The sequence below is a fragment of the Alligator mississippiensis genome, chromosome 1 (genome assembly GCF_030867095.1).
Source record: "Alligator mississippiensis isolate rAllMis1 chromosome 1, rAllMis1, whole genome shotgun sequence".
NCBI lineage: Eukaryota > Metazoa > Chordata > Crocodylia > Alligatoridae > Alligator > Alligator mississippiensis.
The window spans coordinates 384,686,397-384,830,575 of record NC_081824.1 but is presented as its reverse complement, the minus strand read 5'-3'; the positions used below and the strand labels follow the sequence as shown (position 1 = coordinate 384,830,575).

General features: G+C 43.2%; 1 protein-coding gene across 5 annotated transcripts; it reads left to right on the top strand.

Annotated features, from left to right (window-relative positions):
• Positions 1-26,530: 26,530 nt before the first annotated feature.
• Positions 26,531-100,247, top strand: NDFIP2 (Nedd4 family interacting protein 2). Of its 5 annotated transcripts, none has more exons than XR_002090640.2 (9): positions 26,531-26,637; positions 59,288-59,444; positions 60,581-60,711; positions 71,029-71,116; positions 71,252-71,285; positions 81,521-81,645; positions 90,872-90,938; positions 96,369-96,474; positions 98,468-100,247. XR_002090640.2 is itself a non-coding variant. In XM_059725489.1 (8 exons), the coding sequence occupies exons 1-7, from the start codon at positions 26,602-26,604 to the stop codon at positions 96,470-96,472; spliced, it is 705 nt and encodes a 234-aa protein (XP_059581472.1). In that variant the 5' UTR covers positions 26,531-26,601; the 3' UTR covers positions 96,473-96,474; positions 98,468-100,247. The 5 variants fall into 5 exon arrangements, 3 of the variants coding, with proteins under 3 accessions (XP_059581472.1, XP_019344156.1, XP_019344155.1); XR_002090639.2 differs by having other exon boundaries at positions 97,294-100,247; XM_059725489.1 differs by lacking the exon at positions 71,252-71,285 and having other exon boundaries at positions 60,584-60,711.
• The last annotated feature ends 43,932 nt before the right edge of the window (positions 100,248-144,179 follow it).

The window sequence follows — 144,179 nt, the reverse complement described above, 5'->3', positions numbered from 1 at the left end:
AACAAGCATTTGAATGCCGAGATCCTGGACAGCTTGCAGTGCTGATAGTGCACAGTCAGGGGATCCCAGTACACACATCTCAGAGGCTCCTTCAGTCAGCCTGGTAATAGATAACAGCAGTCCACTGGGCAGCCCTAATTGGTTGACCCAGACTGCTCAGAGTTAGCCTGTGTCTTCCTGCAGCACAATGTGGAATTACAAAGGGCATGTGCTCTGCCCCCTGCACAGCTGAAGTAGCAGAGTCCAGAAAGCAACATGCTGCCTCTAGGAGAGGGGGATGGCAGGAAGCAAAGCACCCTAGGATGCTGGAGCACTATGCTGTGGCTTGTCACAGAAAGGTAAGCTGTACAAACATTCTCTCTCCTGGGAGAGTTTCTCCTGGAAGTGGTTTAACTGCGAGTGTTCCCAGGTAATGTTTCTCTTGCAGTGGCCATTTTTGCTCTGAGATAAAAATCCTTAGCTTCTGTACACTCATGGGAAAGCACTGATACTCCCAGAAGAAAACGAATATCTGTACGTAGCTACTTTGTGTATGTGAGTGTGTGTTCATGCATGCACATGAACACGCACAGAAAGACGCACATAAATCCATCCATAAACAATAGAACTGCCCTATTATCTATACTGATGGTAAGTACTCTGAATTAAGTGGATATATTGGAACAATACATTGAATAATAATCTTGCATTATGAGCTCTCAAACTGAGGCTATGACTACATACCCTGTATTTATGGCTGTATAGTGTGCCTTGTATAGAGGAAAATGGGGTGATGTCAACAATTTTTTTTCTGTTATAACAGAGGATTACAGTATAAAAAGGTCACACACTACTGTTGCCCATCATGAGCCGTCCCATGAATCTCATCACCTTCAACTTCCAGTAAATTACAGGAAATGTTCTTCCTCTTGGTCATTATTAAATAATTGATGGTTTTAAAAAGGCGTACATAGGCGTAATTGAAAATAATTGTGATTAACACATATACAAAACATATTTGAGTTTGTCTGCTTTATAGTTGTGTCAGTCTCTCCATTGCAACACCATATTTTCAAACAGTTTAAATGTGAAACTTTATTTAAAGAACTATCACCTTTCAGACTACAATTGATTCACTTTGACAGGGTACTTGGAATGCCTGTCCCATTAAGAGAAGAGACTGCTGGGGCTGGAAGCTCCTAGCTCAGAAAAGCAGCAAGTGTTAGCAAAGCCAGGAAACCAGAGGTCAGAGCCCAAGAGGGCAGGTGTCATCAGGGCCAGGGAGCCTGGAAGTCTGTAGCTCAGGAGAGGCAGTTGTCAGCAGGGCCTGGGAGCCCAAGGGTGTCAACTGGCCTAGGCACAGGGCCAGGGTCTAAGAGGACCAAAGGTCAGGGACCACAGCTAGAGACTGAGAGGGCCAAGGGAGCCCATAGCCCAGGAGAGGTGAGGACTGGGGCTGGGATCCAATAGCCCAGGAAGGGCATGTGTTAGAAGATCTTTTGGGAGGCATGGGTGTGGGTACTGGGGAGGATGGAACCCATAAAATTATCCCTTAAGGCAATGATCATGGGTACTTGGGTCATAAGAATAAGACCAGGCTTGCAAAGTCCTGGGGAAGCCTTACTTTTTTTAGAAGTTAATAGCACTGGAGGCGTGGTGGATGAGTAAAGGGGAGAAGGCCCCAAAGAGAGCCAGGTTGACAAGGGCTTAGTAGCCACTAGGGGGCATAGTGACCATCCCTGGAACACCACCCAGCTACATGAACATGTAGATGTTTGAAATTGGTTAGCATTATGGACCAAATTTTGTCCCCTTATAGTTATACATAACATCCATTAACTTGAATAAGTATCACAGGCCAAATTTGGGCTTGTGCCAATGCTGAATTTTCATAAAACTCTAGATTCTTTTAATACAAAAAATGCCACTTGTTGCAGCAGTATTGTCTTTTGTTGCAATAAACCAGGAATGCTCAACTTAGGAGCTGGGGACTGCCACAGCCCCCCTCTCACCTCCCTGGCAACAAGCTCCTCCATCAACACATAGATGGGTTGTTCCTCCTCCCTTGCCCCCACTCCCCCACCGCACCTTGTAGGTGGGCAGGTGGTTCCCCCAACTCCTTGGCTGGCGTTTCCCTGCTGCACTGCTCTGGGTGTTCTCCAACACGGTGCTGAGCTGTGCTATTCTGCCATGCCTTGCCCCCTGGGGTGGGGCAAGAAGACAAAGCCAGAAAAGGGAAGGGGGGGGGTGGGGAAGAGCCCAGCTGCAGCAGTAGCCAGAGCAATGAGGGGAACTGTGGCCAGTGGGAGCCTGGGGGCTGCAGACTAATCTCTTGTGGGCCACCAGTTGGACAGCCCTGCACTAGACCATGTAAGCTTCTATTTAAGTAGATTGCTTAGGGTACTGTTCAGAGTTGGTAGTCTGTTACATAAAACAGCTGCTTCAGCAAGCTTGAGAGTTTTATCCTCCCTTAGAAATCCACAAGCCAAGTACTAAGATACAGATGGTATATATAGATTTACATGTAATGTATTTTTCTCTTAAAAAACAAAACAAAACAAAAACAAACAAACAACCAAACTCACCAACAGTAGTAGTGTTTGATCACTGCTTTAAAAAAAAACTCCCCACTTTTAAAAAGACTAAGCTGTATAGAGATCCTTGTCAGCTCTTATAATCTTGCTCCATCTCTTACTGCCCAGGCATATTTTTCTCACTGTTTGTAATTCACATTAATGGTTGCTAGATCTTGCTCAGTGATGCCAACCACTATAAGTATGAAAGACTTGTGAACATGCTTAATTTTATGTGCTATGAGTAGTCCTGCTGATGTCAATAGAGCTACACAGAGAGTGGGAAGTTAGGCAAATGAAATACAGCGATCTTCAAGTGTTGAGGATGGCTTTTTGAACAATTTTTTTTTTTTTTTTAAGATGGACTCTTCTTCCTTTTTCTTCACTTTCCAGATGGTTTTCTGAACAAATATTCTTTTCTGCTTAGTCTTTAAAGATTAAAAAAAAATAAAGAACAGAAAGTTAATTTTGTTTTTTAAGAGAGATCATGGAATTTTTTCTGTCATCTTAATAACATATCATTCTCACTGAAATCATTAGGATTCCAATGCATTTACTGTACTTCAGTTTGCATATGCATCTCCCTATTAGATCTCCTGCCTATAGTCTCATTTTGGTCCAAAAATTTGTCCAGTGGTTAATTTTAAGGTATTTAGTTGTCTCCTTTCCTTCATTCATATCCAGGCCTCACATCCCTATATAACAATAGCTTTTTAATTTGATCAGAAAAATCAGAGAAAAGTAGGGCTGGAAGGAACTTTCAGAGGTCATCTAGTCCAAGACGTGAAAGGCAGGATCATCCCTATCCAAACCATCCTATACAAATCCTTAACTTGCCACAAGTAAAACAGGGACACAACAGTGGCTAACATCTTGCTGCTGCAATGGTTGTTAAAATAGGCTTGAGAGATCCAAGGAAAAGGGCTGCAGTCCTCCACTATAGCAGAAGCAGAAACCCCCAGTCTGTACCAATCTGACCCTGGTGCAACGCCATGTGATAAAAAGGGATGGAAAGGGATCTTGAAGTCCTAGTGGACTTCAAAATGAACATGAGCCAGCAGTGTGATGAAGCCATCAAAAAAGCCAATGGCACTTTATCGTGCATCAGCAGATGCATGACAAATAGGTCCAAGGAGGTGATACTTCCCCTCTATCGGGCGCTGGTCAGACCGCAGTTGGAGTACTGCGTGCAATTCTGGGCGCCACACTTCAAGAAGGATGCGGATAACCTGGAGAGGGTCCAGAGAAGGGCAACTCGTATGGTCAAGGGCCTGCAGACCAAGCCCTACGAGGAGAGACTAGAGAAACTGGACCTTTTCAGCATCCGCAAGAGAAGGTTGAGAGGCAACCTTGTGGCTGCCTATAAGTTCATCACGGGGGCACAGAAGGGAATTGGTGAGGATTTATTCACCAAGGCGCCCCCGGGGGTTACAAGAAACAATGGCCACAAGCTAGCAGAGAGCAGATTTAGATTGGACATTAGGAAGAACTTCTTCACAGTTCGAGTGGCCAAGGTCTGGAATGGGCTCCCAAGGGAGGTGGTGCTCTCCCCTACCCTGGGGGTCTTCAAGAGGAGGTTAGATGAGTATCTAGCTGGGGTCATCTAGACCCAGCACTCTTTCCTGTTTATGCAGGGGGTTGGACTTGATGATCTATTGAGGTCCCTTCCGACCCTAACATCTATGAATCTATGAAAATCCTTTCCTGACCTCAAATATGGTGATCAGTCTGACCCCGTTTAGAGGGGTAAGACCCTCTAGCCAGAAACCTCCAACTTTAAGTTTCAGCAGGAGCTTTGGCACACTCCAGTCAAAATCCCCAGTGTTGGCTGCAGGCAGCACCCAGTACTTCTGAGTAAGACAACCCCCTCCTCCCTGCCCTGAATGTGTAGCTACAGTAGGGGGAAGATTCCCTCCTGGCTCCATGTGGCAACCAGCAAAGCCCAGAAGTATGGGAAATATCCATAGTATAGCACAGACACAGCTATTCCTTGTCCACTTCTTCTTGAAGACCTCCAATAATGGAGATGCTACAGCTTCCCTAGGCAGTCTATTACATCGCCTCATTGTTCTAACAGTGGAGTGTTTTCTGATAACCAATCTAAGAACTTTGCTACAACTTCAAGTCATTGGTCTTCATTTTGCTTTCTGCAGTGAGAGAAAAGGTGTTTTCCCCTCCTCGTTACAGCAGCTTGTGAAAGTATGTCTTCCAAGGGCCAACATGATGTCCCCTTGTAGCCAGTACTATCCTGTCTGGCCCCTACTCCAGTCTCCCTGGATCTCATCTGCTCATGTTCCTGCTATGCCTTGATGGTAAAGACAAGCAATGAGGGGAAGCTACCCCCTAGCCACTGGTGAGTTTATGGGGCCCTATAATTGCTCCCCTACTCCATCTGCCAGACTCTGGGCTATGGGAGGTGAGAACAGTCAGTTTCACTCATCTATCCCTGCACTGCCTCTATGCTCATGCCTGCCATGACTTGATGGTGAATAAGTATTCTTGTGTTTAGAAGCTTATGCAGGTACAGGGTTTCTTCTCCTTTAAAGCTTTGGTGTCCCAGCATTATGATTCTTAACCCTAACAAAGAAAACCACAAGAAATACAGGCAACTGCCTCTTATACTTGTCCTACTCATCCCCAGGGTTCAATGGCTTTTTAGGCAGGACTGTTGAAAAAAGGAGCATAACCCCTTTGATAGTTTCACCTGCTCTGTCTCTCAGTCTGTCCCTGTCAGCATCTCATTCCTTCTGCTCATAACTCTCTCACTGGCTAACAGCCCCTCCGGGTTTGCCTTTCCTGCTATGACCTTGTCCAGTCTTGCCACAGCTCTCTCTCCACAGGTGCTGAATTGTTGCCATTGGCCACCTCTCCATCTTCCACAGCGCCAGCTCCTTTGGAGCTCCTAAAACCTGGAACATGTGGAACATCCTTGTCCAGCACTAGTCCCTGGGGTTCTCTCTCTGAGCCTGTCAGCTCTCACTGTCCTTTCCCACCCCCCACCAACCTATTGGTGTTTTCAGTCCTTCCTTTCAAGGCCCATGGGCCATTTTCTATCTGCTAATCACCCACCAGGGGTGACTCATTTGTTAATTACCAACCATTCACTGAATCTGTCCTTGAACTCTGCTAAAGGAATGATGATCCTGCTTCCCTGGCAGGCATCTATTCCCTCTATCCTTGCTCCTCATCACTTCCCTTGGTCTGTTAACAGTTAGGGTTCTCTGTTACAGGCCTTGTTCCTCTCTCTCTTTTTGCTCTCAGTGCTTGTTTTCTTGGGCTCTGCCAGCCTTAAAGGCTAGAGTTGTGCCCTTTTTCCCCTATAGCCATGCTCATGCTTCATAGATGATATCAGTTAATCACTCCAATGGGACAGCTCCCCCTAACCCCAAATGTCAGGCCTCCAAGCCTTTGTTGGGGCCTCAGCCTTCCCAGCTTCCACTCCCTTTCTCTAGCTGGGTCCACAGCCCAAGGCCCGTTCTCATGAACCTCAGCTTCTGGGATCCAGCTCTGCTCTCATCCTTCCTGGGCTCTGGCTGGCCCTCTTAGCTTTTGGCTACTTCTCTTGTTCTTCCTGCTTCAGGCTGTGCCCCTCCTGGGTTCAGCCTGCCTCTGCTCACCATTAGAATCATAGAAAATTAGGGTTGGAAGGGACCTCTAGAGGTCATCTAGTCCAAGCCCCTGCTCAAAGCAGGACCATCCCCAGCTAGATCATCCCAGCCAAAGCTTTGTCTAGCTGGGTTTTGAAAACCTCCAAGGACTGAAATTCCACCACCTCTCTGGGTAACCTGTTCCAGTGTTTTACTACCCTCCTAGTGAGAAAGTTCTTCCTAATATCTAACCTAAACAGCCCTTGTTTCAACTTGAGACTGTTGCCCCTTGTTCTGTCATCTGCTACCACTGAGAACAGTCTAGCACTATCCTCTTTTGAACCACACTTCAGGTAGTTGAAGGCTGCTATTAAATCATTTGTGGACTCTGGGCCCCTGGCCCTAGTTTTGCCCTTCTCAGGCTGTGGCCTCTGACCCTCTCAGCCTTAGCTTACCTCTGTGGCACCTCTTGGGTTCAGGCCATTAACCCTCTCATCTTCAATTATTCACTTTTGATGCCCCAATCCCTGTTAGGGCTCCAAGCTTGGTATTCCCTTCAAGCATCCCACTGTGGCCTCTTCACCCCTTGTAGCCACTTCTAATCCACAGGTCTAAACTAGAACAAAAAGGGTAAGCATCTGCTTAAGCCATAAATAAATAAATAAATAAATCCTTCTCTTTCTTGGGCTAAAACAACACTTGGCCAGGTGCCTTACTACTAGACTCTCACCTTTCTGTCTCATAAGCATTCCATGCAGATCAGGGTCTCTCAGGTAGTTCCTCCCCTCCTGGGAGCTCTGGTTCCTTTGGAGCATGGTCCCAACACGTGCAGAGTTTTTAAGTGCCTTGGAGCACAGCCCCTTCTAATCCAGAGACTCATGTAGCTCCGGCACAGCTGTGCTCTTTAGTTCTCAATGGGCAGCTTGTTCTGCTCCCTGGCTGCAGCATGGGTCTGCTGGCTACAGCCCCATCTTACATCTGCCAGTATATCTGCCCTATTTTTCCCACCTATTCATGTGCACATCTCCTCTTTCCTGTGGCTTGCTCACCCCCACTGCCTGGTTAGCCTCTTGTCTTCCCTTATCCAGTAACAGGAGCCTTTGGCTTCCTGTTACACAGTCCTTCAGATATTTTATAGATTTTGAGAAAACACATGATAATATATCATGAGATACAACTGGGCTTCAGTGAAAATGTTGTATTTGAATCTTAGTATTTCTTAGTAGTAGTTTGGAACCAAATTTTTTTGGTCAAGAATAGTAATGGGTATTTCCCACTTTCTGCACAGACCTCAATTTCCTTCCTCATTAAGTTATTTGCAATTCTTGTTCCTAGATATTTAAACTGCCTAACTTGTGATATTCATGCCTAGATATGCTTGTTCAGATTCTTCTTATTAGCTAATATAATCACATTTGGTTTTATTTTTGCTGATCTTCAGCTTCTTTCTCTTGCCTCTATCTTCAAGTCTCCAGCCATTCTTTGTTCTGCATCTTCTGCTTCTCCTTTGACAAAAGATCCAAAAAGTCTGGATAAGCCATTTAAATCCACACTATCCTGAGAATTTCACAATTATTGTACCACTTATTCCATAGACACGTTAAAGAGTACTGGAGATCATGCATCTCTTTGCCTTAGTCTAATGTTTAATGGGGTAGAGATACCACTCCCTATATGTACTCTAATTTTTTAATGCAAAAACATGGCTGTATCAGCCTAATAATTTTATCAGAGTTTTCCAATGTTTTTATTGCAACTCAGAGGCCACCTTGTGCATATTAAATGTGTATTCTTAACAATCTATACAAATATATATATATATATATATATATAGATCATATTTGTTTCTCCTTGAGCAGATGACAAACTGAATGTTATTGACTAAGCATTTTAATAATGGCAGATCATTACAAGCAGGAACATTCATGTAACCATGCTGTAGCTTAGCAATACATTCGTTTAGTCATACAGTCGTATAGGTGTCATACTATTTATGTTCCATTTGCAACTCAGTGCCTTCTGGTACAGTTATAATCAACCATTTCAATTCTAATTTTCATGCTTATTTTTTTAAATTTTGCCTTTCCTAATCTGTGAACTGTTTATTTGTACACAAGTGTGCTACCAATAGGAACTCATCATTAGTATGCTCAGGAAATTGTCATATAGACTTGTTGAGTAATACAAGAGATAAATAAGCAAATAGGAAGAAAAGCTTTGAAAAATAGGAAGACAAATTCAGCTGTTAGTGTTTGCTTGGTTTAGACACAGATCCTAAGGTTTGTCTGACTTAGGTGCCATAAAACAGCTGGGCACCTTCTATCAGGGGTAGGGGTGGGAAGGAAAAAAGAAAGAATTACATCAAACTGACTCTTCTATGAGTTGCGGTTAAGTCTGGTGCCTAGCATATATTAGTGCAGGCTTATGAGTCATTTTTTCTGGATGCCCAAGAGTGGGTATTCTTGAAGACAGGGTACAGGAATATTCAGGATATGTCCACTTTATCTCGCAAGCACTATCTGTGCTGGGAAAATGTGTGATATAAGACTATTATGGCAGCTATTACTAAAATCCTCTGGCTGCTAGCACATCTCTTCTCTATACCACTGAGGAATTGCATAGTCCTCCAAATCTCTCATGGTGCATACCCAGAAGCTGATTCTATCTTGCTCTGCAGAGACACATAGCTCTCCCATTCTGGCAATAAGGTCTGCCTTATATGTTTCTGTCATGCTGGAACCCACTCACAGAGAAGACTGCCAGAACTCATACATCTAACTGACAGATAGCAGCATTGATTTATTGAAACACAGAGTGAGGAGGAGAAGGAGGAGGAGGAGGAGGAGGAATTGTGTTTCATACTGGAGTGTTTGCTAGGTTGTAGGCTCTACTCAGCCAGAAGGAGTTTAAACCTATACCATCTACTTCCTAGCACTATTCAAAATGGTAGGCAGGTCTGAGGGCCTTCTCCATCCCTTCTGCTAAAGTGGGGCCACTGAGCAGAAAAGGAATAAAGTGTCAGCATGCATGCATGCACCTGACTGTAGGCTAGTGAGAAGGGGACCCCCCCCCGCCACGGGAGTGCTACTTACATGTCTGACTGGAAAAGGACCAGGATGCAGATAAATTTAATATTGTATTTGCTCTTTGATTTCAGTACTGATGTACTTTGGCACAGAATTTTTAGTAATTATGTCTTCTTTTGGTAAAAGATGGCACAAGAACTTGTTTGGCTGAACTAGAGTTGCTAGGATGACTAGAAAGGGTTAATAGTAAAAACTCCCCCAGAACTGTGAAGATTGGAAATTACCTACAGGAACTGAGTGAACATAACAAAGGCCTTGTGCTCTGTACGGAACAAGATAGTATTGGAATGTGCTTATTATGAAATGAAGGCCTTGTGTTTAGGCAAAACAAGAGGGTATTGGGATGTGTTCAATTGAAATGAAGGTGCATATATAATCCATTTCTGACAACACATTTGTGGTTTTAATATGTTGCAAATGAGAAGGCGGCAAATTGTATAAACACCTAACTTGTGTAAAAAAAAAAAAAAGAGACTTTTAATTAATGTATCCCTGCATTTTCCTCATTGCCAACAGTCTGATCAGCTCTCTGATAGTGAATGAAGGCTATTCTGGAACAAACTTATGAATTGTGCTTTGTGTGTTCAAACTTACAGACAGGAGATTGTGCTGACTGCAACAGAGCTCTGGTATGCTCTCTGGGCAGACCAGGACATTGCTTCAGGAGAATGCCAGACAATAGGGTAGCTCAAATGCAGTGGTCAGGGAAAACAGGCTCTCTCTTACAATTGGCAGTTAGGTAACCTTGTATTTATCCCCTCTCCTCTATAATTAAAGACCTAGTACTATTCCCCTGGAAATAAAGGAGAATGTTCTAAGAAATTCACAGGAAGAAAGTAGAGATTCAGGAAAAGTGTATTCTCAGGTACTTATGAGCTCTCTATAAAGTTCACAGTAATGAGATTTCACTGCCTTTACCTATCAGTCAGGAATTACCTTCAACTCTCCCTTAAGCACTTTGAAAATCAGGCATTTGTTTGTGAGCCTTCATAGGGCTTCACAAGACTAACTATCCACATTTATGGGGAAAAACAATTTAGTTTTACTTATTGTTACAGAATACTAAGCTACTTAATACACTTTTTCAGAAAACATTGGTATTCAGTCAAGACATCTCTGGATTCATTCCATTTTGAAGTATAATAAATACATTTTGCAGTGATAAAATAAAATTTCAAATATATATAGACTTCCAATGACCAAATGATCATCATGCCAATACTGATTCTTTGCAAAAGAAAATAGTCAACCTCTAAGGCAGGAAGGTTGGAGGAAGTTGGGCATGGATAATTATACCTGTGCAGAACAGGAGACAGACATAGGTCAATGTTTCTGCTGCTGTGGGTGCCTAAATTTAGGAACTTACATCCTTATTTAGGCATCTAAAAGAAGGGTTATATTATATTTATGTTTTTAGTTCACCCATCACCATGGTTCCTGAGTGCTTGGCTGTTATGTGTGAAGTGATCTGGCATATGTTGTTTCTTCTTCATTTAAGAAGAAAGGCAACATGTAGAAAGACAATCTCTAACCTAGAAAGGCAATCACATGATTTTTGTAATTACTTGTGTGCTTAGTGGATGTTAAATCTCGCAGTGCACTTGGAGGAGAAAGTGGAGAGATCTAAGGTTTCTTAGATCTTGCAGCTGTAAGTGCTGGTATTTTGGAGGGTGTAGTGGGTTTGGGGATAACTAGCTCCTCAGTGTTCTTTTACACTCTCACAGCCTCTGTTTATTAACTGTACTCCCCCAGGGCAAGCTCGCTCCTGGCAGGAGTCAATCAACATAAGCCATGTACACAGTCTCTGATGCACTCATGGTCCCTCTATGCCCCGCAGTCATCTACACAACCACATGCCAACTCTTGGTATAACAGCACTCCAGGCATAGTACTGAGCTCCACCACGAACTGACCCTCTGGCTCTGGCTTGCTTGCTCGCTTGCTCTCGCTCTCTCTCTCAGGCTCTCAGCTCTCTGGCTTTCAAGCTCTCTGCTGCCTGCCTGCTTCTGTCTCCTTTCCCTGGGAGCCTATCTCTCTTCCTCTAGGTTCACTGTGGAAATCTCTCTCTCCACTTCTTTCCCCAAGAGCCTTCTTAACTTACTGAGGGACAGCTAATTATCTAGTCCAGCTGACTTAGTCCTCCTAGGCAGCCTGTAATCAGGTTTCACTGACTGCAGGTGGACTGTAGTCTTTACCAGGCTGCAGACTGCTCCCAGGCCCCTTGAACTGGCTGTCTGCTACAGAAGGGCTCAAAAAAACCGGCAAAGGATCTTTGCCCTTGCCAGCAACAGAAGAAAAGAAAGCAGTCACAGTCTCAGAACGTGGTATCATCTCAATTATGTTTGAACCAAATCATTATGAGTTTTGAAGTTCAGTGTGTCCAATTTTGAACTCTGGGCTCATTGTAGGCTAGTTTTAAGATGTGCCAAACACCTGCAGTTCAAGTGCTTAACTATAGGTGGTCCATTTCAGGTGCACAAATGTCTGGAACCCTAAAGGATGGAATATTTTGACTAGCAGTACCCGGGGAGTTGTGCATGTGCCCTGAAAGTCCACAAGCTCTTAAGTGAGGCCTATAAAGAGTTAAACAGGCCCAGCTGTCTTTCAGTTGGTCACCAGCCATTATAAAATGATGGAAGCCTTGGTAGGGTCTACATATGGGGAAACTTTCTCAAAAGAAATTATTGTAGGTATTTGAAAATATCTGGTATAGAATTTTATGGAGGCTTAGTCATTTGTACTCTGAGGGAAGATATTTTTCAGATTTTGACCTTATCTTAATATAATTCAGGTTTCCCAGATTTAAAAGCTATATCTTCTATGAGGTTGCTATGCAATCAATGACAGCCACAGAGATAGTGCCACACAGAGAAATCAATGACTAGTTCTTTTCAGCCTTCTAGATTGTCAGTAAAATTTTGGACAGGGTACAAAAGGTTCCTTAATAATGGGGAAGACATAGTTCCCCTTGCTGACCAGGGGAAAAAAAGGCTTGAAAAAGCTTGGAAACATGTAACCGCTCCTAAAGCGAGAGGATTTCATGGCCCAGATCAAGTACGTTTGCAGCCCTCAGGGAGCATAATTATCAGTCTCTGGGTGCATCTACATGTGCAGTTAATGCTACAAAGGCTTACTGTGCAGTAAATTATTATGTATTAAGCCTTTCCAGGGAGCATGTCTATCCGGGTGCTCCCAATGGGAGCAGCCTGATACAAGGATGCTCCAACCCTGCTCTAGCCCCATGCAACCGCCAGGGGGAGCTCCAAGAGATTACCTAACAACATTTTGCCCTTTCTTCTGTTTCTCCCACAATGCTTAGTTTTTAGTGGGGGAGCGGGGGGGCGGGGGTTCTTTTCTCTTTGCTTTTTAAGTGGAGATATTTCTCTTGCTGGGCAATTTGAGGAAATCTTTTCCATATTACCTGATGTTTTGGTGTGTTCCAGCTTTTGTGTGTACTTCACCATCAGCACTTTTATTGATTTATTGACAGTCTGCCTGACTTTGGGACATTCCATTGCAGAAAATAGTCTGATAAACTTTGCTGGGATCTGCAGTCATCTAGTTTCTTTTTAAATCTGCTGTTCTCTCAATGCAATATGATTGGTGGTGAGGGTGTTAGCCTTTTCTGTTCGATTTTGTGCACAATTTCTTGTTTTATCTAGAACAATACTACAAACATCCCATGTATATTTATTCAAATTTTAAAATTAATTTGTTTTTCCCCAGTGATTGTATAACTTCTGCGTTTACTTGCACAAATATTTGAGTTCTTATACTTTACTAGCATGAATACTGGCAGAAAATAGTTTGAACTCAGATTCTGGCATCTTGAAAATAGCACATGATCTTAGCCTATAAAAGGCCTTTTAAACTTGCTTATGCACAAGAATTTATACCTATGGTTCCCTTGTTTCAGTACTGATTTTTGCCCTATAGCATGTAATGTTTCCTGTACTGGTACAGCAAGATATAATATTCTATGTCAGCTCTTGCATTTCCTCCTCATAGCAAGATTTTAAATGTACCATTCTCAGAAGAATCCTCTTCTCAGAGAGAAGTATACTGATAACATCAGCCATTAGCCTCTGACTAGGCAGACTGGACCACATGGTGTCTGTCTCAAAGGCCTGGTCCTGAAATTGAGAAGATAGATTGTATTTCTCTCTTGTAGCTCCTGGTGCTTTGTTTCTTGCAAAAAGACCAAACTGTGGCAAAGAAGCTGTATTTGTGTTAATGGGAAGCTTGGCTGCTTGCATCCAGCCAGGAGTGGTGCTAGGGTGGGACTTGGGGAGGGGGGCTATAGCCACCCCAAAATTCACCTTAGCTGCACCCTCCCCCCCCCATAGCCACGCCTCTCAGTGCTGACAAGTCTCCTTCCTATGCTCCTATGGCTATTTAACAGTGGTTGATGGCCAGTTAAAGTACTTAGTATAATTTATATGGGATTCACTTTGACACAGAAGACAAGACTCAAAATAATGGAGATAAGGAATATGCTAACAGTACAGTCAAGGATATGACTGCTGCTCGCGTAGTCACTTTTGAGCTACTTTTACATAGTTCTGGTACTGATAACCGCATAGCTGAGGGAGCATGGAGCTCACTATACAGGTTGTAAATACACATGAGATCTTGGCTTAATACTTGGTTGATTAATCCATGTTGAGTTCTGTGTTACCACAGCTTCATTTCTAAAAGTAATTTAAAGCTAGATCAACTCTGACTGTAGAAGGTGCAGTTTCACCTTTGCAGTGTAGTCAGTGATACCCAGGAACCAGATTTGCAAATTAATAGCTAAGGCCATATGCAGGCACACACACACTGTGCGTGAATGTGGTGAAAATGAAATTGAAATTCTTCACCTAGCTAATCCATTTTACATTAACCCAGTTTTTCTAGGAAGGATGGCTCTGACCAAGCCCATGTGGCCTAGAGGAGAAAAACCTAAGATAGCTCTGTCTTCTTTGTTAATTCTTTCTGAGAAATTCAGGGCGTTGGTGGCTTTTTCAAGTCCAATTACTAATTACAGCAGTAATATTCATCCAGTGAGAGGACAGAAATATAATAGGATATACGTACCAAATAGTAAATTGTCAACAGAGTTTGAAAGTCATACTAAAAGTTTACAAGCATTGTTTTGCAGATAAGTGAACATGACAAGTATACTTAAAAAAAACATGACTTACACTTTGATTTTCTTCTGTCCTCCCCCACCCCTCTCACTGCAGTAGTGAAGGCAGTGATAGGGAGGCAAGCAACAGCACGGGAATCAAGTAGGGTGGCTATCGTAGAGGACATTCCAGTTTTCTGCTACTTGGTTCTCTGTCCTCTATCGATACGAAACCCAATGCCTTCATGTCCTCTAAAGGACATAAAGGCGTCAGGTTTCATATCAATAGAGGACAACTAGAATCAAGTGCCCTGACTCCCGCCCTTTGCACCTTGTGCCCTCTACCGCATACCTCCCTGTCACTTGCCACCCCTGACATCTGCTCTTCCTGCAGCACCTGCACCAGTCCACACCTTGCACTCCCCACCACTTGCCCATTTTCTATGCCTTGCACCCTCCCAGCACCTGCCCCGCTTCTCAATGCCTGTGCTCCCTGATGCCTGCCCCACTGCCACCTGGATCCCCAACTGGCACCTCCTGACTCTCCCACCCTGCTGTTGCTTATGCTCAGTTGTAGCTCTGACCCTGCTTCAGCCTGAGACATAGAGAACATGGTGGCTCCAGCCCCTGCCTGGCCAGGCAACACTGGTTATATCAGTGGCAGCCCTGGCTCCAGGACTGGGTCAGGGTCAGAGCCAAGACTCGAGCTGCTGGCACCACTGCTGCTGCTGCCTGGCCAGTCAGGGGCTGGAGCCACCATGTGCTCTGTGCCCACTCCAGAGCAGGACCAGAGCTGGAATCATGACTGAAGGTAAGCAGTGGCTGTTGGGGCAAGGTGGGTACAAGTAGTGGGGGACAGGTGCCAGGGAACAGGCAGGGGGACTGAGACTGAGGGGGCAGTGGAGGGGGCGGGGGGGGGGGGGGAGTAGCGGGGGAGCAGGGACTATTGCTCCAATCCCAACCCTGGCCTGGGACTGGAGCTTGAGCTGCCACCTGCCCTGCTGCCTTGTACTCAAATCCAAGACAAAGGCTTTTTTCCGCATGTTGAATGGGGAAGAAAACCTTGTCTTGCATTCAAGTAAATATGACATAAAGGAATAAGGTCACAAAGGACAGGAGAGAAGGGGAGGGTGGGAAAGGAAAGGCCACTGCTGAGAGAGGTGGAAGTGAGTTGAAGAGATGAAAGCAGTTAACTCATTAGGGACGTGCACTTACCTAGAGTGTGCATTTACCCTGACTCAATGTAAATGATGCTCATTAACTATAGGAACAGTCTCTTTCTTCTGGCCCACTTCTTTAAGATTGGTTACTTTGTTTTCTAAAGATCCTTATGCCTATACCAGCAGCCTTGAAATAGAGAGGCCTAATCAGTCTAGGGATGCTTTAGAACAGGGTTTGGCAATCTTTGAGCAAGTGTGGGCTGAATTAATGGAGCTCAGTCCAAGACAGGCCACTGCTGGCAACCCATCCAACTGCCAATGCATGCTGCCACCACTTTACCTTGCTACCAGGTGTCACTGAATCATCCTGCTACTGAATGCCACTGCCATCCTAGCCAGTAGGGTAACTGAGGGTGAGTGAGTGGGGCAGCAGTTACAGGGGTGCAGAGGCAGCCGTTACAGCAGCAGTAGTTGCAAAAAGACAAACATCTACTATAGTATATTTTAATTTTATTTAAAAAGGTATTTTTTCCTGATGTATGTGTGTTTGCACAGTATGTGTGTGTATATATATATATATATATATATATATATATATATATATACATATATATAGGTGATTGCATAATAGCTCAAAAATAAAGTCTTACTCTTGTATATTGTGTGTGGGGTATGTGGGGTGAAAGTGGGAGAGTGTGTAGGGTGTGGTTGAAGGGGTGGGTGTGTATGGTGGGATGTAGAGTGTGCGTGGAGGTGAGTGTGGGGTGTGTGTATGTGTGGAGGGGTGTGGGCAGGGTATGGACGTGGTTGTGGGTATGGGTATATGGGGTGTGAGGAAGGGTGGGGGGACTCCCCCACATTCCCCTGCTCATGGGTGCACAGCTCCTGCCTATGCAGGGGCCTAGTGTTTAGAGAGGACAGATGGAGGTTGCATATAGTGCTTAGATTCTCTTTAGGTACCCACACAGAGATAGTATCAGAGTACCCTTTATACACACACAGAGAGATATATATATATATATATATATATATATATATATATATATATATATATACACACTAGCCAATTGCCTGTCAAGAATTGAGTGGGGGAACGGGCGGGGATGGAGCCCTGTGGCCCCCACCTATGGCTGGGCCCACTTCCCTCCTTCCTGCTGCAATGGCAGGGGGATGGGAGGAGCAGGCTTGGGGCTGACTCGTGGGAGGAGTGGCCCCGGGCCCAAGGTGGGGAGGAGGCCTGCCCCTCCTCTCCCCCAGCTGCTGCTGTGTCGGACTGGGCCTGCTGCTCCCACTCCCACTGCCATGGTGGGCCAGCTTCTCCCCGCACTGCTCCTCCTCCCCACCCCACGTCAGACCCAGGCCCAGTCCTCCCCTCCCCTCCCCTCCCCCCCACCACAATGGCGTGCTCGCTCCTCCCACCACCCACATCAGGCCTCTTTTCCCCCTACTGCCACCATGTTGGCCCTACAGACAGTGACAATAGAAGGGGGGAGGGGCAGGCCGAGGCCTGTGCCTCATGTGGCGTCCCAACCCTGCTCCCCTCCATGCCACCGCTGTTATTACCTGCAAGGAGCTAGGGAGGGGAAGGGGGGAGGGAGGCAAGGCCAGCTCCGTTGGCCTTCCCCCTCCCCCTCCACTCTATCGCCACCTGCAGGGAGCGGGGGGGGCGCGAGGCCAATCTGTCAGCCAATCAGAGCATGATTAAAGCATTACGGACAGACAGACAGACAGAATAAGGCTTTTATAATATTATAATATTATAATAATTATTTACACACACATACACACACACACACTAGTGAACTGCCTGTCAAGAATGACTGGGGGGGAGTAGGGGGAGAAGCTTGCTAACCCTAACCTTCCCCCCTGTGCTGCCTCCTGGGTGGGGTGGAGTTTGCTCTGCTGTCCCCTCCATCTCCCTCTGCCAGGACCCCATGTCGCTGTTGCCTCCCCAGTCTGTCCCCTCCGTCTCCACTGCCATGGAGGTGCTCTGCCGCGTGCTGCCTCTTGTCCGTAAGGCTCTTGGAGAACTCTAGTTGCTTCAGTAACCAATCAGAGTGCTCCAAGAGCATTATGGACAGACAGACAGATGGACTAAGCCCTTTATTATATTAGAACGTATGTATGTATGTATGTATGTATATTTATTATGAGAGAATTACCTTATATTTGCTCCCCAGCCATTGCTGAAGAACTGTAATCTGAATAAACTCATATAGGCAAATAAATAGAAAGAGAAAGCTAAGACTTCCATATTTGCTTACTATTAATTTTGTGGTGGTGCCAAAGGTCAGGAGCACTGTGAAAAAAATAGAACAGGGTTTTGTAACCAGAGGCCTCATATTAATGCAGTTTTGCACGTGGACTGAATTTAGGTTGCATGGACAATCTTAATGTCAAAATTTCCTAAAGCTGAGTGGTTCTGTTTGTATTGCAATGTTCTATGAGAGCAGTAGTTTTTATTTTTGTTGTTTTTATGCAATAAATAGGAATAGAATAGAATAGAAAAGAAACAGAATAGAAATAGAAAAAAGACAATTATCAAGTTATTTCAATGCATTTCCTATATGTAAATAAGAGTTGTTTTTGAGAAAACTTCCTGTTGTACTGAAGTTATTCTGGAAAATCAGTGATCTCACTAGGACTTCCCACTGTTCAGCAAAAGGAAATGCACCAGACTGGAGGCTGTAACCCATAGGCTAAGTATAGACAGTCAAAATGCCTGAGGCAGAACTGATTCAGTCTTTTCAGGTTTCTCTAAGGTGCATAGACTGAACTGATAAAGAACTGAACTGACATCCAGTTTTCAGTTGGAAAAATAGGCGGATGCCTGCACTGACCCAGGTTAGAAGGCAGAGGGCTCTGGTGCACACCTCTGCAGTCTGCAGGCCATTACTGAGGCTAGCTCAGAGGGGCCATCCCCATTGGCTGTCCAGCACATGCCCCTAAGTTCCTGCTTTCCCCCCTGCAGGGAGGGAAAATAGCCCTGGTCTGGGGGCCAAGCCAGGGTCTGGCCCCCACCCCTGCTGGCCCCGATCAGTCCCACTGCTCCCCAGCCCCCGATTATTTTTGGCTGCCCTAGACTGTCTACTCAGCCAGGCTGACCAGACCCTGGCAGTTTAACTCTTCCATGCTTGCTCCCTGGGACAGACAGCATGGGCAGCCACAGGTAATCATGGGCGGGGAGGGATCGGGGGTGCTGGGGAGGGTGGGGTGCAAGCAGATTGATCTGGGCCAGTGGGAAAGGGGGGCAGACCCTGGATTGGTACTGGCATAGGGGCTTCTTCACCCTCCCCCTCCAGGTCAGAGAGTGGCAGGGGGCAGTGTTCAGCAGCCAGCCAGGTGCTCCCACAGCTGGCCAGACCTGTGAGCGGGGGGATAGGGGGAACACAGGCTGGGACAGGGTAACCCCCCCAGACATGGGGGTCTCCTCACATGAGCAGGCCCCAAACCAAAGTGCTGGCCCTGGGATGGCAGAGTGCTTCTCACCCCCTCCCCAGCACCTCAGTGACTCATGCTGGCCCAGCTGCTGGGGCAATAATGCTCGCAGACCATTGCAGAACCAGGGCTGGTGGGGAGGCTCTGTTTTCCCACCCGCACCAGGCTGGCAGCACAGGCAGAATGCAGGCAAGGAAGCAGAGGCTTTGCTGCCTCAGGTCTCTGAAAGCTTGGGGGGCAGGGCCAGCCCTGCTGCTGGAGCAGACAGTACCAGACAAGGCTAGCCCATCCACCCGAGGCTGGAGGGGAGGCAGAGATTTGCAGAGGAGGTGCAAAGCATCCTGGTATGCTGGGGGACTGAGTTGAGTCAGAAGGGATCTGAGACAGAAATGTGATTGATAGGCTGATTTAACTTAAATCAGTTAAGTCTGATACTACATTAATACAGGTTTATCTTAAATCGGTTCCACCCATTTTCAAAACGGTTTATGTGCACTGAACTTCTGTTCTGTTATGGGTTTAAACAGGTTTCCAATCTCTTATACTGGTTTATGTGTAATTTCTGTTCCTAGCCTTAAAGTCAATTGCATTTCACATGCATGCCTCTTTTAACAACTATGAATATCAAGAGAAGCCCTTGTTGATTCATTTCCCTATCAGAACAAAGTTAAAAAATTGCACAAGTTGTACTTTCCAGCATACGAAAATATAAACTTTTCTTAAACAGATCAACAGCATTTTTTTTCATTTTTGTACTTATGACATTATTTTCTTTTTGTTTTAAGCATTTTAGACACTAAGGTTCTGATATAGCAAACATTATTTACACAATTAAGAGTACAGTAGTAATTATTGTCCTTATTCTAGTCCCTGGATTCAGGAAGCTGCACAGAAAACTAAGGGTCAGTTCCTAAATGTCATATACACAGGGCGTAACTTCAGTTTTGGGCACTTACACATTTGTGATTCAGCTCTGCTTACACAAGTCTGTGCAACTCCATTGAGCATGCTTGGTAGGATTGCCCTTTGGCTAGGCAGCTATGTAGCAAAACAAGATTACCCAAGTACATGCATAAGGCCAGGTAGGTCCTGACACTTTAGTCACAGGGAAACTATAACTAGGAGGAAGAAGACGGTCCCATCTTTTAGCTTAGTAGGGCATTCACCCAGGGAGCAGAAGACCCAGATTCTAGGCCTCCATCATAGAGGATGCTAACCTTCATCTCCTACATGCCAGAAGAATGCTCTAACCACTAGCACATAGGATAACCATTAAACAGATACCTATCCGCCCCTTTTCTTGAAGCTTGCTTACTCAGTAGCCAAGAATGGGAGATATGCATGGTCAGAAGGAAGAGTACAACTAAAGGAAGACAGGCAAATGCTGCCCTTGAAGGGAATAAGCTCTAGCACTTGTAGCCCATGCCTATGCTTCTAATAGGTCAGAAACTTTCCCAGTGCTATTTATCCAATGATTATTCAAAACAAGGCACAGTAAATCAGTTTCAGGAGCGCAGCCTAGGTAATGCCTAGCCTGCTGGTTAGAGCATTCTGCTTTGAAGAAGGATCAAATACCTTGTAGATGATGGAAGCCTAGAACCTTGGTCTCCTGGTCCTATGGAATGTCCTACCTATTAAGGTAAAAAGTAGCTGGCTCTGTCTCACTTCATTTGGCTGTATATATGCATGGTAATTCTAATTATCCACTGGGCAAAATAGAATGCCAAACTCTGCATAAGTGCTAAGAACAGTAGTTGCACAGCTGTGTATGTGCCATTTAGGTACATAAAGTGAAACAGGATTCAGTCCTAATGGTGTTTTTTTAAACCAATACAGAAAATTATTAGTGCTTTGTTTTTTCTCCTAGTATAATTATTTCAATTTTCTAAAACCTGAAAGATCAGCCTTGTCTGTGCACTCCCTTATACTTTACAGAACATTATTGAGGGCAGTAACATACTCCTGGAAAGCAGTTAGCAGAATGGAACCCAATTTTTGGAGTTTCTAGATTAAGGTTGTATACATATATTCAAATAATCTAGGAGACTCCTTCCAGGTCTTTTCTCTTGAAGAAATTTACCAAAAGCCATGTGTGCAGATATTAAATGCCGAGGCTCTAAAGAGTGAAGGGCTTGCAGTGCTGACACTGTGCATTTGGGGGAGGAAGGGTATCGAGAGTGCTGGGGTGGGTGAGGAGGGCAGGGGGCTCAATCTGGGCCAGCAGGAGAGGGGGGCAGACCCTGGCTTGGCACTGGGATGGGGGTTTCTTCCTCTGCCCCTGCTGGTCAGACTGGTAAGGGGTGGTGTTCAGCAGCCAGTCAGGTGCTCCCACAGCTGGCCAGATGTGTGTGGGGAGTGAGCATGCTTTGCAGGCTTCCTTAGTTTGCCTGGCAACAGGTGGCACCAGTGCATAAGGTAGCTCTGATTGGTTGATCTAGACTCATGGTCACTTTGTGTTTCCTTGCAGTCCAATGTGGGGCTCTCTGCTGCAGCAGCAGAGTTCAGCAAAGGACACACTGTCTCCCTGGGAGTGAGGGGTGAATGCTGGAGGACTATGTAATCTTCTGAGACAAGTCATGGCATGTACAGACATTTGCTGTCCTGGAAGTGATTTAACCCTAGTTGTTCCCAGGTAATTTTTCTCCTGGAGATGCCATTTTTACTGTGGGAGAAAAAGCCTAAACATCTGTACACTTATGTTTTTTTTTTCCTGGGAGAGCAGTGAAAGTATGCCAATCTGCCATACCTTGATTTCTAACTAATAAATATGGGCGGCTGCCCTGGGACCAGAATAAGCTTTGAATGCTTTGCTTCACCTTGCTTATCTCTGGCCCTTGCTATATTTGGCCTGCAATTTCTGCCTGAGCAAGGCATTTCCACCTTTCTGCTCCAGGCCTACTAGCCCTGCCTCTCTCTTCTTTGTGGGCACCAGCTAGAACTAATCATGGCCCTATTGGTCTTAATCATGTCTTCCTAGCTCCAATTGCCTTAGGGACAATAACCATGGCCTCCAGTCACCCTCAGAGCCCCTGGCCCTGTCTTACTGTTACACTGGGTCCCTGGTCCTGTCTCAGCTTCAGCCCTTACAACCCACAAAGTCATAGACCCTTGCAAGCTTTGTTCTGGCCTCAGCCTTTTTATAGTATAGAATGCCTCCCAGGCGCAACCCCCACCCCCCATGCCAGGTCTTAAATATGAAATTATCATATTGGAAGCTCAAAATTATCATATGTTCTGAAAAACTATTGTACACTGAAAAAAGTATGCAAATACGTATGCAAATAAGTCTTCTTCTTCTGCACACCTCATCCCTTGCTTTTGTCCCTAAGCCTCCTTTGTTCCTGGGCTGTCTAATCCCATGGGTCTTCTGTCTGGCTGCCTGACCACTTCTGCCTGCTGCAGGGGCTGCCTCCATCGGTGGGTTTAGTGTGCAGAGAGTTGATTCAGGGCTGGACAGACAGATGCTGTGTAGGGAGCCGGGTCATGCAAACCCAGGCAGTTCTTGGGCTAAAAAGGACTGGGTGTTGCAAAGGCAAGGCCTGGAGAAGCTAGGCTGAGCTGGAAGGAGCCAATCTGGATTTGCCCCAGTTGCTGGGGAGGTGGTCATGGTGGCTGGAGGCAGAGGAAGAAGGGATTGGGTCTAGGTGCAATGGATCCCCAGTGGGTTTTTAAATGGGGGAAAGATCTAGCAGATCTCCGACAGGAAGCCTGACAAGGGCTAGACCTGCATGCTGGGCAAGTAGTGGGGAAACAACCCACCAGTAGGATGCTGCGTTCCTTGCCATTTTGTGGGAACACACACACACACACACACTCTCTCTCTCTCTCATAACAAGCCTGGCATCTCTGAGATGGGTTGAGATGCAAAGCTACCAAGGCTCGGTTGGAGGCTTAGCACAAGCCGCTTAGGTAAACAGATGAGATCAGAGGAGCCCGGCACGTTTCCCCCAAACTTAATTACACAAAAAAAATATTTTACATTTTGAACACTTTTAGTATTATCTATTGTACAAGGATTGAAATTATTGTACAAATACCTGGCAACACTGCCCTTGGCTCAGGCTTATATGACCCTTTATTCTCCTTCTTCTGATCGCCTGACCTAGCTCTTATGGTAACAGGGCCCAGGTGATGTGACTTATCTCCATCTTCTGTTTCACATGTCCTTGCCGGCAGACTGAGTCCTTTGGCCCCTGCCGTTCTTTGCAGCTAGGCTCCCTGCAAATTGCACTTGCTCTGCTGTTTCTGTCTGGCCCTGTGTGGGGTTGCTCATTTACCTAATTATGAGCAGCCTGTGCCTTGCAGTTTATTATTAAGCTGCACTCCCCTAGCCTGCCTCCTGCCACTGCTCTTACTTCCTTCCAGTAGCAGGGGGAGGGGTCCCCTGCCATGCTACAAACAATGCAGATGTGGTATGAATGAAGAATCCTAATAAAATACTGTAGTGGTATACAAGTATGCATAATCTAGAGACCCCATCCACAGGAGATCTAGAGAAATGCCTTCTATGTAAGATATAGTCAAATGAAACACTTTCCAGAGGAGGATGACTATCCCTTTCTCTGTTCTGCACTCCATGCAAAATACATTTTACACACCAGAGTAGTCCTGTCATTACAAGAGTTAGTCCTCTTAAAAATGGGATGTTGAGCATATGTGACTATACTGAAAAGGGGATAAAAATAGCTGAGCCATGGTATGAAGTCTCATCATCCTAGTCTCCTGGCATCAAGTGCAACACAAGTGCAGTTTTGCCAACTCCAGAGATTTTATCTTGACTCTAGCAGTAGCTGGTGTCTGTCTTAGAGCTGCATTCCTGGAGTTATGTGAATAAGTATGTCAGCCTTCAGGTTTTTTTTAAATAGCATATTTCTAGCCCTCATGATTGCAGCGAAAAACATGTGAAAATGACTCAAGCATAACTTAAAGTCTCAGCAACCAAATGGCAAACAGGCACATCTGTATATATGTATGTGTGAGAGCTAGGAATCTGGCTGTGAGAGGCACAGACAAGTTTCTGTTTCCATATGTGTAGGCATGTGCAGGGAACCTGGGTTTAGAGATGCACAAAGGTATTTGTGCTTGCACACATGCGGCTGGGTAGAGGTGCCAAGCTGAGAGTAGGCACAAATATGTAGGCGTGTGTGCGTTCAATATATGTGCATTAGTAGGAGCCTGAATTATGAGAGCCACAGACATTTGAGTGTGCATGTGTGTTTGTATGTAGGGAGTTAGGACTACAAGGTAGAGATATGCATGCATGTTTAGGGAGCTGAGCTGTGAGACAAAAGATGCCTCTGTGTCTTGTGGTGTAAGGCAGTGATGACTACATTTTTGGCAAGTGAACCACAAGTTAAGCTCAAAGGATGAGATAGTCCCACTCTAATAATCAGCCACTGCTGTTGCCCAGTGCCATTGAACCTCATTGCCACTGGGACGTGACAACACTAAATATAGCAGTACCTACCCCTGCATCTCCTGCAGGGCCAAACCCTTGTTCAGGCACCAACAGCTGAAGCTTCCTTAGCCTGACGAAGGGTTTTTGAACCCGAAAGCTTGCTTAATATCTATTCTCTAACCATTTGGGCTGGTCTAATAAAAGATATCAAATTCACTCAAGGAACCTTGTCTGCCTATGTCCTTAGACCAACACGGCTACAACCTAAACCCCGGCACCAGCCCTTGACACTAACCTTCTCCCTGACTACTACATCTGATCCATGCCTCCTTCCTGAATGCCACTATAACTCCCATTGCTGGCAGCCTAGGTGTCTGGGGCTTATGTAACAACCACTTGCTGCCAGTACCACTTGTAGCATGCTTCTTGAGGGGTAGCAGCCACTTGTGTAGAGGGGCTAAACCATGAGGGGCACAGCCCTGTGTGTATGTGGTTTAGGGTTCTCAACCTTTTTGGAATTGAGGCACCACTCACTAGATTAAAGAAACCCCTCCATAACATTTGTGGATTGAGTCTCACTCAATTTCAATAATGAATGATTGTATTGTATTGTACTGCATTGCATTGTATTGTATTCTATTATGCAGACGGGTCAGGCAGTGTGGGAGATACTTGCTTATCTCTCTTGAGACACACCTCATTAAACTTGAGACACTCCTCCATAACATTTGTGGATTGTCACCCAGTTTCAATAATGAATTATTATATTATATTATGCAGACGGTTGGCAGCTGAGGGATGGATTGAGTGGCACCTAATTTTTAAAAAAGTATGGTAGGGTATCCAGAGGAGTTGGGCAGGGGGGATGGGGAGTGGGCCAGGAAGGGACCAGCCTGAGCCTGTGCTTATCTCTGTGGTTCTCAACCTTTTAGGCCTCGAGGCATGGCTCACTGGCCTCAGGGTACCCCATCACAGAAACAACTGTGCAGAAACCCTTGTTTTCTTGCAGAGAGGTTGGGCAGTGGGGGGAGCAGATGAACCGTGTGGGGACAAGTTGAGGTGGTGGAATCTCCATCCTTGGAGATTGTTAAGACCTGGCTAGACAAGGCTTTGGCTGGGATGATCTAGTTGGGGATCATGGGTGACTGGTGCCCCTTGAGACACCAGTCAGTGATCGGCGGGGGGTATCCCCATGGCCGATCACACTAACTGGGGGGGGGAGGAGTTCCCCCCCCCCCCGGGTTCGATCTCACTCACCATAGAGTGGCCATGCCACTTCCGAAGCAGCACGGCTGCTTTTGCTGGCGGCCCTGCTCCCCAGTTACCGCTCACGGAGGGGGCACTGCTGCTCCTGCCTACCCTCCTGCCTGTCACCTAAACAGGGAGTGGGGCCTGATGGGGTGCACCAGCACTCTCAGGGTTACCCCTACACGTTGCCACTGTTGGGGATGGTCCTGATTTGAGCAGGGGGTTGGACTAAAATGACCTCCTGAGGTCCCTTCCAACCCTCATTTTCTAGGATTTTTTTCTATGACTCTCAGTGCCTTGGGTCTAGAGGCGTGGCTCCAGGCCAAAAATTTGAGAACTGCTGAAATAAGCAGGTATGTCCCCCACTGCCCAACCCCTCTGCATGATATGTCATATCATATCACCTATCATCTGACATCATATAGTAGGATATAATTTGTTATTGAAACTGGGTGCCACTCAACCCACCAAAGTTAAGAAGGGGCATCTCAAATCCAATGAAGCATGTCTTGAGGCCAAACCACTGGAGATCTACTGAGATAAGCAGGTTCTCCCTCGCTGCCAACCCCCTTAGCATGATCGATCATATCAGATCTTACTGAAAGTGGGTTCCACTCAACCCCCAAAGGTCAGGAAGGGGCGCCTCCCGTCCCATGAGGCATGTCTTGAGGCCCAAACCCTGGCGACCTGCCGGGCTGAGCAGGTGTCTCCCTCACGAAGCCTGCCCTTCTGTGCTCAACCGGGGCGCTGCCGCGGCGGGCTCCGCGCTGAAGGGCACCGGCGGCTGCTCGGAGCGTGTCGGGCACGGGCAGGGGCCTGGGGCCAGAGCCAGGCCTGCCAGGGCGGAGCGCGAGGCCTCCCGCAGGCGCGGGGGCGGCGCCGGGGTGACTCAAGCGGGCGCAGGCGGCGGGGCGGGGCCTACCGAGCCGAGCCGCTCGGGGCGGGGCGGGGCGGGCGGAGACGGGGGAGAGCGGCGGCGGCGTCGGCGTCGGAGTCGGAGCTGGAGCAGCTGGGTCGCCACGATGGACCATCACCAGCCAGCCAGCCGCTACCAAGTGGTGAGGGCCGGGGCCGGGGCCGGGGCCGCGGCCGCGGCCGCGGCCGCTCCCGCTCCCGCCTGCGCCCTGATCCCGGGGTGCTGCCCCACTGGGCCGGGGGAGGGGAAGGACAAGCCGGGTGTGGAGCGGGGTTTCCTGTGCTTCCTTCTCTCCCCGCGGCCGGGCTGGGCGAGGCTTTGTTTGCACCGTAACATATCCCCCCTCTCCCGGCAGTCCCGCACCCGTGGGGGCTTCTCCTGCTCGCGGAGCGCCTAGCCCGGCTCCTGGTGGTGGCAGGCGAGCGCTGCCTGCTCCTACGTCCCGGCCTTGGCACCTCTACAGGGACGTGGTGGGGGTGAAACGTGGAGTGGTGCCTGGGGGTGAGAAGCGAGGGTTTCTGTGGGGGGCAGCCTTGCCTGGCGCGGCTGGGCTGTGAGTGGTGCGGTTTCTGTGGGTGCTAGGGGTGGGGGGCACCCCTGCTTGGAGCGGCTGGGCCGTGAATGTTGTGGCTTCTCTGGGTGTCGGGTTGGGGGACGTCCCTGCCTGGCAGAGCTGGCCCACAAGTGTCTGTGGGCACCAGAGTTAGGAGGCAACCCCTGCCTGGCGAGGCTGGGTCACAAGTTGTGGTTTCTGTGGGCATCAGGGTTGCAGGGCACCCATGCCTGGTGGGGTTGGGCCACAAGTGTCCTGTGGGTGCCAGGGTTAGGAAGCACCCCTGTCTGGTGGGGGGGGGGCACAAGTGCTGTGGTTTCTGTGGGTGTCAGGGTTGAGGGGCACCCCTGCCTGGTCCGCCACAAGCATTGTGGTTTCATAGTATCATGGTGCTTAGGGTCGGAAGGGACCCAAACAGATCATCGGGTCCAACCCCCAGCCCTGCGGGGCAGGAATGAGTGCCAGGGTCCTAACACCCCAACGAGATATCTGTCCAGCCTCCTCTTGAAGACCCCCAAGGTAGAAGAGAGCACCACCTCCCTTGGGAGTCCATTCCAGAGCCTGCCAGCCCTAACCTTGAAGTAATGCCTCCTGATGTTTCTGTGGGTGCTAGGGTTGGTGGGCACCCCTGCCTGGCAGAGCTGTGTCAAGTGTCTGGGGGTGCCAGGGTTAGGAGGCACCCCTGCCTGGTGAGGTCAGGCCACAAGTGTTGTTGGAAGGCCCCGTGCCCTTTATGAGGCCCAAGGAGGAAGCGGGTGCAGCGAAGGTTGCAAGCAGTCTCTTTCCAGGTGTGGGGACATGGATTTGTCTGGAGGGAATGGCGACACAACGTGCCAGGCTGCGAGGGAGGGGCAGGATGCTTCTGTCTCTGATATTAAAATGCACCCAGCCAGTTTCCTCCTGTGTCTAATGCTTCCTGACTGTGCTTGGGTGGTGGCAGCCCGAGCGTACAGATTTGTTGAGACTTCTGTGAGGTTATTACTCATTGAGAGTCAGCCCTGAGGGCCATGTTGCATCCCCCTCTGGTGGTGGGCGTGTGCCTGCTGCATGTTGTGCAGTGCTGGAGCCTTGGTATTGTAGCTGTGCTTTATTGTCAGCTGCCTGTGACTGTTCCCTTTGGACCTTGCTACCAGGATTTGTACCTTTGTCACCTTGAGATTAGATTACTGAAGAATGTTCTATGCCTGTGCATTAAAGCTGTCCAAAACTTTACAGTGGCCTCAGGTGTGGCAGACTACTTGCTACAGGAGTGCTTCTTGGCGGCAGCACGTTACCAGTTTTCCACGGTGTTTTCTGTTTGTGTCTTGTTTTCGTGTGCAGTTCATGGTGTTTTTGCTGACATGACCTACCCTGCTTAGACCTGCTTGTACCACAAAACACCTCTCTTGCTCTTAGCACCCCATTTGGAATCAGCAGGATTTCTTGAAATTTATCTCGGTATTGTAAAGGGGAGAGGGGGAATCAGTGGCAGGACCTTTTCCATAAGGACCATTTCCTTGAATTACCCTCCCACCTCCCCTTCAGGGTCTGAAACAACCTTCTGTGCATGTCCAAGCAGAACCTGGGGAGGATGGGGGTAAATTTGAGGGTAACTACATGAGTTATACGGCAAAATCGCTTATGGTAGAAGGCAAGAAAGGACCACTGCTGCTTTGGTCAGGGGGTTGCTTTGTATTTCCTATAGGTTTTAAGTTTGTAAGTATGGTTATAGCATTCAGACGTTTGAATGGTTGTCCCTTTGGCATGGAGATATTATCAGAATGAAACTGAAATAATAAAGAAAGTTAATCCAGATAGTTCACTGTGTAAATAACCTAAAAAAGACCATAATCAAGTAACTATTTTGTGTGTGTATATTTTCACAGTTAGCTTCTGGATATTCTGCATTCAAATAGGCTGTAACAGTTTCCATGGAACTTGTCATCAGTTACAATGGCAGTATTATGTTTAATCTGCAGCGTACACCAAAAACAGCTTGTTGAGTAGAGCTATTGTAGTACGATAAAGAACAGTGATAATCATTTGTCATTTTTAATCAAGTTTATCAATCCTCACTTTGCTAATTGGATTCTCACACAGTTGGGTACGTTCTGTAATGGGTGGGAGGGATGAAAGAACCAAAAGCATCAGAGTCAGGTGCTAATAGGTCTATTTTTAAACTTGGTTTGAAGAGGATGTTCTTTACTCCTCATTCTTCTGTGCCTTAAACCTTTACTCCTAACATCCATCTGATCTTCTGCTTACTGCTACTGTTTGCAAGACATTAAGTTAAGAATATGAGTTTTCTGCAGCTACTTGTTAAGTTGAACAATAGTACATGAGCTGGGAGGAGTTAGCTCCACTACCTGGCTAAAAAATACATGTTAAATTGAATGAGATTTTAAGTTAAAGTGACAGCCATTATTTTTCTGAACCCGAGTTCTTGTATCAATGAACACTCATGATCTAATTTAACGAAGTCTGTTCTTAATAAAACTTTGACTCAATTGGTCTTTGAATGACAAAGGAAGGCATTCTTTTCCAAGATGCAGATACAAAATGAAACACTTCTTAGTCAAAAAGAATGCCACAGAAAAATACAAAGAGCAGCAGTGAAACAAACCTTTGTAAACTGAGAACCAGGTGTGGATCACAGAGTTACATAACTATATCCATCCCAAGGCATGCAAGACTTATTTTTTCCCTTCCCCCTTCCTTTTCAATCCTCCCTTCTTAGGGCAGGGGAACATGTAATTGCTGGGTAGGGTTTTTGTCATCCTTCCCTGCAGGGATGTGATGTCAGAAGTAAGTTAACCAATCACTGCTCTTTTCTTATTCTTCACTGTCGTCTTTTCTGTCATGTATATACCACATTCCTATTGGTTAACACGCCCACAGCGAGTTTCAGAATTTTAAGGCACAATCAGCAATGCTTGTTCCTGTTTTCCCCCCTCCTTTGTCTCCTTTTTCCTGCCATGTTCATGTGGGTAATGAAAGTGGAACATCAAGCCAAGTGGAATTGTAGCAGCAGACGTTAATTGTTCAGAGGCGATTTTCCCCCCCCCCCCACTTTCTTCTGTTTGCTTGCTGATTTACATCCTTGCTCTCTTATTTTAATCCATGTTTGCCTACAGAAAATGTGATTTGAAGGATGCTTTGTTCTTCCATGTTTTATCTACAGAAAATTATGACTTGGACGACATTTTATCTATTCTTACTAGAATAGAAAACGAAAGAGTTTCTTTTAATGTTGAATTGTTTGCCCATTTCTATATATTTGTAATGTTCAGAGTTGCTTTCATGATTGAGTCGTTTTCCCCGCCCCCTCCAAGAAATTTGTCTTTCCACATGAATGTTGAGTTATAGGATAACACTTTCAAAATCACCCAAGTGACCTAGGCATTTAAATGGTATTGAAAAGCAACAGAATTTAAGTGATAAGCTAGTTGGGGATTAAAAACGTTATGCATAGTACTTGAATAAGGCTCTCAATTTTCTTTGGATGAACTGTGTTGCTTTTCATTATGAACAGTTGTTATAAGAGCCAGAGCCAGGTTACTGTAAAGTAACATAAGCAACATTCAGTTTGCCTCATCTCAATTTGTGCACATTCACTCATGTTTATGTGCCCACATTTATGCCACCAGTCATCTCCTCACTGCTCAGGAATACCCTTCATCCAGTTGTGAGGCTTAAGGGTTCTTGGTCTTTTCCCACTTGCACCATGGATAATGGGAAACTAGGAGGTAGAGTGCAAGGCACAGCTGTTCAATGGATAAATCCCATTTAGGGGTACTCAGCTGGCAGTGCAGTTTGCCATCTCTGGCATCAGATAGGACTATGTGGGGAATTGGGATGATTTTTCAGTTGGTAGGTTGTGTGTGTCATGTGAGACGCATTGAAGTACAGGGTGCTTGACAGTTTGCAATATAGTCTTAAAGCTAGCAATGATTGCAGCATTTCTTCTTGGTAGTGTACACATATATTGCTGTGTGTAGGTTTGTGAGGCACTTTCATCTTTCTGGGGGAAATTTATTGCAGAGTAACAACCTTACTTTTATGTAAGGTGCATGTACTTTCACCTCTTTATCATTGTATAAGGATGGTGTTTAGTTTAAAAACAAAAACAAAAAACCCCAACTGGTTTTGATACTGTATTTGAAAATGAAATAAATGGAAGGGTTTTTGAATCTGAAAGCTTGCTTAATAACTATTCTCCAACTATTTGGGTTGGTCTAATAAAAGATATCAAATTCACCCAAGGAACCTTGTCTACCATAAACAAATGCATTTCTTATTCATTTAGCTACGTACTGTTATTCTGAGAAGTGATTATTTGAGATACCTGCACATTTAATATTCTGTCTCCTTTTCTACTCCATATAATTGCCCATCTTCCTATTAGCACAGCATATTATGTGGCTTTATTGTTTTGGGTTTATAAAGCATGCATCTCTTATGGCCGGGGTGCATTTTGAAACTCCTTAAATTTGTATATGAAGAAATATTAAAATTCACCAGTCAGTTCATTGGTACTGGTTCTCACCAAGTATACGATCAAGCACACATGAAAGTCAGCCTACACAGTAAAATTACTCAAAAGATAACCTAATGTCAAAGTCCGCCCCTCCTCCCTCCCTCCCTCCCTCCCTCCCTCCCTCCCACAGTACTGAGCCTAAAGGTGACCTGTAAAAAAAACCCAACCCCCCCCCCCCCAAAAAAAAAACCCAAACAAACCCCAAAACAAAAAGCTACTGGGTATGTAACTCAGCCTCACTTCCTATATCATGAAGCAATTTTTAAAAGATAAGTGGTTTTTTTGTTTGTTTTTTTTGGGGGTAGAGATTCAGATTCTGCTTGGCTTGAAGACCTCTCGTTAGCATTACTGAACAGGGCTCTGGGTGGCTGCAGCAGGAAGGGGCCTGGCAGTGGCGAGGGGCTGCTTTTACCCTGTGCTGAGCAACAGTTTCTGCCTGGATGTCACCACTGCTGAGTCTGGGTGGGCAAGTCTGGAGCAGGCATGGGGTCAGGGCTGTGTGGCACAGGTCCCCACTGGTACTGCAGGGTAGGGGCCAGCGGGAAGGAGCTGCTGCCTCCTGGGCTGTCTAAAGCGGCAGTCCAGCTGCAGAGCTGCCCCAGCTCCTCTGTGCGCCCAGGGGGCGGCAGGACGTGCCACGGGTGGGTGGTGTGGTGTAGGTGTGGGATGGGCTGGGGTGAAGCTGTGCACATGGGTTCCAGCTGATGTGTTCCCATGGGGGTGAGTCCAGAGCAGGCATGTGGCGGGATAGGGTTTGCACACTGGCAGTGGCAGGGAGGCTCCACAGGGTGCATGGGCTCTGGGCTTTTACGGGGTGGGGGCAGCTGCTGACTGGCTCGGGGGGCGGGGGGAAGGTGTGTGTGTGGGGGGCGTCCCATGCACACCCCGCCATACACACGAACCCTCCCCCGCACACAATCACATATTGCACCTACCCACACCCTCCCCCCCCACACATCTGTGCACCTCTGTGGGGGAGCCCCACACACTGCTACGCACACCCACACCTCCCCATGCACACCCCATATTCTCTTCCTCTGCACACCCCACAGCCCCCCACACATTCCCACAAACACCCCCCCTACAAAACCCCATACCCACCCACTCATGTCCATACGTATGCACACACACCCCACATAGACACACATGCACACATATGCCCCCAGCCCCTCACAAACCCCATACCCACACTCTCTACACACCCCACAATATACAAGAATAAGATTTCATTTTAAGCTATTATGCAATCACCTCAGTATATGCAATGCAATGCAAACACACACAAATAGGACAAAACATATATATTTTAAATAAAATTAAAATATATTATTGTCAAAGGTTTAATTTTTAGTATATAATTTGCTTTTTTCTGTTTCCAAGATAACAGATCCCTTTCTCAAAAGGAATATTTCCAGGGGCAAGGGGAGGGACTTCTGGCAGCAAAAGTCGGGGTTAGGGGGTGGGACTTCTGGCCCCAAGATGGCGTCCAGGTGGGGCATAACACCTGTCCAGGGGCAGGGCTACCCTTGTGGCCCTTGACAGCTCACCAAAACTTGTTAAGTGGCCATCCAGCTGAAATAATTGCCCATCCTTGTCTATGAGGAGCTTTTAGGGCTGAAATTTAGCTGGCTTGTTCTCAGCCCTGTTCCTGTCATTTGGGAGATTTTTATTTTTGTTTATTAAACTTGAGCAAAATTTAGTTCAGCTGTTTTGCATGCTGAGTTGTAGTGAATTATTTTTTTCCTGTTTACAACAAAGTTGTGGAGCTTTTTCTTTAATAATAGTTTTATTTTTATTTAGTAGTAAGTGGTAGAGACTAGGAACTTGATAAACAGGATGCTTCCAATCTTGCAGGTGTACCTAGGAGGCAGTTTTTAGAAGAGGTTTTTAAAAGTACTTTGTTCATATGTCTTGGATTTTTGTAACACAGTGTTTTAAGTCTTCTGGCAGTCTTTTTGCAGTTGCTAATGTAGAATCAATTTAGGGAAGTTCATGGGCTGAGCCATATGTTTCTGCTGGATGAGAAACATATATTGGCAATGGGGGATGATATGGTAGGGGACCTACAGATTGGTAGTCACCTGGGGGACGGTGATCACCAAATAATAGAATTCACCATAAGACGTCAAGTGGGTAAGGTAACTAGTAGGGTGAAAGTGCTAGACTTCAGGAAAGCTGATTTCAATGAACTCAGGCGATTAGTCAAGGACGCACTGCAGAGTAGGAGTTTTGAAGAGATGGGAGCCTAGGAAGGGTGGCTGTGCCTTAAGTAAATGATCCTTCAGGGACAGAGGGAGACGATCCCGATGAGAGGAAAAAGAGGGAAAGGGGCCAGGAGGCTTCCTTGGCTGACCAGAGAAATCCAGCCTGCGGACTAAAAGGGGAGCATATAAAAAGTGAAAACGGGGAGAGATTACCAAAAAGGAGTATACCTCCTCTGCTTGCACTTGTAGGGAGACAGTTAGATGGGCCAAAGCTACCATGGAGCTGAGGATGGCATCCCAAGTAAAGGATAACAAAAAATTGTTTTTTAGATATATAGGGAGCAAAAGGAAGGCCCAGGGTGGAATAGGACCCCTGCTAAATGGGCAGGAGCAATTGGTGACGGACAGTGGGGACAAGGCTGAACTCAATGAGTTCTTTGCCTCTGTGTTCCTAAGTGAGGGGCAGGACAAGGCTCTCACTGGGGTTGTAGAGAGGCAGCAGCAGGACGCCAGACAACCAAGCATAGACCCTGAGATGGTGCAAGGTCACTTGGAGGAACTGGATGCCTGTAAGTTGGCAGGCCCGGATGAGCTCCATCCGAGGGTACTGAAGGCACTGGCTGACGTCATTGCGCAACCACTGGTGGTAATATTTTGAGCAGTCGTGGCGCACGGGCCAGGTCCCGGAGGACTGGAAAAGGGCCAATGTGGTCCACATTTTCAAGAAGGGGAGGAAGGAGGACCCAGGCAACTATAGGCCAGTCAGTCTCACCTCCATCCTAGGCAAAGTCTTTGAAAAAATTATCAAGGCTCACATTTGCAAGAGCCCAGCAGAACAAATTATGCTGAGGGGAAACTAGCATGGGTTTGTAGCAGGTAGATCATGCCTGACTAATCTAGTCTCTTTTTATGACCAGGTTACAAAACGCCTGGACGCAGGAGTAGGGATTGATGTCGTATACTTAGACTTCAGGAAGGCCTTCGATACGGTATCCCACACCATACTGGTAAACAAGTTAAGAGGCTGTGACTTGGATGACTACACAGTCCGGTGGGTGGCGAATTGGCTAGAGGGTTGCACCCAGAGAGTCTTAGTGGATGGGTCGGTCTCCACCTGGAAGGGTGTGGGCAGTGGGGTCCCGCAGGGCTCGGTCCTTGGACCAATACTCTTCAATATGTTCATCAGCGACTTGGACGAGGGAGTGAAGTGTACTCTGTCCAAGTTTGCAGATGACACAAAACTGTGGGGAGAAGTGGACACGCCGGAGGGCAGGGAACAACTACAAGCAGACCTGGACAGGTTGGACATATGGGCAGAAAACAACAGAATGCAGTTCAACAAGGAGAAATGCAAAGTGCTGCACCTAGGGAGGAAAAATGTTCAGCGTACCTACTGCCTAGGAAATGACCTGCTTGGTGGAACAGAAGCGGAAAGGGATCTTGGAGTCCTAGTGGACTCCAAGATGAACGTGAGTCGGCAGTGTGACAAAGCCATTAAAGGCACTTTATCGTGCATCAGCAGATGCATGGCGAACAGATCCAAGGAGGTGATACTTCCCCTCTATCGGGTGCTGGTCAGACCGCAGTTGGAATACTGCGTGCAGTTTTGGGCGCCACACTTCAAGAGGGATGTGGATAACCTGGAGAGGGTCCAGAGAAGGGCAACTCATATGGTTAAGGGCTTGCAGGCCAAGCCCTATGAGGAGACACTGGGGCACCTGGACCTCTTCAGCCTCCGCAAGAGAAGGTTGAGAGGCAACCTTGTGGCTGCCTATAAGTTCATCACGGGGGCATAGAAGGGAATTGGTGAGGTTTTATTCACCAAGGCGCCCCCAGGGGTTAGAAGAAATAATGGCCACAAGCTAGCAGAGAGCAGATTTAGACTGGACATTAGGAAGAACTTCTTCACGGTTAGAGTGGCCAAGGTCTGGAATGGGCTCCCAAGGGAGGTGGTGCTCTCCCCTACCCTGGGGGTCTTCAAGAGGAGGTTAGATGAGCATCTAGCTGGGGTCATCTAGACCCAGCACTCTTTCCTGCCTGTGCAGGGGGTTGGACTGGATGATCTATTGAGGTCCCTTCTGACCCTAGCATCTATGAATCTATGAGAGGCCATACTGAAAATGAGACTTACATGCTTCCGTTATTTCCTTATTTCTTTGGAGTACGGAGATAAAGATGCTGGAGAAAAGGATTTTATTGCAACTACACTGTCCATTTAAAATGTCAAGGGAGAATAGCAGCAGCATAAAAGAACCAAGAGACTGATTTGAACTGTACATTTCACAGCTCCCACTTAATAGGTCTCATGCCTTTGAGAAAGGAACTCTTCAATTTTGCGGAGTCATAGGTAACTGAAGAGCAAAGATGGGGTCAAGGTTGCAAGGGAGCTTTTGGTAAAAACATAAGAATTTAGGTTTTTGGTGTGGGAGAGCTAAGCTCCTCCCACTAGATCATACTGGTGTCAAGAAAAAAACAGTTAATTGATATGCTTGGCTCTATTGTGTGAAATGTTTACTGTTGTAACGTGCTCAAATTTTCAGATTAAAGCACCATATTAATACAAAGTGTTGGTAACAGTCTTTCAGATGCAGAGATAATGTATAGGCCAAGAGTGTCTAAAATTAGGCTCTAAAAAGAGGATTTTGAAGTGCTTAAGGCTGTGTGTTGATCTGGACCTTGGGCATATTGACTGTGCTTTAATTTTACATGCTTGGTCTGGAGTTAAATTCACAGCTGCAAGTTAGGCACTTGAGATGCATCTAAACTACATGGGGAATGGGATTCATCATGGCCAGCATCTTGGGCGGGAGGCATGTTTAAGTTAGGTAATAATAGGAAACGCTTGAGAGAGGCCTGATATTTTGATTTTCTGTGTGATTGGCTGTAGCTCTGAGTTAGGCACCTACATGAGAGTAGGATGCAGAGCCTGCATTCCTTTTCTGTACTTGGGCATTAAAATGAACCACTTTGGAAACGAGTCACTGGCTCACTGATTTCTTATCAAGAATGGTTGGAGGAGGAGATAGTGATGGTAGTGTTCACCTGTCATATGTTTGTCTGTAGTATTTGGAACATTTCTTAGGCAAGTAAGAAACCTGGTTGAATTTCCTCCTCAACCAAAGAGGGAGGTTTTAAACCTATACTTTTCAGGACGTTGCCTGGACTGCTAGGATGGGGGTGAACATTCCCCACCCCTCTAGTTGAAGCTGGGTACTCTGCCCTGGGTTTTTAGCTATGGTAATGAGCAAATGAGTAATTTTGCAACCCTTTTGGTAAGGCTGATTATAATTATATACCACAGCTTTTGCTTCTGCGTCTGACAGAGTAGTCTGCTTCTGTGTTAGGCAATCACAGTTAATGGTTCTCATGCTTGCTTCCAGAAGTTGGTAGTACAGTATTTTACTTTCATGAAGGTACCAAGAAGCAATGTCTATCAGGAAAAGAGAAATATGTGGTACTGAGGAGAGCTTTCCAGTTAGTGTAAGTGTTTAGAACCTATTATCGTACTCTGGAATTCAGGGCAATGAAGTGTTAGTATGTTGATATCTTAAGGAATTTGTCAGAACAGTAGTTCTCTTCTAAAAGAATCCCAGACCTTGAGTCACAAAGTTGATGACTTTTTTTTCTGCCACCCTGTTACCATTGTTGAAATCTGCCTTTTTGATTCATTTCAAATTGCAGAACATTAGACTGTAAAAGAGGAAGACCTTTAAAGTTTCCTGTTTGCGTAGGAGTTGGAAAGCAGTCTGTCTACACTACCGAGTATTTATAAAGAAAGTGGTGTTTCTGTCATTGAAAAATGTCTACAAAGTAAGATCAAAGAAAAAGTCAGTGTGATCCAGTTGCAGTTAATGCAGAAGAGAGTACTTTTTAGTTTTCTGGAAAAGATCCAATGCAAAATCTTGTAGTTCCTGCAGATGTAGTTTCTCTGGTGCATTGTTCTCCACATATCTTGACATCTGCTCACCAGAAAACGAGTGTAGTTAATTTTATACTGAGAAATTGATAAATATTTTAAAGGTCTCTTATTGTCTTCTCTGTGTCTATTATTTTCTAAATGAAAATATAATTGAATGTTGAATGTTTTTTATCAATTTTTATTTGAACTGTTGAGAATATCTGACATAGTATAATTAGAACATATATATATATATTTTTTTTTAAATTCATGTACTACCATTGATTACATCATCGAGGGTGAAATTAATCAAATTTTAATTCCTGCAATTACTTTGTGTCACAGCCACTAGATCAGTGTTGCGACTCAAAAGTGGATTACAAGGATATTTCAAAGGGTTGTGAGCTGTGGCAGAGCAGGACAGAGGGGTGGTGGGAAGGTGCCTACCCCTTCCAGCAGGGAGAGAGGGTGGGAGAGATCTGTGTGGCCAGGTTGGTGGCACTGGGGCTGGTGCCCATGATTGCAGGGGCAGGGTGGCTGGGAGATGCTGCTCAGGGCTTGGGAAGGACCACGACCAACCTACCTGCCTCCTTTTCTCCACTTGCTCTGCTGCTGTCTGCATGAGCTGGAGCCTCTGCAGCCACTGTGCTCTGGCCCAAGTGGAATGGGGGCAGCTGGGGGCCCTCTCCGGCAGGGCTGGGGTTGGGGGCTGTGAGTCGGGAGTGAGGGACACCAGCATGGCCCAGCTGGGTAGGGTACTTGTGGGTCAGGCACCAGCAGGGCCAGGGGGGTGTGGGTCAGGATAGGCCATGGATCTTTGCAGTTGGGTCCCAGCAGGAAAAAGGTTGAGAACCACTGCACTAGGCTACTGCACTTCTGACCTTCTGGTCTCTTTAAGTACATTCCTTTGAAGTTTCAGGCCTCTATCCATTGTCTTTTTGAGATGGCAGATTCTCATGATTCCACTTTTAGACTGGTCCCTGTGTTTCAGTCCCTTTGATGTTAGTTGTGATTACCACAGCAAATCTCATGTACACCTGGAACATGGAAATCTTTTTGTGAGAAAAGGAATATAGTAAGTAGTGACTGAACAGTCTCCTTAAATCAAGCATTTTTTTTTCCCTTTGTCCATTAAAGGCATTCGGAAGAAAACAGACATTAAAACAATAAGCATTGTATATGCATTCACGCCTTTTCTCCATGCCTACCTTTTCCTGGAATTAGGGAAGTGTTCAAGCTCCCATAAACTTTCCTGTAGGACCTGTTTTACACAATTATGTATCAGTACTTATATAAGATTACCAAGCATTTCTGTGACTTCCAGAATCATTCTAGATTTGTTTTAAGGAAATGTATAATCATAATCGACTCACTTCTACATGCAGTTTTGTGGCCCTAGGAAATGTAGGTAGTACTTGCCTCAAGTCATACAAGCTAGCTAGAAGCTACAGCATATCACAAATAAATGCTGAGCCCAGGAGATACAAGTTAATCAAGAAGACAGAAAATTCAATGATGGAAATCAATTCAGTTTCTTTCTTGTCTCTGGAGCCAATAGCTTCATAAAATTAAGACAGCTTCGGGAATGCTCCTTCTCTTTAATGTTTCCTCTAGAACAGGGCTGTCCATCTGGTGGCTCGTGGGTTTCATTTGGCCCACGAGAGGCTAATATCTTGCCTGGAGATTAAATGAGGTTATTAACCAGAAGAGTTTAAAAGATACATCTGTAAATTATAAAACTGCTCTTGAATACTCCCTTTGCATTTCATATTAATTGGATAAACATTACTGGGATAGTATCTGCCAAATTGTGAGAAGGGGCTTGGGGCTAGAATAGAGGGCCCTAGGACCTCTTCCCTTCTAGGGTATCATCCATCTCACCAAGCAACCCTCCCTCTCACTTGTTCTGCCTCCTGACTTTATATATTTTCCCTTCTTGCTTGCCTAGTTGGTCAGCATCAGTGGGAAGGGGTCTCAGGTTCTCTGGACAGTACCTACTCTGTGGCCTGTTGGTTAGAGTGCTTTACTGGGAAGCAGGAGTCATGGATTCAGACCTCCTTAGGATCCTTGGAGGGGTTTCTGCTCCCTTGGCTAGTACCCTAATCATTAATTATTGGGGTAAAAGTGCAAGGGTTACCATCTTCCTCCTCTAGCATCTCACACCCACTAGTCATGTTCCTTTTGGGACTGAAGTTCAGGGGTTTATCTGGCATGCATGTGCCTAGTCGATTCTGTTAACCCTCTTTCTTCCCTGCACCCTGCTTGGCCTTGCTAGGGCAAAGTGCAGCCCTACTGAGCACGCTTAGTTGGGGAGTGTGCAAAAACATGGCTATGCAGAATACCAAACTTGGCATGAAGTACCAAAACCTATAGTTACACCACTAGATAAGTGCTAATTAAGCATGCATTGGTGAAATAGGATCTGGCCCTAAATATTTGTCTATTTCCTTTAGTCTAGGGATCTTATTTTCAGAGCAGCCAATTTTTAAAATCTTGCCATGCAACACAAATAGTTGTATAAAGGGTAAGTCAGCTGATCAAGTTTGCTATCAACATAAGGGAAGAAAGGAATACATATCAAAGCAAGCTATGGAGAAGGCATATGTATATGAAATTTGTTCTTACATCTTTGAGGGTTAATTTTTAAACTTTTGCTAAATAAGAGTAGCACAAATTTTGACTTTCCTTTTCTTACCACTTACAAAAATGAAAAAAGACAATGGAGTCTCCTTATTGGGTTTGTAGGAGTTTTGCTTTCCTTATCTATGCTCCCTATTTCGTAACATCCATTAACATTATCCAGAAAGTAAATATTTTGAAATGTTAATTTTAAAGAAAGTTGTTATTTTGGCAGCAACGACTTCTGTTGCAACATGTGTGCGTATTGTCTGTCTCTTCTTTTTCTTTTCTTTTACCAACCTCATTCAGTACAAATCTTTGGACTATACTGAGTTGAAATTTGCCTCTAGAGGTTTTGGGTTTCCATGGTACCTAATCCTTATTTAGGAGATACACTTGGTATTTCTACAGAGCCGTGGAATACAGGAACAGTCTTCTGGTCTGTTTTCCTGCTTGTGAAAATATTTGCTAGTCAAATACTTGCCTACTGCTGATAACCTTCAGCAGAACAGTATCCAAATAAAGAACTATCAGTGAAGAGGCACACAAGATCCGGATGTATACAAAGCGCACGCTTGTTGAATGATAGGGAGATAAATTGTATTTGCTACTTGCAGGCAGAAATTGTACTCCCAGAACCAAAGCTGAGTGTGTATCCTGTATTTTAGTATGCTTTTCATATTCTGTCGTATTAGGAGAAATGATTACATACATGTACACAAAGCAGTAAGAGATAGTAGGCTTTCTGTTAGCTGTCTTCTGTGCTGCCTGGTATTTTAGTAAGGAAATGAGTGCTGTGGAAAAATTTCAGATCAACATTTCTAGAAAACGAATTCTTTCTTTTAGTTACAGAACAAGTACAGGGATATAGGAATTGTTGTTGGGGGAACAGTGTTGGATATCCAAACTGGATGTGGGCACCTAAGTGTGATCCTGTTCCACTCTATTCCAGTTTCTTTAATGCAGTGGTGCTCAACCTTTTGGCCCTGCAGATCAGTTGAGTGACATGGGGCTGGTCCGCAGGCATGGGGGCCAGTGCTGCCCTCTCTCACCCTCTTTATGCAAGGGTTCCCTAGACTTCCCTTGCTGCAGCTTGAGACCCTTGCTCCTTGTTCTGCCACCATTGAGAACAGTCTAGCTCCATCCTCTTTGCAACCAGTCTTCAGGTAGTTGAAGGCTGCTATTAAATTCCCCACTCAGTCTTCTCTTCTCCAGACTAAATAAGTCCAGTTCCCTCAGCCTCTCCTCAGAAGTCATGTACCCTAGAGCCCTAACCATGTTTGCCCCCCCGCTGGATTTTTTCCCATTTGTCTATGTCCTTTATGAGGGAGGGAGAGGGTACAAAATTTGACACAGTACCTCATATGTGGCCTCATCAGTACCAAATAGCAGGGAATAATCACTTTCCTTGATCTGCTGGCAACACTCTTACTAATGCAGCCCAGTATGCTATTAGCCATCTTGGCAATCGGCACACACTGTTGGCTCATATTCAGCTTATTGTCCACTGTAATCCACAGATCCTTTTATGCAAAGCTGCTGCTTAGCCATTTGGTCACCAGCCTGTACTTGTGCATGGGATTATTCTGTCCCAAGTGCAGGACTTTGCATTTGTCCTTATTGAACCTCGTGAGATTTCCATTCTTCCAATCTTTCAATTTGTTGAGGTATCTCTGAATCCCATCCCTAGCCTCCAGCATATCGACTACTCTCTTCCCCGCCGCCGCCGCCAGCTTGGTGTCGTCTACAGACTTGCTGAGTGTTCACAGGGCCTGGGGCTCCTAAGAGGTGTGGATATTTGACAGAAGGAGACGGGTACCATTGCTTTCCTGTGGCCAAATGTCCAGACCTATAGAGAGCCCCATAGGCCAGGTAACACAGCACTATGGGCCAGATCTGACCTATGGGCTAGGAGTTGATCACTCCTACATTAATGCTTCTGCTGCTGTCCTCTTACTTTACCCTTAAGTTTTGAGTCACAAAGAAACTGGAAGATGGAGGAAGATCACTCATGTTTTTCATTTACAGTATTTATCCAAATCCAAGATGATTTTGAATTTAAGACTCTCCCCCCCGCCCCCCCAATAATTAGATTCAGTGTATGGAAAATGTATTCTATACCTGGAAAAAATGTATACAATTACTGGAAAGTCATCTAAAATGTGTTTCTCCCTACTGCTGTAACAGGGAAAGCAGCAGTGGTGGGGTGAGGGGTCAGATCTCTGCCTCTTGTCCCCTGTGCCTGCTCCCACCCTGCCACCTGCCTCTCTGTGCCCGGGCCGCCTCCTGCCTGTTCCCTGGCTGCCACCCACTGCACTCAGTCCTGTGCCAGCCCTCCCACTCCCTGCCTTCCCCACCCTCTGCTCTTCTGTGTCTGCACCCTTACTCTGTTCTCCCCTCACCCCCCTTAACTTTCTGCTTAAGCTCTGAAGCTCCAGGATAATCAGCAGTAGCATGGCCCCCACCCAGCCTGGCTCCTGCCACCCCCCACCCTCTGCTCCCCCCTGTAGCTCTTCTCTGGCTCCTGGGTAGTCAGCAGTAGCACAGCCCTGGCTTGGCCCTGCCCCAGCCATGCTTGGCCAGGGGGAAGTGGTGGTAGCTTCCAGCTTGGCCAAGTTGGGGGCTGGAGGGACCAGAGCCAAAGCAGAAGGTCAAGGGGGAGAGAGGGTAGGGGTCAGGTTGCAGGTTCCCAGCTTCCAGAGTCTCCCCTATATTCCCCCAACTACATGGTCCCTACTCTGCCAAACAAGCTCTTCCAGCCTGAGGCAGGTGGCAGCTTGGCTCTGGCTTCAGCTTGGGGCCCAGGGCTAAACCTGGGGGTTAGCCACTGTCTGCAACAGGCCGTACTTGAATCCAAAATGAGGCTCCCCTCTCCCCTGTTCTCCTGGGGTGGTGGGGAGGAAACCTTTCCTTGTATTTGGGTAAATACGATAAATGTTTTCTCAGTGTGGAATAAACTCATGCTAAGTCCACGTATGTGATAGAATAGAATCTAGTCTTTGGTCTCAGAAGGTGGCCAAATACTAGATGGAGGAAAGTGCATCAGGCAGTTAATAAAACTAAACTATAACTTTGTTATAACAGTCAGTTGAAACCATGAAAGCTAATAGTTTATTTGTGCTGGATTACCATAGCAAGAGAAATCAGAGTTTGAAAGGAGGGTTGAAATCTGAAACCTAGTTGAGATTTTCAGAATCCTTAGGAAAGAAAGCAGAACAAGTACATCTAGCTGTAAAGCTATTAGATGGTGGGATCTCCTGTGGAGAGAACACTGGTGATTAAAACAATATATTTTTTATTAATTTTTGGTTTGTAGAAGTGGGTGAAATATCTTGATGACTCCTAAAATAAGTAGGAAAGCTTATTATCTAAAAAGATTTATTTCTCATAAAATATTATATGTATGATTGTCTTCGGAGCAGACTCCGCCAAGACTTCGATGGTATCATTTCTAAAAGACATTTTATCCTACCCAGTGTAACTGGAGTGTTGATGCTCTTCAGTATTATTTGTTTTGGAGGCTTTTTAATGGAACATCTAAGAGACCCAAATTGGCAAGAGGCCTATTAGATCTTACTAAATAATTTTGAATAAAAGGATTTTTCTCATGATCATTCATTCCAGAGTCTCTCTAATAAAAAGAAAACAATTTAAAAATACACTATTAGAGTGTGTGTGTGTGTGTGTGTGTGTGTGCATGCACACACATGCTATTTAATGATAATTTTGAGGAAAATGGTGGTACTTTTGATTAGAGCACAGGATTTAGATTTGAGTGGTTCTGTTCTGGATCTGTCATAAACAGGGATCCTGGCTTTCTTTGATACAGTATATAAAATGCCCCAATATTTGGTTAAAAAAAATTAACCCCAAATCCACATTTTTCCATGATATATTGTGGATTTGGGCTTGGTTTTTTTTTTTTTTAACTAAAAATTGGGGAATTTTATATGTTGGAGAAAACCAGGATCCCTGGTCATAAAATACTGGTAAAACTTTGGGTAGGAGAACACTTGTTTTACCAGTTGTTAATTACAAGGTTTCTTTGTTTAGGTTTACTTCATTGATATTTAATTTCAACTTTTCATTTGGGATTTTGGAGAAAAATTAATCAAGATCAATACTTGGTACTTGGAAATAGATAAAGGTGGTTTTAGATTAGGTTAATTATTTTGTCAGGCAAATGTTGATCTGTAATTAATTTAATCACTATAAAAATGAAACACCCTCTGCCATACAAGTACCCCTGCTCTGTTTGTAACGTAATGGACAGAACTGACTGTTGCTTATATGAGACAAGGTGGGCTTTCTGTACTCTGGGTAGCTGCTTAAATCCTGTGCTTACATTCATATAGAATAATTCAGAGTGAGAAAATACACTTGCGAGATTGGAACCCAAGTGACAGGTTGGAGTCTAGCACTGTTAACTTCTGAAAGTCAGTTTATCACGGGAGATGCAGAAGAGGCAGCTGCAGAAGTACTTGCTGTGTTGAAATACAGACAGTTAATCTAAGGTTAAGTAGGCCAGGCTGCCAAGAAAACCAGATATTTTTAAATATATGGATCTGGCCTGTTCTTTCCATATTAATATACACCTGGTTTACCAGTAAATGCCAGCTAATAGCTTTTTGGAATATGATATAAGGAATGTATTAAAAATCTATCAAAGTGCTGAGTATTGTGGAATCTCCATTGGAAGTGTTCAAGAGGAGGTTGGACAGTCATTGGTCAGGGATACTATGCTTGTGTTTTAGTGTGGGTATTTCTTGTGCTTCCTGGCTCTGCTGGTTGCTACATTCATAGATTCATAGATGTTAGGGTCGGAAGGGACCTCAACAGATCATCGAGTCCGACCTCCTGCATAAGCAGGAAAGAGTGCTGGGTCTAGATGACCCTAGCTAGATACTCATCTAACCTCCTCTTGAAGACCCCCAGGGTAGGGGAGAGCACCACCTCCCTTGGGAGCCCATTCCAGACCTTGGCCACTCGAACTGTGAAGAAGTTCTTCCTAATGTCCAATCTAAATCTGCTCTCTGCTAGCTTGTGGCCATTGTTTCTTGTAACCCCCAGGGGCGCCTTGGTGAATAAATACTCACCAATTCCCTTCTGTGCCCCCGTGATGAACTTAAAGGCAGCCACAAGGTCGCCTCTCAACCTTCTCTTGCGGAGGCTGAAAAAGTCCAGTTTCTCTAGTCTCTCCTCGTAGGGCTTGGCCTGCAGGCCCTTGACCATACGAGTTGCCCTTCTCTGGACCCTCTCCAGGTTATCCGCATCCTTCTTGAAGTGTGGCGCCCAGAATTGCACGCAGTACTCCAACTGCGGTCTGACCAGCGCCCTATAGAGGGGAAGTATCACCTCCTTGGACCTATTCGTCATGCATCTGCTGATGCACGATAAAGTGCCATTGGCTTTTCTGATGGGTTCATCACAGTGCCGGCTCATGTTCATCTTGGAGTCCACTAGGACTCCAAGATCCCTTTCCACCTCTGTGCCACCCAGCAGGTCATTCCCTAGGCTGTAGGTGTGCTGGACATTTTTCCTCCCTAGGTGCAGCACTTTTCATTTCTCCTTGTTGAACTGCATCCTGTTGTTTTCTGCCCACTTGTCCAACCTATCCAGGTCTGCCTGCAGCTGTTCCCTGCCCTCCGGCGTGTCCACTTCTCCCCATAGCTTTGTGTCATCTGCAAACTTGGACAGAGCACATTTGACTCCCTCGTCCAAGTCACTGATGAAGACATTAAAGAGTATCGGTCCAAGGACCGAGCCCTGCAGGACCCCACTGCCCACACCCTTCCAGGTCGAGACCGACCCATCCACCACGACTCTTTGGGTGCGACCCTCTAGCCAATTCGCCACCCACCGGACTGTGTAGTCATCCACATCACAGCCTCTTAGCTGTTCACCAGTATGGGGTGGGATACCGTATCGAAGGCCTTCCTGAAGTCTAAGTATACGACATCCACCCCTCCTCCTGTGTCCAGGCGTTTCGTAACCTGGTCATAGAAAGAGACTAGATTGGTCAGGCACGATTTGCCCGCCACAAACCCGTGCTGGTTTCCCCTCAGCATAATTTGCCCTGCCGGGCTCTCACAAATCTGAGCCTTGATAATTTTTTCAAAGACTGCCAAGGATGGAGGTGAGACTGACCGGCCTATAGTTGCCCGGGTCCTCCTTCCTCCCCTTCTTGAAATTGGGGACCACGTTAGCCCTTTTCCAGTCCTCTGGGACTTGGCCCGTGCGCCACGAGCGTTTGAATATTCCTGCCAGTGGCTCTGCAATGATGTCGGCCAGTGCCTTCAGCACCCTTGGATGGAGCTCATCCGGGCCTGCCGACTTAAAGGCATCCACTTCTTCCAAGTGACACTGCACCACCTCAGGATCTACGTATGGAAGTCTGGCGCCTTGCTGCTACCTCTCTACAACCCCAGTGAGAGACTTGTCGTGCCCCTCGCTTAGGAACACAGAGGCAAAGAACTCGTTGAGGAGTTCAGCCTTGTCCCCCCTGTCTGTCACCAATTGTTTCTGCCCATTTAGAAGGGGTCCTATTCCTCCCTGGGCCTTCCTTTTACTCCCAATATATCTAAAAAAACAATTTCTTGTTGTCTTTTACTTGGGTTGCCATCCTCAGCTCCATGGTAGCTTTGGCCCGCCTAACTGCCTCCCTACAAGCATGAGCAGAGGAGGTATATTCATCTTTAGTGATCTCACCCTGTTTCCACTTTATATGTGCTCCCCTTTTGGCCCTTAGGCTGCCCTGGATTTCTCTGGTCAGCCATGGAAGCCTCCTGGCCCCTTTCCCTTTTTTGCCTCGCTCGGGGATCGTCTTGCTTTGTGCCCGAAGGATCTTTTCCTTAAGGCACAGCCACCCTTCTTGGGCTCCCATCCCTTCAAAACTCCTACTCTGCAGTGCTTCTTTGACTAATTGCCTGAGTGCATTGAGATCAGCTTTCCTAAAGTCTAGCACTTTCACCCTACTAGTTACCTTACCCACTCGACGTCTTATGTTGAACTCTATTATTAGGTGATCACTGTCTCCCAAATGGCTACCGATCTGGAGGTCCCCTATCATGTCATCCCCTGTTGCCAATACCAGATCCAGTATGGCATTCCCCCTAGTGGGACCATGCACCTCCTGTGTCAGGTGGAGGTCCTGTATACAGGTTAGAAACCTGTGTGAGTGATGGGACCTTGCTGTCTGCGTCTCCTAGCAGATGTCCGGGTAGTTTAGGTCCCCCATGACTACCGCCTCTTTAGCTTTTATGGTCTCCGAGAGTTGCCTCAGGAGCCCCGCATCTATTTCTTCCCCTTGGTGTGGGGGTCTGTAGCAGACCCCTACCACCAAATCCCTTTCTCCTTGCCCCCCATGTAGCCTAACCCACAATCCTTCTACTTCCTCAACCTTGGATTCTGTCTTGATGAGGGTTGATGTATATTGCTCACTGACATAAAGTGCAACCCCCCCCCCCCTGCTTTCTTCCCCGACCTGTCCTTTCTATACAATCTATAGCCCTCAATATGTACCGTCCAGTCATGGGATGAATCCCACCAGGTCTCTGTTAGCCCCACTAAGTCATAGGTGTTTAGTGCAAGCAGGAGCGCTAGTTCATCCTGCTTGTTCCCCATGCTCCTAGCATTAGTATATAGGCACTTGAGCCCTGCGACTGGTGCCTTTGCTGCCCCCCTGCTCTGAGTCCCAAGGGGCCCATTGTTTCTTACCTGTTCTGTAGTGCTGGTCTCCCCATGGCTTTCAGGTTTCCAATGTTCTCCTTCTTCAGGCTGGGCTGTCCTTGTGGGTGCCACATGGTTTGGTGGTCCACAGCTTCCCCTGCCCTTGTACTTCCCTCCCCCCGATGAGCCTAGTTTAAAGCCCGCCGGAGGAGATCCACCAACCTAGTAGAAAACATACGCTTACATGTAACTACTGTGCTAGACATACCTGCACTAGGTAAATTTGAACCTTTTGACTTGGTGTCAGTAGTGTAACAAAGAGGCAGGGGGCATGACTACTTCGGGTGTGGGACACAAAATAGCAGTTGCTGTGCTGCCGTAATTGCCAGCACTGCAGCCACTGATGCTGGCCTGCCTATGGTTGCTTACCAGGGCACTCAAGTGTCCAGTTACAACTGTGCCTATAGTGAAAAGGATTTAGGTCTCCTGCCTGTTTTCTGATGTACCCAGGCACTACTGAAAACTTATTAAATGAGGCATTTAAGTAGGCACTTATGCAAGCACAAGTATTTTAAATTAGAAGTACAATATTAATGTATGTTCTGGATATGACCCAGTTAAGAGTGGATTTAGGAAAAGAGTCTCTGTTCCAGCATTATTTAAGTTTGAGAACATCAGTGAAGAAAAGTGGAACAAAAAAGATGTAAGTGAATCCTTGGAGACTGATTTCAGAATATTTGATTTGGTGTGTTAGGCCCTTATGAGCTTGAAAACAAATTGATTTCATGTTCTGTGATTACCTTCCTCCTTTAGTAGCTGTGGGGAGTTGTGGAGGCGGAAGCAAATTTTCACACAGAATGCAATTTAAAAAGTAAAAAAAAAAGTCTGTTGATGAGCATTACCAGATTTGTAGGAAAGGATACAGTGTGGTTGTGGAAATCATTGTTAATATGGAAAGGTATAGAACTCCAGTGTAGCCAATTAAACTGTCCAGTGTAATTCCTAGAGAAGAAAAAAGTTCTTTAGGCAGGGGTGGCAGCCTCCTCCAACCCCAGAAGTCACTTGTTGGGTTGATCTGCAGACTGTGTTGGGATTGACTCCCCTAGGTCCAGCGTGTGTGCTGCCTGCAGCATATGCTAACCTCATTCTGGAACTTGTTGCATATAGTGTGTGGGCAGACTCAGCACTGCATGCAGCACAAGGGGTCTGGGATATGGATTGCCTGTGGTGCCCTGCTGGACTGGGCCTGCATGCTAGCTCTGAGACCAGTCTGCATTGGGCTCCAGGCTGCCTGTGCGTGAAGGACCCAGTGCAGGGGGCTGGTCTAGCACAGGGCCACATGCAAGCCATGCTCCAGATTCTTTGCGCTGCATGAAGTGCTCAGTCCAGCCTGCATGTTGCATGCAGAGTGAGACCTGGGGCTGGTGCACTCTACATAGCTCTGAAACTGGACTGGCCATACATGTTGTATGTGAAACAGTGGACTGGCACAGGACTTGCACTGCCCTGCCAGACTGGACATGCATGCTGCCACTGACTAGGCCAGACCTTGACCAACTTTGGAGCCTACATGTAGAACCAGTCTTGAGACAATCGCCTCATGCAGCATGTCCCCTGGACTGACCCCATGTGCTGCGTGTAGCACCTATGGGGCCAGGGCCAGTGCATGCCCTATGTAGTGTGTGGGGCCAGTCCAGAGACTCATGAACTGAATCATGTGACTCCATGGGCTGTATGTTTGACACCCCTGGTATTGGGGTTTAAGAAGTTCACAGATTTTCTAATACTATTGATCTCTGCTCCCTTGCCCTAGAGCAGCCCTTTTTCTTGTAGCAGGACTGTAGAGGGACCCAGCCAATTGGCTACACCAGGGTGGGGGGGCCTGCTTGCTGCACGATCAGCGGGTGTCTCGCTCCTGTTTTCATATATCGCCTGCCACAACTTGGTGTAATCAGAAAGGGTATCAGGAGGTGGTACCTGATTGGAGAGAGTTGGCTAAGATAGTTATGGGTCACTATGACTACAGGTCTGCTGTGGGGCTCCTCCTCCCCTTTACCCAGCCCCCTTCCACTCAGGTGTTCATGTTGGTGCTTGGTACAGATGCCTGGATGTATAGGGCATTTGGTCTTATTGTTCAGACGGAAGAGCCCGTGACAGAAGGAAACTACATTTCCTGGGGTCAGCACACCTCAGCTAAGCCCTCTGGTTTTTGCTGCAGTTCTCTGATGAGCAGTGTATGGACTGCATAAAGAAACAAATAAATTCATATAACTTGTGTCTGTGCCTGCTTCAGGCCTTTCCTAGGCCCAGCAGGTTACCTTGGCCACCTTCCCGCAGGCAGTTCAAGCTTTTCACGGCTTGTCCTTGATATGAACTGAGTCCAACTGGTCTGGTCCATCCTGGGCCGAGCCCTTTGGGTAATGTGGAGCCAGGGGTATTATGAAGCCCTTAGTAGCCCCTATAAGTGCTTGACCTCCTATGGTAAGGCAGCAGTCAAGATTCCATCCAGAGAGCTGGTCCTGGTCCTCAGTTCCTAGTCTTCAGTCTCCATGGAAGAATGCTGTGTGGTACAGTGCCTATGCTTTCCCCCTTTCCTGAGGTTGGTGCAGCCTTATGTAAGGGGTTCCAGGTTGGTCTGGGCCAACCTGGACCTCTGCTTTTTCCCCCCCCCCCTTTCCCATGTGCCCCACTGCCACCGACAAGAGCTGAGCGCCCCAGACATGCTTATCAGCCCTGACACTTGTCATTTCCAGGCTCTAGGCAACACTTCCAGTGCCAGCTGCCTGCCCTCTTCTCGGGCTGTGGCCTGTGCCCAAGCAGAGCTGGGGTTCTGACCCTCACTTCAGTTTGGGACCGGAGCCTGGGGAGCATCTGCTGTGTGCTGGCTGCCTATCTAGTAGCGAAGCAGAGCATGTCATTGACGCACGGGTTTGCTGCTTCTCCTCAAGGATCTGCCACCTGGGGGGATGTGTCAGCAACCATTGTTCCAGTGAGTATGGGGGCTTAGCCGGGCCCCTGCTACAAGGATACATTTATAAACTTTGATGGCCAGTCTCAACCCAGTGCCCCTCTCTCCCAACCTCCTGCCCTCCCTCCCCCAGCCCCCAGTTTCCCAGTGTGTGTGTGGGGGGGGGTGCGGCATGAAGTGCTGCAAGCAGCTCCAAGCAGCCTCTTGCAGGATGGAGCTCTGATAGCCTTCCAGGAAAAAACTACCTTTTCTCATGGTTTTTCTCCTTTTAAAGGAGAATCCATTTTTAAAGCTTGTTCATAACTCTTTCATATATTATTGCGACCCACTTTTGGGTAACAGTCCTTGGGTTGAGAAACACTGCCCTAGTGAATGTTTTACATAAGAATTATTGATAAATAAGAACTTTTATATATTACAATGGAAGACACCACAAATGCAATGGAAAGATTGGGGTGTTCTTTATGGATTGGAGTCGGGGTGTTAGTGAGGAGTACTTCATGGCCTTCCATGTAGCACTGCATAGCTAAATCATTGGCCTTTCATCTTGGGCATTTCCAGGCTCTCTGGAGAACCAAAAGCAGATCCCTTGCCAAAGGAACAAGGATTTTCTCATAAACTGTACTAAACAAAAAATATGGCCTACGTCGCCTAAAGCATTGCTCAGCAAGAGAAAAGAAAACATTCCAGCTGACTAGTTCAGCAAACAGTATAGTGTAGCAAAGGGGTAGACTTGTATTGCTTAGGTTTTTTCTGTCTCTGAATGTCTGTCCTTTGAGAAAATAATAGATCTAGGAATCCAGGAATATAAAATCGATACCAATCATTCAACTTAATAAAAGTGCGGTGTTTTCCTGAGTAATACTTTTTTATAGTCATAGACAGATTTCATCCAAATATCATCACTAGGGATCCTGGTTTTCTCTGATTTAAAACAAAACAAAAACACCCTTATCCCCTCCAAATTCTCTGATTTAAAAAGAAAAAAAAAAAATCCAAAACCTGCTTTTTTTTCTGTGACTAAAATGAAACGTCACTAATATATGTATATGTGTATCAGTTGGACATGAGGTTTTATTGATATATTTACATTTTAAAGCAATTTAGAAGCCTACCAGTGCCTCAATCATTATAATAAAATACATTCTAAATACTTATATATTTTGGTATATGACTTTGATTTTTATATAATGGAAAATCAGAGTTCCCCCTGTCCCATTCACTTACCTGGATGTGGGGTCCAGCTGTGGTTGCCCATCCCCCACCCCCTGTGCCTCTGGTGCTGATCAGCCCTGATACTCTGGTGCCCTGCTCCTGCCCAACTCCCTCATGCCAAACAGCCTATGCCCTTCTCGCAGCCCCTGCTGGTGCTGGTGCCCTTTACTCCTAACCTGATGCCCTCCACCCCCTCAGTGTTTGGGGCAGGGTGTGTGCATGTAGGGCAGGGAATGTGTGGGTATAAGTGATACCATAGGCAATGTGTCAAGTGGAACATGTGGGGGCATATGCCCCCTCCCAGATTTTTGTGCCCACATCAGTGCATGGGGCTGCAGCTTGGCTGGACTGGCACTAGGCGAGAGCCACCTTTACAGGTGAAAATCCACATTTTTCTGTGGGAAATGGAAAAGCGTGATGCCTGGTCATCATGTTATCATTTGAATAGTGTTCTGCATTTTCAGTTTTTACTGATATTTTGGGGGGGGCGTTATTTCCCCTTCCCACTGATAAATTCCCTGTTTTTTTTTCTTTGAAGTCATTCAGTTTTTACTGATTTACACGCATTTTTCAGTTCAAATCCCTTGTAACCAGCATGAGTGGGGAATGGCCCATTTCCCACTCGTGCTGGTAACAGGGATTTAACTGAAAAACGGGGGGGTGCTGGTAAGCTAAAAGTGGTCAGATATGGGGGGGGGTGGTGGTGGCCACATGGAGGCTGGGGGAGATTGGCTGGAGCCACTGCCTGGGGGCATGCGGCTCCCGGCTCTGACCCTGGGCGGGGTGGGAAGGGCCATGGGAATCGTTCCCAGGGCAGGTGGGTCCGAGCTGCACTCTGGCAGCTCTGGATTCAGCCCTGCCCCAGGCACTGGGAGTTGTGAGCCCCACCAGGGCAGGGGGCAAGCGGGAGAGTCTGGCCCCATTCCCTGCAGCGGGCGTTGCACCTAGCTGCTCTGCACGGCCACACAGGCTGTAGCTGCAGGGCTCCCAGCTCTGACTCAAGGTGGGGCAGGAGGTACTGGTGTCCGGGTGGGCTCCCCCTCTTCCCCCACATCTGGCCGCGCGCCACTCCCCACTCCTCCCAAATGCCAGGGCAGTCTGGCAGCAGGCTGCTGCAAGCAGGGGGGAGTGTCATGCATACAACCAGGGAAGAAAGGCAGAGTGTGGTACCATGTGCTTCCTGCCACTGATCCAGTGGCACATACCCCCCTGGGAAGAACCTGGCATAGGCCCCCCCAGCCCACAGCCCTCCCAGGGGGCGCATAGCAGCAAGAGCCGTGCCTCCATGCCCCGTACCCACTGACAGCTCCCCTGGTTTTGCTCCCTGCTGCAGTCCCAGGAGTGGTGGATGGGCTATGCCACGCTCCTCCCCCCTTCCCATCTCTAGTCCCAGCCTTACTCTCTTACTGCCAATTTTTCCCCCTGATTTTAAACTGATTTTTTTTTCTCCCTTTTTCTTCCCTTTATCCTGATTTCATCCCGGTTTTTATATTTTGAAGATCAACCCTGAAAAATTCCCCAATTTTTAAATAAAAACTGAGAATGCAGAACACTACATTTGAATTATATAAGTCCAGGAAAGGGGGATGCACCAGCACAGACCTGTTTTAAGACTAGCACAGAAGAATGTTGACAAATCTTAGTCTCCATTTTTTTACTAGGGCTACTTGTACTAAGTTTGTACAAACAATTAAAAACCAAATCTTGTCCTGGGGCCCTTATATTTATAGTATAAGGTAAAAAGCAATAGACAAGGTGAGCACAAGATGCAAATTCCTAACATAGCAATATCTTTTATATAGATATTGAATTGAATAACCCATGAAGTGAGAAGGTTTTAAAATTAATTTAAAGAAATAATCAACATAATGTGAGAATAATACTGCAGCGCTAACTTAGTGTATTTTGTAGAGTGTAGAAGTAAAATATTTATTTAATTGTACTCTTAATCTTAGAAAATGGGACTTTTGCCAATATTCAAAGCAGCCTTGTGTAGGCTTGAAGAGCTTGTGCTCTGGAACCGTCATGGATGTAAAAATTCAGAAGGGGTAGTAGGCCCTCTTCAGTCATCACTTTTTTTCATTCGACCCACTCCCTACCGAGGATCTCTGGTACAATAACAGATGGTTCCTCCTGTGTTCCATATTCCCCTATGTGAAGTCATCGATCATATGACATCACATCTAGTTGTTTGGGAATAACTGATGTCACAAATAGAAAATGAAGGTTACACCTAAGGAATAAACTCTAGAAGAAGATGTCGTACTCTTTTCAGGTATGGGTGTGATAATTGAAAATGAAGTGCTCAAATCAAAGAAAGTAATTGTGTCATGTTTTTTTTTCAATTGTGCATTTCATCCTAAAAGCTCTGAAAGTACTAAATGAATCACGAATTATGCCACTGATGCTCAGTCTTTTTTCGGTATGTAATGTGGGAGATAATTTTAACAACTTGTTTGAGGAATTCAGTCCCAATAGCTCAGCTTAGTTATGAAGAATAAAGGAACTTTTAAATTTGTGTATAGTAGAAATGAATGATTTGTACTACATTGTGCACTCCCTAGTGATCTCCGTATGGTTCTGAACTTTTGATTTTTAGGGAGAGACCCATTGCTATCTCCTTTTAAAAGTCCAAAGCATAAATTTAGCCTATGTAATGTGACCTTGATGATCCCTCTAACCTACAGTACATGACAGGGGGATGGGAAAGCAAGCGTGGGATAAACATGCAGGCAGTTCAGGAGGAATTCGAAACTGCTGACAAAGAAGCATGCCCTGCTCTAACTTGAAAGCTTTCAGGGTCAGCTGGATACCATGGTACACATGGACTGTGTGAGAGATTTACCACAGAATTTCTGAAAATAGCAGCCCAGAAAACTGTTTTGTGCTAGAGATGGCCAACTGAATTAAAGCTTATAAGAGAGGCATTCTGTAATCTGCTGCAGTTTAATTAAAAGAAAATTTTAGTTAAGAAATTGTAACATGGAAAGGGAAGGATATGCTACTCTGACCTGCTTTTCAAATGTGCTGGGGAAAAAGTTGATCACTTGGAGAGTTATTTTCAGTTGTTTAATTAGTATTATTTGATTCCTTGACACGGGCTAGGTACAGACATTCAAAAAGCCTGAGGTGGAATCGATCTAAGCTTATGTGGTGTTCTGGAAGTGATGTAGTTTAGGTTGGTAGCGAACAGAACACACATTTGCCCTTTGGTTGGGAGGGCAGACAAATCTTAGGCCGGTTTTGTTATTTTTAAACCAGTCTGTCTGTTCAACTTCTGTTCTGTTATGTGTATAGACTAGTTTCCAGTCATTTTATACCGGTAAAGCTATCTGTACCTGGCCAAAAGTGTTTTGTGCAGACAGCTCTGCTGTTCACAACTGCTTGGTAGTGATTTGTGATGGGGGTGGGGAAACCTGTTTTCTCTTAATAGAATAGGGGTAGGGAACAAATAGCTGTTTTAAAGCAGTATTTTTAGTATTAAATATTGCCTTATGAGAATTTAGTTGTTTAATGTAGGACTTACTATATACATCAGATCAGTAATCCATTTTTCCCCAACAGTAGTGGTATCAAGCGATTCAGACTTAGTTATGGGAAAAACTTTCAGTAGGGAAACTTCCTCTGTAATACTCAATTAGTAATTGATAATACAAATAGGATTGATTAAAAATGTCAAGGACTTGGGCTGCATTTTTGTTCTCAGTTTGTTACAGCTTTTAACCTGAGAGTCCCTGCCCCCAAGAACTTCCAGTCTTAAGTAATGCCTTGAACCATGGGTTATAACCCTTCTGTCTTTTTATATGTATTGCAGTTACAAATATCTGATTGTATTGTTTTGACTTTCGTGATATTTTGTAGCAGTGAGTTCTGCTGGGTAAATTTGCTTTGTTTATATTTTGAAGCATTTTGTTACCATATTTCAATGTCATTGGACCTCCTGCTCTTATAAATAGAAATATCTATTTTTAATTTCTGTGTTCTCTTTAGTATTTCATACAAGTCTGTTGTCCTCTTTGCTATGCTAAATAGCTTTGATCTTTTTAGTCTCTTTTTTTTATGTGGTTGTTTCCTCTCATCTTTGCCATGGTTTAGATCTCTTCCATTCCTGGTATATTTCTTTTGAGATCGGGTAAGCAGAACTTTTGACTGCTTCTGATCTTTGAAGAGTAGCTTTCTTTCAATTGCTTCCATAGGATGCTAAATTTTTCTTTGAGTGGTTATGGTTAATGTAGATCCCATAAATTTATATTATTAGTTTAGGCTGTTTCTTCTGTTCTCCGTTAGGCTTTCCCTTTATGTTGTGCTGCTTACAATCAAATCTTGTCTCCCAATTTGTTTCCCATAGGCCTAACTTTCTCAAGGCATTTTGAAGCTCTTTTCAGTATGTTCTGGTCTCTGCTAATGTAAATCATTTTTCACTATATGCATATTCTTGATTTTACTTTTTTACTCAAACTTTTCTGAATCTACAGCTAAGGGATTGTATATCTTAATAGGGGCAACCACCACTTAGTGCTTTTAATTGGTTCCTGAAAAATGGAGTGTTAAGCAGAATAGTGTCAACTGAAACTGAAAGCTTTTGACTAACTAAGATGGCAACCATGAGCATTATAATGAAACTAGCTGAGCACTAAGTGGAATAAGGTATCCATGTAAAACAAGTATTATAGCAAAATAGTGCTAAGCAAAACAGCGTTAAGCGGGGATTGCCTATATATATCCTTGCAGTACCCCCATGTTAACCTTTTTATCATAATGAAAACCAATAGTTTATTCCTGTTGGTTTTTTCTTGTTTAACCGCTTCCTAAACCCATGACAATACCTTACAGGTGATGAACACAGTTCCTTCAATATAATCTTATGAGAGACTTTTGATGACAGTGTTTCTGAAAGTATACAGTCTTTTATCTTCTTTTTTTCTCAGACTTGTAAAGAAATCTGTAATTCACCAGTCCTTGGGTGCAACAGCTGAATTACTTCATTTTCAAGTTGTTCTAAAACTCTGGAATATATACCATTCTTCTAGGTGTGTTACCACTTACCAAATTTCATATAGCATCTTTTCTTCTGAGAGTCCATTTGACAAGTGTATAGCTTCTATTGCCTAATGAGAGAGACTGAGATAGATGGCTTCCTAATGCCTTTTTTGGTGAATATTGATGTATAAAGTAGTGGTGCCCAACCTCCTGTGGAGCCGTGTCATCCCCTCAGGTTCAGACATTTGATGGTGGGGGCCAGTGCCACTACTCCCCTGCTGCCAAATTTTCAAGCCCTGTGGATCAGATGGCATAGTCCTGCATTTCAGACAGGGGCCATAGGCATGATCTGGTGTGGGGCCTGATGTGGTGCTTGGAGTTGGGCCTGGAGCAAGGGTCATCTCTATATGTTGGCTCGGGCTTATGGACCAGATCTGACCCCCACCACTTATTTGCCCATGGGGCTACAAAGTTGGGCACCACTTACGTAAATAAATATCTTTGTTCATTTTCTATTTCTGTCAGACCAGAGCAGCTACCAATTTTCAAAGGGTTTCTGCTTTTGAAATATCATTTTGTATTTCTTTCTATAACTTTAGCTCTCGGCTTTTCAAAATCCCTCTATGGTTCTATTTTGCAGTTTTGTTTTTTTTTTTTTTTTTTTTTTAACCTAATATAGATTGTGCCCGTGTATAAGGTTGAGTTTCTGTTTTCTGAAGGATATATCTATATAGGTCTATATCGACATCTATTATAGATATATAGATATGGCTTGAAAAATCTGAAGGACTTTTCCTACCTAAAAGTGTTTACCCCTTTATCATGGCTAAATCCCAGGTGTTTTTAATCAATACATTTGCCTATTAATAAATGTGTACAGGAGAAATTTCTCTATGTAATGTATGTATATATCTGTATAAAACACAAATTTAGAAAAGAAATCCCTGCAATAATTTTTTGATGTAAATCTTGGTCATAAGTATACAAATAAAATGGGATGTGTAACTACCTTGAATTGCTATAACAAAAGACAGTTGGGTAGCTATTTTGTTAAAAATGGATCAATTATGTTCATCTCCATATACCTACAATATTTTTTGTTTATGATTTGGGATCTTAAAGAGCTCTTAAGTACTTGGCATTTTAATATGCAATAAAAAACGGTTTTAATATTAAAAAAAATCCCTGTTGCATAGTCAAGGAGATCTTAAAACTACTGTTGTGTTGTACTGGATGCCTAATGGATTCTTCTAAAACAGTGGTGCTCATCTCAACCTTTGGGCCATAAGACCATTTCATGGGTCTCCCTATGGGTCCAAAAATTTGGTGGCAAGGGAGCAGTGAAAGTGTTAATTGTAGCTCCCCTTGTGCTAAATTTCTAGACTTTTGAGAAACTTCATGGGCCAGGTGATGCAACCCTGCATGCTAGATCATGTCAGCATATAGTGGGGTCAGCATCCAGGGTCACACTGTGGCCAGATTTAGTGCATAGGATCAGGCTGGTGCATAGGTCAGGCCATGTGGTCTCTGGCGAGCCCACTGGATTTTACCTACACACCAAATCCGTCCCATGGACTAACCCACAGGGTCAGAAGGTTGATCATTACGCTTCTAAAGTGATTGCTTAAAGGTTGCTGTTAAAGGCTGTACTTGGGGTTCCTTGTGTTTTTATTCAGTCTTATTTGTTAGGTTTATTAGTTTGGTGACTTATTTTTATTTAGCATATGCTATACATGAGACCTGTCTAAATGGTTAACTTACTGTCTTTAGGACTTGTTAGTGTGGCTTTAGAATGCCAGAATGAACTCTACCACTTCTCACCCCTTTGTCCTCTTGCCTACTGCCTAATTTGGGTTCTTCAGTTACTGTTGATGACTTATCGGAAAGAGGGGAAAAGAAGAGTTGATTAGCAGCAACACCCCCAAGTTCTGGAGCCTTGCTAGTGCAGCAGCTCTGGCATATGGTTAGAGGTGGGTCATCTGTCCCACAGGAGCAAATCAGTTGGATGCCCCTACTATACATTATTCCAATAAAATGAAAAAATAAGTGCCCAATTCATTGCTGATTTGTGGTAATTTCTGAAAGGTTTATGCAGGTATTTACTTTCTATTCATTCAGTTATCTGAAAACATATTGAAATTCATGGATGTATGTGTGTGTTTTATTTTAAGCTTCATAACGAAGATGATCCTTCGGAGTCCTCGACTGTTGAGCAACCATCTACTTCCACAGAGACTGCACAGACTTCTCAAACAGCAGCTTTGTCTGAAGCAGATACTTCTCCTCCACCTTATTCTAGTATAGCTGTAGAAGCAGCTGCAACCTCAGGTATTTTTTCTCTGCTATAAACAGCTTACATCATTTTTAGGTGCCTTTAGGGAAGTATATATATATATATGCTGTACAGGTACATGCCCCCTACAGAGAAACTTTTGAGAAGTTTCCCAGCACCACAATAGAATTATTGGCAAAAACCAGAGAAGAGGGAGAGTGAAACTTGCCCCAGCATAGGTCGGGATATTTGTCTGACTTGGGGGAGACTGAAGTTCAAGCTCCCACCTTTCCTGATTTAGATCAGGAACTTAAAAACTTGGGTGTTCCATTACCAGGGGGCTGTAGAGCCAGTCTCTCTCTGCTCTGGTTAGTATTTAATTATATATGAATGAAGACAGTCTCCCATTCAGGTCTGCTATGACCCTGATCCAAATAGAAGACTGTTACGCATTGATGTCTTCCTGTACAGAATATTTGTACAATAGGCTCTTTTACTGGGAACTTCTATCACCCCAGAACTCTGTTCCAGGCTAACTGAAGATGGAGAGGAAAGTCAAGTGCTGGACTACACAGACTAAAACTTACATGTTCTACCACATAAGTCTATTGGTTCTAAAAAGAAAATTGGCCATATTGAAAGAAATGGTGGAAGAATCTGTTTCGCATAGTTCAACTGAACCTTGTAACAGGATTCCACAGTTGATGAAACCTTATGATCTACATAGCCCTTTATTTAGTTGTTAATGTCCCGAACTTGAAACTTTTCTTTGGGTGCTTTTTTGTATTCCTGATCCTCTTTCAGCTCAAAATGTATATGCAAGTGGGACATTTTCTGTGATGTGTTGACTGAATGTAAATCTTTGTTCTAAAAGTCTTTACCATTTTTCAGTATCCAGGTCAAGCTGTACTGCCTTGAGCTGAAGCTGATAGTAACTTGAAATTGTGATTTGTTCTTGTTTGTAATAAAAAAGAGTAACACCTTAAACCTTTTCATGATGTCTGCAGACACCGGTAGTTCACGTTCTTATAGCACAAAGATTGAAATTAATGACTCCACAATTTAAATGTCACCAGACCTGTTTGTGAACGATCCTTTTAAGATTGCTGTAGTACTTGGTCCTTGTTGATATCTTTCCAGGATAACCAAACCATGACACTCATTGCTTCTACTTTTATTTCTTTCTCTTTAGCAGAAACACAAAATGAATTTTACCCTGTACCACCTCCATATAGTGTAGCTACCTCTCTTCCTACTTACGATGAAGCAGAGAAAGCTAAAGCTGCAGCAATGGCAGCTGCAGCAGCCGAAGCAGCCCAAAGAGTAAGTGAAATATTTGTTTAAATATCTTCTGGGGAATCTATAATTAAGGTTGATTTAATAGTGTACAGTACTTTAAGATGGTCTCAAATAATTTAGGTGCACATTTTAACTGTTTTTAATTATGTTTGTAATCTCAGTCTCCTAAGTATCTTTTAGAATGAATTAATTTCAATTAGATATGTGGAAAGTACAATAGAAAAGTAACATATTTTTAAGTAAAGCTCTGTTTTCTAAACAGCTTCAAATGCCACATTTTCTGCTTGGTTTGACAATATTTCCAGTCCTCTGCCTCTTTTTAGCTAGAGAATCATAAATTATCTATTCCACTTCCTACACTTAGGTTGATCTTTGAATGGTTACATCCTAAGCGCAGAAACTAAAATGCTGGGGGGGGGGGGGTTGTAGAAGGGAGAGGGAAAGGTGACAACAGAAATAGAGGTTGCAAAATGACAGGTTTTTTATTTTTAGAAGGTATAAAGGTTAATGTCTCAATTTTTTGTTCTGTTGAACTTCAACTAAGTTAGGCACTTCATCTATCTAAATTAGCGTTTAAACATCTTTCCCTTTGAGTGCGAGTCTAATTGTCCAGTGTTTTGTCTTATTTTTGACACAGTGAATAATATACTATTACATTCTGATATCGAGTGCTCAGAAACAGTGTCTCTTACTTGGCAATTGGAACCTGAAATGGCAATATCACTGATTTCTGCTTCAAGCACCAACAGTGTGATTTTGTTTTTTCTCCTAGGTCCTGGGAGGTAGGATTACTGCTGTTTTATATTGTGGGAGATATTAGTTGGCATGTAGTCTGTATAATAATAACTCAATTCTTTTGCTATGAATCACAGATGAGACCATGGTTGTATGCAGGTGCTTGTAAGGTACATTTAGAATCCTGACCATCTGATTGTACTCACTCATCATGCAAACTAGCTAGTTTTCAATGTGAGATTTATTGATTAATTTCTCCTGCACTCCTCTGCCCATTGTCAGTTATGGGAACAAAATTATACACAAGTGTTGAGGCCCTGACAGATTTTCTAGGGCTTGATGGTTTTACACTTATGAAGGTACATCTGAAGAATTGTTGTACAAATTCAGAATGTTTCAGATGTTACTAATAGACTCTAAGGGGTTTATTATTATTATAATGATTATATTATTGTTGGTGGAACTGGTAGCACTAAAAAACCTAGCTTGTACATGCTCAGTAGTGATTTCTTACTTTTTTTTAAGAGGCTAAAAATCTCTGAAAATTCCATTCCTGTTTAGTGAGCTTGAACTTCACAGCTCGTAAAGCTGATTAGACTGCATATGCACCATACACAATGAACAGGAGAGAGTATACTGTGTCCCATCTGAATTTTCCTTATGATGACTGCTGTCAGATGTTTTGGGTGGTAGTTGGGACTGAGCACTGGAATGGAAAACAAAAATCAGTTTCTTTTGTGCTCTTGGGATGGAAACAGGATGTCTGATGTCTCACGTGCCATCATAAACATTTTTATGGTGGCACAAATGCTGTGCAAATAGACATTGATACCCTTTGTTGCACCACATAAAAGGAAAATCAATGGTGCAACAAAAGGTGATGATAGACTCTGCCACTTTATTGCAGCAGACATCTATTACCTCTGTGGTGGAAGTATACAGGCACCCTGAGCTTGAGGTCAATCCCTGGAGCATCTGCCCACATATCCTACTTACAGAGAGGCACCCTGAAGAATCTTGGGGTATTTGTAGTTCAGTGGGGAAGTTTGGGTTCCCTGCTAAGCCAGATCTGGGGCATGGGTCTGACTAAGTAGAGAGAGCATGGCTTTCAGGGAGGAGGTCTGGCTGGGAAGGGAAAAGCAAGGCTTTTCATTTCTTAGTCAGACCCATCCCCCAATGATTACCAGGGACAGGTTTGGCTGAGCAGGGAAAGTGGAGAAACCACATCACCCCTTGTCTCGCATCATGAAGTGTGGGAGACGGGGCAGCTTACGTTTTGCCCAGTGAAGCGGATCATAGTGCTGCAATACCTCGTGGCATTGCTTGATCTGTTTCATTTAGTGGTATCTATTTCTAGCCTTGATGCTTTTCTTCCCACTTCTGGCATCTGATCAGCATGAAGGAGAAAGCTGTTTGATTTAAATGGAGATGGGGGAATCAGATCAGTGGGGAGAGGAAAAAGCAAATCGAGACAAGGAGTCTGAGAATGTATCTTGTGGGATTGTGGGGATGGAGGCAAATTAGAACAGTTTGGACAAAGAGTGCTAGCTCTCTGTCCCAGGCAATGAAGGTTAGGATTGAGAGGCTGAGATTTGGGGACAGGGGAGAAAAGGAGTGAGGGAGTGTTATTTGGGGATTTGGAAAAGAAGACTAATAGGCAAGGCTGGGTCTGGGATGAGAAGCCTGTGGAGCTGATGTTAGGAGCGAGGCAAAGAGAATGCAACCAGGGCAAGCAACTTAGGGGCAGTGAGAGAGAATTGGGACATGTTAACGCATGACGGGGCACAAAATAAGTTTGGAAGAAAATAATCAGAAGCTTGTACCTGCTTGAGGACAATCCCCTTCAGAGTCTTGAACAGTTAGAAGACTCTTGTCTCATCATTCCTCAGGTGTCAGCAAAGGATCTGAAATTCATTGGGACCATGCTACCCTTAAGTGCTTGTACATGTAGTAGATGACAGCCTACTACTACTATCATTTACTTCATCTCAGGTGTTTGCACAGTGTATCTAAATGTTCCAGTTCTTCTGATGATCCATGTGGGGGTCAAAAACAGATCATGTTCTAATTTTGTTTCAGTTTTCTTCCTTAAAAATGTACATTATTTTCAGACAGCAGTATCCAGATTGCATGGTCAAGCACTCAAAAGTTAGTAAGCTCCCAAAAATTTAGTTGGCAGTGCAATATTAATTCAACCCCCTTTATATTTTATTTGCACCATCACATAGCATATTTTCCATAGGACCCCTGCTTCATCCAGACCACAGGATGGATATGTTCTAGGAATGAGTTAGGGTTATGTAGTAAGAGATGTCTGTACACCCCTGCTCTTTTGCTTACTTGGAGGTCTGTAGCAGATAAGCCTGGGGATTGCATTGCACAAAGAAAAAGAAGGGTCTCATGCTTGAAATAGTTGTATTTTGCTGTGGAGAATGGAATCCTGCCTTTGCCTTTCCCAAAGACTTAGGATGTAAGGTTAAGCAAATTGATTAAACTAAACTTTTTCACAGATAGCTCTTAATTCCTCTCCACTTTCTGGATGCCCAGTATGAGACCCTGAGTGCTCCTAAAATCAGTCGGAGTTGTACTGAACATGGCATATAAAGTTTTCAGAGTATTTGGCATCTCAAATTGAAATTGAAAGGAAATTTATCTCCCTCAGTTTTACATCTGTAAAATCTGATGAAATAGGCTGTGTCCTGCAAAAGCTTGCCTCTGTGAACCAGTTAGTTTCTAAGGCACCACCCTACCTTGCCTTTCATCTGTAAAATGGGAATAATTTCACCCACTTCCTGCATAGAAGTGGTAAGAACAAAAATGCATTACTGTTTTTGAAATATTCATACTAAATTTATTTGTGGGCATTTTTATGGTGATCATAACAGTTGTCTTCACAGCAGTACTTGAATAACAGAATCAGAAAAATAGGATAGGAAGGGACCATAGGAGACCTACTCCAACCCCCTGCTCAAAGCAGGACCATCCCCAACTAGATCACCCTATCCAAAGCTTTGTCTCTCCTGGTCTTAAAAACCTCTAAGCATGGAGGTTCCACAACCTGTCTAGGTAACCTGCTCCAGTGCTTTACTACCCTCCTAGAAGGAGATTTTTTCCTAATAATTTGTGCCGTGAACAAGGGATAGAGCCATGCAATGAACAATGAGAAAGCAGTATATTGCTCCTTATGTAGTGAGCCTCACTCATCCAGCATACTGAATGACACAGAGGATTTATGCAAAATAAGTGGGCAATCAGCAATTCAAGATGGCATTATAATTCACATGTGCATAGTGGAGAATTAAGCTTGTGTGAGTAAACTGAATTCCTTTCCTAACTTCTGAGTGCTTGACTTATCAACAATAAAACAGTTCTTTTAGTACAGGCTTTGTATGTAATAGTATACTGAATAATTTATTTTCTTTTCATCCCTGTGCCCCCCAGCCCCTTCTCACCAGTGTCTCTGGCTGTATCAGTATACCTGAAAGATTTTCACTGCACTTAGTCTTTAGTAGAAGTATTATATATCCTATTTTTCAATATGCGTTTTCCATTTCAAATTCTTAATTAAGTGACTTTTTTAAAGCATTACGTGAAAACAATATTTAAGATCATTTAAATTACTTGTGTTTGTGTAATACAAGGCTTTTGCATAACAGTCGTCTTTAGTTCTTTGTCTTTATGTTTTTCTATTTTACATGCTTAGCACGGCCAATTTAGGGAGTCTAGGAGTCTGTTTGATGAAATATTCCTCAGTCCACCAGAGGTATGGTACAGTTCTATCTAGTTTTAGATCTTTTTTGTGAACTTTCCTGCTGCCAAGTAATCACTTAAGATGATTCCCAATGTCCTTTGTAGAATTATCTTTGCATCATTAAAATCTCAGAGTTGTTGTAAAAGGTATGCTATTTGATCATTTATTTGTAATGTTTGTATCTTTAATTCTTTTTTCAGGAAATTATAATTTCTGTCAAAAAATAATCCGCAAGCTACCTGAATTGCATAGATCCATAGTACATATTTATCAGTGACTGCTTTCCCAGGCTGAGTACTCGCATTCAAATAATCTGGGAGACTTCTCCCAGGTTTGTTCTCCTGGTAGAAAAACTTAGCCAGAGCTATAACTACAGGCATTCAAGTGCTGAAGGCCCTGAAAAGCAGAGACCTTGCAGTGCTGACACTGTGTACACATTGCAGCAATGCTCTGCAGGCACCCTTAGTCTGTCTAGTGACAGATGGCAGCAGTGTATAGGGCAGCCCTGATTGGCTGACCCAGACTGCGCATTATCGGCTTGTGTTTCCCTGCAGCACAATGTGAGGACTGTGAAGGGGGCCTGTTCTGCTTGCTGCTGGAGTAGCAGTGTCCAGTGAGTGACATACTGTCTCTGTGGTGGTAGAGGGTTGGGAGGGGGGGCATGAAAGATGCTGGAGGAATATTTTCTCTTCTGAGAGAAGCCATGCCATGTACAGACACTTGCTCTCCTAGGGTGATTTTAACCCTGGTTGTTCCCAGGTTATTTTTCTCCTGGAGTGGCCATTTGTACTCTGGGAGAAAAAGCCAGGAATCTGTACACTCATGGTTTCTCCTGTGAGACCACTGACTTTTCCAGGAGAAACTGAATGTTTGTACAATGCTTTAATAAAACACCTTGTTTTCCAGGTAGGTTCTTCATGTCTAGTTTTGGTTTGGAGAAACTTATAAACTCCTGAAATACGATGTTTGGAACAGAGCTAATGACACAACCTTAATTATAGCAGTAGTCACAGCTGCCATTGTAATTAAAGCTTTGTTTATAATTTGGTGCCTTGCTGTTTACAAAATAAACTGTTGTTTTTTGTGATATGTACCTAGGCTGTTAATGCATTTTGTTGTTAAATATTTTCTGAACATAGAACCAAAAGTAGTTTTATACTTAAAAATAGATTACAAGGTCTGCAGTGACTACAACCTATGCTGTAGGTGATTTTTTTTTTTCTTTCTTACAGCATTAGCCATAGTGTGAAGTATGCAGGAAAAGGGGCAAAGTGAGTTAGGTTTTTCATCTAGAGAGAGAACTTGTGAAGGAAAGACATGTCTTTATTTTTTTAATCTAATGTTAAGCAACGTTATAAACTGTAGCTATTTTCACTTACTTAAAAGAATCATCCCTAGAAAAAACAGTACTAAACTATCTATTTCTGTTAAAAAGTAGCTGTATTCAGTTCTGGACTTTGTTATTCCAGAGTTTTATGGAACTCCTAAGAAATCCAGAATGCCCTTTGCCTGTTCCTCCTTCCCTAGCAAAGCAAAACAAAACTCATTACTGTAAGGGGTGGAGGTATTTTATTTTGAGGAAGAGAAATTTTTAAAACAAAACCAAGATAGTGGTCTGTAACAATGATTTTGAACTGTAGTGAGGACGTGTTCGGTAGACTGATGGATCTCTACTATCTCTAAGTTTGTAATGATTATAAAACCAAATGCTACTAAGTATGTCTTGCAGTCTGATTCTGGAAAATTTAGGTTGCACATGATTAAAGGTTAGTTTTAAAGAGCTCCATTTAATTATTTTTAAGATTATCAGAATTCAGTATGCAAATATTGTAACACTAAGTATAAATTGGTTTGATACAGCACTTTTCCTTAAGAAGATATCCCAGAGTATTTTGCAAAATAATATATTATAATTAATGGAACAAAATAAAAATAATTGGAACAATGTCTGTCTGCACATATCTGCTTTATATTCATATTTTTGCCTTTCTAACAACTGTGGGAGTCACTCATGGAAAGATAGGAAACATATGTTGGACTGTTACTGAATCTCAGCAGAATTTTGGCCTTTTTAAAGTTTGCAAATTAAAAACATTAGCAAATACATTTTACAGTTCAAAAGTGTTTTAATGTGGGTTGCTTATGTGGTTCAGTTGTTACCTGATAACTAGATAATGAAAGAAGTATGTGGTTCTTATCACCTTTTAAAAAACAGCAAAGCAATATTAACCATCAATTAAAAACGAGAAAAATTTATAATACACTTCCTCAAAGTAAACTTTGGCATATTTTAATTTCTGAAATTTTATGTAATCTCTTTTCAAAAACACCATTAATTCGTTTTCAAACAACAACAGAAGTTGCACTAAACTTTCTTATTACGTAGGGGCGCTTATACATGTGCAGCAAGGCTGCTCTGACGCGCTGTCATAGCACACTTCTGTAATTGAGTCTGTTGCAGTGTGGTAATAACTGCGTTTCAGCCTACTCCAGCATCTCGTGTATTGTCGTCCTTGCATTGAAAAATGGTGTTGGGGGTGCTTTAACTAAAGCTTATTTGATGAGCTTTAATGGGACCTGCCATCATTTTTCAGCGTGGGGATGCTGACGCACAAGACCCTGCGGGCGGTTTAATTAACCCTCCCCCCTTCCACTTCCCCCAGAGAACACATTTAAATGTCCTAGGAGTCTAATGTTGCAGAACAACAGCTAAATTTTCCAATTAAGGTACATTTAACAATTGTAGGGTAGTTATGCCCTGCGCAAAGGTATCGGAGTTCTTTAAGTGCCTATTTTTTCCCAGACAAGGTTTTTTGGGTGAATCTGCTATCTTTTATTAGACCATCTTAAATAGTTACTTTGCAGTTGTCTCTGCCTAGCATCATTTTCAAAGCAGTCATTTCTCTGTGACCAGCGTTTCTTTTTCCCATGACTGAAAAATGGTAGAGAGAAACTTGGTGCCTGTGCTAATTCATTAGGCAAGTCTTTTTTATACATTTGGCTCAGGTTTTTTACCCTTTTGAAAATGTTTTAAGACCTTTCATAGTAGTACAGTTCACTCAGGAAAATAGAAAAGTATTGGATTCCTTTATGTTAACTTTACAATAGAAACAGTAAATGGCTCAGTTTCATATCAAGAATTATTTAATACACTTTTGAATATAGATCTTGTCTCTACTTCAAACTTACTTGCTGGGAATGGCACATTTAGATATATGCTGCTTAGTTTGTATGCTGCCTACTGAACCAGAAGCAGTGTAACTGTGTTAGGTGAGCATTACTGGGACTCACCATGTCAATTTCCTCATAAATGTAGCTTAACTAAAACTATTATGGCTAAATAGCAGACACTTTTGAAAAAAGGTGAGTGTTTATATATTCCAAATTTTGCAGTCATTTTTACCATCAGGAAGACTTGCGGTGTTTTTCTAGCCACCACATCATCCTGTTTGTTTGTTTGTTTGTACTCTTTTGATATTAATCTGACCAAATGTATACAGACTTTATCTTATTCTCTAAACAGCAATACACATTGTACTGGCAGAGAAAAGTATTAGCATGTGAGAGTTGTTTGTTTAGCAGTTGAGTCTGAGTCTGTAATAGGATCAAGTGACAGTGAAAAGGTCAGTATTTGGATCACCAAAGTAACATGAGGAATTCTAAAATATGTAGGCATATCTTGCATGTAAACACAGTGTGATATTTACTTATCTTTTGCTCGTTTACAGCCTTGCATTTTTGCCACTGTGACTTCATATATTTTTTCCCTAATTTTATCATGATGCATACAGTTCTTTATGCAAATGAGCTATTTGCCCTATGTTGAATGTATCCAGTCCTGTCAATATCTTTGATATTGACGAGGCATCAAAACATTAAAAATAGGATTTTTTTTTTTTAAAGTCCTACATCTAAGTATATCGGGGATTTTTTATAATTTTGTCATGACTGGGGAATTTTGGATTATTATTTTGAAGGTGTTTCATCATTAACATTGCTCAAGTTAAAGAAATTGGATGTCTGTCTGGAGAGCAAGATTATAGTTTAAATTATTTGCGCCCTCTGGTGACATTGTTAACAAAGCAATTATTTTGCTCCAATTCCATCTTTTCAGAAGCATGCTAGAGATTGTGAAAGTGCTAGCCAAAATCATTTTTGTTGTAGGGTCTTATTTTCTATCAAGTGCCAATTTTTCAAAATGTATAGAGCCAGGAAAGACTAAATGCAGAGTAATTTATTAAAGGATGTGTCTCATTTAAGAAATTTTGAATTCACAACTATGTAAACAAGCAACAGCCTACATTGGTGTGTACTGAAGCTCGTTCAATGTTTTATTTCAAGTTCTCAAGATATAGCATTTCAGCCTCCAAATCTTTTTTTTTTTTAAACTTGTAAACTTGCAGTGTTTTACTTTGTCAGCATACAGTGACCTAATATAAGTTGTGCCCCTTCCTCCAACCGCTGATGGCTATAATTAGGAAATTATTTTAAAAGGTTAATTAAAATGCAATATTAAATCTCAGTTGCATAAAATGTAAAATACATTGTCTCCTAAATTTGTGTTGATCCATATGCAACCTGTCCACATAAAGAATTACTATTTTTGCTTGAATCTAAACTTCCAATATATTCTAGATGTCATCTTCACCTGTATTTAACCATGTTTAAAATGTAAGTGCATTAAGATTATTTAAAAATAGGATTTCAACTGTCTTTTGTAGGTGGCTAAACTTTCCTTATATATTTCTTTCATTGCCATTGTATTCAAATGAGATTTAAACACTAAGTGTTGCTCGGAATAGGCAAACACTGAATTTACAACTGCTACAGAAATGCTCCAGCCCAGTGCTATTAACTAAAATGCTGCCCTTCCTTTTGGCCTTGGTCATGTACCTAACGTGTTTAAAAATAACAGCAATGACCATCAGTCTACATGCATTGGGTATCCCTATCTTGAAAACAAAGGTTGAGCTGAAATGATGCTAGCAACTAAGGACATTGCTTAGAAAAAGTTTCTGCTCTAGACATTCCTGTGTACTAATGTAAGTTGTGATTGTGATGGGCAGTTATAAAAAACAGAGTTTTATTTTAAAATTACTTCAAGGAGAAAGCTTACAAATGTCAATGAATTCTGTGATTTTTGAAAGGTTGATAATATTTTTAACTTGAATAAAAGTATAAGAGATTTTTTCTAATATAGTAAATATTTTAATAGTTTCTTCAATGTTTATTTCTTAGTAAGTTAATGATACTAAGTGGGTTAGACTAGATTATCTTTCCAGCCCTATTTCTTTATGATGTTCAGCTGAGAGCAGAGAATTATTTTGTAAGATGAGGTTGAACTGCACAGATAATGAAACAGTGGGTGTTGCATGTAAATGTTTATTTAATTGAACAAATACATTGTAAATACTTGTGCTGATCATGTGACTAGCCACATATATGGAACTAAACTTGTCCATTTTAACTCCATTGAAGATAAATTCATCCCTAGTTTAACTACTTTGTTCCCTTTGTTTTTTCTAACTGTAGTTCTTCATGCGTGAAATAATGATCTGTAGCACAATTCAGATTAAATACATCATTTTTAATGTATTTTACAGTTACAGTTGCATTTGCAGAAGTGTGAATTAAAAGTATTACTGGACTTTATTGTAGTAAGCAGCAAGAAACTTTAATAAGTGTCTAGGTTGTTTTTATCTCTTATACATCCATACCTTGTTTTCTATATAGACCTCTAAAAAATGTCTTTCTACCTTGATTCAAATACAGAATTAACCATTTTAAACTATAGGCTGTGCATTTATTCTAAGATAAACTCTTTTCACTAAAATTTCAACAACCTATACACCTAGGAAGAAGAGTATCCACCACGGGATGACTTCAGTGATGCAGAACAGCTTAGAGTGGGAAATGATGGCATCTTCATGTTGGCATTTTTCAGTAAGTTATTTTCACATTCCATACCTTTGAGGTGCTGAGGTAAATATAAAAGTTGAAGATGCAGAAGATAAAAGTATAAAGTAAATGGCATGGACATACAATAACTTTTTTTTTTTTTTTTTTACTTGTATACAGATGTAAAACAGTACCTATTGCTCACAAAAAGCAAGTATGTTGCTTTTTTCCCCCCTGTAGTCACATCAGAGAATGGTGTTAAAACTAACTTACACCTGTCACATGTAGCAGGACTGAACAAATCCTTAAGGAGTTAAGGCAAACTAGTACTATATTATGGACTATGTATCAAAGTTTTAGCAGAACTGTAAACACTTCAATTAATTAAAAAAGGCTAGATTGCAGAGAGTTGATAAATTAGGAGAAAAAATACATTGTGATACATACATTCTCTCCCAAACAGTGCTCTTGGCAGCCTATTGCACTAAATAGCTGTAGGTGGATTTGTTCAGACCTATTTTAATTTGTTCAGGTCAAACTAACCTTAGATATTTTAAGATAATCAACTCTTACAATTATATCACTTTTGTGGTAATATAAAACACTCTTTTTCCAGACAATTTTTGATTGCTACCACCACCACCTTTAGTATTTATTCACTTACCATATGTGTGTTGTGCACCTTTTATTTTCTAACATATATATTCTATTAAGTGAGTTTTATTGTTTTACTATAAATTCTTTCTTGAAAATTGCATCCATTTTCCAATGCTGTTTAAGTTCCTAGAAGTTGCCACCTCTTTCCAAGATAAATCTATATCACAGATGCTGTGTTGAAAACTTGTTGCTTGATGGAGGTGGTACTGAGATTTTTCTTGCAACAGGCTAAAAGGTGTCTAGTGCTGATGTCAGTCATCCTTGTATTCCTCAGTTTAGATAATGATTTTGACTCAGAATCCCAGTAAAAGCATATTTTTGTATATATCAGATTTGCCTGACAAACATGATATCCAGAAATGTTTTGTATCTTTTGCTTATTGTTTAAATGCTTTGCCCCAAACTATTAAATTGGGTAGAATAAAGGTTGTTTTGTGTGTAAATCATTTTGTAAATGCAGATATAGTCAATGCTTTACTCCATTTTGCTCTCTGGTCTCTTCTAGGCCAGGTACAGACATTACACTTCTAGCAGTATAAGTGATTGGAAACTGGTCTATACCCATAACAGAACAGAAGTTCAGCGCACAGACTGGTTTAAAAATGGTGGAACCCAGTCTACGATTTAACCCCCACAACACAGGGCAAATGCATGTTCTGTTTGCTACTGATGTGAACTATGCCACTTACAGAAAACTGCATAATTTGGTTCAATTCCTCCTCAGGCTTTTTGAATGTTTGTGCCTAGCCCTAGTGGCTTGACCCAAATAGGCTTTTAAGTTTGCTACAACATTTGAACTAAAAGATTTGGCTGCCTCAGCTCATTTAACACAAACTCATACTTTTTAAATGCCGGCGTTTATTCAACACCAATCTTCATATACATCATTACATACAATGCAGAACCTTTGGCTGGGTTATTGACTTTGGGGAACCTCTGTATGTAAAAAGCATGAGTGTCTGCTGTGTGAGTTGAAAGGTCTTGTTAGCGTAAAGTCTGCACCAGATATGTATATGTATATAAGTAGATAGTGACACTGGATTGGATTCAGAAAGCAAAAATGTCACCAAAAACCCCATGCTCAGAAACTTTGTACACAGCTGTGGGTACATAAAATTAAGCACTACTTTTTATATAAATTGGTTCTGTTTTTCTCTTCAACCAAATTAAGGCGTATCTTTTTAAGGAAGCCAATATTTCTCTCCTTTTTTTTTTAAAGCTTATATTTATGTCATAGGAGAAGATGCTTACCACTTGATTACTCTGCCAGTGTATTTCTGTTCAGTTTTATTAACTTGTTAAAACATGCAAATGCACAACAGGCTTGTTCTCAAAACAAGACAAGGACAAAGCTTTTAATGAAAATATGTGCCTATTGTGTATGTATGTGTTTGCAGCGACTTTGTACGTCAGTTAGATAATAGCATACATAGGTAGACATTTAAACATCTAACTGGGCATTTGTTTGCATGTAGTTCAAAACCACAGGTACAGCACTGAGAACTTGTTTGCTAGACAGTTGAAGTAATTTGTTAAAGAACTAAATTATTGTGGAGATGGAGATTAGGTTTTTTTTCTTCCAAAACAGACTAGACAAGTTTTAAATGTATAAATGAGGGTAAGGGGGTAAGTCTACAAAATCTTGGAAAGTGCCACCAGCAGTTCAGAGGAAGGAAATTTATTTAAGGCAAAGGTGTCAAACATCTGTCCTGCATAGCCATGTCATCTGGCCTGCAGCATTACTTGAGGGACCAGGAATTCAGGGGTGGGGCAAGCAGGGGGGTGAAGTTATCTGCTAAATTCTAGGGTTTGGAGCCTACTGGGGACACATTTTGGCAGTGGGACAAGCTCAGCTGTATTAACTTCTGTGGCTCCCTCATGCTGCTTGCCCTGCTGTTGGAGGTGGCTCTGTATCCAGCCTGTGTGAAGTCCCGTGGTCTGGATCTGGCCCAGGGAGTCAAATGAGCTTAACACTCTGGATTTTAGGCTCTCTGAGTAGCTATATTAAGAATAAAAGGTATTAAGTTAAATGCATACTTTCAAAAGAAGAGGAGGGGGATGGAACTTTATGAGATCCTGGAACAGGGTCCTGAGAATTGGGACAGTTTTGCTTAGGGCATTTAAAGGAGGTAGTACAAAACTTACAGAAAATTTACCCATGTGAAAAATTCTACCTTGGCAGGGACATGGACATAAAGAAATAAGGTTCTTTATTTCATTTTTTTTCTAACTCAGCTTCCAGCATTACATTATTCTAAAGAAACCCAAAGACCCTGAAATCAAGAACTCAGTGTTAAATAGTGAAGGAGGATCTGGTAATTATCTATCATGTTTTAGTCCAGCTGATCATATAATAAAACTATTGTTTTACTGTGAAGCTATTCTTCACAATTAATGATATGTAGCTACCATCTAGTGGTAAATATCTAAATTGCAATTTTAATTGATGTCTTTCAAGCCATCTAGTGGCCATCTCTGTTCTTTACCCCTTGTTTCCTCCTTATTCCTTTCCCTCCCCCCCCCCACCCCGTTCACCCCTCTCCCCCAATATTACGAGCACTAGCATATTACAGAGATTTGTCTTTGTCTCATAACAAATGAGACTTGGAAGTTAAGTTCACAACTTTACAATACAAATTTCTACCCCATGTTCCAGTATATAGAGTTATTTTAACAAATGGTTTGTTGGTTGGTGCCACAATTGCGTAGTTAAAGCTAGGTAGTAATTTCTGTAGCTTTTAATCCAAGTTGTAGAAATTTTAAAACAGTCATTTTGGACAGCTACTCTTCTTTTCCTGTGCTTGCTAGAGGCCAGATCTAAAAGCTCCTGACACACTTAAGTTTTTTGCTGAAATCAAGTTTTCTTTATCTATTCTTTTCCACAACTAACAGTGAACAAACCATGCCAGAATCCAGGAATGGTACATTTCAGGGCTGTATTTTCAAACCTGCATACATAATAAATTTATTGGGAAAGATTTATCACGTAGAGGTAGAGCTTGTCTGTTTATCTTAAGTATGACTTTTCAGTTATAATCTTGTGTTTAGAGTAGAAATTGTGTTGCTTTAGTGATAAGGTGTGGAGTAAAGGAAAACTCTCAGAACTGGAGCATGTCATAGATACCTTTTAGTGTTACCCCACCTGTAAATTGGCATGTGATTTACATTAAATTCTGATCTAAAACGTGGCAGCAGATGTTTTTTATTAAAGTTGTATGTTATTCTGGTCAGAAAGTACCAGTTATTTAAAAATGTTGCAGAAATCTGGGCCAAATTTTTTAGATCATAGTGGCTAAAATTAGGCACATTGATTTAGGTGGAATTTGAGTGCTCCTCAAATTCCTTCCATCTGAAAACTGTGCCACTTCTCTTTAGTTGACGAAATGTGAATCAGAATTCCAGGCTGTGGTCACCCTGGGTTCAAAACTTTGGTTGTTCTTGTTGAAAAACAGAATTGCTGATAATAAACAATCATTAATTTTACTTTACACGTTACTTGTTCTGATACGAAAAGTGAAATTAATAGAAAACATATTCATGTGTCAGTTCTGTGAGAATTTTTTCATGATGCTAGGCTTCTAGAAAGCAACAACGCACCTTGTTTCATGTAATTCTTCAAATCTTGCATTTTTATAGTGACAAAATGTGTATTTATGAGAAAAAAGTATGTTTCACTTCAAGATAACATTGCATTTCCCTCTTGATTATTGATTCATTTAATAACTCATGGCAGTTTGAATTTGCCAAATTTTCCAAAGATGTAATTGTTCACCTTTCAGGATGTACAGGTTGCCAATATCATTTCATAAAATATAGACAAGTTTTTTATGTCAGGTTTTGAGTTTCATCTGATTTGATCAGAAGCATTTTTTTTTTTTTTTTTTTAGCTCTAGTGGTAACTGATTGACATTCTTCAGAGGTTGAAATTAATATTCCTTGATCTTGCCTAACCAAAATTCTTCAGGCTTGTCTGGCTGAAAACTGCTTTTATGGCTTCTGAAACACTAAAAAAAAATTGAGATCCTTTTGGAGATGGGTGTATTTTGAGGCCGTCTTTCACCATTGACGGTAACAATATAATGCTTTTCGTTGATGTTGAAAACCACTGTCTCCAGGCAGAATCTGATTTGTCTTACCTGATGATACCCAGGTAGTGAACTGCCACCACTCCACAACTGCTTCCCAGCTGACAGTTAGTTTATGGACATCAGCTTTCCCCAGCCCCACACCCTACCCCTTAGGCAGACTACCCTTCTTGAAACTGGTACTTTTATTTCAGTAATTTTGGAAAAGAGGGGAGAAGAGGCAGCCTCCTACCACATCATACAGCCTTCCTCTGATGGTCTCAGCATTGACTGAGTTGACTGCTACCATACCTAACCAAAAGTAGGGAGGGGCTTCTTTACATTGTAAAGTAACTTGATTTGGTTTTCTTGGAAGGAGAACCTTTCTGACATTTTAAATAATCCCTCCTATTCTGGGAGGCACTGTTTTTTGAATACAGAGTAGTGCTGTATTTTCACATGCTTGTTTCTCCCTGAGCAACTCTGAGATTTTCTACAGCAAGGATATTGAGGTTGGATTACTGTTGCATTATGGTGGTAAAATGGGGGGAAAAAAAAAAGGAATCTAATAAAAAATCATTGTGTCCCTTTCTTCTACTTTTTCTTTTGATTTGATCCTATGCCATATTTAGCTTGGGCCTGGCAGTAGATTAATCAGTCATTTCTAATATAGATATCTGTTAGTATTGCATTTTGAAAAACAGATATAGAAATGGCAGTCCTAACATTACTCCTTATCTTTTTGAGAATTTTTTCTTGCTAGAGAGATTCATTACTGTTCCATGATTTATTGAATGTTGTCTAAGAAGTGAAAAAAGGTGTGTCTGCTGTTCAGCAGGGAGTAAGTAACAAAATATTGTTTTCATTTCTATTTCAAAGTCCAAAGATTCTGCTGGGTTTTAATTTTATTGAGTTATTTATTGATAGTCTTTTAAATGATAGATGAATATGTTTTTGTTAAATAGTTGTAGTAAAAAAAAAAAAAAAGAATTAAGATCAAAAGTTACGGTACACACCTGATTAATATCAGATCCTTAATACCAGAACAGTATAACAGTGTGACTGAACAGTGGTATGTGAATTTGCTAAAGGAAAATCTTAAATGTTAGATCTATAGAAAGGCATCTTTAGTTTCACTTCAGCTGGTAAGTGTTGAGTGAAGCAAAGGTACATTGTGATTTTTATATCCTCTCTGAACACTGCTTCTTTTGATGCTCTTGGTCGAAGGCTTGAGAGCAAATTAGATGCTAATGAAAAATATGCTACAAAAGTACACTGACTTACAAACATGTCTAATTTTGTGAGTATGATTTGAACTATTTTCAGCTAAAAATTGATCCACAAGACCAGAATTCTGTACTTAAGTGCAACTTACACCAGGGCATTGCAAGTCAGGGGTTCTCAAACTTTGTGATACTGCGACCTCTAGTGCTGGATGGCAGTGGTAGGGGACGGGGAGCTTACATGAGGCAGCCTCCGCTGCCATCCACCGCGCCGCATACCACTTCCCTGCGCTGCCGAGCGTACCGCCTGGGAAGTTTGTGTCCCCTTTTAAGTTGCTCGAGAACCCCTGTTATAAGTAATAGACTATGAAGCGAACTTTGGATTTCTTTTTCTAATAATTTGATATGGTTTTTCCTCTAAATGATGTGCTAATAGAAGTGAGAATACTCTTAATTTAAGACTAGTCCACCATATAGTATAAATAGCAAACATAAATCTTTAAGGTAATTAATTATATATCTTTAACTCCTTCTCTCTGATAGTCCAGTTTCCTCTGTAACTGATTTTTTTAGCCCTCAGATAGTGCTATGCAGTTGCCATGGTAGTGAAAGGGAATGATTTTCCCTAATAATATGCAGGAATGTATGCCTTTAAAAAACAAAACAAAACAAAAAACATACAAGCTTGCACATTATGCTGCAGAAATGTCACTTATTATATGCCGCTTCTTCTCTCTTCTTCTCTGGTTCCCCTAGTAGTTCTGCTACCAAAGGCCCCACTCTACTTCTGTTGGAGCATAGAACAAGGTTCAGCAACCTGTGATAAGTTCAATGGTGTTCTGTGGCAGGGGGCTCTCCCTTTGGACACTTGGGGCTTTAGTGGAGGGGGAGCTGTGCCTGCATTGTCCTGCAGTCAGGTGCCTGGGGCTTCAGCAGAGGGAGATCTCTGCCCATGCCACTCCACAGTTATTGTGGGCCTTCAGCCCGAGCAGGATCATTCTGGCCCCCTGCTGGAAAATGTTGACCCCTGGTCCAGAGGATGGACATCCGCAACTTCAGAGGGCATTAAGACATAGTTGCATCTTGAAATCAGCTAATGCTACTCTTTAGTATGTGTTTGGAAAATTTGGTGTATAACTCTAATGCTTTCTAATGGTTTTCTTCTTCTGAGTTATAGAAAGGTGTACACAGTTCTCCTTGACAGTGGTTAGAGTACAAGATCAGAAGCCAGCTACATCTTTAATATTTTACCCTTTTTTATTTTACATAGTTTTTGTTTGTAAATGGCAATTATTTTCCTAAATTGTTGCAAAGATATTGACTATGAAATATGAGACTAGAGTGATGTTTTTCACAACCTATGGAAACTGACATGCCTTTAATAACTCTGTAATTAACCAGTGTTTTTCATGTAAGTGTGTTACTATCTTTATACTTCTTGTTGTTCCAGGAGTATTTACAAGTAATGCAGGAGCCCACATCCTATCTTTAGGCTGCTGAAAATACCCCCAGTAGCGGTTGCGGCATGGGGCCCTGGCCATGGGCACCTTTCTATCACTTAGATTTGGTGGCATCCTGCCCCTTTTTGTGAGGAGATAAAGAGACTTTACTGTGCAAATATTAAAAACCAAATGATGAAAGTGCTAAGGTGTGCAGCTTTCCCAGAGGCCACACATGAAACACTTGTCAGCAATTTAAAAAACACCATGTCACTGGAGAATTAACCCCCCGCATTCCTCATGAGGTTACACATGCAGGACCAGCTGTCCATCTTCTACCTTGCAGAATGCCTCCTCAGTGGTGCAGCAACAGAATGTGGATCAGGCTTTTCTCCTGGCACTAACCTGTACAGTCTTTTTTTTTTTTTTTTTTTTTTCCCCACTTCTCAGTGTTCGGGTGTGTCTTCATGAAATGAATGTAATTCCAGGTAATGCTGAGCAGATGAGACTATCAGTACTGAGCTTAGGGTGATGTAAAGGTTTGTGTGTGTTTATGGGTGAGGATTTATTTGTTTTATAATTGCAGGGATTTGCTCGAATGAGCATAGTCTGAAAGGATTATTTACATAGTCTTACTGGGCCTCACCTTTTTGGCATACCTGCGTAGAGATTGAACAGGCTTGTCAGTTGCAAAAGCATGGCAAAAAAGGGAACAGTAATCTTATGTTGAGACAGAAGTAGGCTAACGTTTAAAGTACTGACTCCTGAAGTTCAGTGTAGACTTGAGTGTGGCAAGTTGGGAGAGGTTATTAGGAAAGAAAAAGGAAATTTTGCTTTCTGAATGGGATTTATCAGAGTTTTTTTACTAATAAACTTTTATTCTTTTTATGCAACAAAAATGGTATTTCTTTTTTAGCTAACCCATTTATTAGTTTTTTGTGACTTGCCTAAAAGTGAACTTTATAGTAGCCACCACTTATTTGGGAGAGACTTGTTCTTTTCATGTACATATATAAAATAGATTTTTTTTAAAGGTGAGACAAAGTATGAAACCGTATTTAGGAAAGTCATTGTGAAGTGCCCCCTTTTTTAGGCAAGGGCACTTCACAGTTTGTGAAGTCCCACTTACAGTTTTGGTCTCTTATCTTCAAAATGTAAAGGTTTACCTGTATAGAAAGAGAGGTTGTAAGATTATTTTTTTTTGATAGAAAAGGTTTTACTGGTTGGTTGGTTGATTATGCTCTGTGCGTGACTTCTTGTTATGGAATCTTGTACTTGTTATATGGATTTTATATAATGCTTTGGAAAATGGATCAATTCTGTGTGCGTTTACCTAGTAGTTCTGATTTTTCATAGGATTGTTTGTAAAGCGTTGGAGTAAAAGTTGTTAGGCGCTTATTGTTAAAAAAAAGTTAGCTTAGTTTTTCATTAACAATGCTTCTTTTTCTCTCTGTTTTGTGACCCTCCCTACTGATAGATGCCTCCTTTTTTTTTTTTCCTCTGTTCTCTCTGATGTAGTCGACTTTCCAGTATCTCATCCACTCCTAAGCTTGCTAATCTCTCTTTCCCAATTTTATTTCTCAGAACTATTTTGGTATTTCTTGTATTGCTTCCACTTAGTTCCAACAGTGGGAGACTGCCTTGTTCAGAAGAATTCCCATACTGTGTTCATTGTATACAAGATGATGTCTGTATAGACAGTGTTGCTAGTAACTAACACTAAAACATGCAAAAGGCAATCACTGAGAACATTACAAGTGAAATCTGATAGTAAGAGCAATGAGAACATTTAAACACAGTGATCCATTTGTTGTTTAACTTGCCACGACTGTAAGAGATACTATAAAAAGATTTATTCTGTTTATTTAAATAATGGATTATGATATATAATCCATTATGATACTGTATTCAAATAATGGGTGTTATGATTTCTGGACCAGGACAGGGTGCAATGTGTGATTTCTCCAAAAGGTATTTCACTTTATAATCAATTTAGAGAGCAAGTAAACTTATTTTATTTTCAATTTTATCTAAAGTAAGAAAAGCCCTACATTAGAATTATTCTAGCATATGTATACTTGTGTGAAATTGCATTATACTAGTTGTAAATTATCTTGCTACATTCTTATAGTTCCAAGATTAAAATCCTTAAAGTTGCATATCTGCCTAATTCATAGTCCTTGTTTGGTGTGTTCATCCTTGTGGTTCTATGGGGTTCGAGTCAGATTTCTGTGCAGTTTATAATCATTCTCTAGGACTAAATGCAGACAGTCAAAAATTCCGAGGCTGAATTGATTCAGTCTTCACAGGCTAGTCTAAACTGTGTAGATTGAACCAGCAAGCAAGTGAACGAACATTCTTTCTTGATTCCAGAAATGCAGCCACATTCCTGCAGTGGTTCAGGCTAGAAGCCAGAGAGGTGCTAGAGCATGCCTCCCTGCTTGGCTTGGAGCAGAGGGGTTTTCAGGGGAGGTACAAAGCATCCTGGGATGCTGGGGGACTGAGAGTTAACTTGAATCTGGAGCAGATCTGGGGCAGAAGTTCAATAAACTGATTTAAAGTAAATCAGTTCAGTCTGATACTACATCCCTCTAGGTTTATCTTAAACCAGTTTTTACCATTTTGAAATTGGTTTATGTGCTCTAAACTTCTGTTGTGTTACAGATTTGAACGGGTTTCCAATCACTTATACAGGTTTACGTGTAACTTCTGTCCTTAGCCTAGAGGATGCATGTAGTTTCATTTGGAGTTCTCACTGTTTAAATAATGTTGACCATTTAATCAGGTGCTATACTTTTAAGGTAATGTACTGCTAGGAATTTCAGTCCTCAAAAGAATATTATCATCTAAAACACTAATATGGATCTCTTATTATGGAAATATATTCAGTGGTATTTTTAGTAAAATCAGTGATGGAAGATTAAATAAATAAATGTATATTTTATATATAGATGGTGTGTACATGCATGTACACTTCCCCAAACCGCCCACAACACACTACTTTATCAGTATGTATGTAATTCTTAGCACTGACTAACCAGATGCTACTGATTCTCTTGGTTTTAGTGGCATTTATTTTCAACTGGATTGGATTTTGCTTATCCTTCTGTATAACGAACACCATAGCAGGAAGATATGGTGCAATTTGTGGATTTGGCCTATCGCTGATCAAATGGATTCTTATTGTACGAGTAAGTTTTTGGGTTTTTTGTATATGTTCGTTTCATTTTTGGTCTGCACAAGGAAACAGGAAAGATGTATAATGTGGCCTTTTCTCCTATAAACCTGATAATATAAACATGTTGACTTTCTGGGTTTCTACTATGCCTAGGATTAAGAAAACGTTATCATTTTCACTTTGTTCCGCTAAAATGAGCTTATCTGGGAATGCTTATTAGGTTTGAATAAAGCTATATAATAAACTTGGATATAGAGTTAAGAACCTTAGGGGCTTAGGGGCAACCAACATGGGTTCATTAGAGGCAGGTCCTGTCAGACCAGTGTGGTGGCCTTCTATGACCAGGTCACAAAATCCTTGGATGCAGGTGTCGCGGTGGACATAGTCTTTCTGGACTTCAGAAAGGCCTTCGACACTGCCTCTCACCCCATTCTCGTTAAAAAATTAGGAGATCATGGTGGCGATGCCTACACAGATGGGTCACCAATTGGCTGGAGGACCACACCCAGAGAGTGGTGGTGGATGGGTCTTATTCTACCTGGAGGGATGTGGGCAATGGGGTCCCCCAGGGCTTGGTCCTTGGGCCCGCACTGTTCAATATCTTCATCAGCGACTTGGACGAGGGGGTGAAAAGCACTTTGTTCAAATTCTTAGATGACACTAAGATGTGGGGAGAAGTGGGCACGCTAGAAGGGAGGGACAGGCTACAATTGGATCTGGACAGGTTACAGGGGAGGGCGGATGAGAATAAGATGGGATTCAGTACTGACACGTGCAGGGTACTGTACCTAGAGAGGAAGAACAAGCAGCATACCTACAGGCTGGGGAACTCCCTTCTCATCAGCAGAGGGGCAGAAAAGGTTCTTGGAGTCATTATAGACTCCAAGATGAACATGGGCCGCCAATGTGGGGAGGCAGTCAGATAGGCTAACTGCACCTTGTCATGCATCCACAGATGCATCACAAGCAAGTCCAAGAAGCTGATCCTCCCCCTCTATGCGACCTTCGTCAGGCCCCAGTTGGAATACTGCATCCAGTTCTGGGTGCCACACTTCAGGAGGGATGTGGACAACATCAAGTGGGTCCAGAGGAGGGCCACTCACATGACCAGGTGATAGCAGGGCAGGCCCTATGTGGAGAGGCTACGAGACCTGAAGCTGTTCGGCCTCCACAAGAGAAGGCTGAGAGGGGATCTGGTGGCTGTCTATAAACTGGCCAAGGGAGACCAGTAGGCAATGGGAGAGTCCCTGTTCCCCCGAGCACTACTGGGAGTAATAAGGAATAACGGCCATAAGTTGATGGGGAGTAGATTCAGGCTAGATATCAGGAGGCACTACTTCACAGTCAGGGTGGCTAGGAACTGGAACCAACTTCCAAGGGAAGTGGTGCTCGCTCCTACCCTGCGGGTCTTTAAAAAGAGGGTAGATAGACACCTGGCCGGAGTTGTTTGACCCCAGCATTCTTTCCTGCCCATGGCAGGGGGTTGGACTTGATGATCTGCTCAGGTCCCTTCTGTAGTTTCATAGTTTCATAGTAGCTAGGGTCAGGAGGGACCTGAACAGATCATCTAGCCTGACCCCCTGCCACAGGCAGGAATGAATGCTGGGTTCACAAGACCCCAGACAGGTGATCATCCAACCTCCTCTTGAATTTGCCCAAGGTAGGGTCGAGGACCACTTCCCTGGGAAGTTGGTTCCAGTTTTTGGCCACACTAACTGTAAAGTATTGCCTTCTGATTTCGTAGGGCCTGTCCTGCTGCCCTCTCACCAAGTGGGTGTCCCTTCTCTGAACCCTCTCCAGGCTGGCCACATCCCTCTTGAAGTGTGGTGCCCAGTACTGGACGCAGTACTCCAACTGCGGCCTGACCAAAGTCGCATAGAGCGGGAGTATCACCTCTCTGGACCGGCCTGAGATGCATCTTTGGATGCACGACAAGGTATGGCTGGCTTTGCTGGCTGCAGTCTGGCATTGGTGGCTCATGTTCTTCTTGGAGTCAATAATGACTCCAAGATCCCTTTCTGCCTCTGTGCTTTCAAGAAGGGAACTCTCCAGCCTGTATGTATGCTGTGAATTCCTTCTCCCAAGGTGCAGCACCCTGTATTTGTCTACATTGAACCCCATCCTATTCTCATCTGCCCACTTTTGTAGTCTGTCTAAATGTACTTGCAGCCTCTCTCTCCCTTCAAGTATGTCCACCTCGCGTCACATCTTAGTGTCATCAGCAAACTTGGACAGCGTGCTTTCCACCCCCTCGTCCAAGTCGCTGATGAAGATGTTAAACAGTGCGGGCCCGAGGACCGAGCCCTGGGGTACCCTACTGCTCACATCTCGCCAGGTTGAGTACAACCTGTCCACCACTACTCTCTGGGTGTGCCCCATCAGCCAATTTTTTTTACCCATCCAACTGCGTAGGCATCAATGCTGCAGTCAATTTATTGATAAGGATGGGGTAAGAGACAGTGTCCAACAACATTACCAACTATGAAACTGAAACCAATAGACAGAATGTAATGGGGGTCTACGGAGATGGTTCTATGCCACCTTGAACCTTTTGGTTGTTGATGCCATTTTTAAGCTTTTGCTTAAAAAATTTTAAGCTTTTCACTAAATATCAGCACAACTATTTTTATGAATTTCCAGGATCTGACCAACGGAGAATCCACCAGTAACAAGCCTTTTAAATACTCATTAAGTCTACTTTTACCTCTTTTTGTTTGTTTCCATCATGGTTAGTTTAGCTAAAAAGCAAATTTCATAAGATAGTCTTGCTATGAAAAAATATAATGAATGGCGACCTACTTAATTCCTGCTGAGGCGCGGAGACAAGTCACAGGCTGGTTGCGGTGCCATTTTAGTTGTCTTTTTGTGGTAGCCCACCTCCCCGCCCTCCATCATTGATTTGGCTGGGGGGCCATGACTCCCCAACCTTTGCTGCTGATTGTCAAGTTGGCTGCCCATTGTGTGGCCCTGCCTGTTGTAGATGATTGGAGAGGGGCGGATCCACACAATGGGCAGCTGTCTTGGTCAATCAGCAGTGGGGGGGGGGCAGGGGGCGGGCATCTTTGCCGCTCCCCACTCATGCCAGTGGCTCCTCATCCTTCTTCCAGGTGGGCTGTGAGGCTGGGCTGCAGCAGCCCTGAGGACTGCTGGCTGCCACAGGGGAGCCAGCATTTTATCTTTAGTAAGTTTTTCTATTTCCTTGACTCTTCACCAAAATTGTGGGTATTGCCATGTTTATGGAGTTTGTGGAAACTGCTTTTTTTGTCATGGTTTCCATGAAAAGCACAAAATCGCAAATAGAGTAGATCCTTAGTATTGAATAGTATAGAGGAAGTCAACAGTGTTTATTTTTGTGCTAATACAAGACCATGAGTAACTTGGTATAGCTGAGAGATGGCAATTTCAAAGCTAAAGTAGGGGAAGAGAGGCATTTTGCTAATGCTTCGATAGATAGTGGAGTGCATTGCTTTGGGGGTTAGGGAAGGAGGAAGAGAGGGTGTCAAAGTCAGTGCCTTGCCAGGACTCTAGGAGTTAATTCCACAAACAAAACAAAACCAAAAACAAACAGAACAAGGATATAAATTCTGATTTATTACAGCAATTTATTCAGTCGTTAAAATAATTCCTAAAATAGAAAATAAAATAACTTAAGTAAGGGCTGTTTGACAAGTTGAGCCTATTAGAGCAAAACTGTTTTAATACAGCGAAACACAAATTTATATGTCTAAGAACCAGGAAGCCAAGCCTGGTCTAGAAAATGGAGGACTGTACCTTGCAAAGCAATAACAAAGGAAAAGCTTTAGGGGTCTCATTGAGATCTTGTGTCAAAAAAATAAATAAAAGGAAGTTGAAACAAGGCGAGTTACAGCTTGAAATTATACATACTTCTAAAAGTGAGGGTGATTTAACCACTTAAAGTATTATGGGGATCGTTAGACTCTTCATTTGTTCAGACTAACAGATAGGTATTTGGAAGATTTTTATATGTGACTAACTAGGTAAAATTTTAATGGCTACTGATAACTAAGGAGTCTGACTATCTAACTTAATGATTTGTTCTGGTCTGAAACTCTTTTTATAAAAATGGTAATATGGTTAAAAGGCAGTACAGAACCTTAAGCTGAGTAGAGTGGAGTAGATGAGAAGATTGCTTTCAGCTCCCTTTTGCTCCCTTCTATTTATGGGCTGTTCCAGGGTCTACATCTATCCTCAGGTAATTCAGACAGGTTCAACGAAATGTTCAGGTTATGGTAATTTTACTTGGCTGTCCTGAGTGCCTATTTTTGATTTTGGGATCTGTTGCACTACGTGCGGTGACCTTGCCATATCATGCCTCCTGTCCTCGGCCAACCCCCAATCCTAGCCATATCCTGTACTCTGGTCTTAAATTCCCTATGCCAAAGGGGTGCTTACCCAGCAAATTTGGAGCATTTCTCCTGCTCTTGCATCCAGTGGCCACAGTGAGAACCATATCAGGCGCCAGACTTCCATGCGTAGACCCTGAGATGGTGCAGAACCACTTGGAAGAACTAGATGCCTTTAAGTTGGCAGGCCCGGATGAGCTCCATCCGAGGGTGCTGAAGGCACTGGCCGACATCATTGCAGAGCCACTGGCGGGAATATTTGAACGCTCGTGGCGCACGGGCCAAGTCCCGGAGGACCGGAAAAGGGCCAGTGTGGTCCCCATTTTCAAGAAGGGGAGGAAGGAGGACCCGGGCAACTATAGGCCAGTCAGTCTCACCTCTATCCTTGGCAAAGTCTTTGAAAAAATTATCAAGGCTCACATTTGCGAGAGCCTGGCAGGACAAATTATGCTGAGGGGAAACCAGCACGGGTTCGTAGCAGGCAGATTGTGCCTGACCAATCTAGTCTCTTTTTATGACCAGGTTACGAAATGCCTGGACACAGGAGGAGGGGTGGATGTCGTATACTTAGACTTCAGGAAGGCCTTCGATATGGTATCCCACCCCATACTAGTGAACAAGTTAAGAGGCTGTGACTTGGATGACTACACAGTCCGGTGGGTGGCAAATTGGCTAGAGGGTCACACCCAGAGAGTCGTGGTGGATGGGTCAGTTTCAACCTGGAAGGGTGTGGGCAGTGGGGTCCCGCAGGGCTCGGTCCTTGGACCGATACTCTTTAATGTCTTCATCAGTGACTTGGACAAGGGAGTGAAGTGTACTCTGTCCAAGTTTGCAGATGACACAAAGCTACGGGGAGAAGTGGACACGCCGGAGGGCAGGGAACAGCTGCAAGCAGACCTGGACAGGTTAGATAAGTGGGCAGAAAACAACAGAATGCAGTTCAACAAGGAGAAATGCAAAGTGCTGCACCTAGGGAGGAAAAACATCCAGCACACCTACAGCCTAGGGAATGACCTGCTAGGTGGAACGGAAGTGGAAAGGGATCTTGGAGTCCTAGTGGGCTCCAAGATGAACATGAGTTGGCAGTGTGATGAAGCCATTAGAAAAGCTAACAGCACTTTATCGTGCATCAGCAGATGCATGACGAATAGGTCCAAGGAGGTGATACTTCCCCTCTATTGGGCGCTGGTCAGACCGCAGTTGGAGTACTGCGTGCAATTCTGGGCGCCACAATTCAAGAGGGATGTGGATAACCTGGAGAGGGTCCAGAGAAGGGCCACTCATATGGTTAAGGGCCTGCAGACCAAGCCCTACAAGGAGAGACTAGAGAAACTGGACCTTTTCAGCCTCCGCAAGAGAAGGTTGAGAGGTGACCTTGTGGTTGTCTATAAGTTCATCACGGGGGCACAGAAGGGAATTGGTGAGTATTTATTCACCAAGGTGCCCCCAGGGGTTACAAGAAACAATGGCCACAAGCTAGCAGGGAGCAGATTTAGACTGGACATTAGGAAGAACTTCTTCACAGTTCGAGTGGCCAAGGTCTGGAACGGGCTCCCAAGGGAGGTGGTACTCTCCCCTACCCTGGGGGTCTTCAAGAGGAGGTTAGATGAGCATCTAGATGGGGTCATCTAGACCCAGCACTCTTTCCTGTATGTGCAGGGGGTCGGACTCAATGATCTATTGAGGTCCCTTCCGACCCTAACATCTATGAATCTAGGGAGAATAGATGGGAATAATCTGCCTACTGTGGGGTAGGCCACTAGTGGATGGCCTGTGGTGCCAATAACAGTCCTGTTATTCCTTTTTACATAACAGTAAAGTTTTTCTTAACTCCAAAGTCTGTTTTGTTTGGTTTTTTTTAAGCACAAATGTAAACTTATACTGACTGTTACACAACTTCAAGAGTTACTCCATTTTACAGTAGCTTATATTTAACTCTCAGTATTTTATATGTTACTACTTTAGAATCCCAGTTCTTTACCAGATTTCATGTTATGTGGGGTTTTATATTTTTCTTTTTTTTGGATGAAATATTTTTTGATAGAAAATTCCAATTTGATAAAAACAATTTTTCACTGAAATATATATTACTATTAGTGAAACTTCATGCTTCATTCAGTTCTTCATTCAGAAGGGACTTATGCTTAGATCTCCCAGGTCCCATGGAAATGCCTTTCTCCTCCAAGCTTTTGGCTGCTTTGGGCTAGGGACAGACATTTAAAAAGCTGGAGCCTGAATTGATTCAACCTTTGCAGGTTAGTCTAACCCAGGGGTTGTCAGCCAGGGGTATGTGTACCCCTGGGCGTAATTGAGAAGGCCCTAGGAGGCGCTACCACCGCTCTGCATCTGGCTGCATGCCACCCCCTCCCCCCTGCTCTGCATCCGGCTGCACTCCATTCCCCCCCCCTACCCCTTGAGTCTTGCTGCCAGGGGTACACTGATCCAAAAAGGTTGAAAACCCCTGGTCTAACCTGCAGAGAGTAAACCAGTTTGCAACAGAACGGATATGCGGGCACATACCTGCAGTTGCTCAGGCTAGGAGCCAGGGGTGCTAGAGTATGCCCTTGGCTTCAGAGAAGCTATGGGGGGGTGAGTGGGGGAGGGGGGCTGGCCAGTCTGGGCTTAACTAGCCAGAGAGGGGTTTAATTCCCTTCTCTCTATCCCACCAGTGGGGACCCGAGTCAGGTCTGCCAGTTGCTCCCCTCTCCTGCTGCAGCAGCAGGCACAGTGGCCCCTGAGTCGGATGGGGCAGGAAAAGTGGGGGACCCTGCTGGCAGCTGGGTACCCCTAGCTCCGGTGGTCGGGTGGGGGCATGGCCAGGTGCCGTAGGCTGGGTGGATCGGGCCTGCAGAGGGGCTTTGTCTGGCCCCCAGTGGGTTGCTCAGTCCCAACAGGCCAAAGTGCCACTTCCTGGGCACACAGCGGAGCTAGGACTGCTCTGTGGCAGGACTGCCTTTCTCAGCAGAGGAACATGGTAAAATTGAATAGAGTGAACCATCCTCAGCCACTTAGGCTCTTTCTTGTCGGTTGCCAGCAGCAACAAAACTTATATGCAAACATAAGTGTACTGATGGAAGAGTCTGCAACAATTGCTTGTTTTGGCAAAGATGTAAACTAGTGATTCTCAACTAGGGAGCCGTGGCACTCTGGGGTGCCTTGAGATCTTTTCAAGGGGGTTCTACAGGTTGCCACACTGTTTGTATTGTTAAGTTTGCAAACATGATTCACAAAATAAATCCAAAGATATCAAATATAATTCCATATAGTTGTGCTCTTTGAGTTCTTTGCAACAGAAAAACTGCTTTCTTCGTTTTCACTCCATTTTTTTCAGTAGTTAAAAAAAACAAAACAAAAACCCATGGCATTTTGCAAAGGGTGCTGTGAGTCTATCCAGAGGTGTCCAAAGTCTCAAAATGTTGAGAATGGCTGGTGTAGATAAAATGTGAGGCATTTTCCCACAATCCTGTGCCCGATGGCTACTCTGAATAAATATTACTTATTAATTAAATGGGAATAAAATTCATTTGAATTCAAGTTTGTAGTATATGGTAGTGCATTACAAATAGAGACTGTGAATAATGCTAATGTGTTTCCTAGGAATACTGAAGATAGAGTCTGCTCCCTTTGACTCTTCGCTTTATATAAATACTTGCATGTGGTTTGGTTTTGTTCCCCCCCACTCCCTGCTCCCCCATTTTAATGTTGCATTAAAGAAATGAATGCAAGTAGAATTGCCAAAAGATACCATGTCAATGTAGCTTTTAAAGAATTAGAATTACTTCTACTCTTGGAAAATATGCAGGTGGACCCATACCCACTCACATGTACACAATTTATAAAGATGACCAAATCCTCAGTTTATCTAAATCTACGGATTTCCATTGATTTGTGCCAGCTGAGTATCTGATCTTGCATCTTCAGTTTAGTTTAAGTAATATCTGGACCAAACAGTAATATGCTTGCTGTCATAAAACATGGACAAGCACTGTTGGCAATATGTATCAAGGGTGCTGAATAGCAATAACACAGGAAATTTACAGAAGATCATTAAACAGTTGTTGCTACACAGAATATTTAGTTACTTTCAGTAACTGTTTAGAAGTGGGAGTAGAGAGATCTAATGCGTGTTCTGGAGACATTTGATTAGCTTTTTTTTTATCAGTGAAGCATGCAGTCTGGAGTCTGGTAAAGGGAAAGATACCTGTCTTCAATACCATCACACCCTGCCCTCCAGCTGCCTGCCTGTTCATATTCCCACATCAGAGAGGACAAAACTGTCTACTGTGGTCACTAACAGGGACAGTTGAAACGCTGCTTCAAGGTTCATTTAGCTGCGTTCAGCTCACTGCTGGGAACTGAATGCTGGTTTGAAAATGAAAAGACTTTAATGAGTTGGGGGTCTTTATGGGACTGGTATTCTTGGCAGCGATTAACAGTAGGGGGTGTACAGAAGGTCAAAAGCTCTTCTTTTGAGGGGTCAGCAGAACATCCCTGTCTGATAAGATTAAACTAATGTGCCTTTTGGTGTTAATATCTAAAGCAGCAGGCTGCTGTAATGTGTTTGGGATGGCAGACACTGAAAAAGAACTGATGGTAATTTATTATAATAGAAAATGTCAGATGATTCAAACAAGTAATATTAAAGATATTTTTGACAGGCACGCGGGAAATGTTTGAACAACAATTAACACTAGAGCTATTTGTATGTTCTACAGCTGCATAAGTAATTGTTTGCATTTGTGTCCCAATGCATTGTTTTATATTTAAATTCACTTCTTGACTGTTTTTCATTTGTCTTCTCTGCACTTATTAAATATATTAAATGTACGTTAGTCGTCTGTGTTATTGTGGGTAATCTTTATGTCTGTATTTTAGTTCTCAGATTACTTTACTGGATATTTCAATGGACAGTACTGGCTTTGGTGGATATTTCTTGTACTTGGTAAGTCAGAATCAAATACAAATTGTAGTTTGATGTGGTATTTCTGAAAGATGAAACAGTTGCTTGTGCATGTAAAAATTGAGTTCTGTAACATATTAAGTTGTTTCTTCATCTACTGAAAATCCTGTATGTTTTATTTCCATTACTACCACCAAATTCTCAGTTGCCCTGATGTTACTGTGAGAGTTTCAAATTATTTTATTAACTTTCACATTAGAATTCTGTGCTAGATATAATTATAAGCAAAAATCAACAAAATTTACAGCTGACCTAGGAGCAGAAAACTATGGAGCTGAACTTATAAGCATAAATGTAAAAAAATCTATGTGAAAGTTGTTAATTTTCAGTATGTACATATGAAATTTGTACACATTTGTTCATGGAGGTTCCTTAAATTTTAAGAGAGATGACTGATTTAAGAGAGATGATAGTATCTGTCATCTTTTATTTGAGTCATGATAACATCCTTTTTGCCTTTTTTGAAATGCACACTGCATTAATTATTACTCAGTCAGGCAAGGGAAAAGCTTCATGCTTTCTGATCACAGTGCTTCCGTTCAGTCACTTTTCAGAAGAAAACTGTCTGCTTAGGTTCATGCTCAGAAGTTGTATGCACTTCTAACTCTTGCTCCTTTGTCTCTGATTTCAATAACTGATGTCAAAAGATACTACTGTTGTAATTTTTTTTTTTCTTACACGAGTTTTCTAATTTGATATGAAACACAGTAGATGCTTTGATTTTACTTGAGGCTGTACTACTAATCCTATTTCCTGCTGTTTCCTAATTAGAGAAACAGTAACCTGTGTTGAGGTTGATACAGTAGGTGGCACTCTTCCTCCGCGTCATTTCTGAGCCAGTGACCTAGCATCAAAATGTTAGGGAATCCTATGCTGGGAGTGAGAAGCATAACCGATCTTGACTATTTGTGATTCCTAGGAGTACAATGGCAATGTGCTTGCCACCTAAAACTTCCCTTACCCCTTAACTTAGGTATGAGGGTTTTCTTTGCTTTTTATCTTGAATTTGCTTTTCTTCTGTACCTGTGCACTGCATAGGGCCTGGAATCTGTGGGAATTGCAAGTGCTTAAAACTTTTCGTCATCAGACCCCTTAAACAGCTTCTTATTCATCAATTCTGCTTCAGAGGTGGCTTTGTTTCAGCAGTAATGAAATAATTCTTTGCACATACAAGTGTACATGCATGCCCAGGCCAGTATGTTCAAATTTGTGTGGCTAATATTTGGCTTTTAAACCCAAGTAACAGTAGCATTGTTTGTTAAAGGTACTGTGTACCTGTAGCTCATGCTGATCTCATTGGTCTGAATGGGAACTCAGAAACTTCACAGATCAGGCCTGTTTTATTTGGGAGTCAAACTTTAGACTCTGAATTACAACATTTTCATGGTAGTTCATACTACAAATTTTATACTTTGGAATTCACTGGTATGAAAGGCACTGGTTGGCATTTAAATGCATAGAGCAATTAAGTGTCACCCTTTTTTAGGAAGAGCACACACCAACTGCTGCAGCTTCCTGAGCCTGACGAAGGGTTTTTGAACCCGAAAGCTTGCTTAATAACTATTCTCCAACCATTTGGGTTGGTCTAATAAAAGATATATCAAATTCACCCAAGGAACCTTGTCTGCCTATATCCTTTGACCAACATGGCTACAACCTAAACCCCTGCAGATTGGAAGCTAAGCACTTTACCTGATATTTAATTCTGTATAAGAATTATTGCCAAGTAAAAATACTTGTGTGTGCTCAGTGTTAAGGAATGCTGTCAGAAGTTTCTTAATAGTGTTTTGAACACCTTCCTGATTAGACTACCTTTTTAGAATGTGGGTCCTAAATTTTTAAATACTTAGAAGATATAAAATAACCCATGTCCCCAATACATGAAGTAAAGTGACAAGAAAGAAAATATTAATTTTAAAACCAGTAGATTAGCCAGCCATGATTGTTGAAGACTATAAGGCTAAGTTTCAATCCTGGAAAAGTGGAACCCTGACTGAGCTTGGAATCTGCTTTCAGTGTACAGCCTCTTAAAGTACTACATTATTTACAATAGAAAGCACCTGACTCCTTGAAAACTACCTGTCTTTCCTCTCTGCTCTTGCAGTAGCCCTACATCTGGATGTGGAATCAGGTCAGGTGTATGTGGCTGGGGGCTCAGGCAGCAAAACTGTACCAGATTGCCATAACATTCAGATCAGTTGCTGAGTGCATTTTACCTGCGCCTCAGAGGGCATTTATACACACAGTTTTTTTGGTCCCGCAACACGCCAGACACCCACTGCTTTGGAGCAGTGTCCTGTGCAGTTATATAAGTGGCGAAATGCATTTCAGTGTGCAGAAAATGGTGGTGGTGCACTTTTGAACTAAAGCACCTTCTATGTGTTAGTTCAAAAGCACATCGCCGCCATTTTCTCAGCACTGACGCGCATTTCACTGCTTATACAACTGTAAGCGTTGCGACACTTGGTGCTTTTCAAAGTGTCTGGTGCTGTGGAGCTTGCATGTGTGAAAATGCCCAGAGATGGTAATCAGCTGCATCTTCCTGAGCCTTCATCTGGGTGAATGAGTTTTTGGTGTAGGTTTTTCCAATAACAACAAAAAAGAGCAAAAAGGGAAAACAGAGAAGATTTTGTGATGAGCTGGGATCCTGGTTTTCTGTTTCCCACAGAAAAACAGAGAAAACCATGGATTTCCCATTTTTATCAGAGAAAACACTGATTTTTCCCTTTTAGAAAAGAAACCCACGGATTTCCCACTTTTGCAAAGAGCTCTGCAGGCTGGCTGAGTTCCAGCCTCCAGGCGCTGTTTGCAAAAGGGGCGGGGAAACACAACTCTGCCTGGAGGGGAAGGGATCGGGGAAGGGCAGGACCCAACATTCACACCGGAGACTGCTTCAGGCTTATCCTTCTTGCTGGAGGTAAGTGGGGCTTCGGGGTTGCGGGGCAAGGCTGGAGGGGGAAGCTGGCTGGGGGCTAAGGAAGCGGGGAGGCTTGCAGCCAGCAAGGCACTCTGGCTGGGAGGGGGTGTGGTCTCTCTACCGGAGTGGCTGGCTGGCTGGAAACCCCCACCACTCCCGGCCAGCTGCAAACCTCCCTGCTCCCTCAGGCCCCAGCCAGCTTGGGTACTCCCCGGCCGGGCACTGTAGCTGGGAGGGGGGATTTGCAGCCAGCCCAAAGCAGCGGGGGTTTCTAACCAGCCGAGCACTCTGTAAACCCTGGGTTGCAAACGCAGTACTCCCCACCATGCTGCCCTCCCCCAGGCTCTCCAGAGCGCAGTGCGTGTGACTGGCATGTCAGGGCACAGTGGGACCACACATGAAAGCTGCCTGCTGCTTCCCTGGCCACACTTCCTCTGCTTGCACAGGGGCAGTGCACATCCGCCCTGCCTCTCCCCCACAGATCTACGTGGCACAGGTTTCCCCTGCTCCACAGGAGTGCACACTGCCACTGGGAGCTAGCCCTGCCTGCGCCTGCAGCAGGCAGCAGCAGAGGGGAGCCAGCTTGTGCTCCTGCTGTAGCAGCTGCTACCTTCCATTGGGGGCAGGGGACTGTGGACTGGCCCCATAGCCCTGGCAGCTGGGGGCCCCCTCCAGCAGGGCTGAGGGGGGGTGAGGGACACCAGCAGAGCTGTGGTAGGCATTTAATTATGACCACAGTTTTGGGGGGTTTTATCAGAGAATTTGTGATTTTTTTTTTTTTTTTTTTTTTTTTTTAATCACGGAAAACCAGAATCCCTGGTGATGAGAGAGAAACTGAGAATCCAGACAATGGGAATGGGAAGAAAAATAGCGGAGCAATTGCACTAACTGCACTGACATGTTACTTGATGGGATATAGGGAGAAGAATGCTTCCAGTCACTGTGGCTAGAAGTGGTTTTCAGTATTGCACAATAAAAAAAAAAAATGTAATCCATTGGCATGTTGGCATTTTCAAGACAATTGCAAATAAATTGTATGCTCATGTGAGCATACAACTCTGCATATTTAAATTTGATATACTTTAGAAAAAGGTGCATTTGGGTTGGTGAACTTTTTTTGTTGTTGTTTTTGTGTTTTGTTTTTTTTTAAGTATTCCAAAAAAACTTACTAGATCTGAAGGAAAACAATCAGCTTGCACATAGGCATTGTCATTCTGGATCAGACCCAGAGTCTTCTCTAGTCCAGCATGCTATGTCTGACAGTGGGCAGCACCAGACCTGCTGAAGAAAAGGGCAAGAAACTGCAGATGTGGCATTAATATACTTCTGACACTTAAATCCAAACTGTTAAAGCCTTGAAACATAAGGAGTTATGTCCCTTCTGTAACTTTTATTTCAATACTTACCATAATGATAGTAGTAGTGATGGTAGTAGTAGTAGTAATGCCTTCTATTGATGAGATCCTCTATAGCTCACATTTTTAAAAGGAGTTGTAAGTGTTATTACCCCACTTTATATATGAGCAAACTGAGGCATAGAGAGGTAAAATGATCTCCCAAGTTTGTCTATCAGACAAGCGGCAGGACTGCTGACTTCTGGTCAAGTTCTCTGTCTGTGCTATGCCACATTGCCTTCTCTTTTCTGGTTATGACTCTCGTTCAAATAAATGTCCTGTGCATCTTTGAACTGATAAATTATTGCCATCAACAGTATCTTGTGATAGTGAGCTCTCTCATCCTCTTATACACTGACACTTGGAACAAGAACTTTCATATGATAACTATGTGTATTTGTATGGTGACTCCTTAAACTACTGTAGCTGAAAGCTGAGAGTGTGGTTAGTTTCCAGGTGATCTGTGGTGTGACCAAATAAAGTATGTACTTGTAACTCATGCTCCAGAGTGATCGTCCAACGTTGTCTTTCTTTAGTCTACTAGTATAAAAATACACCTGTCCAAATACTGAGGCACCGTTTATTTACGTTTATTATTACCTGGCATGTTGGGTTTTTCCCTAACTGGCAACATATTTATACTCATCTACATGTATATATTTCTGGCTGTATTTCAGTATTCAAGTTGTCTTTTAAAACAGCAACAACTCATCCTGCTGTTGAGGCCTGTATTTGCTTAACCCTTTTTTTTAAACGGAGTATTTTAAAACTGTATTTCAAGGATTCTTTGTCTGCTTTTAAAAATTGTTTAAGTTTAGTACAAATGATAGTCTTAAACCCGAGTCTAAATTAATTGTAAAATCTTTTGTGCTGTCGGAACTCTTGTATCTGTACATTGGGTGTAGGTAAACATCATGAGGTTAGGTTATGTTCATAACCTCATAGATTGGGTTTTTGAAGGTCAAATTGTGTGTGCGCGTGCACGCGCACATTCTCTCAATTTTTTGCATTCTTTTAATGGGACGGTAAAAAAAAAATTCAAAATATTATACAACTAGATATTTTTGTACATTTATTTACATGCATTTTTAATGCTTTCAGGCCTTCTCCTGTTCTTTCGAGGGTTTGTCAATTACCTTAAAGTCAGAAACATGTCTGAAAGTATGGCAGCTGCTCATAGGACAAGATTTTTCTTCTTGTACTAGAGGTAAGCAATTGTTATTTTATTGAGATAAATGTTAATTGTCCCAGGAGGTAAATTCTGTTTTTTCTTGGTCAACAGATATTAACAGTCTAACATTTCTGTCGGGGAACATTAAGTTTTGGTCACCAAAACAATAAGTCTTTGTTGTATGCATGTTAAATGCTGTAACAATGAATTCTGTCTCCATTCTGAAGTATACTTCAGGAGCATCCAGAATTCTCCTCTTCTGACATTAAGAATTTTTTAAAGTTAAAATTGTTTCTTTTGAAACTAATGTTCTAAGCAAATATAAGCTTAGAAATCAAGTTCACTTTGTATAAAGAGTAGTAGCTGCAGCTAATCAGGATATGGACATTAGCACAAGAGAACTGATTGGTTCATCAGTCAACCTATTCTCAGCCAGTCAGGAAGCACTGATGTACCTGAATATTAAATCTGATTGACATTCACTCCTGAGGCCAGACTATCAGTGTATTGCCTGTTTTATATGAATGTTTTAAGCTAATCACAAACCATAATTTTTATTATTTATGTAACAATGTACTTTATGTTCTTGTTTTAGTTGGCTAATCAGTTTGGCTTTTTGTCTCTTAAGTACTACTTAGCCATTATGTGGATTGTTGGTCTTTGCTGCATAATTTAACATTGGGAGATTTGTTTGATTTTAACACCATGATTCTAATTGAGTCCATAAATAATTACCATGCATTTTCATTATTTTGTGCACAGCTTTAAATGTTTAGTATTGGTTCTCAGTTTTATTTAATTTAAAAGCTGTATTTACTATAATAAGCAGACTTTCTTTTAACTTCTTTTTTCAAGATTGGCTACAGGATCAGTACGAAGTAACCAGCAACTCACTATTGGAAGTCTGAAAAAAAACAAAACAAAACAAAAATCCTGAGACAGTATTTGCCTAGAAAGGATGTGTCTTTTTATTTAAGACAGCAAAATCCACTTTAATGAACACCTAATGATAAATATGGAAAATCATTACTTCTGCTGTGCTTTTCAGTTCTTGATCATGGAATTAATCTGTTAAGTGAATAAAACTGTAATGTAATATGCTTTTATCATGTGCCATTTTGTCAAAACTATGCAGTAAGGTAAACTCTTAAATGATAACTGAAAAATATATTGCCTTTTAAGAAACAGCCTAAGTTAGCAACATCTACAGTGCAGTGTTCCCTTCGTTTTGTAGCAATAATATACATTTTATTTTCTGAGCAATAAAGTGGCCTCTTTAGAGTTAAGGAAAAATGTATAGTAAACTCCTGCATGAAAACATCTAATATGTATTTAATAAATTTGGATCATGTAGAACAAAATTTAATGTAGGAATAGAGCTTTCCAAATGCCGGGTGATTAAAAGTCTAATAGTATCTGGCTGACTTTGCCTCAAAAGGGGGATGTGAGGAGGATAGTGTAGTAGTATATGCTATTGTTCTTTCATCTCCTCAGGCTTGAAATTCTGGTATAGGATGAAAGATTAGGACCTTTATGTAACACTCACTGTAGACAATAAGAATCTTTCTATTGACTGGTCTATTAGCTTAAAGCATCTCTAACCATTACACAGTAGGAGCTTCTCAGACTCAAGAAGTTCTTCAAGAGCTAGACAGACTTGCCCAATATTTGTTCAAAAGTATTAAATATTTAATTGAAGTAATAACTACAAAGCAAATGTCAGCAAGCATAAGCGAACTGATATAGAGAAGATATTTTCTGTCCAGTAAAATGATTTCTAAATAAACAAATAAATTTTAGGTATTCTAAATACTGTAATATGAATAAATATTCCAAAAACAGAAGCCTTAAAAATATTTTGGATGGGTCTTTTCTGCCAGTTTCTCCTGTCATCCTGATTGGGAGAAAATTGATTTTGCTTTAAAAAAAAAAAAAATGGTTTCCTGCTTTAACACTCACCACAATTATCAGTGTTGCTTACAGTTAATCAATCTGATGAACTGAAGTACGATTCTTTCTTTATCTCTAGACTGCATCGACCAGGCATTCCCTTCCTATACCAGTGTGAAATTTCCAGATGATCTGTAACTCTCCAATTTAATATGATAGAAGACTACTAAAAACAGAAGACAAATTAGTGAAGAAAAGATGCAGCTTCAAAAAGAATGACAGGGTGGTTTATGCTTAAGTCCCAGTTTTGTTCATTCAAGTAAATATATAAAACATTGCCTTTTTGTTTTTGCACATTTGCTTATGTGCTAAGTAAAAGGATAGGACTGAAATAAAATCATACCCTACAATTCAGCCTGTTAGTAGAGATTAAATACAGTCAGACTTGGTTAATCTGTGCTTGTTGTATCTTAAAGACTCAAGTGGTATCTTGTCTTACAGCATGTGTGTACCACTAACTTGTTGATCTGAAGTTTAGTTCAGTAAAATGTGAAATATACTGATTCAGATTAACCAGTTCAAACATTTAGTTAGTGTTTATGTAATTTAGATTAATGATTGTGCAACATAGAACACTTGTTAAAGTTTACAAAAATTTGCAAATCCTCATTATTATAAGTGTTTAATGATCAGCATTTTATCAAACTCAGACCAACTTAGTAGTTTGTTTAAAAATGACATACCACTTTGAGCCCCCATGTAAATATCTATGCATAAATTACTGTTTAGATCGTTTCTTAGGAGTGATGTCAAAATATATTTGTAACCATAGTATTTCTCATTCACTTTAAATTATGTTTACTCATAATATGAACAATATATGTTTTGTTAATTTGGACATTAAAGTTATAGTTTTATTTTTGGTATAGTTCTTTGAGGGTAGAAGGTATTGAATGTCCATTTGAACAGCAGGTTATTCTCTGCATGATTTGAGTAACTAATTTGGACCCAATCCTGAAAACGCTTGGTTATGCAAATGACTCTTTCTTCTGTAGATAGCTCCATTGAAAGAGACAGATCTACTTCCAGTCAGCAAAGATTGCTAACGTTGGGTCCTAGGCCCTTTTTATGTAAATAGGTCTCTGCTCCAGCAACAGCTTTGCAGATCAGGTCCCTGGTTAATTACGTTAACCTTTGTATTTACCAAACGTTATGTTTGCTATTACCCTGAAATCCACTTTGAGTTTCTCAAATGGTGCTTACAGGTATCTCACCATGCTTAATTTAGAAAAAACTACTTTAGTCTTTCAAAAAAATTTAGCTCTGACTTAAAATTGTAATACGTGTGTGTAGGGGGAGGGGGGGTGTTTTTCCCCTTCATCAGTCTTTTATTTTAAAACTAACAGCAAAAAAATAAAACCAATGCACTCTTACTAGTATTCACTTAACAGTAATAGTATTATGTTTTTAAAGGTATCATCTCTTTAGGGGTGCATTCTCCTGTTCATAAACAAACATAATTCCCTGCAATAGTTGTAAGATATATGCCCTGCCAGGATAGGAGAATAGACCTCTTAATCCTTTACTACAACTGGAATCTCAGTGACAACCAGTAATCAACATATTTTGCTTCTTTGTGGGAGGGCAGAATCTTCCTTTTTTTTAATTTGAACTTTTTTTAATACATTAAAAAAAATGAGATTTTTGTTGTCTTTAAACTAGTAATGCTTTATTCAATTTTGTATTTACGCTGAATGTTTAAAAAATGCATATGTAAACAGGTCACATAGTTTATTGTTCTTAATTTGCATAGTTACTAAAAAGGGTAAACAATTATAAACTAATACTTCTGGGAAACCTCCCTTTCCCAGGCTTTTGTGGAAAAAAGAAAAGAAATAAAATGATTATGTTTAATAGTTGTTTTGCATTTCCCTCTGAATTTCATCTGTGTTTTTATACTTTTTTCATTTATTGTCCTTCTGCCAGAGAAGAGCAATGTGTAAGACCCTTGCTTTTTTTTAGTTTTTGCACCTTACATTAGAGAATTTCATGCTGCAGTATTCTGCTGCAATCGACTAACATGGAATTACACACAAATGATATTGCTAACTTGCTCCCCATATTTTTCCTCCTTTTTTCATCCCATGTTTTATGACTCAAAACTTTTTATGTGTTGACATTTTAACTTTTTAGTATAAATGTGAAACATATGTAATGCTGATTTTCCTTTTTAAATTTACCAAGTTCAGCTAGAACAGTAAATACCAATTTTCCCATGTTAAATATCAATCTTCTCCTTGATTTTTCTCTGTTTAGTACATTTTACGGTACCATTTTTCCTACATGCATTATTTCCAGGCTAACTTGGAAGCATTCTTCTTCATTCTGACATGAAGAATGTATATGGCGAAGACATACATCTTATCTGTTCCTCTTTAGTAGATGCAGCACTTTGGTAGCCTGAAATCTCATCAGTGGGAGGAAGGGAATTGGCACATTATTTCAAAGACTCTGCAATCTATTCCAGATGTGTCAAGTGCTGCATATTTTCCTTGCTATTTCCTGTGAGTTTGGTTAGGAGCAGCTGTTTCGGTGGTTTAGAAACACCTGGCCAGCTTTGCTTTGTGTGGTAGTTGGAAAACAAACCCTAGTATCACTATGAGGTTGACTGTAAACAGATTTTTTTTTTCTATGAATTGCAAACAGAGCTTTGAAGTTGGGGAAAAAAAAATCTATTAAATTTGAGTAATTGCCCAAATCCAATTTATGTAAGCTTTCCTCTTGCTTGTTTCCTTTATCCGGGGCACCACAGGAAGAAAGACAAGACACCAGGGATGTGATATAACTAGGGTGCATCTGTGTTAAGTTAACACATCTGGGAAACAATCTGGCAGTAACTCATCATCCTTCCTTTCATAATCTATACCACCTGAAGGTGGGCTGCCCTCTGCCCTCACCTGTCTGCACCACCTGGGGGATGAATGACATCAGTCTACTACCTGTCAAAACTTTTAAGTCTAATCTCAACACTCCTGCATGGACCCACTGCCACTCTTTCCTTGTGTGAGGGCTGAGGGTATAGGGAAGAGGTATTGACTTCAGTTCACTATATCTCGCATTAGAAGTTCAACCCCATTCCTCACTTTATTTAGAAATTCTTCTCTCCTAATGTGACTTCAAGTTCTGGTTTGTCAAGGAACCAGATCCTCGTTCAACAGTTACTTAAATACAACGCCTGCCAGTTTTTTAACAAAGTTTACAACCGGACACTTCATATTCTCTCCTTCCTTACTTCCACTCTGTTGTCTTTCATCTCCTAGAATTGCTGTATATCATAGTACTTGGGGTCGGAAGGGACCTAAACAGATCATCGGGTCCGACCCCCTGCCCCGGGCAGGAACGGGTGCAGGGATCATATCACCCCAGCCAAATATCTGTCCAGCCTCCTCTTGAAGACCCCCAAGATAGGAGAGCACCACCTCACTTGGGAGCCTATTTCAGAACCTGGCAGCCCTAACTGTAAAGACTTCGGTAGACTTCACTGCTCTGGCAGTGTCCTGATGTCCAGCCTGAACCTTCTCTCTAACAATTTGTGGCCATTATTCCTAGTAACCTCCGGTGGTGCCTGGGGGAACAGAGCCTCCCCCAATTTCCGCTGGTGCCTGCTGGGGAGTTTGTAAATGGCCACCAGTTCCCCTCTCATCCTTGTCTTGTAGAGGCTAAATAGGTTCAGGCCCTTTAGCCACTCTTCGTAGGGCCTGCCCCACTGCCCCTTGACCATGCGAGTGGCCCTCCTCTGGACCCTGTCAATGCTAGCCACATCCCTCTTCAAGTGCAGCGCCCAGAACTGGACAGAGTACTCCAACTGTGGCCTGACCAATGCCACATAAAGGGGAAGGATCACCTCCCTGGACCTGCTTGTGATACATCTGTAGATGCACGACAAGGTACGGTTAACCTTACTGACCACTTCCTCGCATTGGCGCCTCATGTTCATCCTGGAGTCAACAATGACTCCAAGATCCCTTTCTGCCACTGTGTTCCCCAGCCTATAGGTATGTTGCTGGTTCCTTTTCCCTAGATGCAGTATCTTGCACTTGTCTGCATTGAACTCCATCCTATTCTCACCTGCCCACCTCTGCCACCTGTCTAGATCTAGTTGGATTCTGTCCCTCCCCTCCAGCATGCCCACCTTGTCCCACAACTTGGTGTCATCAGTGAATTTGGACAGCGAGCATTCCACACCCACATCCAGATCGCTGATAAAGATGTTGAAGAGTACAGGCCCCAGGACTGACCCTGAGGGACTCCACTGCCCACATCCCTCCAGGTCAAAAATGACCTATCCACCACCGCTCTCTGGGTGCGACCATCTAGCCAATATGCCACCCATCTGACTGTGTAGGCATCAATGCCACAGTCACCGAGTTTGTTTGTTTTTTTTTTTTTCAGCGAATGTGGTGGGAAACCATGTCAAAGGCCTTATTTAAGTCCAGGAAGATGACATCCACCCTGACTTCCTCATCCAGGGACTTTGTGACTTGGTCATAAAAAGAAACTAGGTTAGTCAGGCAGGACCTGCCCTCAGTGAACCCATGTTGATTGCACCTGAGGATTACTTCCCCTGCTGGGCCCTTGCAGATGTGCTCCTTGATAATTTTCTCAAAGGTCTTCCCAAGGACCAAGGTAAGCCTCACTGGCCTATAATTGCCGGGGTCCTCCTTTCTCCCCTTCTTGTAAATGGGGACCACATTGGCCCTCTTCCAATCCTCTGGTATGTAAGTGTAAGTGATATCAAAACAATGGGTGTCAACTTTTATCTTCAGAATATCTAAATATGAGAATTTTCCTTTGGTTCCCAGATTTAGCTGCATGGACAGCCTAAAGTTTACTCTCAAATCACTTGAGGCACAACTCAAGAGAGTCCAGAGGAGAGCCACCTGTATGATCAAAGGCCAAGAGAGCAAGCCTTACGAGGAGAGGCTGAGGGACATGGGACTCTTCAGTGTGGGGAAGAGAAGTCTCAGGGGGGACCTGGTGGCTGTCTATAAGTATATAATGGGGGGTGCATCAGGATCTGGGAGAATAGTTGTTCACTAGGGCTCCCCAAGGGATAACTAGATCTAACGGCCACAAAGTTCTAGAAGGCGGATTCAGACTCGATGCAAGAAAAACTTCTTTACAGTCCGAGTGCCCAAGGTCTGGAACAGACTCCCCCTGCCCCCAGAGGTGGTGCAAGCACCTACTCTGCACTCATTCAAAAGGCATTTGGATGTTTATCTTGCTGGGATCATCTGATTCCTATAGATTTCCTGCCTCTGGCAGGGGGGCTGGACTCAATCTCACGAGATCCCTTCCAGTCCCTAATGTCTATGAAATCTATGAAACTAAACTCTGATCCACCTCCACATTATTTTTGCATACTGTCATTTTTCATTTTGTAATGTTTTTCTAGACTTGTAAATTAATTGAGCATTTACATGAGTGCTTTACTGTGGAGTTGGCTGATTAGCTCCAGTAAAGCTTCACTGCCTACACTTGCAGCACTATTTGGCCAGACTAAACCAACTTTGTGATAGGATAGTATTATGCAACATAAGTACTATCCTACAATGGAGTTATTAACTGTCACAATATATGTGTAGATGGTGACCAGGGCTGGCTGGGACATAAGGATGCTACAGTGTGCCAGCTGGCTAGCTCTACACTTTAGTAGCTTTGTGCCCCTGCTAGCAACTTTATTCAGCCATGTGAATTGCATGTATAGATGCGCCCAGTGGGATTTTTAATGGTTCTTCCCAATGCGATCTTTTTCAAAAAAGGCCTGAGATTTGACTATGGAACAACTTTGGGAAGCAAAGGAAAACTCTTCCTTATGTATGCACAAGTGTTTTGCAGCCATGGTTTATCTTCATCATTTTATATAAAATGATAAAGGATCCTCAATTAAACAATGCATTTTAAACTTACTTTAATTTTTACCCATCTGTCTTTTTTTTCCTGTGTGCGTCTAAGGTGAAGACCCTTAACCGAATCTTAACAGTTGCTCATGAATTCCTCCATTCTGCATGACAGCACAGACAGATGTCCATCTTGATTTTGTACATCAGTATTGTCCTGTGACTCACAAATGTCCAGGCATAATCTCATAAATACACATATGAGACTGCTGCTGGCATAATTTGTTCGGTTTGCTTTGTATCTGTTATTTTTAAATTGGCATATGTATGTATTCAACTACAGTAGTTATTTGGCATCTCCCTGTTGCTGGCTTGGATAAAAGTGTTCCCCCCTCATCCTCTCTGCTATAGTATCAGTCAGCAGCTGCTGCTATGTTCTTGGCAGCTGCACAGTATAGATTCTGAAGTGTGATTGTTTTTATTTTTTTCTATGAGGAATTACTGGGTGTTTCAAAGTTAAGTTGACAGGCCTTTTGGGGGGAGTTATTGGAAGAAGGCACTGCTGACCATTTAGAACTACTGATGAGGGCCTCTATGGGATTGGTCTTTGGCTAGTTTGTCTTTCTCAGTATTTTCCTTCAACTTGCTTTAAGTCATTAACTTACTCCTGCATTTGAAAATGTCTCCTGCAATTTCCTTAAAAAGCTCAATGTGCAAATTTATTTCGCAGTCTAAATGAATAGAAGAGGATGAGGGTAATTATTTTCCGTGTGTCAAATTAATCTCTGGTGTAACACTAATGAAAACAGGATTTCTGCACCTCTGCTGAATTGGCCATACCTGATAATTGTGTGTGTGTGTGTAGTGTTTTTCAAAATTACTTTGTGGCTCCCACTGATACTCCCAAATACTTTTATTTCTGATGAGCAGTGAAGTCTACTGTGGTGTATAAATTGTTTCTGTTTTTTAGTGTGGTCTGGTTCTGATTACATGCAATTTGAAATTTGTATCATAAATAATTCTTGTCACAAACTAGTTAACACATTTCATTCTAAAGTGCTGCTGTTTTTTGCTCTTAGTATGCTGGGAGTCAGAATATTCTTAGAACAGTCACGCAGTCAATGTTGCAGTCTGGGTGAGTGGTATGGGGCTGGATCCCTCATGGGTAGGACCCTACTGGATTCACAGTGGAAGTGGGCTGCGCTGTGGCTCCTTTTTAATCTTGCAGGTTCATCCCCCAGGCTCCCCCAGCCACTGATTGTTGGAGGGACCACGCTTACTGGTTACTTCTGATTGGTAGGGAAGCAAAAACCACAATTTTAAATTTGGTGCTGTTTTTGTCTCCCCCAACGGGCAGCAGCAAGCAACAGGACTGCCAGGGCCTGTCAGCCAATCAGCAGTGGAGAGGCAAAAACAGCACCAAGTTTAAAACCATGGATTTTTGCTTTTCTGCCGATCAGGAATGAGCCACAAGCTGGGCCACTCCACCAATCGGCGCGGCGGGGGAACCTGCAAGATCAAAGGAGCCTCAGCATAGTCCACTTTTCTGTGAATCCGGTAGGGCCACGCTCATGGGATCAGTGCATTGGGTTGAGCCCTGCATGCCTGGATAAGGCTGCATTCTGCCTCAACCTGGCCTCATGAGCCTAATCTAGGGTAGAGGGACATGCCATCCAGCTAGCTGGGCTCTCCATATGTCCAGAAATTTGGTGGCAATTAATCTTGCCACTGCTTCCCTGCTGCCTAATTTTCACACCTGTGAGGAGCCCAACAGATGGCTCTGCAGGCCAGATCTGGCCTGTGAGCCAGGGGCAGAGCAACCCTGACTTTGAACATCTATTCAGGTTTTTGTTACTACTCATCATCAGAACATTGGTGTATCTTACATGGAGAAAGTTATGCGAGTGCGGTTCTGTGGTTTAGAATTCTGGCATACATAGGAAGTATGCTCATAATTTCAAGGGGGCAATTCAGATGTGGTGCAATGCCTGAAATCAGTAGATCACACAGTGCTTGAATCTGTTCCATATGTGGCTCTTGTTTCTTCTGCAGCTTGTGCAGATGTAACTTTGCCATATTGTGCAGTCTGGATATTTCAACAGTGCAAAAATGGGTTGTTCCTAGAAATTTTCCACTGTTTGTATACTTGGAGAATTTTCAAAATAAATAATCATTGTTTATTTTAGTTTTGCTGGAAGCAACAGCTAAGGAACACACTCCCCTACAAACTGTCAGTCATGTAGGTCCCACCTTTTTTCTCAGTAAGGTACTAAGCCAGCAGGTGTTAGCCTTGCCAAGACGAACAGTATAGTTATATCACTGCCTCAAGGCATGGCTCTGACCTACTGGTCAAAATATAATTTGCCTTGCTACATTAAACTAGAAAATCTGCATACCATAGTTAGCCTTTTCAACTTTTGCAATAGTAAGGTTCACACTAAAAAAAGTAAACTCACTGTTGCCAACTCACTATTGTATCACAAAATTTGCAGAACGTGATGATTTTCTTAATGTTCCAGTTCCTGGACCTGGGGATTACATGGCAATCTCATCTGTTTTTTTAGAGTAACTGTTTCTGTCCTTCATGGTTGCTGAGAGCAGTTGAAAAATGTGAACCCTTGGTTACTTTAGAAACAGGATACAAATTATTCCCTACTTCCAGTCTCTCTCTCCCCCTCCCCCTGACAAGCACTGTTATTTTTTAAATCTTTTAACTTTGGTGAACTGTTAGTGTAGAGACCTTCACTTTTTGTTCTTTTTGTGCAGCACCTAGCATATTGGGGTTGTGATTTATGAATTGGGCTCTTACGCACTTTCACAGTACAAATAATTGTGTGGTATGATATCTAAATTTGCAAACAGACCACTTGATTTCCTGCCTTGTGATAATTGTCTCAGCTTTAACCTTTTTCCCATCTAATTTCAATGGGATTTTGAGGGAAGAGAAAATAATGGGTGAATTTACAGCTTTAATTCTTAGTCCAATCCCTGCACAGACGTGGAATGCACTATTCCTAAACCATCCCAAACAATTTCTAATCCAGTTTCTTGAAAACTCTCAGATTCAACAACTTTCCTGGGCAACTTGTTCAATTGTCCTTGTGTTAGGTAGGAAGCTTTACTCAGGTAAAACCTAAAGAGACCTTGCAGCAGTTGGAACCTTTTGTCTCATGTTCTGCCTTCTGGAATGAGAGAACAATTTTTCTCGTCCTCTTCTCATGCAGATTTATGTGAAAATTGCTCTTCTGTTCATCTCAACCTCTTTTCCTACCCCCACTAAATGTGCCTTATTTCTTAACCCTTTCCTTACATGCCTTGTATTTCAATCCTTTACAATCATTCATGGGTGGAGATAGTATTTTGAAAAAGCATGTGTGCCCTTGTACTTCCCTTGTGCTGATGGGAGAAGGAGAAGCAGCCTGCCAAGGGGAGGGTCTGAGCTCCTCACCCTGGGCTTAGACAGAGTCCTAGGCTTAGCTGTCCGAGAGCCATCCCAGAGAAGCAGAAGCAATGGATGAGGAAATGGGGGGCAGCCTCTTTCCCACCCCACAGTGGGTAGTTGGGGAGGCTTCCACCCCTGTGGCCCCAATGAGGAGCCAGGCACCCTCCCTATTCCTGTGGCAGAATCAAATGGGGGGTGCAACCACATCACAACAACCCCCGAAGATCTGCCCTTGGAATCATAATCTGCCTCAGTATCCTTTTTAAATTTCTAATACTCAAAATTAGACACTGTACTCCTGCTGAGGCCTAATTAGCACTAAATTGTATGGCATAATTACATCCTGTACCTTGCATATTATGTTTCTGCTAATACAACTTGGAATTATATTTGCTTGTTTTCGGACAACATCACATCTTTCTCAGCAATTGCTGCCTAATCAAGTGTCAGAATAAATACTTATTCTGTAGTTGTGCATTTTGTTTTTCTTCCTATTGTATGGTACTTTTCACTTGTCTGTTGAATTAATTTTGTTGCATATAACCTAGTTCTCCAACATGCCAGTATTCCTTTGAATTTTAATCCTATGCTTCAAACTGTTTGTGACCCCTCCTTGTTTTATCATCTGCAAATATGATCAGTAAACTCTCTGTCCCTGCATCCAAGTCATTAATAAAACTATTACATAATATTGGATATAGACCCCCTATAGAACCCCACTTTACACTTCCTTCCATCTGGACATCAACCTTTTAATAGATTACTCCTAATTAGAAGTTTGATCTGTAGGGATGGCTAAGCCCAGTGCAAAAGGAACACAATGTCCAGGCAGGAATTAAGAAATTAAGAATGTGTATTACTAATGGAAATAATTTTCAAATATGTTTCAAGGAAGTTTCTGGGGGGGGAGGGTGGGGGCATTTTACCCAATTGTCATTTCACGTAATTAAATTTAGAGCAAGTCTGTACACAAGTTAAAAAGGCAACAGAATTTCTAAACCATCTTTCTCAACTGTTGGGAGCCAAATAATTACCAAATGAAAGTCAAGTGATGAACACAAATAGATTTGTTCAGAGAAAAAATCTGTGTGCGTGTGAGACATTCATGTGGTAAATTGAACTGAAGAGTTTCTAGAGCTGTGAAATAAAAGGATAGGCAAAGGGCAGCTAGCAGATTAGCAAAATTTCTATAAGAAAGGTTAACTTGATTAGTAGAACATCAAGACTTAAAACGGAAAGGCAATTGTTAACATCTTTGGAGCGAAGAACAATGAGCTATTACGTCAATTGATTCCCTCAGCTTCCTGAATAGTAATGCCAGAGCTGCTGCACTGTGGAGCAAGAATCAGAGTGCTTGTATCTTTTCCCCATTTTATGCATGCACCTCAATTTTTGGGGCTGATTTTGGAAGAAAAGTGTGCATGTTGTATATAGAAACATATGATATTAATGTAATAAGTTGTGGAGAGATGTCAGCCAGTATTCCATGAGAGTCAGTTTAGGGTTGTAAATCCTATGCTGTCCTAAAACCCTCTTGGAAAAAAAAATACATTTGATTGAGCAACAATAAAAGTATGAGCATACAACAATTTTCCACAGGGCAAAAGGCTGCATGTTTCTATGCATCACCTGTTCCACAGAAACTGCCTATGTGCAACACTTTTTTTTCTTTCTTTGTGGTAAGTGGAAGCTAAACTCTGGAAGCTTAGTCTTCACTAAGAACACAGTAAGCTACTGTGCTTTCTTTCACGTACTGTGGGGTATGAAAGTGTACATGGTCAGTTCCCACAAAATAGCAGGTGCCCAGTAAAGCCCCATCCCCTTTTATTTTGCAGTATAGTCATAGTATATCAGACTGGCTGAGTACAAGCTCACATCAGGTGCTGGAGGTGCAGATTCATCTTATTTAATTTTAAGTATAAACTGGCCTGAATGGACTAGATGACCTTCGGAGGTCCCTCCAGCCTTAATTTTCTATGATTCTATGAAATGTTTTCTATTTTGTCCTTTCCTCAACAATGTATTCCCTGGGGTAAATGTGAAATAGCCACAGCCACATTAAAGTCAAGAGAGTATTATTAATATATGGGCCTTAATTTGGGGGATGAAATCTAAGAACCCATGTTTTGATAATGGTTAACAAATTCCAAGGTGATAAGGAACCTAGTTATACAAACTGTAAGGCCTAATTCTGGCCAAAGCTTACGTTCTTAATTTCATGCATGCAAGCAGTCCAAAGATTTCAAAGAGACTACTGTGTGCTAGAGGAGTTAAGCAGATGTGTACATTTTTGCAGGGTTGGTGCCTAATTTGACTAAGGTCATGCCTCCTTTTATTCAGGTTATTTTATCACATTCTTTTCTTGGTAAGGAACAGCATGAAGGTGACTTGTTTAATACTGTAGCCAAGTTTTACTTCTTTGGGTTGCTAAAGAGGCACAAAAATGATTGTGGAGTTGTTTACATAAGGGTAAATAATAACTGAATGCTTACTGAGTGGCTAGATAAGTATCTGAAAGGTAATGTTTTATGTAGGCTTTGGATTCTGCCTGATGGTTGTGCCCACCCAGAAGGCTCAATAAAACCTTTTTTTCTTTGCCGTTGTTCTACTTGGAGGTGGCCTTCCTGAATTCAGCTATATAAACTTTTAATGAGTGACCTATTTGCAAAAATCTTTTCCGGATTGGCAAACGCGAGTTGATATGGAACTTTGAATGCCTTGCTTTGTAACCTCCCCTTCCTCTATTTCCCCTCTGGCTGGAACATGATTAGGTCAGAAATAGCACAAAGTAAACTCAAGAGCAGGGAAATATACAGCTGACAACAGCTATACAATGTTTCTGCACCTTGCTGTCACTAACCAAAAAAACGCTCTATATATTTATATATGTGTGTGTGTGTGTGTGTGTGTGTGTGTGTGTGTGTGTGTGTGTGTGTGTATATATATATATATATATATATATATATATATATATATATATATATATATAGCACTAATCCTGATGCTGTCTGCTACATCCTATGTGGGAGTTTTTAAGCCTAAAGTAAACAGTTCTTGTTACAGGCTGAAGCCAATGCAATTGTTGACATAATGATAATGGATTTAGAGCTGGGATGTGTTCCTTAAAAGAAAAACACCTTAATAAGGCAAATGATATTTTTGTTTTTCTTTTATCGCCCTATATCCATCCTTTTTGCACCAAATATAGAAAACCATCATTTGTCTGTACGGTGGCTGGCCTGTGGCACAAGTGCCATGTACAGTCTGTGTGTGTGTGGCATGAGGCAGATCAGGGAGGGGACAGTAGCAGATACGGCAGAAAGCAGAGCAGGAGACCAATAGGGAGCACAGGTCAGGGAGTAAGAAGCACAGGAGATTAGGCAGGAAGCACAGAATAGGGAGCAGAAAGCAGAGCAGCAGATTGGGAGGGAGGGTGCCACAAAGCTTGGTCCCCACTGGTCAATACAAATACTTAATTGGAGTATTACTTATTCAATAATATATTTTTCAGGTTGGGTATATGAATCCTTTAAATGGGAATTGTTGAACATTTGTAAAAAGTAAATGATTAGAAAAATACATAAGAATGACTTGGAAAAATAGCTGAACTGTGTTGAAACACATTGTTTCAAAGGAGGACAAGACTATAAAATGCTAAAAGGCATGATTTTCTAGTGGGAAATCCAACATATCCTCTGATCTTCCAATAAAGATGACAAAGCAACATCATTCATATGCAGTGCATTATTGAGCAAAGCTTGTCTAACTCTATCTTAAATATGCAGTTGATCCAATAAAAGATATCACCCACGAAAATTATTGCTCAAGTACTTCTGTTAATTCTAGTAATTTAATACCACAGGTTGGGAAAGAGACACACCTCGGCTTGTTCTCAGTTTGTACTTATGTGAGAATTGATACCCATTTTATAGCTTCAGTGATATACGCTCAATGATGTCCAGTAGTATTAATATAAATATTTTGATGGTAGTTGGTTCCCATAATCTATTGGGTCCAAAAGGGTTTTGTTTCATGATCAACTGAAAGCAAAATTAGCATAAATTTTTGTGAACTTGCCCTAAAAACGCCATTTTTATGGCCTCCTTGTGGTCCATGTTTTTTGTAACCATCTTTAACTTGAAACCTGACTTCAAATATTAGTTACCTTGTATATTGGAAATAGTTTGATACTTTATTTATGTGCCTCTCAAAACCACTACATAATTTGACACAGGCTGGGAACAGAAGAGAATTTGGAATTCAAGAATGAGGCCAGTCGACAGCTATGAAGCAGCTTGCACAATGCCTATACTTCTCCTTCCCTGTCATGAACACTTACTGCTGACACAACTCAAAAAAAAGCCCAGTGACTTTGTAAGCTGTAAACTGTCAAACTGGACATACATAGTAATATAATACAGATTACAGTATATATAGAAGACTTGTTAAAGGGGGCAGGGGTGGAAGGAAGGTTTTTTTTAATCTCTATTCTGTCCTCTTCTGTGCACATATTTGGACTCCTAAGGTTTTATGGAGCAGCTCTGTCAGATGTCTTGGTAAGATCCTATATTGGAATATGTAGTAATAAAAAGTGGAGGTTCAGTGAATAAACAGAGGTGACAGAGCTGGATTTATGCAGTTGGCTATGCAGGGCCTTCTTCCATATGTTGTTGGCACTGGATGGCTAAAGACATTAACTGCATGCTGTCTACATTTTGAGTTTATGAGGTTTAAAAACAGCTTATAACAAATGGAAAAGATAAAGAGAGAATCTTCCTCTAGTGAGAACAGATGGCAAACTTTTTAGACTTCAAAATTCAGAGCCAAACTACCATGATAAGGGTCACCTATGTCCTTTCTGTAGCAGGAATTCCTAATTTTGCATCAACTTGATTTTAATATTGCAACTTTATCCTTTGTAACTATCCTTCCTCCTACACACATAGTTACAGCTTATAGCTGAAAACACTGGTGGATATAGAATTTTGTGATGACTTTAACACAGTAATTATTACTGAAGATGTTATTTTAAAGGAAAGGAAAACCCAACAAACCTGCAATCTCTCACTGCCTTTGTTCTTTACGATACTGCTTCAGAGATGCTCAGGTAGAGCAAAACAGGATTTCCTACCCTTCCTTTGTTCCAGTAAATATGGGAGGTTGTATCTGGTGCTTGTAGGTCATCTCCCACAGTTCTTGGCCCTCAGTGTTACACTTGTGTCTAAGAAATTTAGCTTGCTGGTCCACAATTCTGGATCTCCCCTTTTACTGCTTGCAAGATGGATTTCACTTTTGGGTCTATAACCTCCCTCTGCCTAGCTCCGTGGAATAATAGAGTACATGCTGTTATCCAATTAACTCAAAAGCTGGGTGGGTTATTTGGGGAAAAGCTTATTGTAGACTAATATTGTTTCACTTGACTTGAATTCGCTGAATAATTTCAGATGAAATTTTTCAGGCTTAGATTTTTAAAACCAGTAAGGAAGAGGAGGTAGTTTCCTTTTTCTCAGCAGCCCAGTGGTTAGGGAATTCACCCAGAATTTGGGGGACCCAGTTTCAATTCCCTCTTCTCCTTGAGCAGATTTGAACCACATTGCCTGTCCCCTTACAAGGGGGCCCTAAGCATCCTTGCTAGGGGACGTTAAGGTTAGGGACATAAATTACACATAAACTGGTATAAATGATTGGAAGCTGGTTCAAATCTGTAACAACAGGGCTAGGGACAGACATTCAAAAAGCCTGAGCCTGAATTGATTCGATCTTTGCAGGTTAATCTAACCTGGCAAGGCTGAATTGGTATGAAACTGGACAGACATTCTCTCTGGACTGAGGAAATTCAGGCAGATGCCTGCAGTGACTCAGGCTAGAAGCTGGGTGGGGCACTAGAGCAGCCCTCTCTTCCCTTACATAGAGCTGAGCTGAGGGGGATGTGGCCAGGCTCAGGCAGGACCTCTGATTTCTGCACCATCCCAGGCTTTTCCCCGCTTGCTGCTCAAGGGATGGGGGGAGAGGGGGGAAGGTTGCCAGACCCAAGTTGCCTGCTAGCACTCTGAGGCAAGTGGGCTGTGCATCTGTTGAGATATGGAGCATTTCAATCTCCTTCTCCCTGCTTCTTTATACTGTCTGCAGCAAACTGACAAGCAAGCAAGCCAGCAGGGAGCTGATAAAAATGTTTACCATCTCATCAGCAAAACAATAGCCTCTCTCTATTAATTCAAACTCTTCTTAAACAGTTTATGGGCTGACCTGTTGGTTAGCTCCAAAAGAGCCCTAAGCAATTGTTGTTCTGTCTGCCTGTACCAGTGAAATTGGAGATGCGCGCCCACACAGATACCTCTTGGCGTTAGCTAGCATACCACATGCATAGGATCCATGGGGCTAGGGTCTATGCTGTGGGAGATAAGAGGGAGGGAGGGGGGAATCTCTGCTTGTCCAGCAAGCAGCAGGGTGGGGGGGGGTAGGGTAGGCAGACCCTGCTGTACCAGCAGTCTGCCAGGCCAGAGAGCAAAGGGGAGGGGCCAGTTCTGCTGTGGATCAGAGAGCCCTGCCTAACCCAGAGAGCATGCCAGGATGCTGGTGGAGTCTGGTTTATCTTAAATCAGCAAGGGGTTTGGAACAGACATTGCATAAACCAGTTTGAGCCAAATCAGTTAAGTTTTGATACTACCAGGTTTATCTCAAACCAGTTTCAGCCATTTTCAAACTGGTTTATGTGCACTGAATATCTGTTCTGTTACAGGTTTAAACCAGTTTCTGATCACTTAAACTGGTTTATGTGTAATGCCTGTCCCTAGCCCAGATGTTCAGCGCGCATATGCTGCTCTCAAAATGGCCAAAAGCAGTTTAAGATAAACCTGCATGGATGTAGTATTAGACTTGGCTGATTTAGGTTAAATCAGTTTATTGGATTTCTGTCCCAGATCCCAAGTTAACTCATGACCCCTAGCATCCAAGGACGCTTTGCACCTCCCCTGCAAACCCCCGTCGTAGGGTGGCTGGGCTAGCCTTGGCCCAAGCTATCTGCTCCAGCCCGGCAGGGAGGCATGTTCTACTGACCCCAGCTTCTGGCCTGAGCCTCTGCAGGCATGTAGCTGCATTTCCAGAATCAAAAGTGAATATCTGTTCACTTGCTTATCAGTTCAATCTATGCATCTTAGACTAACCTGCAAAGATTGAATCAATTCCACCTTGGGCTTTTTGACTGTCTGTACTTAGCCTAAGGGGTTAATTTCTCTCTGTCTGATGTTGATGCCTATGCACCTTGCATAAAATTATTTGTAGAATATTCATTAGGGCAAGGACAGTATGACCCAGCTGTCTCACCTACTGAGTCCCCTATCCATCCAGCTAGGCAGTTCTCTTTCTCTCTTGCTCTGACTTATTCCATTTTGAATAAATAGCATATGTAGTATATTCAATAGGACAGACTGAGGAAGCTTCACATCAGAATACTCTATTTCATGAATGTTAGTGCACTGTCTTGAGAAGATAATGTGGGTTCAAAATCTCCTGAGCCAGAGGAAACGGCTGAATTTCAGTCTCTCACATCCTATGTGAATACCTTCACCACTTTGTAATTTGGCCCATTCTAGTCCTTTTATATAGGTGCTTTTATCAAAATGGAAATGAAACATTTTTGTAGGGTTTTTTTTTCCCTTTGATTTCCAATGAGTGTACCTCTGCCTCCCCCCCACTCCCCTTTTTTTCATTTTTCTTAGAATGGATAGAAATGCATCCCTGGGTAGATCCTTGCAGGGTAGGGAGATAGAAAGTGAAATGCTGAGAATCTAGTGGCAGCAAAATATTGAATTATATTTGTATTTTTTTTTAAATATTGAATGCCATGGCAGTAGATTTGTAGAACCAGTGTGGCTTTGAGGAGATAAAAGCCATAGTTCAAATGTTTTGGAGCTGTTTTTTTTCCAGGAAAACTGAAAGCACCAGTACTTTGGTGTTCACTTAATTTGCATTTTCAAGGTTTTCACAACAGCTTTATAATGGCTAGAAACATTTTTGTTTGGTTTTCAGTATGATCTCAGATTCTGAAGTACGTTTCTGGAGAAGGGGTGATGATGTGGAAAGATTTCTGGGAAGCCATGGAAGATTCAACGCCTTGACTCTCACGTTTACTTATCAACAGCTGGGCTCTAACTTAGCCTACATCTATCTACCAAGAAGTTAAATCATTTTGGAGCCTCAGCAGAGTAATACAGACTTGCAGAGGAACACTCTAATCCTAGAACAGCCAAACACCACATTATTATATATAACTAGAGTAGTTTGATGACTCTGTTGTGGGTTATCTGTCTAACCTACATTTTTTTTAATTCATCAGTACAGAATCTGAACTCAGCAACAAATCATTAAATAAAGTAGCAGTTGGCCAGGAAGTTGATAGTATTCACTAAAAATGCGTCTTTCATTAGATGAAGGAAATGGGTGTGGGTGAGGCAAGGATGGACGTCAAAATTTACTATGCAGCCCTAATCCTGCACGTATACCTCTAATGTAAGGGATACATCAGCCTAATGCCTCCTATTAGTATGATTGTGTGTTGGAATATGGGCCAGATTCTGTTCTACCTATTAGGCTGGTAAATGGACTTGGGCCCTTAACTGATCCTTTTCTGCCCTGCTCACGTCCGTGAACAAGTAAATGAAAAAAGTAAGTGGGTTCTCCTCCTCACTGCTTATTTTGTGACTTAGTCTTAAGGGTAGATCATGGTGCATTACAAAAGTAGATGCATTAAAGGATTTTCAGGGCCTTGAACTGGGTAGAACATGAATGCATTTAGGTGCCTCACTCTACTTTAATGTCTAATAAGTGGCCTCTACTATGTACAATAAAGAAAATATGGATTACTTGAACAAAGCACCACATCTTCAAATGCACACACATTCTAGTGCATTTGTTTAAGGTATCAGTCTTGCTTTGTTTTATGAATTAATTTTTTTCAGCAATTAAATGAAATCTAAGTCCACTGAATTTGTTTTTATGCAATCTTTCCCACCATGCATAATCCTTACTAGGTGCAATACAGATTGTTCATGGAGAAAGATAACCAACTTTCTGCTTCATCTTGATACAGGCAGTCATTCTTCAGAGGTTGCAAATTTCATTCTTTTTCCTTTGTCTCATTTGACAATGGCCTTGCTGTCCATTTTATAGCAGTCCATGGAGCAGTTGTAACTAATGTCACGAATGATTGTTGTTAAGAGACATTTGTCAGTGCAGATTCAACAGGGCATATGTCTCCTGTACTTAAAATTTTAAACTTGTTGGCTAGGAAAATCTTACTTGCCAGAACAAGATCATTTTACACCTAGCAAGAACAATCTCCTATTGTCTCTGGGGATAAAACTGTGCCAATAAAAGATGAAAACTCCCTGCCAAAGCAATGATACAGAGCTATTTTAACTACTTCACCACTAGGCTTAGCTATCAAGAGAAAAATGTCTGTGTGCTTTTTGCTTAGAAGTGAAATGAGTTTACCATTTACACTGGGTATTTTTACATGTGCTCTGGAGGCAGGTGGGGTGGGGGGTGTGCGTTTTGAATTGGCTCCAAGAGGTGCTCTAATTAAAGCACCTGCACCATCTTGTGTATGTGTCTCCACACTTCAAAATGGTGGCAGGGGCACTTTAACCTAAACCTCATCAAACCAGCTTTAGTTCAAGCATCTCCACTGTCATTTTGAAATGCAAGGATGCTGATACATGAGACACGGAGGCTGTTGTAGCATGCTAATTAGCACTCTCCAGCATAATCTATTTAATCGAGTCTGCTTCAATATAAATATAGTATACTGGAGTAGTTGCCCTGTATACTTAGTCACCCATTGGGCTGAAAATGAACGAAGTAGTTGTTCTGGAGTCAACTCTAGATCTGTACAATGCATACATTTATATTTTACCTGTTTGTCCTTATACCATTAGAGAGATCTATGCTGCCATGTAAAACATCAAGCATTTCGGAAAGACTTCAGCTCTCTTAGTTTTTGGGTGTGGGTAGGCCAAGGGGTATTACTTCTCTCAGTGACAGACTAAATGTGAAAATTGCACCATTAAAGAGTTGTTTAAGTGGCATCCCTTTTGGAACATTTTGGGGTTTTAATGTCAAGAGATGTGTGCATTTAAATGGATGCTCTTACATATTCAAGCATAAATCACCTGTTCTTGAGTGTCATTCATCAAGTGTTGTATGTAGGGTTTTAAACAGTCAGTCACTCTCCCTTTTCCCTTATACCTCTCTAAAAACTTAGTAAAACATGCTAGAATGTGAAATTGTGTATTATATGTGAGGGAAAGAAATCCAGGTTTATGGAAATAGTGCAAGGTTCATATTTCTGTGGTGCAGACTGCCACCATTCCCTCTCTGGTATCCTCTGCTTTTCTACCTAGTATTGAGTTGGCTGTTCATAGGGGCTAGATTCAGATATTCAAAAAGCCTGAGGCAGAATCAATCAAACATTTGTGGGTTTCTCTAAGCTGCATTGATTGGATTAAGAGAGAACAGAACCATATGTTTGCCCAGGGGGTGGGGGGGCATGCAAATGCCTGCACTGGCCAAGACCAGCAGTGTGGGGGCACTCTTGCCCATGTCCCAGTGTGCTGGAGATTGCCACGGGCAGCTGAATGCAGCTGACTGGCTGGCCACCCCTGATTGGCTGCCTGGCACCCCCCACCCCAGCCCCCTGCTGTTAACTGCAAGGAGGGGGTTGAGCCAGCACAGAATCTTGCCTCAGCCTGCCCCACCCCCTTCACCAGCTGGTGGCTGTCAGCGGTGGTGGGGGGAGGAGGAGGAGAAAGCAGAGGCTCCTGTCCCCCCATGCAGCACATCTGGTGGAGGGGTATGTGGCAAGGGCTTACCCTTCCTTTGCTGCCTGGCTCAGCACAGCTTCTTCCCAGTTCCATCCCTTGCCAGCTGTCAGTTTCAGGGGAGGGGATAAAGTGGAGGTGTCCCCACCCCAAACTCCCCTGCCCCTCCCAGCAAGCACAGCTTGTGGGGTCCATGTCCTCCCCCCCACCTCCTGCCACTGATAGCTGGTGGAGGGCAGGCTGGGGAGAGAAGCCACACTGGGCCAGGCAGTGGGGAAGTGAGAGAGACCCCACTGTACACTGCTCCCCACACCAGCTGTGCTGTTGGGGGAGCGGGGGCAGAGGCAGGATACAGGGCAGGGGGCAAAGACTTTCCTGCCTTAGCTCTGTGACAGCCTGGGGGCAGGGCTGGCCCAGTGTTTGGCCGACGTATACAAGCTTGGGCCAAGCTGCCCTGCAGGGGTCTTCAACAGCCTGGGATGCTGGAGGGGACAGTGACGTAGGTTGAATCAGGAGGGGATCTGATACAGACATTCAATAGACTGGTTTAACCTAAACTGATTTAACCTATACTACATCAATTCAGGTCTATCTTGGGTTCTGCCACTTTTAACTTGTCTATGTGCACTGAATTTCTGTTCTGGATTTCTGTTCTGTTAAAGGTTTAGACCAGTTTCTGATCATTTATACCAGTGTATGTGTATTGTCTATTAGGTCTGTGTAAAATTTTGCCTGCTGTTTTGATTTGACACTGTTTCGACTCAGAGCTCAAAACAGTGCAATTGAATCGAAACGAAGGGCTTTCCAATAGCCTCGAAACAAAAGGCTTGTCAAAATGTTTCAAAATGTTTCGAGTTTTGAAGCAGCTAGCAGCGAGGTGGCAACAGACGGGGGAGGACCAGGGCTGCACTCCTAGCAGCAGCTGGGAGCACAGCCCTGGTTTTCCCTGTCTCCCGCCACTGGGCTGTGGGAAGCCGATAACAGTGCAGGGGAAGGGAAATGAGCCCGGCCTCAGTTCTCTTCCCCAGCTCTGTGATTGGGCTGGGGGTGGGGAGTCAGTCCAACTGGGCTGACTCCCCATATCCAATGCTAGATCGGGCTGGGGGCGGGGCTTACTCCCTGCCCCCAGCCTGATCTAGCAAAACTTATCACTGTTTCAGTGAAGCAAAACAGAACAGCTGTTTCTAATTGAAATGAAATTCAAAACAATGCTGTTCCATCAAAACCTCGAAACTCAAGGCAAAATGGAATGGCGCCATTTCACACAGCCCTATTGTCTATACCTAGCCAGGAAGTGTTGTTATAATTCTCACTGTGTGATGAATTATGTAACTTCATCAGAAACAAAGATTGGCTGCAATTTTCTCATGCTTATGGATTTTACCTGACAAAGGTTGCTTAAATTTAAAATCCAGTGCACTGAATATTCCATAGAAACCTAAGGGGATGTAGCATTGTTGTGTAGTTCTGTGTCTGGGAATGTTTTATTCATAGATGATTAGAGAAACTTAAATGAAATCATTGTCCTTCAAAATCTGCAGTGCTTCTGTTGATTTCAAAATAATTATTGAAATCTTGCTGATTTTGCTAGACTTTCATTTTGGAAGGAAATTGGAGGAAAAAATCCTATATCAAAATATCCTGTTTTAATATTTTTAGTTTAACATTTTTAATGTTTCATATTGAAATTGCTTTTCATTGGGATCATATTAGAATCCAAAATAAAAATATGGTAAAAATTATTTTTTTTAATATTGCTCTGGAGAATTTTTTTTGTTCCAGTGTAGAATGAAGTCAAATTTTGAAAATCCAGCCATAAACTGCAGTCTAATTCTATAGAAGTATTAGTGAGATTGTAAAGGTAATCTTTCATCTGATCTTAAAAGAGTTTCTGAAACCTTACTTCTTTTCTGCCTTACGCCGCAGAAAAATTTTATCATACTTTTGCCCCCCTCTTCTTATTTTTGATGCATTATCTTGGATATTATGATTAATGCATCTCTAATCACAAAACTGGTAGAAAGAATCAATGAATATCTGGGCATATTTTGCCCTTGCTGACTCACCCCTGAAAATGGGTTTTCCCAAAATGAATCGAAGAAGAAACCGAGAAAGAGGCGCAAAACCTACAGAGAGGTCTTTGCATGGTCTCTAGAAGTACCTGCCACTAAGTAAAGTATGTATGGAAAATCCTGTTAATACTTTACCTTCCACCTAGTAGCAGCTCAGAAAAACTATAGCACGGGTTCTGCATGTCGGGACCCAGGGCAGCTGGCCAGCAGCTCTCCCTGACTCCCACCCAGGCAGATATGGGTCTGGGGCCTTAGAAGGCCGTCAGGCGGGTACTTGCGATGCATAGAGTGGAATTAATTAGGCAGACGCTTATCGGTTGCAAAGCAAGATTATTTACTCACACTGTCAAGGTGGTGAATAGCGGAGGTCAGAGATACTTGGTTAGTTACAGCTTAAGGTTCATAGGTCATAGGTCGGTCTGCATAAGAGTTCTTTTTGTCAGGCAGATAAACGGAGAAAAAAGTCAGGCCGGCAGGTCGTTGATTTACGTCTGATAAGGTCGAGACAGGGGAGACTGACAAGCGATCAATTTGTCAGTTATTCTCACGCATACGTTCAGAAGTTTTTTCAGGTGTGTGTGCGGAGGTCTCCCGTTCTTCACAGAAGTGAAGACGGGTTTTATTTGTGTAATAGCCAATTGTTTTTTGCCACGTCATAAATTTAATTAGAATCGCCAATTATCTAGCGGTCTTCGCTAGGGTGTTATCTCACAGGGTTACTTCCTGTTTTCTCTGACCAGTTATAATGATTTATGTACAGCACAGAAGGCTAAGTTCTATTTCATGTTAGTGTCGCAGTTATAAATTTCTTTTTGACATGCGCAGCAAAAAAAAAAGCGGTTACTATCATTATTGTTAACCCTTAGTTAACCTAGTGCAAAAAAACCCTGTTTTGAATGGTTTTACTTGTTTGTGACATGGGCACTACTTAATTTGGTTGTGACATGCCCCCTTGCCCATGGCACAGCAAGTCACATCATGTTTATGTACAGACCATTTTGTTCATCATTGTTAGTGTTTGGCAAGTGGGTGTATACAAAAGCAAAAAGCATGGTTAACTTCGTTTTGAGATGCTGTAAAATCCAACAACTAAAACACACAAATACAACAATGGCTATTATGATTCATGGTAAACACAAGATAATCAAAGACGCACCACTGGGCCTACAAGGGAACAAAACAAACGAACAGACAAACAAAGAAAACTAAAAAACAATAAAATTGTCTTTTGTATATCTACGAGCATAATGTCGTAGTGGTTGGAATAGTTCATAGATGCCCCCTTCGAGTAGTTGCTTGTTGGAGCAGTCTGCGGTGTTATCTGGAATGCGCTTTAGGCGTGGGTGTTTCCGGGGCCCGGACCAGTTGGCGGGATCGGTCGAGGTTGGTAGCCTAGTGTATGTGCCAGTTGTCGTTGTCCCGCATCTCCTAGGACGTGCAGCCGTTGTTTGGTAAGCGTGAAGTAGTTTAGGAGGAACCCAAACATGGCTTTTTCCTCCGGTGTCCTCTGGGGTGGCAGTCTTGATTCCTTTCGTGAGTTGAATTGGGAAAGTTCTGGCCCTTGGTATTTGACTGGATATGCGGTAAGGTGGCTTGATATTCTGGCTGGGTTTGTAGCTATTGACTTCACAAGGGCTTGCAGTCGTGGAAGTTGACTTAAAAGATTTTCTGCTGGCTGAGTAACGAGCAGGTTGAGGAGAAGGCAAAGGGTGATGGTGTCCTCTCCTCCATAAATCTCCATGTATGCTTTGATGACATCAAGGGTGGTGTTGGTGGTTGTACCCTCTGGGTTGGTTATTTGTTTGGTTATTGTTACAGGATGAGCGGCAGCTATAGTTGTTACTGTGTCTGGTGGGAGGATCGGATTCTCGCTCGTTGCCCCCTCCCTGTGGTATGGAGGTGGGGCCGTTGGGAGCGACGTCATCTCAGGGGGCAGGCTTGCTGGGTGGAGTCCCACCTGTTCTTCTGTGGCTCCACCCTTCTTTTTCAGGTCCTCTGGGCAGCTCATATTTTTCTCGGTGCCATTTTTTGGTGGCAACGGAGGGTTTTGGCACACTGCCATCTCCGCAGCAGCTTTGCTGACTGTAGCTAGCTGGGTTTTTAAGTTTGCATTTTCACGCAGTAGGAGTGATACTACATTAATCATCTTTTCTTTGTCCCACTCGGAGCTTCCCCACTCCTTTCCAACTCCCTCCTCTCCTCTCAGCGAGAAGTAGCCGCTGACGCACCCTGACTCTGCTCTGCTCACTTGGTGATAAGCGATGTGGGCCCATAATTCATCCGCGTTATCTACACGGTGCCCCCCACTACACCAGGGGCAGTTCTTAATTAATTCTACCTTCATCACATTTTCCCTGTATTCTGTTCGTGACGCCATGTCGGGACCCAGGGCAGCTGGCCAGCAGCTCTCCCTGACTCCCAACCGGGCAGATAAGGATCCGGGACCTTAGAAGGCCGTCAGGCGGGTACTTGTGACGTGTGGAGTGGAATTAATTAGGCAGATGCTTATCGGTTGCAAAGCAAGATTATTTACTCATGCCGTCAAGGTGGTGAATAGCGGAGGTCAGAGATACTTGGTTAGTTGCAGCTTAAGGTTCGTAGGTCATAGGTCGGTCTGTATGAGAGTTCTTTTTGTCGGGCAGTTAAACGGAGAAAAAAATCGGGCCGGCAGGTCGTTGATTTACGTCTGATAAGGTCAAGATGGGGGAGACTGACAAGCGATCAATTTGTCAGTTATTCTCACGCATACGTTCAGAGGTTTTTTCAGGTGTGTGCGCGGAGGTCTCCCGTTCTTCACGGAAATGAAGAGGGGTTTTATTTGTGTAATAGCCAATTGTTTTTCACCACGTCATAAATTTAATTAGAATCGCCAATTATCTAGGGGTCTTCGCTAGGGTATTATCTCACAGGGTTACTCCCTGTTTTCTCTGACCAGTTATAATGATTTATGTACAGCACAGAAGGCTAAGTTCTATTTTATGTTAGTGTCGCAGTTATAAATTTCTTTTTGACATGCGCAGCAAAAAAAAAAGCGGTTACTATCATTATTGTTAACCCTTAGTTAACCTAGTGCAAAAAAACCTGTTTTGAATGGTTTTACTTGTTTGTGACATGGGCACTACTTAATTTGGTTGTGACACTGCACAGGACAGAAAGATAAGTAAAAAGACTGTGTTTCCTACTTTCTTTGCAGGTTAATGGTATTTTCTGATTTACACTGACAGAGTGAATATGTTGGTTGAAGTGACCTTAACTTGTGAATTAGCAGCATACAGATCATAGTGATTTTCATACAGGCTGTTACACATCATATGGTATGTGTTTTTCCTATCAGCACTGCCTGTTTCCCTTATAATGCATCCCTACTAGATTTCATCTTTTCAAGTCTTCCATAGTAATGTCACTATCTCTAGGTTTGATGTCAAATGGCATCCTACTTGAGAGGTATGGAAATGTTGAAGGTAATGTAGGAATAGGTTCTGAAGATCTTTGGTTTGTGACTTGTTACCACAGGAGCAGATAACCTAAGCAGTTAAACACCTTCCCAAGTTTGGACAAATGACTTCAATATTTAACCTACAGTAACATTATATGTTTAAACTAAAAAAAGACTCTGTGGATAAGAGTGAATTGAGAGTCAGGACACTTTGGTTTTGCTATTAGCCTTCTATCGAACAGGTAACTTCATCTCTATTTCCCTTTTATCTTTTCCCCTCGCTTCTTTAAGATTGGGAGTTCTTAAACGCACTGTCTGTCTCTTACCAGAAAAATGGTGCCTTGATCTTGGTTGGGGCCCCATCATAGTTACACAGTAGCTGCAACTTTGTCCTGTTTCTTTCCCTTCATGTCTTTATCTGTCACTAGATGAAGTTCTCATGCTCTGAGACTAAGCCCTGGCCTAGATCTATGTACCAACCACACTCACTGAGCCAGTCTAACAAAAGTATTGGTTATTTTGAAGAATAGGAACGTAGAAGATTTACATAGTTTTTTAAAACATAGTCTACATGCATGGGTCTCTTATCTAAGGCTTATCATTTTCTTATGATTGCCTGAACAGGCCTAACTATCCCAAGCAGTCTCAGAGTGCCCCTGTACCTCAGTCTGATTTTTCAAAACCAGTTCTTCCAGTCTCTTTAAAGTGTTCCAATTTTTTTTTTTATTTAAATCTGATATTTTGCTCTCCTGTGCTCATGGCCAGGTCTTTTCCTGTTCTATTCAAACCCTTTTTTTGGTCAGCTGGAGCAGAGGCAATATCTTTCAAAGTTAAGTTTTGGCATCATCCCTTAACAATCCTCAAGGCTAGGGACAAACATTCAAAAAGCCTGAACCTAAATGGATTAAATCTTTGCAGGTTAGTCTAACTTGGCTAGGCTGAATCAATTTGTAACCATGCAGACATCCCCTCTGGACTGAAAAAATGCGGGCACATGCCTACAGTGGCTTAGGCTAGAAGCCAGGGAGTACTAAAGCAGCCTTCCCTTCCCTTCCAGTGCTGAGCTAAGCGGGGGGGTGGGGCGTGACCAGGCCCCAACAGGATGCTCTAATTATGGAGGGGTTCCTCCTCCCTCCTTGATACCAGAGCATTTCTCAGCTCCGTTATCAGCATTTATCACCCCATCAGAAAACAGTCTCATTAGTTCAAGCTCTTAAACAGCTTTTCCCAAAGGAAGAAATGGAGGGACATTACCAGCTGACCTGCTGATTAGCTCCAAAAAGCCCTAAGCATACACTGTCCTATTTGGCTTACACAGCATTAGCTAACATACCACATGCTGGCTATGATCTGTGCTGTGGAAGAGAGGAGGAAGGGATCCCTGCCTAAGCAGCAAGTGGGGGGTGAGGATTAGAGGGGGGCATGGGGAAGTCAGGCAGACCCTGCTGTGCCTGCAAGTCTCTGCTAGAGCTCCAGCCAGGGAGCAGTGGGGAGGGGCCCGCCCAGCCCAGAGAGCATGCTGGGATGCTGGGGGACTGTGATTTAACTTAAACCAGGATGTTGTTTGCTGAGAATTGGCTTATCTCAAGCCAGTGGTGACAGGTAGGGGGTGCACGTGCACCTCCTGAGAGCACTGGTGCACCCCGACAGGCTGTGCTTCCTGCTTAGGCGATGGGTAGTGGGGGCAGGCAGGACCACTGGTGCCCCCCTGTGAGCGCCGGCCAGGGAGTGAGAAGTACCATGGCCACTTCCGGGGACCTCTCCCCCCCAAGTCGGTGAGATTGGCCGTGGGGGTACCCCTCCCTCTGGTCACTGAGTGATTGAATGTGCCCCCCCTGACTAAGGTGGCACCAGCCGCCCATGTCGCAAGCCATTCTGTGTGTTCCCTGCAGGATTTTCCTGATGTCCCATATTAAATTAAACCAATATACACCCAATAAAATCCCATTATGACAGCAATATACCATATTCATAAGTCATTACAAAGAAACTCCAAATCCATTGTAGCCTCTAGGTCCAACAGTAATGCAAACAAATGGTCAGACTGAATTCTTTCTGTTAGATGTCACTGTGGACATAGGCACATAAATGCAATTCTGTTCCATGCTAGTTAAGTCCTGCAAATTAATTGACACATTTACTTTTGTACACCACCATCTGATCCTATAGATTGAGTCACAAAATAGACATAAGAAAAGAGGACTTACTTATCTTTTGCATCAGCTGTTTTTCAGAGGCTATTCCACCTATTCTAATAGGTGGAATAGAATACAGCTCAGATCAGAAAATCTTAAAAAATAAAAATAAAAAAAAAGTCTGTGTTCCTGGCTTTGGAGTTTGCTCCATTGCAGATGCTGTCCTATCCATGGATAATACACTATTGACATTTAGATTTGAATGCAACCTAGCTTCACATGGAAAAAACTCCTGCACACTTCAGGGATAGGGAATTAGTTGAATCCTAGATTTTAATGTAGTTCCAACTTTTTAGCTTTATTTGAGAAGTCTGAAAAAATGATCAGGGAAAACAAGTCATATGGCTAAATGCTCTTGCATCATTAATTTTGTCTGGAGTAAATTTACAAATATTGCCACTGAAAATAAATGGTAGTGCAAACCACTGAGTGGCAATTCGCTCTACTGCAGATTGCTATTTATTATACACACATTATCCATATGATTTTATGCATTAATTATATACAATTCTTATTTCCTTCCTCCTTAGAAATTTGCCCGACATGTTTCCTATTAAACATGTGGTTCCCTGATAATATCAGGAGGCTGAAATGTGATGAAAGGAGGCACTCTATCAGGATTGCATCTGGTGATGAACATTTTGACTCAAGTGTGACTCAGGCTCTTGCTGTTCAGAAGTATTTAGATTAACCTCTGCAAAATGAAAATTGATTCTTTTTTCGCATTGAATGAACCCTGAGAAGAAAAAACCCGATGAATTTTCTAGCATACAGCCTTTTCTTGTATTGCTCTGCATCTTTTCTAACTGTTAAAATAGGCTGTAATGACAGAGGCAGCATCACACACAATAAGCTGCAAGCTATCCAACTAAGAACCCCTTTCTCACGCTATTTCCTGCAGAGTGAGGTTGTGTGGGTGCCTACAAATATCTAAACTTGGGGTAGAGTTTAAACATCCTTATTACCTTTCTGAGCTTTAGATCCAGCTCTTTATTTGTTCTTTCAAGCTCCTTAAAGCTGCTTCTCTGCCAGTTTGGTTGGTGTATAGGAGTCTGTGATGAATACACTCATTATCTAATACAGTGGCATTAAAACACTCATGCCATGAACTCCACCATACAACTATACCCTGCTGCAATTCTCTGATTCATGCTGTACGAGATTAATAGCATTTATGTTATTCATATATCTTGGTTGACCTTGATCTGCTAGAAACTCCCTCCTTTTTATCTCTGTCCCATACTGGGGAGGTTTTGTCCCACATTAACAATGAATCATTTGTACTTCAAAGCACATTCCCCCCACACCCAACATCCTGAGTTTTAATTCTCCTTACATATATATCTGTTTCTTTCTCCTTCCCTCTCATATTCTTACTTATGTTTAATGGGCTGATAAATATCTAAGGAGCTGTGAAGCTTTTATTTGACTTGTAAAAAATCATCTTAATTTAACCCTTCAGAAGCTAACAATGAAAAGACATACATCCTCTTTTTTCCCCCACTTGAGCAATAGACATGTTTTAAGGAGAGAGAGTATTTCTTCAGTGATCTCCATGAAGGTTTTTGGGCCAATCATAAGTGTAGAGTGAAGGGGTAGAGTTGTATGCCGAATAGGAAAGCATACCATATAGCTAGATTGCTCAGTATTGCTGCAGCTTCTATATTTCTCCTTCAGCATGTTACACAACTCTGATATGTTTCTGATGTTTTCCTCCTACACTGAGGTGTGAATTGTGCTCTGTACTTGCTCCTTTTCACAGTCTCCTATCCTGGTGTGCTATCCTCATTTCCACCAAAAACAAAATATTCTACTGTGCCTTGCAAAGAGAAGGAACTGCTTCACATTCTGGTCCATGAGATAATTTGGGGCTTCTCTTTACATATATATTGGAATGAAATAGCCATGTTTTAAAGCATTTGAACTAAAGAAGCCACATTTCCTGCTTTTGGACCTCCTCTAGTTGTGAGGTATGGGGAAAGTACTGCTTCCTAGCACTAGTTGGGATTGAGGTTCATGAGAAGAGGCCCTTCACAGGGTTTCATTAATCTGTGAAACCCAGGCCCTGAAACATACTACTGGGGCTTATTGCTACTGTCTTCAGGAAAATGTAGGGAGACCACATGGGACCACTAGCACCCATCTCTGATTCCCCAGTTGAGAGGTTATTGGGCCAGACATTACAACAATGAGGTTCTGTCATGGCTGCCATTTCTGCAAATAAAGAACTTGGCAGGTTCTTATTTCCTGCTCCATGAGGACTGGGAGGTGGAAGTCTAAAACACGTACACTCATGAGTCCAAAATGTAAAACTGGCTGTGGGCAGGTATTGCTTCATGCTTGACTTGAGGAATGGGAAGAACTGTATTTGCTGTGTTTTTACAGACGTTCTGGCTTTTTAATAGTTCATTACATTTTATTTCCCCACACACTTTCTAAGAGTAGGAGTTATCAGAGGAATCGTAACAACTCAGAAAGTATGGTACCGAGTGTATATAACTTGTGTAGAGTGTGTGTGTGTGTGTGTGTGTGTGTGTGTGTGTGTACACATAGGTATGAACCTAGTGAGGTGTTACAGGATTTATTTTAATTGCTAAGTACAGTTCTAGTGTTTCAGTCAATTTTAGATGATATATCTGAGAGAAATACAAGACCTATACCTAGCAATTAAAATAGATTCTGTAACATTTTGTGGCAGTGCGTAGCACATTTGCAGATGTTGCCCGTTCTCCTAGGACTTCAGAGTGTGAAATTCCAACTCGAATAGGGTTTTTTGATGCACTTAAGCACCATCCCTTCTTTGCCTCTCAAAAGTAGGGCAATCTACCATGTAGCCCACATATTGTTGGCTGCCACAAACTAACTTAGTAGAGAAAGAAAGAATAACTAAAATGGGCATTTACTAATTTATTTTAAACTGTTTTAGTCTCACTAAGGAAACATGACCCTTTCTGAAAGAATTCCTAGGTGATAGCAACCTTATCAGTTTTAGACATAGTTTAACCATGCTGTGTCTGTTAAAAGGAAAACATTGTTGACTCTGGATTTGAAACGGAGCATATATTACTTTCACTGGATTAGAAACCCATATATGTAGGCCTTGTGGAATTGTTTTGCTTTCTCTGCATGTTCTAACTTATTGCGGAAGTGGAGGACTTCCACTGTGAAAGCCTGGTTAGCTCATTTCTTTATAGTCCAAGTACTGAGACAGTGAGTTCCTTAGAAGATCTGTTCTTTGTTCTTTTTTCAATTTATGACATGTATTTGTGTGTCTCTTCCTTTTTAATTTAGTTCCAGGCTTTTTTCTTTTAGAGGAACACTAACCTTTACTCTGTGTATTTTTGTAGAGCCACATCCCCAAATCATTATTCAGGGCTACCTTGTACCACTGGGGCATTTTTCTACTTAAGCCATGTTATGGTGTGAGGCTATGACATGAAAGCAGGAGCTTGAAAAAGTATCTTGGCTGACTCATCGTCCCTCCTGTGTTCTGGGGGAACTCTGCTACCATCCACTGCCCTTCCTTCACCTCTCCCCAAACTGTTTTTTTTTTCTCTTGGAGTGCAGCATGAGCAGAGCACCAGTATGGCAAAAAGTTTTCTAATTCTGTGACACATCACAAGTCAACACACTTTTGGCCAGAATACCCAAAGCCCTGTTTCTTTCTCAGTTGTATGGGGGACTTGGTGAGAAGAATTCCTGTAAAACTGCAGAGCCTCCTTCAGTCTATCTGAATTCAGATTACAATTATACTCCTTAGACTTTAGGTAATGTTTTAAATTTTCCACATTGTTATGCAGCATTACTTACTCATTCCAACTTGTCTGTGAGGTTGGTTTGATAAATGTGTAGCTATTTGTCACAGAGTTGGTCACAAGACAAATGCATACACTCTCCTCTTTCATAACTTTCACTTCAACACAAGTGCCTTATTCACAGGAAGTAACCGTGCCCAGAGAATCGACTCAGAGATTAACATAGAAGGCAAACTGCATTGAGTTCACCTGAATTACTTGCATTAGGCCCAATAACCAGATTTCTTCAAAGACTGAACTCATCATGCATTCTAGAACTATACAGCAATGCTAGCTGGTAAGTCCCACACTTAAACAGCTCCTATAACACAACCAACACTTACCTTTTATTACCATATTAAAAAAATAAAGGTTGTTGAAAATTGTATGCACACTAACAAATTGTGTCAGAAAAGGCGACCTGTTTTATAGTTCACTGTCCAGGGAATTATTTTTCTAAGCAGAAACATTCAAGGATTTCAATTTACTGGTCATCTTTGTTGTTTTTTTGTTTTGAAAGAAGTCCTAGAGTTTTATTCATGCTATTGTTAAATGCCAGTATTGCAAAAGAATACAATAGGAGTATTGGTGCAATCATTCTCTTATTATTAGCTCTACTGTACTTAGAATAATTTGCAATAATTTGCAAAATTATCGTCTCAGAAAGCAAGAACACGTGCAACTGAATGATAGGATACATATCTGGAAACCTGGGCTATGGGAGAAGTATGCTGAAAAAAAAAAAGAGAAAAGTTGGTTTGGCAATGTCCAGAACCAGATAGTAATATAATAATAATACTGGAAGGTTATTCTTTTATATATATCCTGGAAGTGGTGTAATGATGAGGGCACTCTTGAGAAGGAGAGTGCCTTTGTTCTGTTTCCATTTTAAACTGATCAGTCATTGAATAACATGTATAAACACTATTGAAAATAGAATCTAGGGCTCCTTCCTAAGGCAGTGCCAGCATTAGGACACAGAGTCAGGCTCCCTCTCTCATACTGTCTTTCTAGTTCCATAACTCTTCCTCCCATTGGCTTCAACCAGGAAACAGTGTTCCCTCTAAGGAGTAGCGGTCCGTGAGCATGCCGCTTCGGTGCAGCGTGGGACACTTACCGAAGGTAAGCTGCCCACTCCTCACCCGGGGCAAGCAGTGGGGTCTGGGGGCTTGGAGGCCTGGGGGGCTGGGACCTGGCAAGGTGTCTGCCACCTCTAGGACACTGCTCCACTCCTCCGCTTTGCCTTGGGGAGTGAGGAGGCACGTGACATCAGAGCTGGGGAGTAGAGCACTTCCGCGGAGCTGGCGGAGCCCATGGAGCACTTCCCTGGAGCTGGCGGAGCCTTACTTGGGGCAGGTAGCAGCTCCTCCCTAAGGTGAGGCAAAGCAGGGATGGAGGCTGGGACTGGGGGCTGGAGCAGGCTCTGCCAGCTCTGGGGAACTGCTCCGTGGGCTCTGCCGGCTCCGTGGAAGTGCTCCACTCCCCAGCCACCTCACTCCCTGAGGCAAAGTGGGGGAACAGAGCAGTTCCCTGGAGCCGACGGAGCCTGTGCCAGGCTCCCGCCCCCGCCTCCACCTCCATCTCGGCTCAGCTCAGAGCTTACCTTCTGTAAATGTCCCACGCCACAGCCCAGCTTCTATCCTGGTGGGTGCACAGCCTAAAAAAGTTTGTGCACGGCCAGCCTTTTACTTGTGTGCAGCTGCACACATGCGCACCTTAGAGGGAACCTTGCAGGGGAATAGAGGATACCTGCAGCCCTGCATAAGCTATATGTTATTGTTTAAAGCAAGCTCCTGGAAAATGAAAGATGTAGTTTCAAACCACTTATGGCTCAGGTTGACCTCTAACCCAGGTCTTCCACTTCCTGGGAAAATGTTCAAGCTACTTGGATATTGGCTAAAACTGCAGTAGTTCCCCCTTCTTTTCTCCCTGCCATGATCTTGGCTTCAGCCAGTTGTTCAGCATGGTTTTTCTCTAAGGAATTGGGACTTACATAGAACTTATGTTTCCTAGGTGAAATTAGATAGCTTTCCTAGGGATCTGCATTTTGGTTTGTGTGCACACCCAGTGTGTGCAGAAAGGTGGGCATGTCTACACATGCATTTTACTGCATATTAAACTAATTTAATGCACAGTAGCATTGTGCAAAATAGGCTGTATTCAATTCAGATTCAGCCTAAATCAGGGACAGTGGTTCGATTCGTTGATTCGGATCACTGTCCCTGATTTGAATTGGCCAAAATCTGAATCTGTTTCAATGCTGATTTGGCCACTGAGTTGGCCACAACTTTAAATGTTTTTTCTACATACCTCGAGGTATCAGGCATGGCTTGTGAATGCTACGATGGTGTGGCAGATGGAGCATCCCACAGGAGTGGGGGGGGGAGGTGACCACGTGCTAAGCGGTGAACGGAAGTGGACCAGAAGTACTTCTGGTCCACTTCCGGGTCCACCGCCAAGTGGGCACTAGTCGCCAAGTTGGGGGTCTATGGGGAAGCCCCCCTGCATGTTCCCTGGTGGACCCAGAAGTGGACTGGAAATGCTTCTGGTCCACTTCTGGGCCTGCTGCTGAGCATGCTGGGGAGCCCTCCATGCTCTTGTGGGACCCTCCATCCACCCCAGCATCTCAGCTTTCATGAGCTGCCTGGAACCTTGAGATATATAGAAAAAACATTTGAAGCTGTGTTGATTATCCAAACTGTCGAATCTTTCTGATCTCTCCGAATTCATTCAGTTCCAATTCAATTTGGAGAGATTAAAGGAACTCTTGATTCAATCTGGAGATTCAGCTACCAAATTGGGCCAAATCTCCGACGAATCGAATCAGGGACTGAAGCTTTGCACTGCCCTAATGCACAGGAAAGCATCATTGTCTACATGTGTGCAGCAATTACTGCACAGTAAATTAATGTACAGGTACTAGCCAATGATGCTTTACATTAATGTGCTTATATGCATGCAAATTCTTCCCAATCAGCCCAGGCAGCAGGTGGCCTCAACAGCTGCTCAGCTTAATTTCAGTGGGGGCAAGGAAGTTTGAGCTGCTGCCCACACCTCTACTTCCTCACGGCCATTACACACCCTTCCCATGCATTACCAACTGCCTGGAGATGGTGACAGAGCTGCTTGGCAGTGACATGGTGAACCAGAGCTTCATCTGTGACCCTGATTATGAGACCTTTGCCAAGTCTGTCATCATCAAGAATGGCATGTGGAGTGGCTTCTTGGCAGTCCTGGATTATGGTGGACTTGGTGAAGGCCTCTTTGGGATTGCAGATGAAGCTCTGGTTCACCACATTGCCATCCAGCAGCTCTGTCACCATCTCCACATGGTTGGTGATGAATGGGAAGGCAGCATGGCACCTGGATGACAGCAGCTTGAGCTTCTTCCAGACGTTCTCTGAGAAGGGCTGAGAGCTGCAGCTGCCTGCCTACTGCTGGCACCAGGAAGAAGTTCTCCCTCTCCTTTTTGAAGCAGAAGTAGAGCTGCACTGAGTCATAGCCATAGTCCTAGCTCTTGCTGGCCAGCCTTGTGGTCATCAGCATCATGGCAGCCAGTGCCAGTGGGGCGTATGGGTCAGGGTGCCTCTAGCTGTGGGAGAAAGAGGGACTACCTGGCCTGTTCACCAGCCTAGGTGGCTTCATTGCATAGGAGTGCTTCCGCGCTCCACCAAAGCAGTTGTACTGCATGGGGTATGTCACTCCAGGCTGCACCCCCCTCAAAACAGCTCTATTGCATTGGGATGCATCCCTTGCCCTGGCCTGCCAGGAACTGCAATCCTCCTTGTTAGGCTTGCCTCTGCCAGGATCCTCTTGCCTTCCCTGCCCCCTCTCTCTCCTTTTCCAGCCATGGGAAAAGCAGTGCCTCCTGACTGGGACCCCTCACCCCCCTGGGGCCACAGAGCAGGAGGAAATATCTGGGCAGAAATGGAGGCAGCAGCTGCCTGGCTCCTAGGGATCGAGCGATGAAAGCCAGGAAAAATTCACCTTCCCTTTGTACTGGCTGCCTGCAATTCATTCCCCCCCACCCCTCAGTGTTCCTTTCCCCTGCCATGATGCCCCAAGGTACCTAGGGCAGCATGAGGGCAAATCCCCCAGAGGCATGGAGCACGGGGCATGGCTCCCCACTGTCAGCCTGGGATACCAGGCTGTCATTGCCCTGCTCTGCCCACCTGACCCTGAGCTTCTTTCTGCTCAGACCTGCCCCCAGAGCTGGGGACAGCCCCTCCTCCATCCCCTAGAGCTCAGGCCTGCCCCTAGTATCCTGTGCCAGCCCAGACTTTAGGAAAGCTGATCTCAATGCACTCAGGTGATTAGTCAAGGAAGCACTGCAGAGTAGGAGTTTTGATGGGATGGGAGCCCAAGAAGGGTGGCTGTGCCTAAAGGAAACGATCCTTCGGGCACAAAGCAAGACGATCCCCAAGCGAGGCAAAAGAGGGAAAGGGGCCAGGAGGCTTCCATGGCTGACCAGAGAAATCCAGGGCAGCCTAAGGGCCAAAAGGGGAGAACATAAAAAGTGGAAACAGGGTGAGATCACTAAAGATGAATATACCTCCTCTGCTCATGCTTGTAGGGAGGCAGTTAGGCGGGCCATAGCTACCATGGAGCTGAGGATGGCAACCCAAGTAAAAGACAACAAGAAATTGTTTTTTAGATATATTGGGAGTAAAAGGAAGGCCCAGGGAGGAATAGGACCGCTGCTAAATGGGCAGAAACAATTGGTGACAGATAGGGGGGACAAGGCTGAACTCCTCAACGAGTTCTTTGCCTCAGTGTTCCTAAGTGAGGGGCAGGACAAGTCTCTCACTGGGGTTGTAGAGAGGTAGCAGCAAGGCGCCAGACTTCCATACGTAGATCCTGAGGTGGTGCAGAGTCATTTGGAAGAAGTGGATGCCTTTAAGTCGGCAGGCCTGGATGGGCTCCATCCGAGGGTGCTGAAGGCACTGGCCGACATCATTGCAGAGCCACTGGCAGGAATATTCGAACGCTCGTGGTGCACGGGCCAAGTCCCAGAAGACTGGAAAAGGGCTAACGTGGTCCCCATTTTCAAAAAGGGGAGGAAGGAGGAACCGGGCAACTATAGGCCAGTCAGTCTCACCTCCATCCTTGGTAAAGTCTTTGAAAAAATTATCAAGGCTCACATTCGTGAGAGCCCAGCAGGGCAAATTATGCTGAGGGGAAACCAGCATGGGTTTGTGGCGGGCAGATCGTGCCTGACCAACCTAGTCTTTTTCTATGACCAGGTTATGAAACGCCTGGACACAGGAGGAGGGGTGGATGTCGTGTACTTAGACTTCAGGAAGGCCTTCAATACGGTATCCCACCCCATACTGGTGAACAAGTTAAGAGGCTGTGACGTGGATGACTGCACAGTCCGGTGGGTGGCGAATTGGCTAGAGGGTCACACCCAAAGAGTCGTGGTGGATGGGTCGGTCTCGACCTGGAAGGGTGTGGGCAGTGGGGTCCCGCAGGGTTCGGTCCTTGGACCGATACTCTTTAATGTCTTCATCAGTGACTTGGATGAGGGAGTGAAATGTACTCTGTCCAAGTTTGCAGATGACACAAAGCTATGGGGAGATGTGGACACGCCGGAGGGCAGGGAACAGTTGCAAGCAGACCTGGATAGGTTGGACAAGTGGGCAGAAAACAACAGGATGCAGTTCAACAAGGAGAAATGCAAAGTGCTGCACCTAGGGAGGAAAAATGTCCAGCACACCTACAGCCTAGGGAATGACCTGCTGGGTGGCACAGAGGTGGAAAGGGATCTTGGAGTCCACTAGGACTCCAAGATGAACATGAGCCGGCAGTGTGACGAAGCCATCAGAAAAGCCAATGGCACTTTATCGTGCATCAGCAGATGCATGACGAATAGGTCCAGGGAGGTGATACTTCCCCTCTATAGGGCGTTGGTCAGACCGCAGTTGGAGTACTGTGTGCAATTCTGGGCGCCACACTTCAAGAAGGATGCGGATAACCTGGAGAGGGTCCAGAGAAGGGCAACTCGTATGGTCAAGGGCCTGCAGACCAAGCCCTACGAGGAGAGACTAGAGAAACTGGACCTTTTCAGCCTCCGCAAGAGAAGGTTGAGAGGCGACCTTGTGGCTGCCTATAAGTTCATCACGGGGGCACAGGAGGGAATTGGTGAGGATTTATTCACCAAGGCGCCCCCGGGGGTTACAAGAAACAATGGCCACAAGCTAGCAGAGAGCAGATTTAGACTGGACATTAGGAAGAACTTCACAGTTCGAGTGGCCAAGGTCTGGAATGGGCTCCCAAGGGAGGTGGTGCTCTCCCCTACCCTGGGGGTCTTCAAAAGGAGGATAGACGAGTATCTAGCTGGGGTCATCTAGACCCAGCACTCTTTCCTGCTTATGCAGGGGGTCGGACTTGATGATCTATTGAGGTCCCTTCCAACCCTAACATCTATGAATCTTTGAATAAGAGCTGACACCTGGTGGAGCCTGGAGCTCCCTCTGTTTGCTGCAAGGGGGTAGAGCAGGGCAGGAGCAGCCCTTCAAGTAAGCTGCTCTTTTTAGACTGTTTGCATCTTACCTGGGCATGTGCATAGAGGCACACCTGGGTGCAGTTTAATGTGCCTGAATTTTCTGTGTAGAAAATTAAAGCATGCTAATTGCATGTGTAGATGCACCTGGCATGTATTTCCAACAACTAGGCAGAACTGTGCTTACTTTCTCTCAGAACCCCATCTAGTATACATGCCTAACACACAGCGGCAGGATCAGGAAATGCCCTTGTACATATTTTATTTTAAAATGCAGCTGGAGGAGAATGGTGGCCACATTATATAAAAAATCTCATACAGATAGTGCTGGTTAGATCACTAGTTGAAAAAGGGATAAATCTGGGTTTTAGACCCCCATCAGCCTCGGAGGCCACATCCACACTATCATGGACGTTTGGTTCCCTGGTGACAACTAGTGGCAGCGCACCTTGTGCTGCCACTAGTTGTCCATGGTAAACACGTGTGCCATGCTCCCTCTAGTGCATGGCAGGCTACCCTGGGTGGTGGGGTAGGGAAGGTGGGGACCAGGACTGGGCTGGTCCTTGTGGGACTCTTGGGGCTTCAGCAGTAAGGATCCTGCTACTCGGAGCCTAACTGACAGCTGGATCATGGCTCCAGCTTGCCAGGCTCCAGTTTTGAGCAGCACACGCTGCCCCCGTGTGCACCTCTCCAGTTTTTTTTTGGCATGGGTTTTGCTCTTTTGCAGTATGGAGAAGAGCTGAACTTGTGGTATGTGGTGCTGCAGACATGTCTGTGGCACCATATACTGCACAGCCACACTCATCTGGATGAGGCCAGAGGGTTCAAATCCATATCTGCCTATAGGAGAGTGACAGGCTACCAATCTATAGGCTAAACTGGGATCATTTGACCCCTGCTGACTTCCTGCCCCTTGGGCAGGGGGCTGGACCCAATGATCTTGCAAGGTCCCTTCCAGCCCTAATGCCTATGAAATCTATTAAATTAACTGGTTTGGGTAGAATAGTGATTCTCAACAGTTGTGCCAATCCTTCATCTGTTGCAAATGCCTACACAGGATTCGCAAGATATATCCATAGGTTTCAAATAGGAATCCATAGTATTAAAAGCATTCTGACCCATTAATAGTCTTTTTTTAGTTCTTTGCAGCAGAGGAACTGCTCTCCTATTTTTCCATACAAGGAATCAATGAAAGCTATGAGCTAACATTTTCCAAGGGGTGCCTTGAGTCTAAAATGATAGAGGATGACTGGGTAGAGGCAGTCCCTATTCTGTTCATTGGAGTTGACTCACCAGGCAGAAAGGAATGGGACTGAGAAGAAAGCACACAAAGATCATGACTGTATCATAATGGTTATGGCATTCAGCTGGACAGTAGGGGTGTGCAAAACAGGCAGTGTTAAATTCTGGATACTATACAGTATTCAGATTTGGATTCAACCCAATCCAAGGGGACAGTAATTTGATTGTCTGATTTGGATCACTGTCCTGATTCAAGTCAGCCAAATCTGAATCTGAAGATATGATTCTGATTTGGAGAAGCAGCAATTTGGCTATAGAAACAGCTTTATGTTTTTTCTACATACCTCAAGGTAGCAGGTGTGGCTTGTGAATGCTGCAATGCTGGGGTGGATGGAGCATTTCACAGGAGCATGGGGAGGGTCCCCCATGTGCTCAGCAGAGGACCCAGAAGTGGTCCAGAAGTACTTCTGGACCATTCTGGGTCTGCTGCTGAGTGCATGGGGGACCTCTCCCCATGCCCTCCTGGCTTGGTGATTGGCTGTGGGGGGACCCCGGGTGCCCCCCCAGACCCTGGAGGCACCAGTCGCCAAGCCAGAGGACAGGGTGGGTACTTCTGGTCCACTTACAGGCCTGCCACAGAGCACACCGGTCCACTTATGGGTCTGCCACAGAGCATGAGGGGAACTCTCCTATGCTCCCATGGGACGCTCCATCCCCCCCACTATTTCAGCATTCATGAGCTGCGCCTGGTATCTTGAGGTAGGTAGAAAAAACAAAGCTGTGTCTATGGCCAAATTGTCAAATCTTTCCGAATCGAATCAGAGGCTTCTGATTTGATTTGGAGAGATTAATGGATCTCCTTATTCGATCTGGATTTGGAGATTCAGCCACCGAATCGGGCCAAATCTCCTCCGAATTGAATCGGCGACCAAAGCTTCGCACAGCCCTACTGGACAGGGGTGTTTATTCTGCGCCATGGTCCCTGATCATTGCTGTTTTTTATCCAATGACTGAAGTATATAAGTAGTGATGAAAGAAGGAACTAGACATTGCATAAAAGATAGGCACCAAACCTTCATTTGACTGGAATTTCAAAGAAAAATAGTGAACCCTGTAACCCTGTTTTATTTTTTTGAAAGAAGATTTGTATGTGCCAGGTTCTGACTCTGAGTGTTTGAAGGCTCTTTCCTACAACCCTGAGTCAGGTGACGAAACTCCGGAGACGGAGCATGAATTTATACATACTCTTGTGCTTAGAGTTGCCTATTGCTAGTTTTAAGCAGCTGCTTGCTCAGTTTGTGGATTGTTTGGATCACCCAGCTGTCCTCACTGTATGCACTGTATAGTGAACCTAACCCCAGGGTCTAGATTACACACTGGAGATCAATCATCTAACCACCCGGTGGTGCAGTCCCTAACTTGTCTTTCCTTAGATTTACTTCCTAGACCAGCAATTCTCAACCAAGGTGTTGGGGCACCCTAGGGTGCCATCAGAATCTTTTGAAGGTTGCTGTGAGGTGTGAAGATCTAAGTGAGGTTTTAGGAGATAAGCAAATAAACTAAGCATATTAGTGCAGGCTCAGGCTTGTCCCTGCCTGGATGATCCCCCAGCCCCATTGCTGGCTCCTTTGCAAGGAAATAAGTGTTGTAATATATAAATTAGTTTCTGAAATGGAGTGCCACTCAATTCACAAAAGTTATGGAGGAGTGTCTGGAGCCCACTGAGGGGTACCTAACAGTTGAGAACTACTGCCCTAGACATTAGTTTCCAGGTACTCTCTCTTACACCAGTAAGTCAAAGGAAGTTTTGCCATTGAAATACATTGGAAACAGGATCAGACCCTAGCTTAGCAGTATGTTAAAATGTCTTCATCGGTAGAAGTAGGCAAATAGGATGCAGAGTAGACAAGAGTCATTTTTGCTTTAAAAATCATGATTTTTGGCAATGTATTTTTCACTCACAGACCACTAGTTTTGATATTTTGGAATAGAAATCTAATCAATTTTTGTTCTTGCCTGAATAATATTATACGTACCCTGTTACATAATGCTATTTACATGATGTGTTTACTTTTATTTAGTTTATCACTGTTTGTTGCCTCTTTATTAAAGTTCATCTCGATGATTGCTTTAAGACTTATGAAAAGAAAGATGAACACCAGCATGTGGAATGGCCATCACAAAATTAACTGAAAATAGTCAAAGGCCTCTATATTCAAAAGTACTGTACTGTGTTTCCTGTGTGGGAGTATTTACATGCAAAAGACAGGAAATGAATGGTCAACCAAACAATTAGCTAGAAAGGTAATGTAAACTTTGTATTGGGACAAGATATATTGCACAAAAACTCTGGTGGTTTTATTTTTGATTATTCTTGTTCTAATTTTTAGAAAGTTGCTTCTGTAAATTAAATTAGCATAGGGATGTGATGCAATGTGTTTTAACATCAGTTAAATAAACTCAGAGATGAATTTGGTAAAGGAAAACCTATTCAACTTTCAGTTACAAACTTCGGTTTCTATTAAATCTTTTAGGTTAAGTTACTACCCTCTTATTGGTACATCTGTCCTTTCAATATAAGTTTATGTCAGACTTGTTATAGATTTTAAGGGCAAAAGGATCCATTATGCTCATTCTTCCTGACTTCCAGAACAAACACAAGATCACAGAATGTCACCACATGCTTCCTGCTACTAACTGACTTTGAACATGTCTGTAGAACAACATCACCAGGGATCCTGGCTTTCTCTGACGTCAAAAAAAAAAAAATCCCCAATTTTTGGTTAAAAAAAAAAAAAAAGTAACTCCAAATCCACTTTTTACTGTGATTTAAATGAAACCCCACATATATATATAGTGGGGAATGAAGATGGGAAGTCATCTAGGACCGGCTCTAATATTTGGATGCCAGACTGGACAACAGTGCCCACCACCTTATCCCACATGACCCATGTACCATGGTAATTCTGAGAAGCCAGCCTTTGTGTCCAAAATTCCAAATATATATATATTATTGGCATTTCATTTAAATAATAGAAAAATGTAGATTTGGGGTTACTTTTTTAACTGAAAATTGGGGATTTTTTTTTTTAAATCAGAGAAAACCAGGATCCCTGGACATCACATCTAGATTTACACTCTTGGAAAGCTGCATACTACCTTAATTTTCGCCTTTCCATCACATTTCAGACATGCTTATATCAGCATCCACTTACGTTTCCAGGCATTCTGATTCACCTGGGTTTTTTTGCTTCTATGCTTCTCAATTGGTTACAAATGTTCACATTCATATTTTTCATTTTTTAAATTTATTTGTAGTCATCTCCTACATCTGAGGGCCTGTTAATTTTTTGGGGTGCCACTATAACAGAGGTGGCCAAATCGCAGCTTTGAGCCGCAGGCGGCTCACTGGTATGGTACTTGCTGCTCTCCCACTTCTCCCGGGACTGCTGGCTCAGGCACTGGGCTACTGGGGTAGGGGCTGCAACCGCACCGCTTACTCCAGGGTGCACTTCCCGTGGGGAAAGCCAGAGCGGTTTGACTCTGTGGCAGTGGGGTAGGGGAGAATGGTGGTCACCTCCACTCCAGGTCACTCAGCACCCCTAACCCCGCTCTCCAGCTCTTTAACTTCCATGAAGGATTGGATGTGGCTCCCTCCTTCAGTTTAGTTGTCATTTCTGTCCTACCCTTTATTAGATAGAGTTACCTTTGTATCACTGACACCTCTGGCAGATATCACCTGCCAGCTTTTCCCAGCTCTTACTTTAAATAATTTACCTGCCCCTAGTTCTGTAGATTTTCTGAGCCTTCAACCTGGCTCCACTGTGCTTCGAATCTTTTTGTATAAATTCCTCCATTCCCTAAAAAAAAATTTGCAGTACCTCATTATCTTAATCCCTTTCTCTATCAACCATCTTCCCATCCATATATTAAAGCAGGTTTATGCTACAAAGTTTTTCTGTCATAACAGTGTCTGCTTTCTCGTGTGATTTTTGCAATATTTTTGTACTAGTTCTAGTACAGACATAATAATATGAACATAAACCCATATTTGCTTCTATGGCTCATTTCTTTTAGAGAATTGGTTAACATAATACCAGGAAAAGACACTCTTTTGCTAATAGAAGGTGCAATATAAGGACATTTTGTTTGTATAGCTACATTTGTATATTATACTGATTTTTATACTGTATAGCCATATAAGTATACTGTATATAAATAGCTATAATTGGCTTTATTGGTCCTGGATTTACAACTTCTCCCTAATAAACTAGATGTAGTTTTCTTGTACACTTCCCAGTTATCAGCTTCTTTTCTTCTGCTAATTGTTTGTCTGCTACTCATGGAAATTGCTCTCCCTCTCTCCCAACTTTTTTTGCTATGCTGTACTGGCTTTCACTCCTCGGACCTGAAGAAGAATATAATGTATTCAAAAGCTTGTCTAACTGTATCCCAACTATGCATTTGGTCCAATAAAAGATATCACCTAAGAAATATTTGCCTCTTGCATAATTCCTAGACCATCACAGCTACAACATCACTCTAGCATTACACATACTTGTGTCAGTGGTACCAATAGGTGATATGACCAAAGACTTCCACACATTTATTTAGATGCTTTCTAAGATTTCCACTGACTTTGAGTTAGAGAGTTACTTAATGTATTTACTTGAATCAAAGATGAGGTTTTAACATAGGAGGGGAAGCCTCTCATCTTGGATTTGAATTTAAGTCCAGGGGACAAGACAGTATAGGAACAGGTGGCTGCTGCAGCCCTGGGGTTGTAGCCAGAGCTGTAGCAGCCACCTGCCCCTGCTTCCACTGCCACCTGCCCTCTGCAGTCTTTGTCTTCCCTGCTACTTCCTATGCCCCCACTTCTTGCCATTTCCTCACTCCCAACCTGCTTATCCTCTGTGTCTCTGGCTTCATTTCAGCTCCAGCCCCACTTTGACCCAGGGCACAGAGTACATGGTTGCTCTGGTCCTCACCGGACCACACAGTGGTGGTGGCAATGGAAACTGTGGTCCCAGCTCTGGGGCTAGGGCCAGAGCTGCTACTGTTGTAACCCCTGCTGCCAGGCCAAGCATGGGTTGGAGTTGGCACATGCCATATGCTACAGCAGGCCAAAGCCAGGGATGTAGAAGATAAATAATGGTGGGTGGAAGAGTGGCAAGTCAGGAGGTGGGCAGGGAGCAGAGGTAATAGCAGTGGGAGGCAGAAGTGCAGGCAGCAGGAGTGGTAGGCAGGAGAGGGGGAAGGTGCCAGGAGTGCAGGCATTATGAGACAGCTGGGAAGGGGAGCATGTGGCAGTGGGGGCAGGTTCCAGGGCAGGCAGGGGCCAGGGTGAACAGATGCTGGGAGGGGCTGTAGGCAGCAGGATTGGGCAAGTGATGGAAGGTCAGGTGGCAGGGGCAAGGCACTTGACTCTTCCCTGCCATCCACCCCCTGCTGTTGCTTGCACAGCAGTATAGAGGAGGGGGGTTAAGATGACTCTTCAGTAGTTAGTTTGTATATATGGAAAATTCTAAAAAAGTTGTAAATTTTTCATGCATAGAATCTAATTACTGGGGAGTCTTCTTGGATTCAGCTAAATACAGTATATGATCCCAGACAAATAGGACCTACATGCCTAAATTTGGGCATCCAAAGCAGGTACCTACAACTAGTGGATATGATGTTTTTAAACACTAAATATGATGTGCCTCAATTTCCCCTGTAAAAAAAAATAGGTCACACACACCAGAGTGATGAGTGATGAAAAAAATGCTAGACAGACTCACCCCAAACTGGAAATTAGCTTGGTATTAGGGCTGTGTGAAGCTTCAGTCACTAATTCAATTTGGAGGAGAATTCGGCCTGATTCGGCAGCCGAATCTCTGAACCCGAATCAAATCAGGAGACGCATTAATCTCTATGAATTGAATCAGAAATCTCTGATTTGATTTGGAGAGGATTTGACGATATGGCCATAGACACAGCTTTATGGTTTTTTTACATACCTCAAGATACCAGGCGTGGCACATGAATGCTGAGATGATGGGGCGGATGGAGCATCTCATGGGAGCACACGCTCGACAGTAGACCCATAAGTGATTTTGGTCCATGTCCAGGTCTGCTGTGGAGCACATGAGGGACCCCCCTCCCCACCCCATGGCTCAGCGGGTGTCTGGGGGGGCACCCGGAGTCCTCGTGCAGCCAATTGCCGAGTCAAGGAGACATGGTGGGGGTGAGTCTGCTGGAGTGTTGTTGTTCATTGTTTTCAGTGTTAGGTAATCATGCTATCGAAGACAGAAATACCCAATTACCTGTGGGGGCACATTTCTCACAAGAAAACCATACTCTCTCCAATCTCTCAGTCCTGACCCTCAAAGGAAACTTACACAACACTTCCCAGAGACGAGCCTATGAACTCCACTTCATCAACCTCCTGGATACAAAAAATCATGGACTA

Coding starts and splice junctions, on each gene's coding strand:
- NDFIP2 (XM_019488611.2), top strand. CDS start 26,602: ATGGACCATCACCAGCCAGCCAGCCGCTACCAAGTG. Junction 59,445..60,580: donor AGAAGCAGCTGCAACCTCAG/GTATTTTTTCTC, acceptor CTTTCTCTTTAG/CAGAAACACAAAATGAATTT. Junction 60,712..71,028: donor CAGCCGAAGCAGCCCAAAGA/GTAAGTGAAATA, acceptor CTATACACCTAG/GAAGAAGAGTATCCACCACG.